This window comes from Macaca thibetana, chromosome 10 (genome assembly GCF_024542745.1).
Source record: "Macaca thibetana thibetana isolate TM-01 chromosome 10, ASM2454274v1, whole genome shotgun sequence".
NCBI classification, from domain to species: Eukaryota; Metazoa; Chordata; class Mammalia; order Primates; family Cercopithecidae; genus Macaca; species Macaca thibetana.
The window spans coordinates 50,900,995-51,045,173 of record NC_065587.1 but is presented as its reverse complement, the minus strand read 5'-3'; the positions used below and the strand labels follow the sequence as shown (position 1 = coordinate 51,045,173).

At 44.1% G+C, this 144,179-nt stretch overlaps 1 protein-coding gene across 2 annotated transcripts; it reads left to right on the top strand.

Annotated features, from left to right (window-relative positions):
- Positions 1-27,019: 27,019 nt before the first annotated feature.
- ARFGEF2 (ADP ribosylation factor guanine nucleotide exchange factor 2) lies at positions 27,020-140,746 on the top strand. 2 transcript variants are annotated; one of them, XM_050807427.1, is made up of 39 exons: positions 27,020-27,319; positions 44,131-44,161; positions 44,796-44,919; positions 54,233-54,379; positions 55,623-55,802; positions 56,466-56,700; positions 65,770-65,838; positions 68,086-68,234; positions 71,396-71,526; positions 73,052-73,286; positions 74,254-74,353; positions 75,074-75,213; positions 76,693-76,801; positions 77,939-78,122; positions 86,892-87,003; positions 87,543-87,748; positions 91,090-91,174; positions 91,279-91,450; positions 92,071-92,222; positions 92,342-92,470; positions 94,116-94,274; positions 97,551-97,698; positions 98,879-98,978; positions 101,001-101,041; positions 101,144-101,313; positions 106,643-106,794; positions 112,238-112,410; positions 113,917-114,077; positions 115,558-115,688; positions 115,825-115,954; positions 118,253-118,388; positions 119,237-119,375; positions 119,484-119,538; positions 120,872-120,986; positions 126,450-126,580; positions 128,371-128,539; positions 131,966-132,104; positions 136,123-136,240; positions 137,087-140,746. In XM_050807427.1, the coding sequence occupies exons 1-39, from the start codon at positions 27,199-27,201 to the stop codon at positions 137,261-137,263; spliced, it is 5,355 nt and encodes a 1,784-aa protein (XP_050663384.1). In that variant the 5' UTR covers positions 27,020-27,198; the 3' UTR covers positions 137,264-140,746. The 2 variants fall into 2 exon arrangements, with proteins under 2 accessions (XP_050663384.1, XP_050663383.1); XM_050807426.1 differs by having other exon boundaries at positions 68,083-68,234.
- The last annotated feature ends 3,433 nt before the right edge of the window (positions 140,747-144,179 follow it).

The following is a 144,179-nucleotide window of genomic DNA, read 5'->3' as shown; positions in this document are numbered from 1 at the left end:
CTATACCCTTCAAGTTTACCAACTTCAGTAGAAAGTCCTCTTTCTCAATGTTTCCAGCTGAAGTCCCAGGCAGGATTCTCACTGGTCCAGTTTGGAACACTTGCTTGTTTCTGAGCCAATTACTGTGGCAAGACAAGATACTGAGTTATGCATCCAATCCCTGCGACTGGAGGGTGGGGCCAGCATGCCCCAAACCACAAAGTCCAAGAATGGGAGTGAGGTGGTTCCTGAGAATCATGAAGGGGTGTTGTTATCAAACATCAAAGCATGTGCACTGATAGACACATGTTATTTTGTTTACTCAATGGTGATGCCGAGCTAACCAGCAGATCAGGAGGAGCAGAAGATTAGCAATCAGGAGACCCATGTTTGAGCTCAGGGTCTTTGGGCACCATTCTCTGAACTGCAATTTTTTAATGTATAAAATTCAACAAAAAACAATAACCACAAACATTAAGCGAATGGCAATTATATACCAGGCACTTACAGAGGCTCCAGAAATACAGACGTGAAGGAAACAAAAATAGAGTCAATATCCCCTGAAATGCACATGTAGCTATAAGAACTACTTGGGATTCTTTGTGGAAAATGCTTTGCTGAGCCCCTATCAGGGCCTCAGAAGGTGGTGGTTGAGTTGAAGTTTGAAGAAAAGAGAGAAAGGCCCTTATAAAGTGTAGACTACTATGGCAAAAGGCTGAGAGGAGTACATCGTGGTTTTTCTCCCTTTCGACCTTAGTTAGGCTTGTGGTTGCCTGGAATTAAGACTACACACGACTAAGTTGTAGTCAAGGGGATGTGTGTGAAAATGTAGTATGGAGGGGAGCTGGGAATGGAGGGGTCAGGGGTGTTCTTTTTCTGTGTGAGACAGGGTCTTGCTCTGTCGCCCAGGCTGGAGTGCCATGGTGCAATCATAGCTCACTGCAGCCTCCAATTCCTGGACTCAAGTGATTTTCCTGCCTCAGCCTCCTGAATAGTTGAGACTACAGGCACACACCACCGCAACTGGCTAATTTATTTATTTATTTGTTTATTTTGTACAGATAGGGTCTCACCATGTTGCCCAGGCTGGTTTCAAGCACCTGGCCTCAAGTAATCCTCCCATTTTGGCCTCCCAAAGCGCTGAGATTAAAGGTGCGAGCCACTGCATGTAGCCAAGGGGGTGTTCTTAAAGGAAGAAGCGAGGCACCTAGGTGCTCCTTCAGCTTCCCTGGTACCTGAAATATACATAAGAAGACAGGTGGCAGAGCAGGCAGCTTGGACCAGAAGGGGTTGACTACTGGATCTTGCCCCTCATTTCTCTCATCTTTTTTTTTCATTTTTCTTTTTTGAGACAGAGTCTTGCTCTGTTGCCCAGGCTGGAGTACAGTGGCACACTCTTGACTCACTGCAACCTCTGATTCCTAGGTTCAAGTGATTCTCCTGCCCCAGCCTCCCAAGTAGCTAGTAGCTGGGATTACTTGTATGCACCACCATGCCTGGCTAATTTTTGTATTTTTAATAGAGATGGGGTTTTGCCATGTTGCCCAGGCTGGTCTCGAACTCCTGGCCTCAAGTGATCCACCCACCTTGGCCTCCCAAAGTGCTGGGATTATAGACGTGAGCCACCGCACCCAGCCTTTCTCTCATCTTTATGTGAAAAAATGTCTCTTGACCTCATCTCCAGCTACAATTCCATCTCTTTCCTTCTCTTTGCAGCAAAACTCCTCTAAGAGTCTATGCCTCAAATTTCTCTCTTCTTACTCACCTCAGCCCTGCATGTGGCTCCATCCCAGGGTCACTTCAAAGTCCTCATCCATCCTGGACCCCTCAGCAGCATGTGACACAGTTGCTCACTCTCTTTTCAAAAAGTTTGTTAAAATATACATAACATAAAATTGACCATTTTAACCAGTGGTATTAAGGGTACAGTTCTGAAGCATTATGTACATTCGCCTTGTTTTACAACCATCAGCAACATCCACCTCCAGAACGTTTTTGTTTCCTTAAATTGAAAATTTGCATCCAAGCCAAGCGCGGTGGTTCACACCTGTAATCCCAGCTACTCGGGAGGGCAATGCAGGAGGATCACTTAGGCCCAGGAGTTCGAGATTAGCTTGGGCACCATAGCAAAACTCCATCTGTACAAAGAATTGAAAAATTAGCCAGGCATTGTAGTGTGCACCTGTAGTCCCAGTTACTCAGGAAGCTAGGGCAGGAGGATGGCTTGAGCCTAGGAGTTCGAGGCTGCAGTGAGCTATGATCACTCCACCACACTCCAGCTTGGGAGACAGAGTGAGGCACTGTCTCCAAAAGAAAAAAAAAAAAAAGGCCACATGCAGTGGCTCATGCCTGTAATCCCAGTGCTTTGGGAGGCCTAGGTGGGCTGATCACCTGAGGTCAGGAGTTCAAGACCAGTCTGGCCAACATGGTGAAACTCCATCTCTACTAAAAATACAAAAATTAGCCAGGCCTGATGGTGGGTTCTTGTAGTCCCAATTACTTGGGAGCTTGAGGCAGGAGAATTGCTTGAGCCTGAGAGGTAGAGGTTGCAGTGAGCCGAGATCATGCCACTGCATGCCAGCCTGGTGACAGAGCAAGACTCCGTCTCAAAAAAAAAAAAAAAAAAAAAAAAAGAAAAAAAAGAAAAAGAAAGAAATTCTGCATTCACTAAGTAAAACTCCCAATTCTTTTCACCCCACCCCCTCCAGACCCTGGTAGCTTCTAATCTATTTTCTGTCTCAGTGAATGTGCAAATTCTAGATATTTCAAAAAGTAGAATCATGTAATATTTGTCCTTTGAGTCTAGCTTCTTCCATGCACCATAATGTTTTTGAAACTCACCCAGGTTGTAGCATGTGTCATACTTCATTCCTTTATGTCTGAATCATATTCCATTTTAGGGATAGACCACATTCATTTATGCATTTATCCACTGATGGGCATTTGAGCTGTCTCTACTTTTTGGTCATTGTGAATAATGCTACTATGAACATTCACAGATGACCTTTGCGTGGATACAGATTTTCTCACCTAGGAGTGAAATTAGTGAATCCCATGGTAAATTTAACTTCTTTCCTCCTGAAACAATTTTCTTTCTTAGCTTCCAGGACACATTTGGCTTCCTCCTGCTGCGCCCGCTACTTCTCAGCTTCCTTTCCTGGCTCTCCCTCCTCCTCTCTACCTGCCAGATGTGACGTGCCCCAGGGGTTCCCAGCCAGGCCCTGTTCTCTATTGTACCCACATCTACTCCCTAGGGATCCCATTTGGGCTCTGACTTTGAAAATCTCTGCATATGCTGATGACTCCAAATTTATATCTCTGCCTCTTCACTGAACTTCAGGCTCCCCCTGTACATCCAACTGCCCACCTGACATCCCCCCAGAGTGGAGATTGGGATCACACCCACGAATCTGTTCCTCCCACAGGCTCCCCATCTCAGTAAACAACACCTTCATTCTTCCCCTTGTGTTGGCCAAAACCTTGGAATCATCCTGGATTCATCTTTTTTTCCCACACTCTACATCCAATCTGTCAGCAAATCCTGCTGACTCTGCCTTCAAAATGTACCCAAGATCCGAGGATCGCTTGAGCCCAGGAGTTTGAGGCTGCAGTGAATAACGACTGTGCCACTACACTCCAGCCTGAGCAACAGAGTGAGACTCTGGCTCTTAACAACAAACACACACACATACACACACACACACACACACACACACACACACACACACAACCAGGCATGGCGACTCATGCTTATAATCTCAGCACTTTGGAAGGCTGAGGCAGGAGAATCCCCTGAGGCCAGGAGTTGGAGACCAGCCTGGGCAACATAGTAGACCTCATCACTACAAAAATGGTTTTTAAATTAGCCAGGCTGGACGCAGTGGCTTACACCTGTAATCCCAGCATTTTGGGAGGCCAAGGCGGGCGGATCACTTGAAATTGGGAGTTCAAGACCAGCCTGGCCAACATGATGAAACCCCATCTCTACTAAAAATACAAAATTTAGCCAGATGTGGTGGCAGGCACCTGTAATCCCAGCTACTTGGGAGGCTGAAGCAGGAGAATTGCTTGAACCGGGGAGGTGGAGGTTGCAGCAAGCCAAGATTGTGCCATTGTACTCTAGCCTGGGTGACAAGAGTGAGACTCTGTCCCAGAAAAAAAAAAGAAAAAATTAGGCATGGTAGTGCATGCCTGTAGTCCCAGGTACTTGGGAGGCTGAGATGGGAGGATCACTTGAGCCCAGGAGTTCAAGGTTGCAATGAACTATGATCGCACTATTGTACACCAGCCTGGGCAACAGAGATCCTGTAGCTTAAAAAAAAAAAAAATGTACCCAAGATCCAATCACCCCTCACCTCCTCCACCTCTGCCCTGCCGCAGGGCCAGGTCATCACGTGTCTCACCTGGACTCTAGCAATCACCTTCTCCCTGGTCTCTGTGCCCAACCCCTGCCCCCACAGTCTATTCTCCCGCATTGCCTGAAGGATCCTGTTAGCTCCCAACGTCAGGTCAGGCTTTCTTTACTCAGAGGCTTCCATGGCTCCCAGCTCACCCAGAGAGCAGCCAAAGTCCCCATTATGGCCCCCAGGGTCCTATAGGACATGTCCCCTCCCCATTGCCTCTCTGTCTTCACCTCCTCCCACTCTCACCCTGGTTCCCTCTGTTCCAACCATACCGGCCTTCTGCCTATTTCTTCAAAACTCCCGACACACTCTCACTGCATGGCCCTTAGACTTTCTGTTCCTTCTGCTAAAATGCTCCTCCCACACCAACTTCCTTTACCTCCTTCCATTTTTTTCTCAGTGAGACTTTCCTTGCCAACCTACTTAACATTATCCCCCCAACACTTCCTACCCCTTTCTTTTTCTTTCTTTTTTCTTGAGATAAAGTCTCACTGTGTTGTCCAGGCTGGAGTGCAGTGGTGCAATCTGGGCTCACTGCAACCTCCACCTCCCGGGTTCAGGCAATTTTCGTGCCTCAGCCGCCTGAATAACTGGGACTACAGGCAAGCACCACCATGCTTAGCTAATTTTTGTATTTTCAATAGAGAGACTGGGTTTTGCCATGTTGGCCAGGCTAGTCTCGGACTCCTGGCCTCATGTGATCTTCCCGCCTCAGCCTCCCAAAGTGCTGGGATTACAGGTGTGAGCCACCGTGCCTGGCCCCTACCCCATTCTCTGCTTTATTCTTCTCTAGAGCACTCATCTCCATCTACCGTGCTGCACATGTTACTTATTGTCCTGTTCATTGTCTGTCTGCCTGCACTGGAATGCAAGGAAGAGATGAAGACTTGCTCCCTGCAGGAGCCCCAGCACCTAAAACAGTAACTGACACATATCTGTTAACTGAATTAACACAAACTAAGCCAAAAAAGAACTTGTTGGCTAATAGACCTGAAAAAATCTGGGACTGGGATAGCTTCAGGCATGACTAAATCCAGGAGCTCGATACCATCAGAATTCATTCTTTCCATGCCTTGGCTCTGTTTTCCTGTGGGCTAACCTCACTCACAGGCTAATTCCCCAAGCATGGCATTTGTAGCTCCTCCCCTTTTCCGATTATTCCTGCAGGATTTGAGTCTCACTGGAACAACTTGGGTCATGTGTCTATTCCCAATCACTGTGGCCAGAGGATGGGCAGCTCTAAAGGGCTGAAATCCCAGGAGGCAGCCAGGGGAGTGTGAACCTTCCAGAAGCTTTTCTGATGGCCCCACTCAGCAACTCTGCCTCCAGATCATTAGCCGAACTCAATGGTCATTCCCAGCTTCAAGCACCTTTGGGAAGGTGGAGGCTTTATCTTGCCAGCCTCTAAAAAGAGCAAAAGGCAAGGAGAAAGAGCTTTTGGGTGAAGAGTACAGTACTTTCACAGGCTCCTCCAACCTCGAAGAACAGGGAGAAAGGAATTGAGGACAAAAGTCAACACGCCTTAGGCAAACCATCTTAAGCAATTTTGCCCAAGGCTGCAGTTTCAGTTCAATGAAATCCTACAGCCACTCACTGGGCAATAATGCCATGCAAGGTTTTTCTGTCTTGGCACTGCTGACATTTTGGACAGAGTGTAAAGATTCTTTGTTGTGGGGGCTGTCCTGTGGATTGTACCATATTTAGCAGCATCCCTGACCTCTAACCCTAGACCCCATTCCCAGCCATGACAACCAAAATCATCTCCTAGACATTGCCCGATGTCCTCTGCTGGGCAAAACAGCTCCCAGCTGACATGCACTGCATTTCCAGAGTCTAAGTTCCATAAGACCAAGTTGCCTGTTTGCTTTACGGCTGTGTCTCTAGCACATAGCACAGTTTCCTGGCACATAGTAGGTATTCAATGAATAGTTCTTGAGTTGAATGAATGAACGAATGAATGAATGCCTGATTTGGTGCAGTACTGGGGTCCGCGCAGTGAAGAACACACAGACTTTACCCCCAAGAAGATCAAGGTCTAGTAGAAGCCCCGGAGTGTTTCCAAAATGAGGAACCTCCTGCCCCGCTCAGTGACACATCACAGGAACTCACAAGCTAGCAGGTCAGAGACCATACCACCAAACCACAGTGGGCTTCATGTGCTCTGCAGACATAACAGCCACGGTCAGGCTTACAGTCAACAAGGGAACCAGAACAGCGAGGCCAGCCGGGTGGTGGGCCCACTAGAAAAAATTCAATCCCTTAGCATCCGTGAGCAACAATGTGAAGTATTGTTTTCGTTTTCTTTTTTCTTTCTTTCTCTTTTTTTTTTTTTTGTGATAGGGCCTCACTCTTGTCACTCAGGCTGGAGTGCAGCGGCATAATCAAGCTCCTTGCAGCCTAGACTTCCTGAGCTCAAGCGATCCTTCCACCTCAGCCTCTCAAGTAGCTGGGGCAATAGGCATGCACCACCATGCCCGGTTATTATTTATTTATTGTAGAGACAGGATCTTACTGTTTCCCAGACTTATCTCAAACTCCTGGCCTCAAGATATTCTCCAGCCTTGGCACCCCCAAAGTCCTGGGATTACAGGCATGAGCCACCACCCCCAGCCTGTTTTATTTTTCTATTGAGATGTAATATACATATGTTAAAATTACCCTTTAAAAGTGTACAATTCAATGGTTTCTAGTATATTCACAGAGTTGTGTAACCACCACCACAATCCATTTTTGAACATTTTCATCACCCCAAAGGACACTTGTATCCGTGAGCAGCCGCTCCCAATTAACCCCTCCTCCCATTCTCTGGTGGCCGCCTCACCTGCTTTTTGTTTCTATAGATTTGCCTGCTCTGGGCATTTCATGCAATATGTGGCCTTTTGGGTCTGGCTTCTTTAACTTAACATCACAGCTTCAAGATCTGTCCATGTTGCGCTTGTATCAAGGCTTCACGCCTTTTTATGGCTGGGTAACATCCCATTGTATGGATAGACCACACTTCATTTATCCTTCCATCCATCCATGGACATTTGGGTTGTTTCCACTGTTTACCTATTGTGAATAACGCTGCTATAAACATTCATTTTTTACTAGGTTGTGTGTGTGTACCTTGTACCATTTTCTTGGGTGTATACCCAGGAGTGGAACTGCTGTGTGTTTTCGCAATTTGGTGTTTCTTATTGCCATCGTCCTGGCAGGCCCTAAAGCGCCTGCCAGGGGAGCAGGTTTAGAGGGGAAGCAGTGGCCCCCTCAGGAGGTCAGGAGCCCTAGAGTCATCTAGAAGAACAACAGAAAGAAATACCTAGGGCAGGCCAGGCGCGGTGGCTCATGCCTGTAACGCTACCACTTTGGGAGGCCAAGGTGGGCGGATCAGCTGAGGTCAGGAGTTCGACACCAGCCTGGCTGACATGTCCAAACCCCATCTCTACTAAAAATACCAAAAAAAAAATTAGCTGGGCATGGTGGTGGTTACCTGTAATCCCAGCTACTGGGGAGGCTGAGGCAGGAGAATTGCTTGAACCCGAGAGGTGTAGGCTGCAGTGAGTCGTGATTGCGCCTCTGCACTCCAGCCTGGGTGACGGAGCAAGACTCCATCTCAAAAAAAAAAAAAAAAAAAAAAAAAAAGAGGGCCAGGCGCAGTGGTTCACGCCTGTAATCCCAGCACACTGGGAGGCCGAGGCAGGAGGATCACGAGATCAAGAGATCGAGACCATCCTAGCCAACATGGTGAAACCCCATCTCCACTAAAAATACAAAAAATTAGCTGGGTGTGGTGGCACGTGCCTGCAGTCCCAGCTATTCGAGAGGCTGAGGCCGGAGAATCACTTGAACCCAGGAGGCGGAGGTTGCAGTGAGCCAAGATGGCGCCATTGCCACTGCACTCCAGCCTGGGTGACAGAGCAAGACTGAAAAAAAAAAAAAAAGAAAGAAAGAAAAGGAAGGAAGGAAGGCAGGAAAGAAAGGAAAGAAAGACCTAGAGCAGCAGACACCAGGCTTTGGTCTGTGAGGCTCTGACAACCCGCCTCCCCACAAGGGGCTGAATGTCCTCGGAGAATGCAAGGCGAGAGGACGGGAGGCAATGGGGCTGAAATCTCTTCTAGGAAGGAACTACCCTCTGTGCTTTCCCATCAGGCAACTGAAGGAGCAAGTTCCCTGGGCTGGAAGCACAGCAATGAGAGGGAAGCACAGAGGTCACAGGTGACAGTGGGGGAAACAAGGCAGCAGTGGAAATGTATCAGAAGCAAAATGTGCTGGGTTTTGCCTAAGGCTAGCAACACAAAATAAATCAGGAAAGTCCCCTGGACTTCGTGAGGTGGGCTCACAAAGGGCTCAGGCACACGTGGAAAATTGTGGTGAGGGAGGAGATTTTTTCCTGATTAGCACCAAGGGATCCAATAAGCCAAACCTTTTTCACACATGACATAGCTATCAGATTTCATCCCGGTGCCAGGGAAGCTCATGAGAATGATTCTGAGGCAAGATGATGACGCCAAAATCTTTCCCTCTGCTTTTTTTTTTTTTTTTTTTTTTTTTACTAAAGAGTAAAACAGGACCAGGTGGTGAGTCTAGCTGAACTGCTCGAGCATTGGTGCTCTCTGGTGGCCAACATAGAAATTGCATTGCGGGGGGTGCAAAAGTTTGCCTTTTTACGACAAAAGTCAGATATTCTAAGAGGTGTTGCAGAAGCTAGCATTGCTTAAGGGGGATGTTTATTGGAAGGTGTAATCTTGGAGTTAGAATCTTTAACATGCTTCTTCTGAAACCAGCTTTTCCTTGTTCTCTGTCTTGTTAAATGGCCTGACCACTCATCTAGTTCCCCAAGTAAGAAACGTGGGGGTCGCACTAGGCACCCTACTCTCCCTCATCCTCACACTCAGGCAGTCCCTGAGGCCTGTGACCTTAACTGTCTAAATTTTTGTTTTTCTTTTTCTTTTTCTTTTTTTCCTGAGACGGAATCTCATTCTGTCACCCGGGTTGGAGTAAAAAGGTGTGATCCTGGCTCACTGCAACCTCCACCTCCCGGTTCAAGCAATTCTCCTGCCTCAGCTTCTGGAGTAGCTAGGATTACAGGTTCCTGCCACCATGCCCAGCTAATTTTTGTATTTTTAGTAGAGACAGAGTTTCACCATGTTGGCCAGGCTGGTCTACAACTCCTGGCCTCAGGCGATCTGCCCGCCTCGGCCTCCCAAAGCGCTGGGATTATAGGCCTGAGCCACCGCACTTGGCCTTTTTTTTTTTTTTTCTTTTTTTCTTTTTTTAAGATTGGGTCTCTGAGACCTCAAACTCCTGGGCTTAAGCAACGGTCCCACCTCCGCCTCCAAAACCACTGGGATTACAGGTGCGAGCCTCTGGGCCCTACCTGCCTAGCATCGCTTCTGTCATATTCTGTTAGTAACACCTCAAAAGCCCAACCAGTTTCAAGGGGAGGGGATGCAGACCTCACTTTTCAATGGGAAGAGTGTCAACGAATTTGTGGACTTTATTTCAAAACAGCCACAACTAATTCCTGATAAAAACTGAAAACATGACACAATAAGGCTTTAACCAGCCCCACGTTTGTTTATGTGTTTATGATCTGTTTCCCACGCTACAAATTAAGCTTGATGAGGGAAAAGACTTGGGCATGTTGCCTACTGCAGTGTCCCCGAGGCTCAGGACAGGGCTGAAGAATTACACGGTGATTAGATCAGAAGAAATATCCCGCTCTCCTCTCCTCCTGTCTATTTTAGGCTGCATCCTTCAACACCCAGCTCACACCTCCTCTCCGTGGTCTTCTAAACTCCAGTTTTTCTTTGCCTGTTCACCTGAGGGTCACTTTGTGCTATACTAAGTTGTCACGTCTTAAATTACAGCATCCAGTATTACCAGTTCAGCTGCTGGAGCCTGACGCCCTGGACCCAAATCCCAGCTCTCAAGTGAACGAGCCATGTAATCTCCGACAAGAAACCTCAGTTTTCTCTTCCGTTAAATGGGGGAAATATTGGGGATTTTGTAAGGATTCAATGAGCTAATTTAAGCAAAGCACTTAGAACAGTCCCTGGCCTATAGGAAGCACCAGAGAAGTGTTAGCCACTAGCGGCTCTTGTATCTCTGCATTGTAGAGTTATTTATCCATCATCTATGTTTCTTTCTTTCTTTCCTTCTTTCTTTCTTTCTTTCTTTCTTTCTTTCTTTCTTTCTTTCTTTCTTTCTTTCTTTCTTTCTTTCTTTTCTTTCTCTTTCTTTCTCTCCTTCCTTCCTCTTTCTTTCTCTCTTTCTTTCCTTCTTCCATCTTTTTCTCCTTCCTTCCTCTTTCTTTCTCTTTCTTTCCTTCTTCCTTCTTTCTTTCTCTACTTCCTTCCTCTCTTTCTCTCTTTTTCTTTCCTCTTTCTTTCTTTCTTTCTTTTTCTTTCTTTCTTTCTTTCCTCCTTTTCTCTTCCCCCTCTCTCTCCCTCTCTTTCTTTTGTTTTTGAGACAATCTCACTCTGTCACCCAAGCTGGAGTGCAGTGGTGTGATCTTGGCTCACTGCAACCTCCACCTCCCAGGTTCAAGTGATTCTCCTGTCTCAGCCTCCTGAGTAGCTGGAATTACAGGCATGCGCCACCACATCCCACTAATTTTTGTATTTTTAGTAGAGACGGGGTTTTGCCATGTTGGCCAGGCTGGTCTCCAACTTCTGTCCTCAAGTGATCTGCCTACCTTGGCCTCCCAAAGTGCTGGGATTACAGACATGAACCACCACACCTGGCCTCTTTCTTTTTTGAGATGGAGCTTTGCTGTGTTGCCCAGGATGGTCTTGAACTTCTGTGCTCAACCAATTCTCCCACCTAAGCCCCCCGAGTAGCTAGGACTGCAGGCGTAAGCCACCATGCCTGGCTGTATCTTCTTTTCCTAAACAGCTTTATCAAGATACACTTCACATACCATAGAATTCACCCATTTAAAGTGTACAATTCAATGGCCTTCAGTATATTCAGAGTTGTGCAACCATCACCACAATCTAATTTGGGAACATTTTCATCATCCCACAAATGAAAGCCAGTAGCCACGAGCATTCACTCCTCATTTCTCCCTCCTCCTAACGCCTGACAACTATGAATCTACTCTCGGTGTCTGTGGATTTGCCTATATCCATGGTATTTGGTTTCTTGCATCCTTTCATCTTTGTCTTGTTTTCCGCCTTTCCATAATATAAACCATAAGACCCTGGAGACTCTGTCTTCTCTTTTGTGTCCCTTCCTGGACTTCAGTGAGTGTTTCACCTAATGGGCATCTGCTGATCGAGTAACACACTGGCCCTTTGAGTGAGAACAAGCACAGAGCATCTACAATGCATCGGGTAATATTCCAGGTGCTGTATATACATTGACTCATATGATCCTCACATAGAAATCCATGACACAGGCACTGTTATTATCCCCACCTGACTGATAGGGAAACTAAGACAGGAGAAGTCGAGTACCTTGCCCAGAGTGACACAGCCAGCAAGGAGGCAAAGCCAGAATTCAAACCTGGACATTTGTGCCTGGAGTCTGCACTCCACCACTGCACCACACTTTCTCCTGTGAGGCCAAGTGAATGGGACTTCATATGCGAGCAGTTTCAGGAAACTGCAGGGGGGCTGGAAAAGAGCAAGGTGGAAGCTGCTGTCGATGCTCCCCCAACCAACTACCACTAGCCAACCATGTCCCTTAGTATTTCACGGCCTTGTGTAGCTCCTCAGGTATGTATTCTGGGCTGCCCTAGCAACTTGATATAACCAACAGAATGAAGTAGAAGGGACGCTGTGCCACTCCAAGTCAAAGCCTAAAGAAGGCCCGGCCGGGCACAGTGGCTCACATCTTTAATCTCAGTACATTGGGAGACCAAGCCAGGCGGATCCCTTGAGCCCAGGATTTTGAAACCAGCCTGGGGAACACAGTGAGACCCCATCTCTATGAAGACTTTTTTAAAAAATTAGCCAGAGTGGTGGCACATTCCTGAAGTCCCAGCTACTCAGGAGATTGAAGTGGGAAGACTGCTTGAGCCCAGGAGATCAAGGGTGTAGTGAGCCATGATGGCACCACTGCACTCCAGCCTGGGTGGTAGAGTGAAACCCTGTCTCAAAAAAAAAAAAAAAAAAATCCTAGTGGCTTCTGTTTTGTCACTTTTTGGAACTGTGAGTCACAGTGTAAGAGATCTGACCACCCTGCTAAAGAAACCACATAGGAAGAGGCCCTCAGTCTACACATGGAGAGGTCCAGGTATCCCAGCTATCCCAGTATTTCGGCTGTCCCCCTCAAGGTCCCAGACATGTGAGTGAACCATTGCAGACATTCCAGCACAGTTGAGCCCCCACTGATGACCTCAGATTTAGTTAAGACCACATGAGGCAGAAGAGCCAGCCAGCTGATCCTAGTCAACCCAGAGCATGGTGAGCAATCATCAACTGTTGTTTGAAGCCACTAAGGAGTAGATGGTCATACAGCAGTAGATAATCAAAACAAGGAGTAAGACCACTTCTATGGATAGAAGGCCCATGAAGGGTCTGGCCTCATGATTCCACAGTCTCCTGCTGACTCAGAGAAGAGGGTAGAATGCTAATCGGAAGAGCTGAGTGCCTGCTCCAGCCAGCAGCTGGGGTGCAGGTTCGTGACCTTCACTCAACTGGTCAGATGTGTTGGCTCAGGACTTTGAATCTGGAGTAAGCAATACAAAAGACCAGGAGGTTTAGACTTGTTCTGAAAGGAGTGGTGGTGACATCTGACTAGCATCTTGTTTCCAGTGGCAGCCCCTGAGGCAAGGCCAAGAGTGAGGATTCAGCATTCAGCCAAGACTGCAACCGCATCCTTTCCAGAATCTTCTTTGGTGCAATTTCTGAACCCTTCACATCCCTCATTTTCCACCTGTTTTCTGAGCCTGATTCTCCAGTCTTCTGATTCGTTTTGAAAAAGACCCATCACCATTCCAGGAAAGCACTTTTGCAGCTGAAGTTAGCAAGAGTTCATGTATTGATTGGATTTGTTTGCATGCAACAGAAAACTCCCAAACAACTGTGGCTTAAACAAGATAGTTGATTTTATCTTTGTGAAAAACGTACAGAGGTCAGCAGTCCAGGTCCCACCAGGTCTTCAGAGACCTAGTATCCTTGTGTCTTGGTGCTCTGGCTCCACGCAGCACATTGCCTCAGAGTCTAAAATAGCTGCCCAAGCTCCAGCCATTGTGTTCACATTCTGGCCAAGAGAGAAGAGGAAAGGGTAAAGAAAAACATGCCCCTCCCTATTTAGGAGACCACTTGGAAGTCCCTTCTAATCCTTTGCTTATATATCATAGCTAGAACTTAATCACAAGACCACACTTAGGTACAAGGAAGGCAGGAATGGGTAGTCTTTAGCTGAGCAGTTAGGTCCTCGACTAAAAATAAGAGTTACATTGCTAAAGAGGAAAGAAAGAATGATGCTGAAGGAGGCTACTGGAAATCTCTGCCTGGGTCTGTCTCTGCTGTGTTCAACCAAGAGCTCTGTATGGGAGAGCCAACCCAGACTGATGCAAGGCAAGTGAGCTCCAAAATTGGGGCTTAACCTGGGAGGGTTCTTGGCTTTACCCAGGAGATAATTCAAGGGTAAGTCAGTGGTATTAGACAGCAACTTTTATTGAAGCAGCAGTGTACGGCAACAGCAAGGGTATTGCTCCTTGCAGAGGAGGGCTAACCCCTGGGCAATGTGCCCAGAGTGGTGGCATAGGGGTTGTTGGCAGCTGTATTTATATCCACTTTTAGTTATATGCTAATTAAGAGGCAGGTTATCCAGAACTTTCTGGAAAAGGGGTGAGGAGTTTCTGGAACCATATAAAGTAACTTCCTGGCTGTTACCATGGCATTTGTAAACTGTCAGGGTGCTGATGGGAGTATCTTTGTGCTAACGACCAGTGAGAGCAACTAGAGGTCACTTTCTTTGCCATGTGCTGGTTTCCGCTTTTTCACTGCATCCTATTTCAACCAGATCCTGCCCTGATGAGCTGGGTTGCTATGGTGGTTGTGACCAGTGCTCGGAAAACAGTTCCACTGATCTACCTCAAGACTGCCAGACAGTGGCCACAGGAGAGGAGGGACCCTGACAACGCCTGATTACATTGACCCAGTTGGCTCCTCTCTTAATTTTCTCCAGTTCTTTTTTTTTTTTTTGAGATGGAGTCTCACTCTGTCACACAGGCTAGAGTCCAGTGATGCAATGTCAGCTCACTGCAACCTCTGCTTCCTGGGTTCAAGCGATTCTCCTGCCTCAGCCTCCCGAGTAGCTGGGACTACAGGCATGAGCCACCACGTCTGGCTAATTTTTTGTATTTTTAGTAGAGATGGGGTATCACCATGTTGGCCAGGCTGGTCTCAAACTCCTGACCTCAGGTGATTGACCCGCCTCAGCCTCCCAAACTCCTGGGATTACAGATGTGAGCCACAGTGCCCGGCCTTCTCCAGTTTTTTTAAACCCCTCCACCCCATTTGTCTTAAACACCCACCAGCACTTCCCTGACCTTGGATCCTCTCATTTTCCTGCTCCATTTTTTATACAAGGAAAACCCACTTCCTGGCCAGTCTAGCTCCCATGCCTTTATACACACCGTTCCTTTCACCTGGAAGGGCCCTCCTTCTCCCTGTGGCTTATTTAAAGGTTACCTGTAGGGAGCATGTGCCATGCTTCTTGGCCACCCAGTATCTTTTGTTTGTTTTTTTGAGACTGAGCTGGAGTGCAGTGGTGCAATCACTGCTCACTGCAGCCTCAACCTGCTGGGCTCAAGCAATCCTCCCACCTCAGCCTTCTGTGTAGCTGGAACCACAGGCATGTGCCACCGCGCCTGACTAATGTTTTCATTTTTTACAGAGACAGGGTCCAGGCTGGTCTCAAATTCCTAGGCTCAAGTCATCCTCCTGCCTTAGCCTCCCAAAGTGCTGAGATTACAGGCTGAGCCACCGTGCCTGGCCCCCGCCTCAATCTTTAAAGCTGGTAACATCATTCTGAAGGCTCCCATGTTAAAAATAATAATAATAATAAATAAATAAAATAAAAAGCCAGTAATGGCATCACCCCAACCTCTGCTTCTGTCGTCATATCTCCTTCTCTGACCCTGACCTCCCTGCCTCCCTCTCATAAGGACCCCTGTGATTACATTTGGCCTACCCAGATAATCCAGAATAATCTTCCTGTCTCGAGTCTTCATTTAATCCCATCTGCAAAGTTTGCCATGTGAGGTCATGTATTCACAGATCCTAGGGAATCAAGACACTGGAATCTTTGGGGTCTAATATGAATCTGTCCACTATAGTTGGGTTCCCCAGACGCACATCCTCAGGCAAGGATTTGGGTGCAAATGGTTTATTTGGAGGTGCTTCCAGGAAGCAGCAGTGGAAGAGTGGGGAAGTGAAACTGGGAAAGGAAGGAAGCCTGAAGGGGTCATCTGGCCAGACACCCCTGCGGGCACCTGAGGCCCAGTTCCCAGTGCACCTCTAGGAAACTGAGCAGAGAACCCTACAGTGCTGTCTGTTCTTCCCTGTGGGGCTTTCCCCAGGCTGTTCACCATCTGGCACTTCTGGTCTGCCCCGTCTTGGCTGAACACACATCCACAGCCAGAGACAGCACTCAGGCCTAGAGTCTGGCATATTTATAAACCAATAAAGTACCGAAACCGTGTGTAGCAGACACTGTCGGTGCCCCCAGCTGTCTGCCCTGGGCACTCACTTCTACTCGCTGGAGGAAGCTGTTGTCTGCAGGCACCTGCTGTGTTCTGGCCCTGGGGTTCTAGGGGCTGGCAGACTGAGTCCAGGACCAAGTGTCAGAGTTAATGTCCCTAGAACAGCCCTTATGCAATGACAGATGGGAACCTGGCGAATGAACATCTGGCTTCCTAATCCCTCAGCTGGGGTAACTCAGGCAGGTCTACATTGGCTCCCCAGCTCCCCAGTGGGGTTGAAACCTGGTGCCCTTGGAGGTCACCAGCTGGTGTCACACCTGCATTGGCTGCCTTCCCTTCTCCTCCCTGCTCCATACCCACGTCCCTGCTGACGGGTCCTGGGATCACCTCTCAGATACATGGGAATCCCTGTCATAGGGTTGTCTTTTGGAGGAGCCCAAACCAAGACACAGGGACAAAAATAAACCCCACAACTGTTGTGTGTGTTACATATTTACATTGAAGAAATTCACATTCTTTTAGTGCAGCTGGACACAAAGAACACAAATAACCAGAATATAATTTACACTATAAATTATATGCAGGCGGATTTCCTGAGGTCAGGAGTTTGCAACCAGTCTGGCCAACATGGTGAAACTCTATCTCTACTAAAAATACAAAACAATTAGCCAGGCATGGTGGTGAGCGCCTGTAATCCCAGCTACTTGGGAGGCTGAGGCAGGGGAATTGCTTGAACCAGGGAGGTGGAGGTTGCAGTGAGCCGAGATAGCGCCACTGCCCTCCAGCTTGGGCGACAGAGTGAGACTCTGTCTCAAAATACATATACACGTAAACAAATAAATAAAATACATAAAACACACATGTACACATAATACATCTATATTACACACACATGCACACATGCTGTCTCCTTTGTAGAGAATTCCAAAAGTCTACATTTGAGGCTCCTCCTTCAAATGAGGCCCAGCCAAATGATGCTTCTGCCTCAAATACCCCTCCTAGCCCTGACCTCAGAATTGAGGGGGTTGCATTTGAGTTTTGTCTTAAAGTACACATGGAAAATACACATTTCAGGCCGGGTGTGGTGGCTCAATCCTGTAATCTCAGCACTTTGGGAGGCTGAAGCAGGCAGATCACTTGAGGTCAGGAGTTCCAGACCAGCCTGGACAACATGGTGAAACTCCATCTCTACTAAAACTACAAAGATTAGCTGGGCGTGGTGGCGTGTGCCTGTAATCCCAGCTTCTTGGGAGGCTGAGGCGGGAGAATCGCTTGAACCCAGGAGGCAGAGGTTGCAGTGAGCCAAGATTGCGCCACTGCACTGCAGCCTGGATGACAGAGCAAGAGTCCATCTCAAAAAAAAAAAGAGAGAGAGAAAAGAGAAGAGACATTTTGAGGGGAATGGTGGCGGGGGGGACGGGGCTGGGGACAGCCTGAGCAATGGCATATAGAGACAGGCACTCTGGGAGCAGCCCGGAGGTCACCAGTGTGGCCAGGAGTATAAAGAGTGCCTGTGTACAGTGGGAAGAAACCAGCTGGAAAGGCAGACAGCAGGCACAGCCACAGGCCCCGAGCGACATGCGTATTACCACTTCATGGAACGACCTATCACTCAGAGGAAAGCAGGGAGTCGGAGCAGACATTCTCAGTTGCCAACGTTATTAGTCAGGATTAGGTTCAGCTGTCAAGGATGGACAACCAAAAATAAAAGGTGTTTCTTTCTACTTCATGTAAAAATCAGTAAGTAAGCATCCCAGAACTGGCATGACTCCCCAGAATGTCAGGGACCCAGGAACCTTCTCTCTGTCACTTTGATGACAAATCTGTTTCAAAGATTGCAGCCGAGCATGGTGGTTCACGCCTGTAATCCCAGCACTTTGGGAGGTCGAGGCGGGCAGATCCTTTGAGACCAGGAGTTCGAGACCAGCCTGGGCAACATGGTGAAACTCTGTCCCTATCAAAAAATTTAAAAACTAGCCAGTGTGGTGGTGCGTACCTGCGGTCCCAGCCACTTAGGAGGCTGAGGTGGAAGGTTTGCCTAAACTTGGGAGTTCGAGGCTGCAGTGAGCTATGATCACGTCACTGTACTCCAGTCTGACAGACAGAGCAAGACTTTGTCTTAAATTTTTTTTTAAAAAAATTGTCTAGTAGTCTAGCACAGCCGCTGGACAGAGGGCACTGGGAGGAGGATCGCTACACAAAGCACAATACGCCCAGCTAGATTCGAATTTCAGGTAAATGGTGAATACTTTTTAGTCTAACCATGTCCCAATTATGGCATGGGACCCTCTTTTACTAAAAAAAGTATTTGCTGTTTATTTGAAATTCAAACGTAACTCAACATCCTGTATTTTTATTTTCTTTTTTTTTTTTTTTTTTTTTTTTTTTTTTTGAGACGGAGTCTCGCTCTGTCGCCCAGGCTGGAGTGCAGTGGCCGGATCTCAGCTCACTGCAAGCTCCGCCTCCTGGGTTCACGCCATTCTCCTGCCTCAGCCTCCCAAGTAGCTGGGACTACAGGCGCCCGCCACCTCACCCGGCTACTTTTTTGTATTTTTAGTAGAGACGGGGTTTCACCGTGTTAGCCAGCATGGTCTCGATCTCCTGACCTCGTGATCCGCCCGTCTCGGCCTCCCAAAGTGCTGGGATTACAGGCTTGAGCCACCGCGCCCGGCCTGTATTTTTATTTTCTAAATCTGGCCACCATAACTGAAAGAGAGAGAGGACAGTGAGAGGGAAAGTGAGACAAGACCACAGGGGCAGGGACATAAAAATGGGGACAGACAGAGAAATAGGGACAAATAGAGAAAGAATAAAGGAGAGATGGACAAATACAGATATGGCCACAAGATGCCTGCAGTAGCAAAAGAGAAGAAGCAGAAAGTGGGCAGACCCAGAGACCACCTCCTAGACTGGGAAAGACAGAAGGGGAACAGCCCAGCCAGGGCAGAGTGGACAGGGGCCTAGCCAGAGTTCCTCCCCCAGGCAAGGCTAGGGAGGGCACAGTTTTTTAAAAAATTGCTGACCGGGCACAGTGGCTCACACCTATAATTCCAGCACTTTGGGAGGCTGAAGCAGGCAGATCACAAGGTCAGGAGATGGACACCATCCTGGCTAACATAGTGAAACCCCATCTCTACTAAAAAACAAACAAACAGACAAACTAACAAAAAACCAAAAAATTAGCCAGGTGTGGGGCTGAGTAACCCCAGCTACTTAGGAGGCTGAGGCAGGAGAATCATTTGAACCCTGGAGGGGGAGGTTGCCGTGAACCGAGATTGCGCCACTGCACTCCATCCTGGGTGACAGAGCAAGACTCAGTCTCAAAATAAAAAAAAAATTGCTGCTAGAACTCCAGCCATTAAGTCTGCATTCCAGTCAACAGAACCAAGGAAGAGTAGAAGAAAGGCACTTCCTGTAAATTGCATCCAATCTGCCAGAATTTAGTCACATGGGCACAACCAGAGGGGCTGAAAACTGTGGTCCTTAATCCAGGTGGTCATGTACCCAGCTAAAGTTTGAAATTACTTTTCTTTTTTCTTTTTTTTTTTTTTTTTTTGAGACGGAGTCTCGCTCTGTAGCCCAGGCTGGAGTGCAGTGGCCAGATCTCAGCTCACTGCAAGCTCCGCCTCCCGGGTTTACGCCATTCTCCGGCCTCAGCCTCCCGAGTAGCTGGGACTACAGGCGCCCGCCACCTCGCCCGGCTATTTTTTTGTATTTCTTAGTAGAGACGGGGTTTCACCGTGTTAGCCAGGATGGTCTCGATCTCCTGACCTCGTGATCCGCCCATCTCGGCCTCCCAAAGTGCTGGGATTACAGGCTTGAGCCACCGCGCCCGGCCCTTTTTCTTTTTTCTTTTTTGTTTTTTTAAGAGACATGGTCTTGCTCTGTCGCCCAGGCTGGAGGCCAGTGGCATGATCATGGCTCTCTGTAGCCTCAACCTCCTGAGGCTCAAGGAATCCTCCTGCCTCAGCCTCCTGAGTAGCTGGAACCACAGGTGCATGTCACCCCACCCAGCTAATTCTCTTTTTTTTTTTTTTTTTTTTTTTGTGGGAGGGCGGTCTCATCATGTTCTCCAGCTGGTCTCAAACTCCTGGCTCAAGTGATCCTCCTGCCTTAGCCTCTCAAAGTGTTGGGATTACAGGTGTGAGCCACTGAGCCCAGCTGAAGTTTCTTTTCTTTTCTCTTCTTTTCTTTTCTTCCTTCCTTCCTTCTTTTTTATTTATTTATTTATTTATTTTTGAGAGTGTCTTGCTCTGTTGCCCAGGCTGGAATGCAGTGGCACAATCTTAGCTCGCTGCAACCTCCACCTCCCAGGTTCAAGCAATTATCTTGCCCTAGCCTCCTGAATAGCTGGGACTACAGGTGCGCACCACCACACCCAGCTAATTTTTGTATTTTTAGTAGCGACAGTGTTTGCCATGTTAGCCAGGCTGGTCTCGAACCCCTGACCTCAGGTGATCCACCCGCCTCGGCCTCCCAAAGTGCTGGGATTACAGGCATGAGTCACCGGTCCCAGCCAACATTTCTATTTTTAAGGAAGAAGAGGAAAATGGATCCTGACACTGCCCCTTCATCTTTCTTGCTGGAATAGGGATGTTTTGCCTGCAACTGTGGCATCTTTAAAGACCATTACTGTACCTACCATATAGAAACAAGTGGTGCTCCAAATAACTGCTGATTGAATATTAAATCCTATTAACCCTACTCAAGCCACTTCCATCCATTCAGTCATTCATTCATTTAGTCCATGAATAGTTATAAAGCACCTACTATGTGTTCTGGGCATAGAGCTATGAAAAAGACAATGTCTCTGCCTTAATGGAATTCACATTCTGCCTGTGGAAGACAAGATGATAAGTGAGCAAACACATTGTGGAAACCCAACTTTTTCTTTAAAGATGGAGCCTAAAAATTTTCCCCTTGAGTGTGGGCTGGACTTAGCCACTCACTTCTCACACAACTATGTGTAAAGGAAAATTGCATTTTGTCTGGAACGTTACCAAATACTGTTCACAATTTTAAGACCACATCACCTGTATTTATACCTACCACGGTATTTGAGTCACCAAAACAGCACTCTTGGTCAGACTACATGGTGGGCCACTTTGGAATTGGTCATAAAAATTGCTTCTGCTTGGCCGGGCGCGGTGGCTCATGCCTGTAATCCCAGCACTTTGGGAGGCCGAGGCGGGTGGATCACGAGGTCAGGATATCGAGACCATCCTGGCTAACACGGTGAAACCCTGTCTCTATTAAAAATACAAAAAATCAGCCGGGTATGGTGGCGGGCACCTGTAGTCCCAGCTACTTGGGAGGCTGAGGCAGGAGAATGGCATGAACCCGGGAGGCGGAGCTTGCAGTGAGCCGAGATCGCGCCACTGCACTCCAGCCTGGGCTACAGAGCGAGAGTCCGTCTTAAAAAAAAAAAAAAAAATTGCTTCTGCTGGCAGGGCGTGGTCGTTCATGCCTGTAATCCCAGCACTTTGGGAGGCTGAGGTGGGTAGATCACGAGGTCAAGAGATTGAGATCATCCTGGCCAACATGGTGAAACCCCATCTTTACTAAAAATGCAAAAATTAGCTGGGCGTGGTGGTGCGAGCCTATAGTCCCAGCTAGTTGGGAAGCTGAGGCAGGAGAATCACTTGAACCTGGGAGGCGGAGGTTGCAGTGAGCTGAGATTGCGCCACTGCACTCCAGCCTGGGCAACAGAGCAAGACTCTATCTTAAAAAAAAAAAAAAATTCTTCTTCTGCCTTCAGTCTCTTTCCCTTTTCCTCCCTCTCCCTCCCTTTCTCTCATTTTCTCTTGGGTCACTCACTCTGGGAAACGGGAGATACCACAGCATGACCACATGCAAGCAGCTCTACCGAGAGGAGTGCAACTGAAGCCTCTGTCCCATCAGAGGGAGCCTCTTTGGAAGTTGATCCCCCAGCCCCAGTTCAGCCTCATCTGACTGCAGCCCCAGATGACAGCTCACTAGCAATCTCATGACAGAGGCTGATCCAGAAACACCGGTGCTGCTCCCAAATTCCTGACCCACAGGAACTGAGATAAGAAACATTTGCTTTTAAGCTACTAAGTGTCAGGTCATTTGTCACGCAGCAACAGATAACTAATATACAGATAAATAAACATCATCATTTCAAATTCAGTTTAGTGCAACTAACAAAAGATGATATGGAAGCAGGTGGTGGAGGCAGGAGGGATAAAACTGGGAGGCTGGTGACCTTGTGGGTGACATCGAGCTGAGAACAGAGTGGTGGGAAGGGGGCAGCCATTGGTGCTTTCCAACCCTAGCAGATACTACACTCCCTCTTTTATAACTGCGAGGCCTTTTTTAGCTATTCTGAAATGAAATTCAAAGATAATAAAATCTTCCTACACACAGTTTTAATAAGACTACGAAGGTGAAACAAAAGGCATGCAATGTATAATTTGCAAATTTTATTTCAATAGATAAATACTCAGATACAATTACACTAGAAGGTGTAATGAAGCAGGCGAATGCTGGAACCTAAAAGTGGGATCCCCTGGAATTGCCACAGCTATATTTGCAGGCTGATCGGGGTGCCCTAGCAGCAAATCAGATACCATAGCTGGTGTAAATGACAGTAATGTGGCTTTAAAGTGGTAAATGATATTTGATACAGTTTCAGACAAAATACATTTTTCTGGCCAGGTGTGGTGGCTTACTCCTGTAATCCCAGCACTTTGGAAGGTGGAGGTAGGAGGATTGACTGAGACCAGGAGTTTGAGACCAACCCGGGCAATACAGGGAGACCCTACCTCCACAGAAATATTTAACAATGAGGTACAGTGGCACACACCTGTAGTCCCAGCTACTCTGGAGGCTGAATTTGGAGGATCATTTGAGCCCAAGAGGTGGAGGCTGCAGTGAGCCATGATCACGCCACTGCACTCCAGCCTGGGCAACAGAGTGAGATTGTCTCAAAAAAAAAAATTGTAAAATTAGCCAGGCATGGTGGCACACATCTGTAATCTCGGCACTTTGGGAGGCAAAGGTGGGAGGATCGCTTGAGCCAGCAGTTCCAGACCAGCAGGGACAACATAGGGAGACCCCCATCTCTACAAAAATATTTTTTCAAATTAGCTGGGCATGGTGTTGCATGCTCCTGTAATCCTAGCTACCCAGGAGACTGAGGTGAGAGGATCACATGAGCCCAGGAGGTCAAGGCTGCAGTGAGCTATGATCACACCACTGCACTCCAGCCTGGGTGATGGAGTGAAACCTTGTCTCAAAATACAAATATATATATACACACACACACACATATATACACACACATACACACACACACACACACACACACACACACACACACACACATATTTCCCTTGAATTGCAATTATTTACATTTCTGGAAAATGTGGTGATATTAAATCTATACAAGGGCCAGGCACGGTGGCTCACGCCTGTAATCCCAGCACTTTGGGAGGCTAAGGTGGGTGGATCACAAGGTCAGGAGTTCAAGACCAGCTTGGCCAACATAGTGAAACCTCGTCTGTACTAAAAATACAAAAAAAATTAGCCAGGCGTGGTGGCAGGTGCCTGTAATCCCAGCTACTCAGGAGGCTGAAGCAGGAGCATCGCTTGAGCCTGGGAGGCAGAGGTTGTAGTGAGTGGAGATCATGCCACTGCCCTTCAGCTTAGGCGACAGTGCGAGACTCCATCTCAAACAAAACAAAACAAAACAACAACAACAAAAAACAACAACAACAAAACCTACAGAAAAGAAACACGTTATATGTAAAGCAGATTTAGATTCTAGGCTCAGATCGTTATCAATAAGTTTTTCATCTCCAGGCATGTCCGGCCACGTGGCATACATTGAATTGTTTGTTAGATAGGATTGCTCAGCTCTCTGCAGGATGTGATCTAGTATTCCTGCTTCCTCTATTACGACAACAAAAATATCCCCCCAACAAAATTTCAAAATGCCCCTGGGGATGGTACTGCCTTCACTGAGAAGCACTGATTAAGAGGGACAGAAACATGTAAGTCAAGCCTTTGATGGGAACAAAAAGGAGCCCAGAGTGGCCAGAGTCCTGAAGAAAAGGAGGAAGGAGATGAGGTCAGAGAAAATGGCTGGGTCCCTATCACACCTTGTTGGCCACAGTGTGATACTGAACTTGGACTCAATTCCAAGGGCAATAGGGAGCCTCTGTTGGATTTTCAGCAGGGCAGTGACATAGTCTGGCCTTGCTGTGTGTGTGTGGTGCGGGGGGCGGGTGGGATGGGCTCAAAATGTGTGACTCAGCAGACTGCACTGTACTCTTTCGAGAATTTCATTCATTCATTCATTCAACACACAAGGATTGAGGTGTGTCTCAGTGATCTATTGCTATGTAACAAGCAAGACCCCAAAATGTATTGGCATAAAGTAACAATTTATTGTTTTCTGCTATTCTGTGGGTCGGCTGGGCAGTTTTTCTGCTGGTCTCACTAGTCACTCGTGATGCTGTATTCAGCTGGTGGGTCAGCTGGGAGAGTTGGAATGACTGGGTTCCCTATCCATGTGCTCTTTCTTCTGGGGCTGCCACCATTTTGTTGTTAATGTTGTTGTTTGAGACAGGGTCTTGCTCTGTCTCCCAGGCTGGAAAGCAGAGGTACAGTCACGGCTCACTACAGTCTCCACCTCCTGGGCTCAAGCAGTTTTCCCACGTCAGCCCTCCAAGTAGCTGGGAGTACAGGCAGGCATCACCACTCCTGGCTAATTTTTTAAATTTTTTGTAGCATCAGGGTCTTGATATGTTGTCCAGGCTGGTCTCAAACTTCTGGGCTCAAGTGATCCTCCCGCCTCAGCCTCCCAGTGTTGGAATTACAGGCATGAGCCACTGATCTGCCCGGGGCTGCTTCTGAGTGTCATGCAGCATTCCCAGGCAGTAAAGGAAGAAGTGAGCCAGGGCTGTTGATGCTCTGGAACTTGTGCAGCCTCTTTTGTGTCACATTCTATTGGTCAAGACCAGTCACAAGGCTAGTCCAGGTTTAGGCTGGTGGAGAAACAAACTCTACCTCTTGCTGGGAGTGACTGCGAAATCGCATTACAAGCAGTGGAACTTACAGAATTTAAGGCCATGAAACATTCAACGTGACTATGGACCAGGCCCTGGGGATACAGCCTGCCCTTCTGCAACCGTGCTTTAGTGAGACAAGCAATAGTCAACACGTACAAAAGCTCAGAAAGTGCTGTGGAAAACATCAGCTAGGGAGAGAGGGGGCTACTTGAGACAGGTCAGGGAAAGCTTCCCACAGACATCTGAGCTGAGACCTGAGCACTGGAGCATGCCTGCCTGGGATGTCTCTGCCTCTGAAGTTTCCAAGAAAGACAATTGTCTTTGCATAAGCCCATGGCTGCCCTTGGGGGAGGCAGGCGAAGGGGTCTAGGGGATACCACTAATGGTTGCTGTGATAGCATCATTGTTGTGGGATGGAGTGGAAGCTGCCTTGGGGCCAGAGTATCCGTCCTCCAACGCCCATTTGCAGGCTGTCTGACACTGGCCATCTGGGTTTCTTCCCCTGACTCCCAAAGCCCAGGTCCAGTTCACTGCACTGTGAGGGTTCACAGGTTTATAATACAATAAACTCCAGAGGGAAGTCAGTGCTTCCTGGTGGCACCATGCACAGCCGTGACATTCAATAAACAGAAGTTCACTGAACTGCAGGGTCACTGCTGCTGTGACAGGTGGGTCATATGGATGTGTGTATCTTGCTAGGGGCTGTGGTGAAACCCTGCTTGTGGAGAATAGACATAAACACACCTTCTCTCTCTCCCTCTCTGTCTTCCTTTCACCTCCCCTCTCCCTCCACCCCTTCCATTTCCTCTTCTCCCAGCATGTTCTTTCCATTCTTCCTCACCTCCTTCCCCTTCACCTCCTTCCTACACCATTCCTTTTTCCATCTCTTTCCTCTTTCCCTAACTTCTGTTCCTCTCATCTTTTTCCTTCTTTTCTGCTCTTCCTCTGACAGCTCCCCTTCCTACCTCCTCTTCCTTCACCCTTTCTACTACTTTCACCTCCTCTCATTTCCACCTCTTTCTTTTTCACTTCCCCTCTCCCTCCGGTCTTTCTCCTCACTTTTTCTTTTACCTTTGTGCCTCCCTCTCACCTCTTCCCACATCACCTCATCTCCTCCATAACTACCTCACCTCCTTTTTTTTACTTTTTTCTTTTTTTTTTTTTGAGACAGGGTCCCCTTCTGTGGCCCAGGCTGGAGTGCAGTGGTACCATCACAGATCACTGCGGCCTCAACCTCCGAGGCTCAAGTGATCCTCCCACCTCAGCCTCCCGAGTAGCTGGGACCACAAGCAGTGCCACCAGTCCCGGCTGTTTTACTTTTTATTTTGTAGGGAAAGGGTCTCCCTATGTTGCCCAGGCTGGTCTCGAACACCTGGGCTCAAGCGATGCTCCCGCCTTGGCCTCCGGAAGCGCTGGGATTAGAGGCCTGAGCCGCCGCGCCGGGCCTCCCCCACTCCCCCGCCGCCGCCTTCTCATCTCCTTTCTCCTTCCTCCTTCCTCCTGACGCCTCTTACTCCCGATCACCTCTCATTCATTCACCAGCTTCCAGTCCTCGCTCCCTCACCTCTTTTCTTTCCTACTCGCCTTCTCCTCTTACCCCTTCTCCTTGTCACCGTTCTCTTTTTTGCCAGTCCTCTCGTTCCCCTTCCTTTCCTCCTCCTCATCTCCTCTCTTACCGCGTCATCTCCATTCTCGTGCTCCCCTTCACCTCCTGTTACCCTGCGCTTCTCTCCTCTCATCTCCATCACCACCTCTCCTCCCTTTCACCTTTCTTTAGCCCCCACGTCCCCTATACCCTTCGCCCGTGCCCTCTCCCCTTCCCACCTTCTCTTCTTCCCTCCACCCTCCCTTTCTGTCTCTCGGCCACCTGACTCCGCTCCGCCCCCAGCCGTAGGCTCCGCCCCGCTGGGGGTCACGGGGCCGACGGACGCTAGGCGGCCGTAGCGGCCTCGCCAGTCACGTGGTCACGTGACGCGCTCCAACATGGCGGCGCCGTGGGGCCGAGGTGTCGCTTCCTGACGGGGCGGCGGGGACTGACGCGGCCGGTGGCGGCCGGGACGCCGGGCCCGCAGCCTAGCTCGCCATCTCGCTCACGCCGCCCGCCCGCGGGGCTGTCAGCCCCCGCCGGGCCGGGGCCATGCAGGAGAGCCAGACCAAGAGCATGTTCGTGTCCCGGGCCCTGGAGAAGATCCTAGCCGACAAGGAGGTGAAGCGGCCCCAGCACTCCCAGCTGCGCAGGGCCTGCCAGGTGGCGCTCGGTGGGTGAGCCCCTCCCGCCCGGCCCCGCGCTGGCCTCAGCACGCCGGCCGTTGCCCTAGCCTACTCGGCCTTGGCCCGGCCTCCTGGCCTCCGCTTTCCCCCCGATCCCGAATTCCACCCTCCTGGCCTCCTCCTCATTATACCCCTAGGGGAAGTGTTGCCCGGGCAGCTCGGGACTGGCCCAAGGTCACCTAGCAAGTTGGTGACAACCAGAGCTTGTTCCTCAGGGTTCCAACTCAGGACTTTTGCCACGATTCCTTGTCGCCCTGTTTCCTGGTTCCTCCCCTCACCACCTCCAAGTCCTAGAAGCAGTAGCCCTTGCCCCAAGTTTTTTCGTTACCTGAGCTCTGCTAATTGAGGTTTCCCTAGGTGAACAGAGCATGTAGGAAGAGCCGTCCAATTGGTTTAGGGAAACCCCTGATTCTTGTTTTAGAAGTGCCCGTTGGAGAATGTTTTCCTTTCGTTTGGGGATCTCCCATAGCTCTTTCCCTCAAGAAAGGATTGTAGAGGGTGTTCTGGATCTCCCAGTCATTGTAGTGAGCAAGACATCTGCCTATTCCTAGCAGTCCACTAAAATACAAGGCCTTTAGAGCAAAGATACTTGTCTGACTTATTCATTGCTGTATCCCCGGCGCACAGTAGGTGCTCAATAAATATTTGCTAATTGAATGGACCCTCGGATTATGGAAAGAGAATTCTAACTCATAAAGGCTTGGTAATTGATACCAAAATCACTATCCTATTTTTCAGTTTTAATCGTTTAGCAAATATTTATCGAGTGCCCACTGCATACCAGGTACTGAGAATTCAGTGGGGAACAAGACGGACATGGTCCTTACCCCTATGGAGCTTATACTCGAAAAGAGGAGACAAAATAATTAAATAAAACAATAGATGAGGTATTTTGGAATACTAATAAATACTATTGTGAAAATAAAAGAGCAAGATGTGATAAAGAGGGCTTGAGGACTGCTTTCCATAGGGTGGTCAGGAAAGTAATCTTTTCCGAGAGGGTGACATTTGAGCTGAGTACTGAAAGGCAAGAACTATCCACCATGTGGAGTTTCAGAAGAGAGTTCTTGGTGGGAGAATCCATACATTTGACCAGAACTGTCTTCAACTAATTCACTGCCCCAAAGGCTTTGGTTTGGAATCTGTAAAGACCTGTTTTTCCTAACAAATTGAGCAAATAGAAAGTTTGATTTTTAGTCACAGAGTTTGAGATTGTTATCACCTTTCTCCCTTCAATTGCTACAAAGTATAGAGTAGTGTTCTTTTGGCATTTAGAAATAGGCTGGTGAACTTTGCACTTCCCTGGGAAGAAGGTCCCTTGCTTTCATCAGATTCTCAGAGGGGCCTGAAATTCCCTCAGGGGCCAACTATTGATGCAGAGGTGGCAGTCTAGATAATCTGAAAACAGTTGCTAGTCCATGAAATTCAGGATCAGTGGAAGGAATTTACTGAGATTTACATTTTTAAAGCTTTTCTATTACAATAACCAAGGCTAACTGTTGGGTATTGTTTTATCAGCAATGTGGGATAAGCACTGCAAAGCAGTTTGTTAGTTAGGCAAGAGCCTGGTATTTATAACTCCACGTTGAAATCTGCCTGGACTCTATCCTCTCAATATTGTTGTGGAGGTTTCAAAATAGTTATTTGGCAGAATAGTTTTTATTTTCTCTTCAGAAAACTTCTTAACATAAAATTTTTACCAAAGTGTGCATCACATTATTGGAACCTACTTATAAAAATGTCACCTGGATCATAAAGGGCCGTTAACGCTGAGAATTTAGTAGATATTTTCAGGTCGTATCTTTGTTCAGAAGTTCAAATTTTGCTGATGCAAGTTGTGGAATGCATGTTTTCAGTTTTTAGGAGTGAATTGTAAGAAATGGCCTAGATAGGGAGTAATTTGACTACAGGTTATATGAATCACAAATTGGGGTTGTGCCGACGGCATAATAGGAACTATCATAAGGGAACCGATGCATAATGTTAAGTGACCATCTTTTTAAAGAGAATAATTGTGTGTCATTGCTGTTAAATAGAAATGACTGCTTTTACTTAGAGTAGAACACATAGCATAGTGCCTGGTGCTATTTCACTCTGCCTCTCAAGGCCCAGTCTTGTGTCCAGTAGTCCCATTGAAGAAGAGAAATTTGGGGCCGGGTGCGGTGGCTCATGCCTGTAATCCCAGCACTTTGGGAGGCCGAGGCGGACAGATCACAAGGTCAGGAGGTCGAAACCATCCTGGCTAACACGGTGAAACCCCGTCTCTACTAAAAATACAAAAAAATTAGTTGGGCGTGGTGGCGGGCACCTGTAGTCGCAGCTCCTTGGGAGGCTGAGGCAGGAGAATGGCGTGAACCCAGGAGGCGGAGCTTGCAGTGAGCCAAGATTGCGCCACTGCACTCCAGCCTGGGCGACAAAGCGAGACTCTGTCTCAAAAAAAAAAAAGAAAGAGAAATTTGGAAAAATAGCTGAAACGCGCCAGTGTATAAGGAGCAGCTATGTGGTATTTTAGAGATTACCATATGTAGATTGTTAATTGTGATAAGAGGAACTGTAAATGACGGCTCAAAGTTGAAATGCTTGGATGATAAAGAGCATTTACAGGAAACAGCTTCTGTGATATGATTCCGCCAACTGTAGCATACTGGGGGAGGGGATCAGGGCTGCAGGGGCTGTATAGTGTAGATGTTAGCTAGGAGTGTATTCTTTGGGACTCTAGACTTCTGTGTTTAAACCTCCTGCCTTCCACTTGCTACCTTTGTGATCTTGGACAAGTTATTTAATCTTATACCTTCCTCATAGGATTATTGTAAAGATTAAGTTAATTGACATGTACAGAAAACTTGGCATGTAGTAGGTGCTCAGTAAATGCTTGCTGCTATTACTATTTGTTTTTTATTACTATTTTAAGCTGTGACAAACCACAGAAGCTGTAAGTACTCTGGTTTGATGTTCTTTACCTTGGTTCCTCGTTCAGGAATGACTTATTGCTCTATTTGGTTTGTAGATGCAATAAATAAGAATGTAATTACATGATTGAAAGGCTGTGTTGGGGTATTAACTTACTAAACTCAATGAAGACAGGGGTTGTTCCTTGTAAAAATTGTGATAATCGTGATGGAACAGATTTGGAGTAATCTCAATGATTCATCTGCACTATATACCAAAAGCATAGATAGGGACTGTCCAATTAGGGGATAGTGTCCTTCCAACCTTTATCTGGAGAAATCAAGAGAGCCTGTGAGAGTGTTCATCGCCCCAGGGACCCTGTTGCTCTTTACCTTGTTAATGAAACTTTGATATATATTAATAATCTTCAACCTTTCAGCCCTCTGTTGGAGAATATAATTACATTCTTAAACCTCCCTTTTATAATTGTCTTATTTAAGACTCATCTTCTCCCATGATGTCTCTTTAAGTTATATTTCTGCTCTTAAACTATATGAAGGTTGGAGGCTTAATACGATAATCTATTTTAAAATTCGATATGGAAAAATGTATCTATGACTGGGCACTGTGGCTCATGCCTGTAATTCCAGCACTTTAGGAGGCCAAGGTGGGCAGATTGCTTGAGCCCAGGAGTTTGAGACCAGCCTGTGCTACATGGCAAAACCCCATCTTAAAAAAATACAAAAGTTACCTGGGTGTGGTAGTGCATGCCTGTAGTCCCAGCTACTTGGGAGGCTGAGGTGGGAGGATGACTTGAGCCTAGGAGGTGGAGGTTGCAGTAAGCTGAGATCATGCCATTGCACTCCAGCCAAGGCAACAGAGTAAGACCCTCACACAAAAGTGCTAAGTAATGGCTAAGTGCTCTATAATTACTAGTTGTCATTATTTTCCGCCATTATCAAGAACATGTAAAAAGAATAGTAAACATACATATTTTCATATGAAATTGAGTGACTTTTAAAGATCACATGTCGTATTATATCTGTGTGATATCTACTATGTACTAAGCATTTCTGAGTTCCAGAGACAGTAACATGGGCTTTTCATGCAATTTAGTTCTCATATTATCATCATTCCCACTGAGCCCCAGAGAAGTTAAGTTGGCCAGGGTAACTCAGTAAGTGATGGAACCAGGGTATAAACACAGGCAATCTGGCTCCATAGTCCAAGATCTTAACTGTTAACTACCATGTTTTCTTGCTTCTCCTTATGAAAGTTCTTATGTATAAAATACTCATGGAGTCTTTAAAACAATCAGTATACCGCAGTGGAGTTTCAGGAAAGAGACCGTATGTTCTATAGCTGAATTTTGAGATATATTTGAAAGCTTTGAGTCAAAAAGATAACAGCTCTTTTCTTCAGGTTTTAACTCCATATATGCTCGGTTTACTTTAATTAGGGGCTAATGGAAAGAAGGAAATGAGAGTAAAGAGCTGATTTCACATAAGCTTCATTTGAGTTATTCAGTTTTTCTTTTCTTTCTTTCTTTTTTTTTTTTTGAGACAGGATCTTGCTCTCTGGCCCAGGCTGGGGTGCAGTGGTGGGGTGCGATCTCAACTCACTGCAACCTCTCCATCCCTGGCTCAGGTGATCCTCCCATTTCAGCCTCCCAAGTAGCTAGGACTACAGGGACACACCACCCACCCGGCTAATTTTTCTATTTTTAGTAGAGATGGGGTTTCTCTGTTGCCCAGGCTGGAGTTAATCAGTTTTTCTAATTGATGATCTCTCTTCATCAGCAGTAAACTCCCTCTTATTAATTCTGGAGTTGTGACCTGTTATTAATTCTGGATTGTGATTCATTTCTTTGGGTACAGCAGGCAATGGGAGACCAAGGCTAAGGAAGAGAGCAGCTTGCCCGTATCCACACAGCTGGGGAAATGTAGCTGCAGCACATGATGTAGCTTCACATAGATCATAACATCCATTCTTAGATTTGCTCCTCCGTTTAATATATGGGATTTAGGATGCAGATGGGTCATTGGTGACCTTAACTTGAGCTGTTTTGGTGCTGTGATGGAGGTGAAAACCAGACTGGCATGGGTCGAGGCCTGGGAGGTGAGGAAACAGATGGTGAGCATAGACAGCTCTCCCAGAGTTTGGTTGTGTTGTAAAGAGGAGGAAGGAGTGGCTCCTGGGAGTTGTTTGTTTATTTAAAGGTAGAAAAGACTTTAACTTTAAATATTGTTAAGGGATCCAGTTAAGGAAGTATATTCCTAAATCTTAGTTGTATATGGATGTGTATAAAACATACAAATGGGCATTTATCATATGGACATCTGTGTATTCAGAAAAACCATTCTCATCATGAGGATTACTGTGAAATTTGAAAAATAAAAAAAACCTCTAAATTGACATAACATGGCCAGGCACGGTGGCTCACACCTGTAATCCCAGCACTTTGGGAGGTCGAGGCGGGCGGATCACTTGAGGCCAGGAGTTCAAGACCAGCCTGACCAAAATGGCAAAACCCCATCTCTACTAAAAATACAAAAATTAGCTGGGCGTGGTAGCGCGCACCTGTAATCCCAGCTACTCGGGAGGTTGAGGCAGGAAAATCACTTGAACCTGGGAGGTGGAGGTTGCAGTGAGCCGAGATGGCACCACTGCACTCCAGCCTGGGCAACAGAGCAAGACTCCGTCTCAAAAAAAAAAAAAATAAATAAATAAATTGACATAATAAGACTTTAAATTGAAATGAAGAAAAAAGCCTTTAATTTTAGCAAATTCTAGTGTTTTGATTACACATTGTGTTTACAAGTGCTGTGTATCATAAAATTTTGCGAAATAACAGTACTCAGGACCCTGGAAGATTACTTTTTGTTGGAAACCACTGTGGATTCTTCAGGAGGAGGTTATCTGTCTAGAAGCGGCATCAAAAAACTGGATTGTTGTTGATTATTTAAAAGCATTTGTATGTAGGATTGGCAGAGAGTTGATTGAGAGTTTGAAACTTTGATTTGCTTATTGATAGTCCAGTGATCCCTCTTTGGGCAGCAGTTTTCCAGGGTGGTAAAGATAATAATACTTTCGTCACAGAATTATTGCAAAGGTTCAATGAACTGTTCAGTAAGTAACTGGCACAGTACCTGGCACCTAATAGATGACCTGCTGAAATTCAGAGGCATTGGTGTTGCAGTCTTTTCAAATTTAATTTAATTTAATTTTTTTGAGACAGAGTTTTGCTCTGTCACCCAGGCTGGAGTGCAGTGGCGAGATCTTGGCTCACTGCAAGCTCCGCCTCCCGAGTTCACACCATTCTCCTGCCTCAGCCTCCTGAGTAACTGGGACCACAGGTGCCTGCCACAACACCCGGCTAATTTTTTGTATTTTTAGTAGAGACGGGGTTTCACTGTGTTAGCCAGGATGGTTTCCATCTCCTGACCTTGTGATCCGCCCGCCTCAGCCTCCCAAAGTGCTGGGATTACAGGCGTGAGCCACTGCGCCCAGCCAGTGTTGCAATCTTTAAAGGAAAAGGAATTGAATGCTTGCCTTTCTCTGCTTCCCCTATTAGTTGGTTTATAGACCTTTTTGCAAGTCTCCAGCATGAGAGAAGCAGTGGTTGGATAGAATGAATTTAGAGCTCTATCCTGTACTTGTAAATCTCAGGGGAGAGTCTGCAAGCAGTGCTAGGGAAAACAGTAAGACCATTCTTCATGAAAAAGAGTGAACTTGTGAAAATGTGTACTTAATCAGCAAGAACATGGAGTGTCCTATATAAATAGCTCAGAGCTGTGTTTAGCTCTCGCCAGTTTCACCAGGCTTAGGGGGCCTGCCAGGAAAATACTTGACTTTCTTTCGAGCAAGGTTATCCTAGAAAAAATAGTTTTGCATTTGCTGATTCATTTCTGAAACCTTCCAGTGGGAAGCTCATTTCTGTTTAGTGTCTTGGGTGTAAATAAGCCTTCTGGCTTGATATTTTATAGTTTTATACCTTTGTGAGAACAGCCTTGTTGTGCTAGGACACAAAATTCTTAAGTTTTCCTTCCGTCCTAGGGAGTGGTCAGTGTATATTTGTTGTTCTGAATATAGTCCTTTTGCCTGTTGACTAAACCAGGCCCAACATTTATTCTGAAGATATTTATTTGGATATCACCCCTGATGTCATAATGTAGAGGGATCAAAACAAACAAGGACCCTGTTCTGAAGGAGCTCGCAGTTGAATGGGGGAGATGGGCGTTGTTCAGAGGATACGCCCTCTAGGTCATAATAACAACCCAAGAAGTACTGAAGGAGATACCTGGTTCTGCAAGGGCAGTTAACAGAGGGGTGAGGGAAGACTTTCCTGAGGAAGTCTCACTCAGTCATTGAGAATTAAGTAGTTGGGGGTGGGAGGCATTTCAGCAGAGGGAACAGCCTGAGTGAAGGCTCTATGGCAGAGAGGAACACAGCTGTTGGGGACACTGAAAGAGGCCAGTGTGCGGTTGGAACACTACTTGAGCAGAGAGTGGAGATGGAGTGAGAGATGTAGGCCAAGACCCCAACATGCGAGGCCTGGAGGTCATGGCTAGGAGTTTGATTTTTTAGGTCAGAAGCAGTGAGATGACATGGAGGAGTTTTATTTTTATAATTAATTAAATAATTAATTAATTTTTTGAGATGGAGTCTCGCTTTGTCGCCCAAGCTGGAGTGCAGTGGTGCGATCTTGGCTCACTGCAAGCTCTTCCTTCCGGGTTCACACCATTCTCGTGCCTCAGCCTCCTAAGTAGCTGGGACTACAGGCGCCCGCCACCACGCCCAGCTAATTTTTTATATTTTTAGTAGAGATAGGGTGTCACCATGTTAACCAGGATGGTCTCTATCTCCTGACCTCGTGATTCACCCGCCTCGGCCTCCCAAAGTGCTGGGATTACAGGCATGAGCCACCGTGCCCGGCTGACACTGAAGAATTTTAAACCAGAAAGCAAGTGTTAGGATGACCAGGTGTGTTATTTTGGAACGATCATTTGGACCACTGTGTTTAGAACATCTTAGGGGAAGACCAGAGGGATTGCCAAGGAACCAATGAAGAGACCATCTTAGTCAATTTTGTGCTGCTGTAATAGAATGCTACTCACTGGGCGATTTATAAAGAACAGAAGTTTATTTGGCCCACAGTCCAAGAGCATGGCACTAGCATCTAGCTAGGGTCATCCTATGGCGGAAGGCAAGAGAGGAAATGAGGCTTGAACTCATCCTTTTATCAGAAGCCCACTTGTGCAGTAACATATTAGTCCACTCATGAGGGCAGAGCCCTTGTAACCTAATCACTTCTTAAAGGCTCCACTCATACCATCACAGTGGCAATTAATTTGCAGCAGAGTTTTAGTGGGGACATTCAAACCATTGCAGGCAGTTACCATTTTTTAGCTGAGAGATATTTTGGCCTGGATTAGTGGTGACAATAGAAGTAGAGCAAAGAAAATGAATTTCCAACCTGGTTAGAAGATGAAGCCAACAAAACCTTGTGATGGAGCGAGTAAGAGCATGGGAAAGAGGATTGATAAGCTTGATTCCCCGATTGCTGACTCACCCAGCTGAGTGGATGCTGCCTCTTTTTAAGATGGGAATGAACTGATACATAGTATGTCAAGGGTTATAAATACTATGAAAAAAGACTAGAAAGATCCATCAGAGTAAAGTGAGAGAAAAAGCAGGTAAGGAGATACAGGGCGACAAGGGGGTGGCAGTATTAGGTGGTGAGGAAGTCTCGTGAAGAGGACATCGGAGCAGGGATCTGAAGGAAGTGAGGTGGTGAGCCATGGAGATGTCTAGGGGGAGGGAGGGCATTCCAGGAGCAGGAATAGCTCCTGCAAAGGCCCTGGGACAGAAATGTGCTTGGTGTGTTCAAGCAAGTAGGCCAGGGCCAGGGTGGTAGAAGGCGAGAGCAGAGGTATAGCAGGGGCCAGATCACGTAGACGTTTGGAGGCCAAGATTTAGAGTTTTAATTTTACGTGGAGTAGGATGGAAAGCTACTGGAGCATTTTGAGCAAAGGAGTGATGTGATCTGAATTACATTTTGAGGGCATCCCTCTGGCTGCTGTTAAGAAAAGCTGTAGGGTGGAAGGGAGGATAATTGCTGAAGCATTGAGACCAGTTACAAGACCATTTTGATGGCCCAGGTGGGAGATAACGGTTGCTTGGTCTAGGGTGATGGTGGTGGCCTAGTGTGGTAAGAAGGGATCATCACTGTTCAATCAGGTTCTAGATATTATGGATAGTGTGAAGTTCCTGAGAAGGCAGATAGGGATGGGATATGACAGAGGTGGAGGGGTTGGACACCCACTCCCTTATAGCAGGAGAGAGCAGAGAGCAGGCCAGAAGTAGGTCAGATTGTAGGTTTGCTAACAGCAAGCTGAGGGAGTCTCCTTGTGCCCACTTCTAATTTCTGAGTGAAGTAGGAGGCCACTCCATTGGATGTGAGTAAAGAGGATGGCAGCGGAACAGTGATGATCGGGAGGGGAGAGATGGGCTGTTGAGGGTGGAGAAATGTGCAGTAGCCATCGTGGAGAGTGAGAGGTGACCAAATTACTGGTTGGCATTTCAGGTTTCATTCGTGATGGGTAACTGGGGCTCTGTAGGCCTGCCAACCTGCCCTGTTGTCAGAGGTCTGCTTAGGCGGAGACAGGTGAAAAGGGAACACTAGTACAATCTAAGTTTGGGATTTTGCCACAAGTTAAGACTAAAGGTCAGAGAGCGTCCAGGCTGTTGATTGCGTGTCATCTGATAATAGCCCTGCTAATGGGATCTACCCTGGAAAATGAGGAAAAAGGAAAGCCAAGAGGTTGGCCATCTCAAGATTTGACAGGCCAGAGAGAGGTTCTACTGGGAGCAGTTGAGAGGGTCAGCTGGAAGGAGAGAAGAGGAAGGAGCTGGAAGTGCCCCAGTAATATATGGGGACAAGAGTCAGTGTGACCAGCCTCACCAGGCTGGCTTGGAGTGGAGGAGGACGTGGCAGGTGACTGGGAGCTGAAGGAATTGAGGGGCAGCATTGGTTTCTGTAGGGGGAAGCCTGCGACAGACAGATGTCTGAGGAGGGTTGAAGGGTTACTGTGGGATCTGGGGGCACTGGCCACTGATGGGATTGTTGGGCAGTGCTGGATTTGAGGTTGGTGATGGTCATTGTTGGACTTGCCTTGGGAGTGGAAGAGAGAATGCAAGCCGGTGTCAGAGGTGCTGATGAATGGAGGTGTGTGACCCAAGCGGTAACATCCAGAAAGGATTTCCTGCAAAGACAGCGTGGCTTTTCAGCTGCAGCTGCCCCACCCTGCTCCAGTCTCCCTCATTTCCAGCCTGGAAATTGTTGCTAATTGCCCCATTGGCAGTTGGGAAAGCAACACCTGTTAAGATGTGGAGCAATAAAGTGGAGCAGGTATGCTGTGCCCTATACGCCTCTTCCTGCACCATCCTCCTCCTTCTGTCATCGTTGAGTGGCTCAGGAGTGCTGGCCCTCCAACAGACTGCCTGGGCATGGATCCTGACTTCAGAGTAGCACTTCTGGCTGTGATGTGGGCAGGTGGCTTAACCTCCCTGTGCTCAGATTCCTCACCTGTAAAACGGTTGTGGATGATTAGAGTGTTCCTGCCTCCCTGGGTTGTGGTGAGGACTGAATGAGCACCTGCCACTAGGAGGCAGTCAGTGAGTCAGCTATCATCATCATCATCATTAGGGTTCCACTCATTTTCCTTTTCCCTTGGCTTTACTTGATCCCATGGATGGCACTAGAGATTTTGCTTTAATATTGACTTCTTTTAAAATAAGAGCAAGAGAGCTGACATTTATTGACCACCTACCGTGTGCCAGCCGCCGCCTTAGTCACCGCCAAGACTTCTCTCATGGCGGTGTCAAGAGAATTATCTGCACTCTCGGTGCCTAGTTATGGTTTCTGGGGCATGTGGGGCTGGGTTTTTTTTAATCACTCCCATTTTTTAGAGTAGGAAATCAAGATTCAGGGAAGTTGGCTGGGCGCGGCGGCTCATGCTTATAATCTCAGCACTTTGGAAAGCCAAGGTGGGTGGGTCACCTGGGGTCAGGAGTTCAAGACCTGCCTGGCCAACATGGCAAAAACTTGTCTCTACTAAAAATATAAAAACTAACCGGGCATGGTGGCGCGTGCCTGTAGTCCCAACTGTTTGGGAGGCTGAGGCACGAGAATTGCTTGAACCCAGGAGGTGGAGGTTGCAGTGAGCCAAGATGGTGCCACTGCACTCCAGCCTGGGCGACAGAGTGAGACTTCATTAAAAAAAAAAAAGATTCATGGAAGTTTAATAACCCACCTGGCATCATTCAGCTAATAGATGTCCATGCCAGGACTTGAACCCAGCTCTGTCTCGCACCTGTATCTTTTCTTTCTGCCACATCAGGCTGTGCCATGCTATCTGTGAGGCACCTGCCACACACACTTTTTCCCTGTTCCTTTTTCTCCCTCCTTTTTTTTTAAAAAAAATTATTTATTACACTTTTAAGTTCTAGGATACATGTACAGAACATGGAGGTTTGTTACATAGGTATACATGTGCCATGGTGGTTTGCTGCACCCATCAACCCATCATCTAGGTTTTCAGCCCAGCATGCATTTGGTATTTGTCCTAATGCTCTCCCTCCCCTTGCCTCCCACCCCTCAACAGGCCCCAGTGTGTGATGTTCCCCTCCCTGTTTCCATGTGATCTCATTGTTCAACTCTCACTTATGAGTGAGAACATGCGGTGTTTGGTTTTCTGTTCCTATGTTAGTTTGCTGAGAATGATGGCTTCCAGCTTCATCCATGTTTCTGCAAAGGACATGAACTCATTTTTTAATGGTTGCATAGTATTCCATGGTGTATATGTGCCACATTTTCTTTATCCAGACTATCATTAATGGGCATTTGGGTTGGTTCCAAGTCTTTGCTATTGTGAATAGTGCTGCAGTAAACATACATGTGCATGTGTCTTTATAGTAGAATGATTTATAATCCTTTGGGTATATACCCAGTAATGGGATGGCTGGGTCAAATGGTATTCCTGGTTCTAGATCCTTGAGGAATCACCACACTGTCTTCCACAATGGTTGAACTAATTTACACGCCCACTAACAGTATAAAAGTGTTTCTATTTCTCCACATCCTCTCCAGCATCTGTTGTTTCCTGACTTGTTAATGATCTCCATTCTAACTGGCCTGAGATGGTATCTCATTGTGGTTTTGATTTGCATTTCTCTCTCTCTTTTTTTTTTTTTTTTTGAGACGAAGTTTCCCTCTTGTTGCTCAGGCTGGAGTGCATTGGCACAATCTCAGTTCACTGCACCCTCCGCCTCCAGGGTTCAAGTGATTCTCCTGCCTCAGCCTCCCGAGTAGCTGGGACTACAGGCATGCACCACCATGCCCGGCTAATTTTTTTGTATTTTTACTAGAGACTGGGGTTTCTCCATGTTGGCCAGGCTGGTCTCGAACTCCCGACCTCAGGTGATCTGCCTGCCTCGGCCTCCCAAAGTGCTGGGATTGGAGGCATGAGTCACCACATCGGACCTTGATTTGCATTTCTCTAATGACCAGAGATGATGAGCTTTTTTCCATATGTTTTTTGGCCACATAAATGTCTTCTTTTGAGAAGTGTCTGTTCATATCCTTTGCCCACTTTTTGATGGGATTGTTCCTCTTTTAATGGAAAAAAAAAGATTGCATTATCCAAATATATCAAGAACCCAACTTTTAGGTTGGGCTATATGAGACTACTGCTATTTGAGCATTTCCAGCCTGGGTGAGAGGATAAGACTCTGTCTCCAAAACAAAAACAAAAACAAAAGGTGCCGGTGTGCTTCAGACTGTGCCTTCTCTCCACCTGCACAGGCTCTGTCCTGCTCCAAGCCTCCATTGCTGCTAGCCTGGATTATTAGCAGTAACCTCCTGACTGGTTTCCCTGCTTCTGTCCTGGCTACCTTCCTCTTTATCCTCACAGCAGTCAGAGTGATCTGTCCGAGGAAAAGTTGAGTCAGGCCACCCTCTCCCAGCCCCTCCATGGGCTTCCTCCCATCCCTTACAAAGATGCTGTTATCATCTGGGCCCCTACTGGGCCTAGGGGAGAAGACTTTTCAAGAGTGTCTTTCTTTCTTTCTCGCTCTCTTTTTTTTTTTTAAGATGGAATCTAAGTCTTTTTACCATGTTGCTCAGGTTGGTCTGAGCTCCTGAGCTTAAACTGATCTGTCCGCCTCAGTCTCCTAAAGTGCTGGGATTACAGGCATGAGCCACGGGGACTGGCCTCAAGATTTTTTTTTCTTCAACAAAGAGTAGTTTAGAAAGCGCAACAATTCCTAATTCTTGTGGGAGTACTTAAGGGTAAATTTAGAAAACTAAAGAAAATCTGTGAACATAGGATTTGCAACTGAAGTTTCTTAGGTTTCTGCAGTTACTCTTCCAGGTAGCAACTCTTTCCTGGTCACAGGAGAGGGCTGCTCTCTTCGGTCCCTGTGCCCTGCACTGCTGCTGCTGCCAGTCCTGTCAACCCTTGCTCATTCCCATTCCAAAACCGGGTTTTACCTTTGCTGTGCTCATGCCAGGCTGGAAAAGGGGTTTGGGAGATTTCAGAAGGCTTGTAAACTAGCTTTCCCATCTCGACGGGTTCACAGAGTAGTAAAACACCAGTGTTTTGAACCATGGTTGTAGCATTCATGGTTGGTATCAGTGCTAGGAAAACCACACATTTAAACTCTTCTGCGTTTATAGTTTACAGAGTAATTCGATATGCTTATTTGAGAGTCAAGGTATCCAGGAGAACACAGACTCTGGAGCCTGATTTTCTGGGTTTAAGTCCAATCTCCAGTACTTAATAACTTGTAACCTCTGTGGATCTTGATTTTCATCTATAAAATTTATAATGGAGTTTGGCCTTGAACTTCAGTCCTCTGGCTCTTTAGTTCTTTGTTCTTTGGCTGGACAACATTTTGCTTATAGAAAACTTGATGCTTTGTCCTCATAGCACTGGTCACAGTCCTTAAAAGCCACTTTTATCCCCTGCAGGTACTTTTCTGCAGCCACTGAAGCACTCTCTCCTCGGCTCTTCTCCATCCCTTAAAGCAGAATTGGCAAACTGGTAACTTCAGAGCTAGGCAGCTTACAAACCAGTCTTATTTAAGCCATAATATTTTTTAAATGTATTTTTTATTGATACATATAGCTGTACATATTTTTTAAGTGCATTGATAATTAGATGCTTTCTTATAGTCAAATCAGGGTAACTGGGATATTCATCACTTTAAATATTCATTTTTTCTTTACATTAGGAACATTTGAATTATTCTTTCCTAGCTATTTTGAAATGTACAGTTGGTTAATGTTAACTGTAGTCATCATACTGATCTATCGAACACCAGATCTTATTTTTTCTATTTAATATAATTTTAAAACAATTGAAGGTGTTTGAATTGCAATCAGAGCTTTCACTTAAAATCTGGATTTCGACCTCTGGAAAAATCAGAACAATTAGCACCTGTGGGCTCAGGGACTCTAAAGATTCCAGTCAGCTGGAACTGAGGAGCTGCCGCACCCCTTCCTGTACTGGGTGGAGAGGGGGTCCTGTCTTTCTTTGATCTTACACCCACCGTGTTTTTTCTTGACATTTCCCGCCTGGCCTCCATGGGCCTTTGTAGTTGGTGTAACTTTTGTGTTTGGTTTGTTTTATGTTTTTTTTTTTTTGAGACACAGTCTCGCTGTGTCGCCCAGGCTGGAGTGCAGTGGCACCATCTCGGCTCACTGCAATTACTGCTTCCCAGGTTCAAGGGATTCTCCTGCCTCAGCCTTCTGAGTAGCTGGGATTACAGGTGTGTGGCACCATGCCCGGCTAATTTTTGTATTTTTAGTAGAGATGGGGTTTCACCATGTTGGTCAGGATGGTCTCAAACTTCTGACCTCGTGATCTGCCCGCCTCGGCCTCCCAAAATGCTGGAATTACAGATGTGAGCCACTGCGCCTGGCCTATAGTGGCATTTCAAAACAGATTGTTTTAGAGCTCACAGGCCAGCACCAACTCTAGCAAAGACCTCATTGTTTCAGATAGGTTTAGGACTTAAACTTGACTCTAACAAGGTAACAGTGATTGGAAGGAAAACTTACATTTGAGTCTGGGCAGGAGCACCCAGCTGGCCTATCACAGAGTGACATATCTTGTCACCCAAGCAGAGCCTTAGCATTATAGATACGGGTTTCTAAAAGCTGATTGCGTGGCTGCCAGCCTCACGGGCTGGATCTCCCACAACTTCATGGGTCTCTGCTAGTGGAAGCTGGATCATTTCCTTTGTGAATTCTTTTCCCTGAGGGGCAAGATCCATGCTACACAGCTCTCTGACCCTGTGTGTCACAACCCTTATGGTCCATGAGCAAAATGTTTGCTATTAGTTATTTAGGCATTTCTCTTCTGTTTTCTTATGTGTGTAATAAGATATACAAAGTCAGGCTTGAAGGTTAGAAATTGCTACTTCCAGTGAGTCAGTTTACTTGGTTTTCACGTCTTCAAGTTGAGCCTAGAATGGAGTTATCTAAGAAAAGGAAATTTGCAACCTTCAGTACTATGTCCTGGGGTTGCTAGGATAACTAGTGCCATATCCACACTACTGGCTCTCTAGAGATTGTGTAAAGGAGGGTGGCCTTTTGGAGATGATCTGAATACATGGTATTGAGAACAAACATTCCCATGTCTGATTTGATAGTATGTGGGTTTGTGGGTCTAACATGTAGAAATACATTCAACTGAGTGGATGTGGGGGGAGTTCTGTGTATTTAGACAGGGTGTTTTGTTGTTTTAATGACACAAAACCTTGTTTTCCTGGAAATAAGACTATCTCTGAGATTGTGATTTCTGAAAAATGACGCTATTCCTGTAACCCTGCCAGTGTAGTTGTAACCTCTATGGTTAAGATTTTAAAATTAATTTTAATTCAAAAAAATTACATGTGCCTTACTTAGCACAATGTGAATGTACTTAATGCCATTCAACTGTAAACTTAAAAGATGGTTAAGATGGTAAATTGTAGGTTATGTATATTTTATTATAATTGTTTTTAGAAGTGCTGATTAAGAAGAAGTATATATGCTTATCATAGAAAATGTCATAGTAGTAGGTCCCACTACTTAGACAACTTTGAGTATTTTATGCGTTTCAATACTTTGTTGTATCGGTTTCCGGTCTTCTATGCATATTTGCACACAGTTGAGAGGTTGTGATATTACCATGGTATTGTGTCAGCTAACTGTCATGAACATGCATTCTGCAGAACAGGAAACAGGTAAGAACATGGGCTGTAGAGCCAGAAAGCCTCGGTTCAAATTCTGGCTCCCTAGTTCTTGATGTGCAACAGTAGCCAGGTTACCTAACCCTGCTGTGCCTTGGTTTCCTCATCAGGATCATTGCTTCTCATCAAGAGCAGTTTTGCTCATGAGACACTTGGCAATGTCTAGAGACGTTTTTGGTTTTCAAGATGGCAGAGAGATCAGGGGTGCTTCTGGTATCCAGTGAGTGGAGGGCCTGGATGCTCCTAAACATCCTAGAGTGCACAGGGCAGCCTCATAACAAAGAATTCTTCGTCCCCAAATGTCAGTGGTGCCAAGGCTGAGAAACCCTGCTCTAAATGAGATGGATATTATAATAGTATGGACCCCATGGGATCGTTGTAAGGGCTAAGTGAGCTAAAACACATACAGTAATGCCTAGCCAGTCACTCCATGTAAGTGTTAGCTATTATTATTGCTGTTACAATTATGTCTTTCACTTCATATCAGCATTTTTGTATTTAAACATCTCATTAACATTCTTTTCAGTGGTCTCCAGATATATTTTAGTAAAGTTTTCCTTTACATAAATGTTACATGTTCCTAATGTGTTTTTTCTTCCTTCCTTACCAGATGAAATTAAAGCAGAAATAGAAAAGCAGAGGTAAGCTATAGCACTACCTCCTTGCTGAGATATGGCGTGAAGGGAGTAGGTAGCAACTCGGGGAGCCCCTTTCTCTGCTTGTTTTCTCATATTTCTAATCCTCAGGGGTGGCACACACACTGCAAGCATGGTGCTAGGCACACAGCACAACTCTGTATATATTTGAACTGATGCTCGGTTCACAGGCTACTGCCTCAGTATTTGTATACTTGGAGGGAAGGATCAAGATTGAGGTTATGCTGTTGTATCTTTTCTTGACAGAAGAGGCAAAGCCCTTGTCTCTTGTATGGCATGCTTCCTTAGGCATGAGGACAGCTTGCTCCATGAGTGGCTCCTCCTGATCTTCATAGTAAGGAAGCCGGTTAGTCACATTTCAGAAGTATAACTCTGGCGTGGCTGCCACCAGGATTCAGTCCAGGATGTTGTTAATTCAGCATGCCAATCAGAGAACTTGCTCTCTGCATGTGGCACTTTAGTGGTATTTTTCCTAATATATGTGTTCAACTTTTAATGTCTAGCCCCAGGATATTGTTTGCAGGCACTTTTAATTAAATGGTTGCAGGTGGAATGGGAAGTTAGAGTAAGGTGTAGAAAATTCATTTCTCCTCCCGACCCTCTCTTGCTTTTCTCCTAGGCTTGGCACTGCTGCACCACCAAAGGCAAACTTCATTGAAGCTGACAAGTATTTTCTTCCATTCGAGCTAGCTTGCCAGTCCAAGTCCCCACGGGTAGTCAGCACATCCCTCGACTGCTTGCAGGTACCGTGTTTCAACTTCGTGTTGTCAAGGGGGTTCTCTCCAAGCCACAGTTGGTCCTTACACAGAACTATGCTGGGGACCACCCTGGCACTCAGTGCTCTCAGAGGTGATACAGAAAGGAGCAGTTTGATGTATTCTTTTTGGAGATCTCATGAGGGAGGGAAAAGAGAAAGGTGTGAGCTCTTCAGCTAAAACCAGAATTGTTTCCCCTAGAAATATCTTATTTGTTCATGCCTTGTGTATGTTTTTCTAAATGAAACTTTTAGCATTAATTGAAATATTTGACACACATGGGCACAAAAGGCATTTTTATACAGCCTCTGTCTTATTTTTTCCTTTTTGTAGAGATGCAGTCTTGCTATGTTGCCCAGGCTGGTCTTAAACTTCTGGCCTCAAGCAATCCTACTGCCTTGGCTTCCCAAAGTGCTGGGATTACAGGCATGAGCCACCGCACCTGGCTCAACCTCTTTTCTTTTCTTCTCTTTTCTTTTCCTCCCTTTCCCTTTCCCTTTCCCTTTCCTTCCTTTTCCTTTCTTTTTGAGTTTTGCTCTTGTTGCCCAGGCTGGAGTGCAGTGGCGTGATCTCAGCTCACTGCAATGTCCACCTCCCGGGTTCAAGGGATTCTCCTGCCTCAGCCTCCCGAGTAGCTGGGATTACATGCACCCGCCACCATGCCTGGCTAATGTTTTGTATTTTTAGTACAGATGGGGTTTCACCATTTTGGTCAAGTTGGTCTCAAAAGACTCTTTCTTAATGGCATTAAAATTCATATCAAATAGAAAAATAGAGACAGTCGAATCTATTGTTTTTGGTAGTTATGTGCTATAAAGTCACTTCCCATACTGAATTAGCAAACATTGAATCTTTGTTTCTAGAGGAACTACAGGGTTAGGTTCCTGCAAGCCTTTAGTCTTCATGTGGTTCTTTTTAAAGAGACTATCTAATATCTATTGTCGATGCATTAACATTGAACTCAGGGGCCACAGTGCTATAATGCATGCCTGAACAAAGCTTATCTAACACACATAATTTCTCCATGAGGCACATCACTACCTTCTTGCTGTTAGGAACACTGGAAAGCATATCAGCACACACTTGGGGTCCATTGTAAATAGCAGAATCACCAACAAGAAGCACCAAAATGCAAAAAACACAGCACTAAATACACCACTTAAAAGGTACTTGTTTGCAGTAGGAGAATGAAACAAGGAGGCATAGTGTTGCCTTGTTTGACCTCAGCCGGGAACATAAACATCAAGTGATTTCAAATTTTTTACTGCTCTGCGCATGTCTACAAATGACCAAAAAAGCCCCAGAAGTATTGATTTGGGCTTAGAAACAGATTTTAGTGAGTAGGTGCATTTGCAAGTATTGCTGCAAATAATGAGAACTGACTGTATTTAGAGCCACAGGTAACTTTGTTGCAAATTACCTTTTACTGAAGAAGAAGCAAGGGTAGAGAAGTTAAGGTGACTTGTCCAGTAATATATAGGTAATACGAGAAACAGGACTATAACTTGGGTTTCTTAATTCCTGGCCCATCATTCTTGTACTTTTGCTCAAGACCTACTCCTTAGGTTTCTGATTACCCCAAGGAACATTTATTCTCTTCTTTGTTTATTTCGAGTCAGGGTCTCACTCTGTTGCCCAGGCTGTAGTGCAGTGCCTTGATCATAGCTCACTAGAGCCTCTAACTCCCGGGCTCAAACAATCCTCCTGCCTCAGCCTCCCAAGTAGTTGGGATTATAGACATGAACCACCACACCTGGCTCACAGAACATTTATTCTTGACCTCAGTGGGCAGTCCACATCAATGAATAAAGTTTAGTAAATTTTAAAAATATGTTGAAGTGATCCACAGTTTGCCAGCACTTTCTAGAACAGGAATGGTGACCAGATTCTGTATTCTGATTGCTGTGTAGAAGAGGTGTCTGAAGGCTCATCCAGCTTTCTTGAGAAAGAGTGCTGTGATTGACTGATTTTATCTACCAAGGCACAGGACTGCAAAGTGGCAGTGGGCATGCCACGTTTTTGGCATCTCTGGTCTAATATTTACTCTATTAATCTCTCTTCTTTGTTATGTGTACTTGAGAATTGATGAGAATTTCTTCACAGAAGCAACTCTTCCAAATGCAAAACCATTTTGTTATTCGATGTAATTCTGTACAGATTGTCCTATGTGAGACATACAGTGAGCCAAGAATTGTTAAATGGCAGGCTTCAGTCCTACTTCTATCCTAAAATATTTTTTGCTGTGAATGTGTTCTGAGGAAATTTGGCAGAAGTTGAATTTTAGTTCTCTCCCCATGTTAAGGTTTTCTTTTGAAGGGAGTGCTGATAATTAATGTAATTGACATTCTAAGAACAGTGGCTGACATGCATTGAGCTCTTAGCCTGTGGGCCCTGCATGCTTCATCCACTGTACTGTGTATAGACCCCTTGACATCCCTCTGAGGTACTTAACTCTTGTCCTCATTTTAGAATCAAAGAAACCAAGGCTTAGGGAATGAAGTGACCAGCCTAGTCCAAGGTAGGCTGGAGTGCAGTGGCGCAACCGCAGCTCACTGCAACGTCAAGCGATTCTCCCACTTCAGCCTCTCAAGTAGCTGGGACCATAGGCATGCACAACCACACCCAGATAATTTTCTTTTTATGTTTTTTGTAGAGACAGGGTTTCACCAAGTTGCCTAGGTTGGTCTCGGAACTCCTGAGCTCAAGTGATCCTCCCGCCTAGGCCTCCCAAAGTTTGGGGATTACAGACGTGAGCCACTGTGCCCAGCGGGTTTCTAGGACTTCTTGACTCTGTGTCTGTGTTCTTAACCAGGGGTCATCAGCTTTGGGCCATGAGCCAAATTTGGCCTACTGTCTGCTTCTGCAAATAAAGTTTTATTGGAACACAACTGTCTTAGTCTGCTTGGGTTGGTGTAACAGAATATCATAGACTGGATTTCTTCAACAACAGACATTTATTTGTTACAGTTTTAAAAGCTGGGCAGTATAAGATCAAGGTACTGGCTGATTTGGTTCCAGGTGAGGGTACCCTCTTTCTGGCTGCAGACAGCTGTGTTCTCTTGTGTCATGGAGACAGAGCTAGGTCTCTGGTTTCTTCTTACAGGGCACTAATCCTGTCATGAGGGCCCTACCCTCATGACTGCATCTAAGCCTGATTATTTCCCAAAGGCCCAGTCTCCTAATACCATCACATTGCAGGGTTAAGGCTTCAACATACGAATTTTAGGGGGACACAAACTCTCAGTCCTAACAACAGCTATGCCTATCGTTTATTATCTGTGGCTGCCTTCCTGCTACTGTGACCTAGCGGAGTGGCTATAATGGAGACCAAATGACCCGCAGAGCCTAAACATTTAGTATGTGGCCCTTTATGGAAAAAGGTTGCCGCTCTTCACTGGCCCCTGCTCTTAACTGTAACCGTGTGGTTCTGGTCTGTTTAATAATAGAAATTGTTTGTTTCTGGAACTCCTTGTATCTGTGTATGATTTCAAATGGAAACACTGACACCCTGCCTTATTTCAGCCCACTGCAAATCTTTAGTCTTATGGGGTATGGTTATCTCTCTTTTTAGTATGGAAGTTCTGGTTGGGTGCAGTGGCTCACGCCTGTAATCCTAGCACCTTGAGGCAAGAGGATCACTTGAGGCCAGGTATTTGAGAACAGCCTGTGCAACATAGTGAGACCCCATCTCTACAAAGTAAAGTAAAAATAAAAAGTTAACTGGGCTGCACGGTGCACACCTTTAGTCTCTTACTCAGAAGGCAGAGGCAGGAGAATTGCTAGGGCCCAGGAAGTTGAGGCTGCAGTGAGCCATGATGGTAACACCTAACTCCAGCCTGAGTGACAAAGCAGGACCCTGTCTCTTAAAAAAAAGAAAAAGAAAAAAAAACACACAGAAAGGAATGGAAGTTCTCTGAGATGTAATAGGTATACTAGAATTTCTTTGTTTAGTATACAAAATGAATCATCCTTTTTATGACATGAGAAAGTGACTCGGTGCTCCCTGGGCTACTGAATGGAAAAAATGTGCTTCCCCTTGGTGGCTGCCCTTGCCAAGCCTGTTTGACTGGCTTTTACCAGTGTGGGTAAGGTAACCTCTGTCTTGGAAGTCGAGGGGCAATATCTGGGGGTAAAGTTTGGTTTGGGCAGAATTGAAACCAGCTGCAGATACATCCGTGCTGTGCCCTGCCATTCTTTGAGCTTGGCGCAGCAGTAGGAGTGGCAGAGGTGCTTTTGGGATTGATTTGCCATAAGCACAGTTAGCCCAGGCTCCCTCTCCACTGGGAGAAGCCTGGAGACTTCCCCTGTGTCTTGCTTCTACCAAGTGATAAAGATTCTGCCTTCCCTTCCTCCAACATTTGGTCTGCTACACACTTCCCCACAGTCAGGGCTAAGTGTACAGAGCGTTAAGGTCAGTCATGTCTAAGCTAGTAAGTGGTCTCCAAGTTTTTCTGGTAATATATCAATTTTATATGTGTGTGTATATATATATATATTTTTTTTTTTTTTTTTTTGAGAGAGAGGGTCTCAGGTTTCATTCTGTCAGGCTGGAGTGCAGTGGCATGATCAGGCTCACTGTAAGCCCTACTTCCCCAGGCTCAGGTGATCCTCCCACCTCAACTTCCCGGGTAGGTGGGACCACGTGCTAATTTTTCTATTTTTTGTAAAGGCAAGGTTTTGCCATGTTGTCCAGACTGGTCCTGAACTCCTGAGCTTAAGCCTACCTCGGCTTCCCAAGGTGTTAGGATTACAGGTGTGAGCCACTGTGCCCAGTCAGTTTTCCTTTTTTTTTTTTTTTTTTTTTTTAAGAGACAGGGTCTCACTCTGTTGCCCAGACTAGAGTGCAGTGGCTTGATCATAGGTCACTGCAGCCTCAAACTCCTGGACTCATGCTATCCTCCCACCTCAGCCTCCCGAGTAGCTGGGACTACAGGTATGTGCCACCACAGCCAGCTAGTTATTTTTTTTACTTTTTGTAGAGACCTGGGTCTCACTTTGTTGCCCAGGCTGGTCGTGAACTCCCGGCCTCAAGTGAATAATAAAACCATTTTTGAGGATATCCTCCCAATATATTCATATTTCTTTAATTTAAAATTATAGGTTAGGGCCGGGTGCGGTAGCTCACTCCTGTAATCCCAGCAGTTTGGAAGGCCAAGACGGGTGGATTGCCTGAGCTCAGAAGTTCAGGTCCAGCCTGGGCAACATGGTGAGACCCTGTCTCTGCTAAAAATACTAAAAATTAGCTGGGTGTGGTAGCACGCACCTATAATCCCAGCTACTCGGGAGGCTGAGGCAGGAGAATCACTTGAACCCAGAAGGTGGAGGTTGCAGTGAGCCAGGATTGTGCCACTGCACTCTGCCTCCAAAAAATAAAGTTAAGTTATGGGTTGGGCGTGATGGTTCACACCTATAATCCCAGTGCTTTGGGAGGCCAAAGTGGAAGGATTGCTTGAGCCCAGGAGTTTGAGACCAGCTTGAACAACATAGTGAGACCTCATTTCTACAAAAAAACTCTTTATTTACACATGTTACTGTTATTAAAGTATATATCTGGCCAGGCGCAGTGGTTCATGCCTCTAATCCCAGCACTTTGGGAGGCCGAGGCAGGCGAATTGCCTGAGCTCAGGAGTTAAAGACCAGCCTGGGCAACATGGGGAAACCCCGCCTCTACTAAAAATACAAAAAATTAGCCAGGCATAGTGGCATGCGCCTGTGGTTCCAACTACTCAGGAGGCTGAGGTGGGAGGATCACTTGAGCCTGGGAGGCAGAGGTTACAGTGAGCAGAGATCATGCCACTACACTCCAGCCTGGGTGACAGAATGAGACCCCATCTCAAAATAAGTAAGTAAATAAAGTACATATATTGTAAAGCATGCAAAAATATATCTTTGCAAAGGACAATTAGAAAAATATAAATAAAATTCTAACATTTTCTTTTTACATCCCAGTGAAGGCTACAGGAAACCATTAATCTAAGCTGCCCTGTTTATGCCACAAACATTATCTTTTAGCTCTCATTTTCAGAAAACTTTAGATTTTTTAAATGCACATCGAAAAATCAATTTTTTAATTATATAAGTTGTATATGACTACATTTTCTGTTAAAAAGTTTTTAGAACTTTACAGATAAAATGAAGTTCCTTGGGCCACCAGCCCCAAACCCAATTGCCTGTTTAGGTGTATAATTTTCTCTTCTCTTCTCTCTCTTTTTTTTTTTTTTTCAATAAATGATATCACTTTTACAAGTTTCTCTGCAGCTTTTTACATTCAACACTGTTATTAGGCTCTAGCTATATTGCTCCATGTGGATCTAGTGCATTTCTTTTGACTGGCATATGGTGTGTCGTGCCACCATTTCATCTATCGCTCCCCTGTACGGAGGCATTCACACACAGGGTTACAGTGAACATCTCTGTGCAAGCCTCCTTGGAGACATGCCTCAGTTTCTGTGGTCAGAGGTGACTCTTTGGATTCCTATCACTGAGGCAAAATAAATAGAACCAACTTCAGAAGAGACCAGTGAGGTAGAAGATTTAATTTGTACCAAATATATTCATTCATGTGAGTGGGATAACTTGTAATATAGCTTACTTACTGCAACCTCTGTTTATTACTAAGTATGTCCTATTCTGTACCAACAAACCAACCATATAGCATTTTCCTTCATGCAGTGAGTCCTATAAAGGCCTGTTATAGTGGATTATATTGTCATCATCTTCCACTCCATGGCAGAATGTCCCTGTGCAAGCCCTGATTCATGTGTCAGTGGGCCGGCTGCCCAGAGGCCTCCCTCCGTGTCCCTCTTCCCACCGCTCATGGCGTTAGCAAAGAACAAGGTGGGGACATCTACCTGGAGGACAGTGGGAGATAGGGGGCAGTATCTACAAGTCACACATGGCCCTACAGGTCCCAGTTAGAACTTTGAGCTTTGGTGTGCTTCCCTGGAGAATGTAGACTCTATGAGAAAAATAATTACATTTGTCTTACTGCTGTATCCCCAGTGCCCAGAACAGGGTCTGTCACAGAGAAGGATGAGAAAGCAGAACCAGAGATCCACAGGATACAGGAACTCTTCTTTCTCCTGGCCTTATCTCACTGCGCAGATGAGGGGGGAAGTCATACTTAAAACTCTTTCTGATTTGAAGGGTAATGTGCCCCTTAAGAAGTCTATAGAGGGGAGGATACTTTCTGTCCTTTTCATACTTTAGTTAAAGTACAAAAGTAGTAATCCATGTCCAGCTTGCTTTGTGGCATCAGTATTGGAGCCCACTTTTCGGCATTCACATTTGAGGAGTTCCTAGACCACCCCACTTGCAATCCAGTGCACAAAACAGACTTGAGTCTGTTAGATGTAAGAACAAGCAATGTCAAAACCAGAGCTCATTTTCCAGGTAGACAGCCCTGCCCTCCTAGGAAGCCTGCACCAGCAGCAGCAATGTGAGGGGTGAGGTAAAGGGCATCTGGACTTGACCTTCACAGGCGACACCCTCCACCTGGAGATTTGGGGGTTGGACTTGAGCAGCAGAGTGTGCGCAGGCCTCTCTCCTGCTCCTTCAGTTGCTCCATCCAGTAGTATTGCATTTCTACCTCAGCCACTCTCTCAATCCATTTTTCTTTCTGCTTATTGAATGGTGACACTTCACTAGCTAAGGAAGGGGAAAAGCCATTGAGAAACAGTGTCGGACCTCTGCAGAGTGGCCAGTCTTCCTCCCACAGTGGTGGCTGCTCTATAGATAACCTCAGGACCCTGAGTCCCCCTGGTATGAGCAGAAGCATGTGACCAGCTAGAAGCCAAAAGGAGAAAGAACAGAACAGCAATTGTAGGAGTCTTCACCAAGTCACTGGAGGCAGAGAATGCCTTAGAGTTCACATGTATACGTGCCAGATGAGTGATTCTTTTATCTAACCAACCATCAATATAACCTGGATAGCTTGGAGAAAAACACTGATCTCTGGGCTCCACCTGGAAGTTCTGCTTCAGTAGGTCTGGGTTGGAGTCCAGGAACCTGTGTTTTTATTGAGCTCCCTCAGGTGATTTTGTTTCTCAGCCAGGCTTAGAAATCATCTTCCTGCTGACCTTTGAGGTTCCTTCCAGCTCTGTCCTCCATGCTGACATCCCAGTTGTGGGTGAGGTGGCACAGACCGATCTGTAACCTCTCAGAGAGGGCAGGTTCCAAGCAGCTGCTCATGGGTGAAACACACTACTATTGATGTAAGTGTGAAATGCAGTTATTTTTTTGCAGATGAAGTTTTTACTTTAATTTTTGGAAAATACACTGACACGATTCAACATTGAAAAAAATGAAAAGATGTACTACAGAGTGTCTTAGTCCCACCCCGGCTCACAGCTACTTAGTTCTCCTCCCTCAAGCAATTATGTTATTAGTTTCTTAGGTATCTTGCCATTGAAAGAAGATACATATTCACACACACACACACATATATATATATATATATAAAAACAGCTTTTTGAGATAAAATTAACGTGCATACAATTCATCCATTTAAAGTGTAATTCAAGCCAGGCGCAGTGGCTCACATCTGTAATCCCAACACTTTGAGATTACAGGCAGGAGGATCGCTTGAGCCCAAGAGTTCAGGACCAATCTGAGCAACATAGGAAGACCCCGTCTCTACAAAGAATAAAGAAAAATTAGACTAGCTTGGTGGCATGTGCCTGTGGTCCCAGCTACTCAAGAGCTGAGGTGGGAGGATTGCTTGAGCCTGGGAGGTGGAGGCTTCAGTGAGCCATGGCCGTACCACTTCACTCCAGCCTAGGTAACAGAGTGAGACCCTGTCTCAAAAAAAAAAAAAAATATATATATATATATACACACACACACACACACACACACACATTTCGTGATTTTTAGTTTATTGACAGAGTTGTGCAACCATTACCACAACCTAACTTTAGACCATTTTTATATTATCATTGACAATCATTCCCTGTGTCTCCCTACGCCACCCCCCTAACTCTAGACAACCACTAATCTTCTCTCTGTCTTGAGTATGTATAGCTTTTAATTCCTCAGGTTTGTAGAGATGGTTGCATACTGGGGAGTGCTCTATACCTTGCATTTTTCATCGGACACTGTGTCTCCATTGCAGGCATCTTTTGCTGTCAGGTGACAGGACAAGGGTTGTGGTCACAGAGTGGTTATGCCTGCCTGGCTCCTGGGGAGCAGAGGACTCTGTAGGAACTGGAAGTGCCTCTCTTTTGCTGTTGTGGGCCGCCACAGAAGGCCTCAGTCCTGGCCAAGCAGAAATTTATAATCTCTGTTCTTTCTCTCTATTTAGAAACTCATCGCATATGGGCACATCACTGGCAACGCCCCCGACAGTGGAGCCCCTGGGAAGCGGCTGATCGACAGAATTGTTGAAACCATTTGCAATTGTTTTCAGGGCCCGCAGACCGATGAAGGGGTTCAGTTACAAATAATTAAGGTATACCTATTTGTTTGCCTGTCTGGTTTTTAAATTAGAAAGCAAGTCCCTGTGGGAATCTGGATTTCTAATTTACCATGTGTTGTCTCAGGTGGTGCTGAGGTGGAACAGAAAAATTTAAGCATCACTTAGATCTTTTGTTAGGTGTCAGAATTTATTAGCATGAACTGAGACAAGAAAAATGGAACCAGGTGTGTTTTCAAAGTAAACCTTTCAGCTAATAACAATGTAAATTGCTTGTGAACTAAATTGTCTTGAAATCCTCTAGTTAACCCTGGATTCCCAGTCTGTATTTCTCAGTGGGTCTTTGTTGATATTCTTATCTCTGACTTGCCTCTGTCCTACTTCCCTGTTCGATTTCTGCTGCCAAGAATGGTTTGGCACAGATAGTACCATCTGCTTGTCTGAGAAAAGGATCAGGACGGGTGTAGCCAAGGATCCAAATCTTAAGTCCTGAAAGTATTAGCATTATGAGGGGAGGGCTCCATGCTGGATAAACCTTTCTTAAAGCTCTCTTGAAAACCCACCAGGGAATTGGGAAACTGACCACCATCGAAACATGTATTTTCTGATTAATCTGGGTGAGATCACTTTGGAGTGTTACATGTCCTGAGATAATTGTCGTATTATTCATTGTAGGTTTTTCAATCAGTATTAAATAAAATTCAGAAGTTAGGCTTTTTTTTTTTTTTTTTTTTTTTTTTTTTGAGGCAATCTTGCTCTGTCGCCCAGGCCGGGGTGCAGTGGTGCAATCTCGGCTCACTGCAGACTCCACCTCACAGGTTCAAGCAGTTCTTGTTCCTCATCCTCCCAAGTAGCTGGGACTACAGGCATGTGCCACCACTCCTGGATTATTTTTATATTTTTAGTAGAGATGGGGTTTCACCATGTTGGCCAGGCTGGTCTTGAACTCCTGACCTCAAGTGAACCACCCTGCCTGGCTAGAAGTTTGACTTTTTAAAAAGTGAGCCAGTAGAAAGTCTGCTTCAACACAATTTATTCGTTTCCAGTGATTTGGATTTCATAGAACTGTTCATTGTTTTTCAACTAACAGCCATAGGAGTTGGCTCTTGATAATAATCATCTAGTTTAATTTGCAGAGCCATCTTACAATTTATTAAAAAAAACACATACATACACACAAAAGAAAAACAAAACCAGACCCTGTAGAAAAGTGTGGCCATAGGAGGGCAGGAAGGTGATGTGCGTTCCTGATGGTGAAGGTCGCGGATTTCTGTTTTAGGCTCTTCTGACCGCAGTGACTTCCCCACACATTGAAATTCATGAGGGTACTATCCTGCAGACGGTGAGGACATGTTACAATATCTATTTGGCCAGCAAAAATCTCATCAATCAAACCACTGCCAAGGCTACCCTTACTCAGATGCTCAACGTCATTTTCACCCGCATGGAAAACCAAGTGGTGAGTGACAGCACTTACGTGCTAGGGGCAAGACATCATTGCTCTCTGAACTCTCATGTGTGACCTCGGTGCCTGTGAAGATTTGCTAGCATTTTAAAGGTACTCCTTCTGCCTGTGGATTCTCTGTACTGTGCTTTTGTTCTTGCTTTAAACATCAGAGAAACTAACGGGTTTTGAAATTTGTGTTCAGAATTTGTTTGGAGATTGTCAAAAGAATTTCCTTTTAAATATGTTATCCTTGTGGCTGGACTTCTTTCTTTTTTTTTTGGAGAGAGGGTCTTGTTCTGTCGCCCAAGCTGGAGTGCACTGGCATGATCACGGCTCACTGCAGGCTTGACCTTCCCAGCTCAAGCAATCTTCCCACCTCAAGCAATCTTCCCACCTCAACCTCCCAAGTAGGTGGGACTACAGGCATGTCCCACCACACCCAGCTAATTTTTAAATTTTCTGTAGGGACAGAGTTTCACCATGTTGCCCAGGCTGGTCTCGAACTCCTGGGCTCAAGAATTCCTGCTGCCTCAGCCTTCCAAAGTGCTGAAATTATAGGTGTTAACCACCGCGCCCAGCCCAGGAAATTTTTTAAGTAATAGACTGGCATAATTTTTCTTCCTTACCAAAATGCTGAGACTATTTAGATTGTATCCCTCTTTTGTTGCCTTTTAGTTGCAGGAGGCCAGAGAACTGGAAAAACCAATCCAGTCAAAACCCCAGTCCCCTGTGATCCAAGCTGCAGCAGTATCCCCAAAGTTCGTTCGTTTGAAGCACAGTCAGGCACAAAGCAAACCAACAACTCCCGAAAAAACAGATTTAACCAACGGTGAACATGCCAGGAGTGATTCTGGAAAAGTAAGCACAGAAAATGGAGATGCGCCCAGAGAAAGAGGCTCGTCACTGTCAGGTACGGGCTGGTACGGATGGCTCTTTTTCCACGTGTGAGAGGGAATCAGCCTGTGTGAGGGGCGGAGGAAGCATATGTCATAACATCTGCAGGAAACCTCTGATAACAGCTTGTCTCTTTCTGGGTCTTTCCCTTTGCTTTTCTCTTAGGGAACACAACCAGCGAGGCATGATGTTGAGTGTCCCATTGTCAGCTGTGCTGTTTTCTCTAACTAGTACTGGGATGTATCTAGCTGCTACTTCTTCATTTCAGCCTCAGTGCAGCAGGTTCAGGTTGGGACACTTACCTTTCAGTAGTTAATTGATTGGGTGATTAGTTACTCAGTGTCCACAGGAGGACAAGGGCTTTGATTCTGATGTCTACACTGGATCTCCGTGCCTTGCCAAGTGCCACTCATAGATATCCGTGGAAGGAGCCAGAAGGTAGCAGGTGGATGGATGGATAGACATGCTCAGATAGCTTTGTTTTCTTCTTCTGGTGACCATGTACATCACTTGTTTTTGTTGGGTTTTTAAGTGAGAGGCTAACCGACACCTGATTATATTCTCAAAGTAAATGAAATACTAGATTGAGTTGTTATGATACGTCTAACTGTTCATATCTCTCTCTGGGCAGTTTGTAGGAACCAGATCCAAAATTGGTATTTTTTCAGGAATTTCCTTTCCCAAGTGATTCTGTCAAATGCTTCTTCACTCAAGCAGGTTGTTCTATACAAAATATCTGACCTGTCTTCATAACTGATCTAATTTCTTCTTCATCCACATTGCTGATAATGATTTCTGTTGGTAGTATGTTCCCTACTGGAGTGCACATATTTGAGCAGGTTTTATTCCTTTATAATTTAACAGACTGCTTGATGTACATGAGAACAGACCAAGTGTTGTTGCTGGAATGTTGTTCGGTATTTGTTTACTCAAGGAAAGCACAAAAGAAAAAATTGCCACCAAGAATGGTGTTTGTCTCAGGGTGAGCGCGGAGTTGCCATCTACTTACTCCTGCTGTCGAGAGTCCTAAGGAAGGTGCTCAGCATCCCCTGGCCCACCCTCTGTGTCTGTCGTCATCTTTGCCTTTGTAACTCTCTAGGAAAAGGACCAGGTTTTTACTGTAACCCTTATTAAGGTGTAATCAGTCAATAAATGTTAATATTTAAATGCACTGTAATAAGCATAGCTGTGCAGATATAAAACCAAGTCTCTATGAGCTGCACAAAAGTGCTTCCACTTTAGCCCATTTTCTGTACAGCAGCCAAAGTGATCTCTTAAAAGCATGAATTAGAGCATGACCCCTGCTCAAACCCCTTTGATAATTCCCCATCCTGTGCCATTCTGACTGAAATCTATGCCCTGTCCTCGTAGCTTATACCTCTCTTTCTCTTTTTTGCTACACAATTCACAGGTGCCCTTTCTGGTTATTGAAAGGCTGTGCTTGTTTCTGCCTGAGTGCCATTGCACTTACTGTCCCTTCCCTGCCTCTGAACCGCCTGTATCTTCAGGTCTCTCAGTTCAGACTGAGAGAGACTTCCCTGATCAACTTCTGTAGCTCCTCGTCTTATCTGTCCCATTATCTTTTATTTTTTCCATAGTACTTACAATACCTGAAATTACTGAAGGGTTCTGTTCACTTGTTCCTGGACTGAAACCTAGGCTGCCCTGCTCACCACTATATTCCCAACACCTAGAATGGTGCCTGGCACACGCAGCAGACATTGAGCAAATACATTTTTTGAATGAATGGGGAGAAAATGTTATTGCTAGAATACAGTTTTGCAGAAACACAGTAACTTGAAATTCTGTTCTAACAAAGAGAAAATAATTTACAGTTAGCATGTTGCTGTGGATTTTGTGGCCAATACTTGGTGCATCCTATGAGATTTTTACAGGAACATGGGAATCAGATTGCCTGGGAGAAGCAAACCCCAGACCTGCAAATAGTGGGTCAGAATGGAGGTGTGCTGTAACCTTTAAAAAGAGCAAGTGGACTGGGCGCCATGTCACACACCTGTATTCCCAGTTACTTGGGAGGTTGAGGCAAGAGGATCACTTGAGGTCAGGAGTTTGAGGCTGCAGCGTGTCTGTGAATAGCCTTCTGTGCTCCAGCCTGGGCAAAAAAGCAAGACCCTGTCTCTCAATAAATAAACACCCTATCTCTAAATCAGTCAGTCAATCTTAAAGGAGCAAATGACTTCCAGTTCTCAGGACTGGGCTCTAAAGAAAGAACAGGTCCTTTAGAAGAGGGAGTTGAACAAGGCAGACAAGAGAGACAAGTACCCAGGGCTGGACTCCAGGCCTCAAGTACCAGTGAAAGGCCTGAGCTCTAGTGCCTCTGTGGCTATTATTTTTACATATTACTAAAGTGTGCGGATGTTGGACACAACCATGGGGCTCTCCCACAGACTGTCCTGTAGTAATCACCGTCACATAGCTAACTGTAATGGACACTCACTGTACTGCTGACTCGGCATTCAACATAATGTTTTCCAGTTTAATTAACTGGGAACCCCTCCACAGCCTTCCTGGGGTGATTTGCCTCCCATGTTATTTGTATAGATGAAGATAATTCACCAGTAGACCTGAACATCTGTGGTGGCTCATGCCTCCAATCCCAGCACTTTGTAAGGCCAAGGCAGGCAGATTACTTGAGGCCAGGAGTTAAAGTTTGTTTTTAGGATTCAGACTTTTAACTCCCAACATCAGACATCAGTGTGTGTACATTTTTACAGATACCATGTAGAATTACCTATGTGTTTGTGGATTTCTTAACTCACCTTTTGCATTTTTTTTTTTTTTTTTTGAGACTGAGTCTCGCTCTCTTGCCCAGGCTGTAGTGCAGTGGTGAGATCTCGGCTCACTGCAACCTCTGCCTCCCAGGTTCAAGCGATTCCCCTGCCTCAGCCTCCTGAGTAGTTGGGACCACAGGCTCACACCATCACGTCTGGCTAACTTTGTATTTTTTAGTAGAAACAGAGTTTCACCATGTTGGCCAGGCTGGTCTCGAACTCCTGACCTCAGGTGATCCACCCATCTCGGCCTCCCAAAGTGATGGGTTTACAGGCATGAGCCACCGCACCCAACCAGGATCTTTGTTTTAGACGGCGATATGTTCCAAATGCCTGGAACTGTGCGGGACACATAAACACTCAGTTTGTTGACTGAATGAATCTTACCGCCTCACCATCCCTCATGCTCCCTATTTAACTGGACAGAGAACTCAGACTCCTCCCATTTTTTCCTCATTATTCTTAGCATGTGACTTCTATCCTTAGGGTCATCTATGGCTCAGGATCCTGTCGTTTTGTTCCAGGTAGGAAGAAAGAGGAAGAGGTAGGACTAAAGAACTCTGCCAGCTGAGTCACTCCTCTAAAGAGGAGTCTTCTGGAACTTGTTGCCACCCCTGATAACTTACGCTTACCCCTCATTGGCTATAACTTCATCACATGATCACCCTTTCTGCAAGAAAGGCTGAGAAATGTAGGCACATTCCCTCCCAAAACAAAATTCAGGATCTGTTAGGAAGGATATGAGTTAGGGAACTGGCAGTGCCTACCAGAGAGTGTTCTCCAGCTGGCTAGAGAGGGAATGGCAGCAAGGTTTCTCCTATGTGAACCTAGTCAAGGTGGCCCTCTTATTTGGCTTCAGGACGGAGTCTGAAACAGGTAGGGTCTGGTGCCTAATCAGTAATGGTGGTGACATCCCAGGGAACCAGCAGAACCTGTGTTTTTTGAGTAGATTCTTTGTACCTTTCAAAGATTTGATTTGATTTGCTTATCGAACACTTTCACAGCATGCTTGAAACTTAGATACAACGGACTTAGTAGTGGTTATCACCACATCCAGCAAAGACTCTTCTGAGACCTGTCCAGGGCTGTCAGGTCAGCAAGGGAAGCAGTCCACGGTTCCTGGGTGGAGTCTTCTGCTTTGGAGCTTCTATTGGGATTTTTCCTTAGCAGCTCCCTCTTCAGGAACCTTCTGCCAGTGTTCGGGCTCTCTGACTCTCCTTAGCCCTTCCTGGCCTGAGAATGTTTCGATTTTGCGTAAGTACTATTATAGATCCTGCCTATTAAGGAATATGAGTTATATACTCTATCCCTCCAAAAAATGTTGCTCTTGATGCTGTTTAAATGGAAAAACTGCCATGAGGGAAAGAGGAGATCCGTGCTGACATGGAATTTTGTTTTTCTCCTTAGGAATGAAAGATAGTGAAGGTTTTAACTAACTGAAACTACTTGCAGTGTGATTCGTTGGAAATTTTCATTATGGATTTAGTCTGCAGGGCCAGGCAGGTGACAGAAATGAGCAGGCTTCTATCATGAGGACAAGCACCTACATATAAACACACAGGCCTAATAAAAAGTAGCATTTGAGAGCTCACTTTTTTCAGGCACTGTTTTAAATGCTTTGTGTGTATCATTCTCACAGGGCTTTGTTTACTGGTAAGGAAACTGAGGCTTTGGGAGGTTAAGTAACTTAAGTCCCCACAGTGGGAAGTGGCAGAGCAGGGACCTGGATCAGACATGCAGGCTCCATGCTGAATTCACTTCTACAAGGGAACATTTTTTCTCTGATGTTCTTAAAACACCCTGCCCAGTCAGCCTCCTATTTGCTCTTGACAGACATGTTACTTTCCTGCTTACCGTGCAGTAACAACACTGGTCCAAGTGTGATGGTGCCTCGCATTTGGCCCCAGGGGAAGGGAGTTGATTGGGAGTGGTGAGGACTGAGGCAACAAGGTATCAGCTGAGTTCGTGCCCTGGCTGAAGAGGGCAGCCTCACCTGGTTCCAGCCAGTTGTGGCCCAGTGTTGCCACAGAGTTGGGTTTTTTAAATAGAAGCCCTTTCTGGTTTTTGTGAGTAGTCTCATGGTTTTTAAACATTGGCAGCTAATTCAAGTTTTGAAAAGCAGCAGATAGGCTAAGCAATACATATGTACAGGCAGAGGTACTTACCAGTCACCACTTTATAGCCTCTGGTCTAACTCACTGAGCCTGTAGCTTCTCTGATAAAATGAATTGATATTTCTTGGGTGTTGAATATAAATGAGGTGCTGTGTACTTTGGAATGTATGATACAGATTGGAAACTGTCACCATACTTTTATTAATATCATAGCATCAGAGAAGGTTGGGACTGGAAAAGGAACTTAGAAATATCTAGTCATGTTTACCAAATTACAAGAGGTGAGATGTTGTGTAAGTGAACCCTTCCCTCCCTTACTCCTTCTTCCCTCCCTCCCTCCCTCCCTCCCTTCCTCCCTCCCTCCCTCCCTTCCTCCCTTCCTTCCTTCCGACAGGGTCTCACTCTGTCACGCAGGCTGGAGTGCAGTGGTGCAATCTCAAATCACTGCAACCTCTGCCTCTCAGGCTCAGGTGATCCTCCTGTCTCAGCCTCCCGAGGAGCCGGGACTGCAGGTGTGTGCCACCATGCCCTGCTAATTTTTATACTTTTTGTAGAAATGGGGTTTTGCTGTGTTGTCCAAGCTAGTCTCAAACTCCTGAGCTCAAGTGATCCTCCCCACCTCAGCCTCCCAAAGTGCTGGAATTACAGGCATGAGCTGCCATGCCCCACCAGAACGTTTTATATTTTAAAGGTCATTTATTTTAATATGCATTCAGAAAATGTAACTAACATATGAAAACTGTTATTTTGTGAATTTTATTGCTTAAGGTGAGTTAACTTAAAGAGCACTAGTAAATACTTGCCGTCATGCATTGCTTAACAACAGGGTTATGTTCTGAGAAATGGGTCATAGGCAGTTTCACCTCTAGGCTATAAACCTGTACGCCATGTTACCGTGTTGAATACTATATGCATTGGTAACACAGTGGTAAGGATTTGATAAGGTGCAGTCAAAATGCGGTATAAAAGATAAAAACTGATATACCTGTATAGGGCACTTACCATGGATGGAGCATGAAGGACTGGAAGTTACTCTGAGTGAGTCAGTGAGTGAGCAGTGAGTGAATGTGAAGGCCTGGGACATGACCATATCCCACTGCAGGCTTCATAAACACTTAGGCTACCCTAAATTTATAAAAATAATTTTCTTTCTTTTTTTTTTTTTTTTTTGGAGACGGAGTTTTGCTCTTGTCCTCCAGGCTGGAGTGCAGTGGCACGATCTCTGCTCACTGCAATCTCCACCTCCCAGGTTCAAGTGATTCTCCTGCCTCAGCCTCCCGAGTAGCTGGGATTACAGGTGCCTGCTACCACGCCTGGCTAATTTTTGTATTTTTGGTAGAGACTGAGTTTCTGTTGTTGACCAGGCTGGTCTCGAACTCCTGACCTCAGGTGATCCACCCGCCTTGGCCTCTTGAAGTGCTGGGATTATAGGCATGAGCCACTGTGCCCAGCCTATAAAATTAATTTTCTGGCCAGGCACGGTAGCTCACGCCTGTAATCCCAGCGTTTTGGGAGGCCGAGGCAGTTGGATCACGAGGTCGAGATTGAGACCATCCTGGCCAACATGGTAAAACCCCGTCTCTACTAAAAATACAAAAATTAGCTGGGTGTGGTGGCGCACACCTGTAGTCTCAGCTACTCAGGAGGCTGAGGCAGGAGAATTGCTCGAACCTGGGATGCGGAGGTTGCAGAGAGCCGAGATTGTGCCACTGCATCAAGCCTGGTGACAGAGCGAGACTCCATCTCAAAAAAAAATAATAATAATTTTCTTTACTCAATAATAAATTAATTTTAGCTTACTGTAACATTTTTACTTCATAAACTTTTTTTTTTTTTAACTTTTGGCTCTTGTAATAGCATCTAGTTTAAAACAAACACATGGCACAGATACACAAAAATATTTTTTCTTTATATTCTTATTCTATAAACTTTTTTTTCTATTTCTTAAATTTTTAGGTTTTTAAAACTTTTAAAATATTTTTGTTAAAAACTAAGCCACAAAACACACAGATTAGCCTAGGCCTACACATGGTCAGGATTATTCATATCACTGTCTTCCACCTCCACATCTTGTCCCCGGAAGGTCTTCAGCGGCTGTAACATACATGGAGTTGGTATCTCCTATAATAACAATACTTGCTCCTGGAATGCTTCCTGAACCTGCCTGAGACTTTTTTACAGTTAACTTTTTCTTTTTTAAATAAGTAGAAGGCAATGACAATGAAGAGTATAGTATAGGCTGAGCACGGTGGCTCACGCCTGTAATCCCAACACTTTGGGAGGCTGAGGCAGGCAGATCAGTTGAGGTCAGGAGCTCGAGGCCAGCCTGGCCAACATGGCAAAACTCCGTCTCTACTAAAAGTACAAAAATTAGCCGGGCGTTGTGGCACAGGCCTGTAATCCCAGTTACTCGGGAGGCTGAGGCAAGAGAATCGCTTGAACCTGGGAGGCGGAGGTTGCAGTGAGCCAAGATCGTGTCACTGCACTCCAGCCTGGGCAACAGATTGCGACTCTCTCTCAAAAAAAAAAAAAAAAAAAAAAAAAAGAAGTATATTATAGTAAATACATAAACTAATAACACACTGGTTTATTACCAATTATTATGTATTATACAGAATTGCATGTACTCTTCTTTTATATGACTGGTAGCACAGGTTTGTTCACACCAGCATCACCACAGATATAAGTAATAAGTTGTGCTGCGACATAACAACGGCTATGATGTCACTAGGCGATAGGAATTTTTCAGCTCCACTGGTAGTCTTCCGGGACCACTATTGTATACGTGATTCCTCATTGACCAGATGTTGTTATGTGGCGCATAACAGTATATTTAAAATACATAATAATATATAATATTATGGTGGTGCATGAATGTGGCAAAAGTTATGAAGGTGGTTTGAGAATGACCAAAGTTTGAGTAACAGTGATCTAGTCTAAATCATCCTTTTTAGATAAGAAGTGAGTTTAGCGGATTGTGACTGTTTCCGGGGTTTTCTGACTTCAAGTTCCCTTTGCCTTCTAGGAAAAGCTTATAACATCAATATTTCCCACACGAATTTACTTTGCCACGTAGATAGTTCCAGGGTGTTAAGTGCCCAATGGAAATGAAAATACTTAGCACTGCCCTCCAGGACCTTGTAGATCAAGCATAGAACTCATAAAAATGGTGGCTGGATTAAAAATTCTCATTAATACACAGTCAAAGGATTATTTTGGTTTTGCTTTTTTAAGGTGATGGTTTTTTTGGTCAACATGATGTTTTATAAATGAGTAACGTTCGGCCAGGTGCAATGTCTCATGCTTGTAATCCCAGCACTTTGGGAGGCCAAGGTGGGTGGATCAGTTGAACTCAAGAGTTCAAGACCAGCCTAGGCAACATAGAGAAACCTTGTCTCTACTAAAACTACAAAATTAGCCGGGCATGGTGAGGTGGGAGGATTGCTTGAGCCAAGGAGGCGGAGGTTGCAGTAAGCTGGGATGGTGCCATTGCACTCCAGCCTGGACAAGAGAGCAAAACTCTGTCTCAAAAAAAAAAAAAAAAAAAGTAATGTTTACTTCTAAACATCTAGTCAAGAGCTGTTTATATAAACTCTTTCCTAGAACTAGTTTTCTGAAGAAAAAAAAAAATAAGAGATACCGAACCTCTTCTACTTAAACGGTTAACATATTACAGAATCATTTCATAAAAGTTGAATAAATCCTTAACTATCACATTGGAAATCTCATGCCAGATTCTGGGTTTACAGTGTGGGAAGGCAGAGCAGCAGAAGGCATGTCGTTTACCAAGGCTCGTTGGTCCCTGAGGCTAAGGCACAAGAGAAAGCTCCATTTGTTCTGCCAGGAACCCTAGCTGGATAAAATCGAGCTCTTGCGTCCAAGTTGGGGGTGTTGGGGAGGGCCCTGGGCTGAGCCACTGGGACTCAGGAAGGAAGAGAGTAATACAAGCCAGTGGGGTTTTAGTGTTCCACAAAGGGAACCTCAAAAGCAGAACAGATGCTGCCTAAGTTTCCCGATTTCAAGGAAGTTATCCTTCATTGGCACAATCAGATTTGGCCTTGGGGAGAACTTATTTGCACCCTTTGCCTTCTGAAATGTAACTCCCCGTAATCTCCCCTTCTTCCTTTGTTTTTCCTGGAAATACCCATGTGTGTTTTGTATATTTGGATGTGTGTGTAGGGACTGATGACGGAGCCCAGGAGGTGGTGAAGGACATCTTGGAAGATGTAGTCACATCTGCCATTAAAGGTAAGAACCAAGGACGACCCAGCCTTTCCTCTTCCCTCATTCATCCAAAAAGTCCTCAGCAAAATGTTTTAGTGGTGGAGTTTCCTCTTCCCTGCCCTAAGAACTCATGGAGCTCATGGAAACTGAATCTTCCCACATCTGCCCATCTTTTATATGGGATTCAAAAATGACTTGTTTTTACTGACTGATTTTAGTCTCATTTGGATTGGGTTTAAGAAACATAGTCTGGGCCGGGCGCGGTGGCTCACGCCTGTAATCCCAGCACTTTGGGAGGCCAAGGCGGGCGGATCACAAGGTCAGGAATTCGAGACCAGCCTGGCCAATATGGTGAAACCCCATCTCTACTAAAAATACAAAAAGTAGCCGGGCATGGTGACGCACGCCTGTAGTCCCAGCTTTTTGGGAGGCTGAGGCGGCAGAATTGCTTGAACCTGGAAGGTAGAGGTTGCAGTGAGCCGAGATCACGCCACTGCACTTCAGCCTGGGTGGCAGAGCAAGACTCCATCTCAAAAAAAAGAAACATTGTCTGACTGTGTTAGGCTTAGATGCTCCACATAGAGATGCAGAGGGCCATTCCATATGCCTTGTAGATTAGGGGATGTCCAGGTCTTTCTAGAAGTGGGCTGGAGCCCTGAGATCCATGTCCATTGGAGCTGAGTTTTCATGGCCAGCCATTGTTGTGTCAAGGGGACACTCCACTTGTCAGCAGGTATCAGGTGTACAGGGAAGCTTTATTTTGTTAGGCTTCATTCATAACTGCTTCATGGTATGGTTTCTGCCCAGAATCTCAGGTCAGTGGGTGTATGCTGAACATTTTGTTCCAATGCCAATAAACCGTTACTATTTCTTTTTTTTTTTTTTTTTTTGAGACGGAGTCTCGCTCTGTCGCCCAGGCTGGAGTCCATGGCTGGATCTCAGCTCACTGCAAGCTCCGCCCCCCGGGTTTACGCCATTCTCCTGCCTCAGCCTCCCGAGTAGCTGGGACTACAGGCGCCCGCCACCTTGCCTGGCTAGTTTTTTGTATTTTTTAGTAGAGGCGGGGTTTCACTGTGTTAGCCAGGATGGTCTCGATCTCCTGACCTTGTGATCCGCCCGTCTCGGCCTCCCAAAGTGCTGGGATTACAGGCTTGAGCCACCGCGCCCGGCCAACCATTACTATTTCTAGAAATCAAAATCTTAGTAGGTTTTAATCAGCTTTTTTTTTTAAATGAAAGAGTAAAATGAAACAGAGTACAAATGATCTGACTGTATCACATATAATGTTAAGTATTGTTTCATGAAATGTGTTTCAGTTATTTATGTGCACGTGTCTATACTGGGATACAGTTTTTTAAATTAATTTCTTACAGAGGTCAAGATTTGAAAGCCACTTTTCTAAGCCCTATCTTTTTGTTAAGGTACCACAAAGCTATATACATATTCTATTATTTATTTAACTTCTTATAGAAATGCCTGTAAAATAGAAAAATTTTATTTCATACCTTTAGATTTGTTTCTGGGGTCTATACAAGAAGTCTTCAGGTAATGGATGTTTGTCTTGTTTACTTCGTGTCCTCTAGCCACTACTGCAGAGCCTGGCACATAATAGGCACTTGATAAATACTTACTGAATGAAATATGCTTTGTAAAGCTATTATTGAAAATTGTTCTCATTGTTTCATATCCCTTATGTATATATAAAGAACCACATTATAAAGTTTTCTTAGAGTTTCATTGCTCTGCTGATCATCAGATATGCTTTCCTTCATTAAATGATGAAATATATTTAATTCTTTATTTTAATTATTTTCCTTTTTTCACATGGCTGCCAAGAAGCTTAGGTTTACATTTTTTCTCTGTGACTAAGGTTTTCTGTCATAACTGACTCTTCTCTAATTCCTTTATTAATGGTACGTTTAAAAAATCTGTACCTTTCATGTTTAGCTGCTTCTAATCTTTTTCAAAAGTGAATGGGGGTGGGCAGGGCTGCTGCATTACACAATTCTGGAGGCACCATTGATCTGGAGAGAATTGTATATTGCTGTGGCCCTGGCAGTGGGGCTGTGGATAACAAACACTCATAAAGCTTAAGCATCACTTTGGCCAAGGCTTTTCCAGGATTGTGTCAGTCATGGGCTGGTGGCACAGGAAAAGGGGAAAAAGCAACAGCTGGGAGGCTCACGAATAACTTCTTTTTGGTGTCAAGCAGCCTTTTAGGGTAAGTACAGTACTAATTTGGCTATGACTTTGTATTTGTGTTTTAAGAAGCAGCGGAAAAGCATGGTCTGACAGAACCTGAGAGAGTTCTAGGTGAACTGGAGTGTCAGGAATGTGCTATTCCCCCAGGAGTTGATGAAAACTCACAGACCAATGGAATAGCCGATGACCGGCAGTCCTTGTCATCAGCAGATAATCTGGTATGTTAGTGATCATCCTCTGGATTCATTGCCATTTTTAGTTTTTCAAAAAATGCAGAATAAAATCTTCCCTCAAAAGAAGCAACTAAAATAAGCAAGCCCTATTCATTTATTAGTCACAGAGTTCTGGGCCAATATTCTTTGTATTAGCAGGTTCAGTTCTTAGAATGTGCTAATGTTGCTTGGTATATAACATCATTATTAAACCCTGTTTACTCGGACTTTTAACACTTAAATTTCTTGCTATTTTTCTTCTCTCTCAAAATAGTATACATTCATTATAGGAAAATGAAATATATAGTTACCTGTCTTTCCTTCTCTGTATTGGAAAGTCAGTATGTATAGGAAAGCCATCCATAACCCATAGATTGCCCTTGTTAACATCTTACCTATATCCTTCTAGATTTTTCTCCATCTCACATATTTTACCACTTAAATAGAATAATACAGTGTGTATCCTGTGTTGCAACCTGCTTTTTAAACAATTTATATTATGAACATTCTCTCAGGCCCATAGATATGTCCGCCACATTATTCTTTTTAGTAGCCTTATTGTTCTCTTAAAAATTGCTTTAAAATTAAATATAAGCATTCAAAATAGGAAGTAATACGATGTGACTGTCGCTCAAGACCCCACTTTCTTTGTCTTTTTACCAGTGTTTCTCAACCTTTTTCATTATTGCTCCTTCCTCCAAGAAAACTTTGTAGACATTTTTTCCTAATCATCATCCCCCATTAAGTTGTAATGCCACCAGTAAACTGGATATCCATATGCAACATGTATATCTATGCTTCATACATAAAAAGAATAAGGATTTGTTGTTGTTTATTTGAGACAGAATCTCATTCTCACCTAGGCTGGAGTGCAGTGGTGTGGTCTCGACTCACTGCAGCCTTCACTTCCTGGGCTCAAATGATCCTGCCGCCTCAGCCCCCTGAGTATCTGGGGCTACAGGCATGCACCACCACACCTGGCTAATTTTTTATTATTATTTGTAGAGACAGGGTCTCACTATGTTGCCCAGGGTGATCTTGAACTGGGCTCAAGCAATCTGCTCACCTCAGCTTCCCAAAGTGCTGGGTTTACAGGCATGAACCACTGCATCCGACCAGAATAAGGTGGTTTTTTGGTTTGTTTTTGTTTTCTTTTTTTTAACCCCCTTGAGGACGCACTTAAATCTATACAAGGGACTCATGTTATATAATAAGCGGCAGTTTGCTTTGTTTACTCAACACTATATGGTGGGCATCTTCCCCTATCAGTGTATGTAGAGCTAACAAAAATTTTTAATGGCCATGTGAAATTCTGTATGGATCACTGTAATCTATTAACCAATTCCCTATTGGGTTTTTAGATTATTCCAGTTTTATCATAGGAAATGCTTCTATAATGAATATCCTTATAGATAACTCTTAATTCCTTCTTAGGAATAAATTCCTGCGAGTAGTATTGATGGTTCAAGAGTTGGAAGTTTTAGCTGAGTGTAATAGCATGCTTCTGTATTCCCAGCTACTCAGGAGGCTGAGGCTGGAGGATCGCTTGAGCCCAGAAATCCAGCCAGGGGAACATAGTGAGACCCCATCTCATAAATAAATAAATAAATGTAGTGAGATCATGTCTCGTAAGTAAATGAATGAAAGAGAGTGGGAGTTGGAAGTTTTAAGGCTTTTGATCCTTAACACCAAGTCAGTCTTCTGGGAAGGTACTGCTTGAATCCCTGTCCACCTTTAATCTCTCAATACCCATTTTCCCATTCTCTCATTAAAACTAGGCAGCAGCCTTTATTCACATCTTTGCTAGTCTGATAGGAGAAAGCTCCTACCCTAATGATGAGTAATAAGGCCATTTATGTTTCTTTATCATTTGCATTTATTGGTACATTGCTTATCCATTTTTTTCATGTGGGAGGAAGGTTTTCATATTTCCTTAATGAATTATAAGAATTATAAGAACTTTTATATGTGGGGGATATTAATCTTTATTATACGTTAAAAAATTTTTATTTATTTATTTTTTTGAGATGCAGTCTCGCTCTGTTGCCCAGGCTAGAGTACAGTGGCGCAATCTCGGCTCACTGCAAGCTCTGCCTCCCAGGTTCACGCCATTCTCCTGCCTCGGCCTCCTGAGTAGCTTGGACTATAGGCGCCCACCACCACTCTCAGCTAATTTTTTGTATTTTTAGTAGAGACGAGGTTTCACCATCTTAGCCAGGATGGTCTCGATCTCCCAACCTTGTGATCTGCCCACCTCAGCCTTCCAAAGTGCTGGGATATCAGGCGTGAGCCACCGTGTCTGGCCAAAAAATTTTATTTTTATGTTTTGTTTTTAAATGTAATTTACCTTTTTTTAGGTGAAAAAAGTTTATTTTGTAATACCTATCCTTTGTTACCCATTTATCCTGCAATAGCTGCAACAGTATTCTTTTTTTTATTTTTTTTATTATTATTATTTTTTGGTCACCCAGGCTGGAGTGCAGTGCCGCGATCTCGGCTCACTGCAACCTTTACCTCCCAGGTTCAAGCGATTCTCCTGTCTTAGCCTCCCAAGAAGCTGGGATTAGTAGAGACGAGGTTTCACCATGTTGGCCAAGTTGGTCTGGAACTCCTGACTTCAAGTGATCTGCCTGCCTTGGCCTCCCAAAGTATTGGGATTACAGGCGTGAGCCATTGCACCTGGCTTACAATAGTGTTCTTAGAACTACCTTTCTTACCCAAGCTAATGTAATTACCTGTATTAGTTTTGGTTTTTTTACAGCTTAACTTTTGATCATGTTTCATTTTAAACCACCCATACCAACTCTGAAGAACAAGGAACAAGGTTGTAGAATTGCTGTGATGGCTCCTCCATAGCTCCTATTTTGTCATATCCTCCCCTCCCCCACATCCTTCGTCTCCCTATTAAATAGAAGAATTTTAATTTCCACGAGATAATTACATTTCTTAGTTTTGATAAGAGTTATACTTTTGTTTTGTCCTCTCCCTTTTTATTTTTTGAGATACGGTCTTACTATGTTCCCCAGAGTGGAGTGCAGCAGTGCCATCATGGCTTACTGCAGCCTTGACCTCTTGGGCTCAATGGATCCTCCTCCCTCAGCCTCCGGAGGAACTAGGACTACAGGTGCGCGTCACCACACCCTGCTAATGTTTGTTTCTAATCCTAGGAATCGGATGCACAAGGACATCAAGTGGCTGCCAGGTTCTCCCATGTTCTGCAGAAGGATGCCTTCCTTGTGTTCCGCTCCCTGTGCAAGCTGTCCATGAAACCCCTTGGTGAAGGCCCTCCAGACCCAAAGTAAGCAGACAGCAGTTCTTGGCCATCTTCAATCCAATGATCCAGCAGCACATGGTACTGTGTTTCACACTCCCCTTGTTCCAAGAAGTTTCAGTGTTGTGTCTCTTTGTCAGTGTAAGTGCAGGAATGGTTTTACAACTTTCAGACTCATGCAGTCTCTATAGTCCTTTCATATTGAATTGTCTCTGTATCCCCACCAACCAAGATTTTGCCCAGTTTTGCTTTTCTTGGCATATGAATGCTAAAAACAGTCTGTTTGTTGAACACATAAAAAGCACATTTTTACTAGCTAGTGGATTGAATCTCCTGATGTGGGGTGGGGAGGGACAGGATACCTGCAAACCTCAGTTCCCTGTTGTGTTTGGAAACCTCTGCTTCATCGATACAGATCTAAGCCCCAGATTGGGACACAGGGAAGCCAAACATTTCTTTGTAGTAAACAAACTACTACAAGGATGTCAGTGCTGTGGAGTGAAGAAAGCAGAGGCTTCAGAGCCAGAAAGAGCTGCATTTAGATCTTGGCTCCTCCACCTGAGAGCAGTTCCTTGGTTATATGTCTTACCAAGCCTCATCTGAAAAATGGGAATATGGAAAATCATCTTACAGGATTGATTAAATGAAATATCGGTGTTGTCCTGAGCATGGGGCCTTGTACTTTATAAATTGTCACTGTCGTTCCTGTCATTAGTCATTAATAATAATCTTCAATTCATCTATTGTGAATGCTGCTAATATTATGATAGGTATTAGGAAAATAGGCCAGGTGTGGTGGCTCACGCCTATAATCCCAACACTCTGGGAGGCCGAGGTGGGTGGATCACTTGAGGCCAGGAGTTTGAAACCAGCCTGGCCAACAAGACAAAACCCCATCTCTACTAAAAATACAAAAATTAGCTGGGTGTGCTGGTACGCACCTGTAATCCCAGCCACTCAGGAGGCTGAGGCAAGAGAATCGCTTGAACCCAAGAGGCAGAGGTTGCAGTGAGCCGAGATCGTGTCACTGAACTCTAGCCTGGGCAACAGAGCAACAGTAAATTTTAAAAAATAAAAATAAGTGTTAAGAAAATAGTTCATGAAAATGTACCATTTCTTACCATACCTGAACTCAGGGATGGGCAGCGGTGAGGGAGGGCTGTGAGGTAGGTGGATAAAGAGCACCGTCTTCATGGTGTGTTAAGATGGGGTGAGCCAGGTGTCTCAGCCTCCCACAAGTGATGTAAAGTCATTGATTCTCTCAGTGCAGTTGTAGAACCTGCTCTCCAGAATCAGTTGACACTTTGCTCCTGCTGTATTCTCTACTTTGTGATGGAGAGAGACAAAAAGGAATTGGCAGCTCTTGTTCTCAAAGGGCCTGCAATTCCAGAAGGACCCACCTCATGCCATCTGCCCTGATTCTCCTGACATTTAGGTGCTATTAATTCTTTAAACTTCTGCTCATTGGTAGAGGAGCAAGGCCTTCTCAAGAAACATACTGTTTGACATTTTTTCTTTTAGCACTGTTATGGTTTTTCATTTTCTTTGCCAGATCCCATGAGCTGCGTTCCAAGGTGGTTTCCCTGCAGCTGCTCCTCTCTGTGTTACAAAATGCTGGCCCCGTATTTAGGACTCACGAGATGTTCATCAATGCAATCAAGCAATATCTCTGTGTGGCCTTGTCCAAAAACGGCGTCTCTTCAGTGCCTGATGTCTTTGAGCTGTCTCTTGCCATTTTTCTTACTCTTCTTTCAAACTTTAAAATGCACTTGAAAATGCAGATAGAGGTATGGACTCCAAAGTTTTTTCATTTGATTGTTTACTATTATTAATAATAATACTCAATGTTGAGAATGCTGCTAATATTATACACTAAGCATTAGGAAAATGGTTCGTGAAAATGTTTCATATCTTACCATCCGGAATTCAGGAGTGGGCAAGGGCAGGGAGGGTAAATGGCATACTCATCAGCTGGCACCCCAGTAAATCAGAACTTTTTAAATGAGTAAGAGAGTATCTTTTTATAAAAAGTTACTGCCCTCAGGCTGGGCACAGTGGCTCATGCCTGTAATCCCAGCACTTTGGGAGGCTGAGGCGGGCGGATCACGAGGTCAGATTGAGATCATCCTGGCTAACATGGTGAAACACTGTTTTTACTAAAAATACAAAAAAATTAGCCGGGCGAGGTGGTGGGCGCCTGTAGTCCCAGCTACTCGGGAGGCTGAGGCAGGAGAATGGCATGAACCCAGGAGGCAGAGCTTACAGTGAGCTGAGATTGCGCCACTGCACTCTAGCCTGGGCAACAGAGCGAGACTCTGTCTCAAAAAAAAAAAAAAAAAGTTACTGCCCCCAGATCTTATGTGCCTTTCATTTTAACCAAAGGATATGGGCTATATGCTGGGCTCGCCCCTTAAACATGTCTGTTTGGTCTGTAAATTGTTTGAAATCATTTAGATTAGTTGCCAAATTGAGAAATCCTATTTTACATGAAACTCCAGATTTCTGGTTTCTCTCCAAAAAGTCACAACATGGGTCCTGCATTTCCACTTGGCAGCTCCCCTGATGGCCCCTACCCTGCCAGCCGTCCCCACCAAGGCCAGGGTCCTGACGCTGCCCAGCCGGGCGGGCGCTCCACTCTCCTGCCCAGGGTGCTTTACTTACTGCAGGATCGGGTTGGCTTCTGAAGACTTTGGAGGTTTTGAGCCCTGGTTGAAACTGTTAATTAGTGTCCTCCTTTGTCTTTATGTCATATAGGTCTTTTTCAAAGAAATTTTCTTGAACATTTTAGAAACATCAACAAGTTCTTTTGAGCACAGGTGGATGGTCATTCAGACTCTGACGAGGATCTGTGCAGGTATTTTCACCTGGGGACACTCATCCACTGGACTTTTGATGCTTTAATTTGCCAAAGCTCAGATTAAGACTTTTAACTCCTCCTTTTAGAGTTTTAAAGAAGGATTGGAAATAAAAGGCTAATTCTAACCTAGTCCTGTCCCACCTCTCCTTTTTTAGAGGATGACCAACTCAGGCTGGTTTGCCAAGGACTTCCTGGTTTTAGCACTAAGTCTCATGTCCCAGAAACCCCCTAATCTCATCAAACTGGAACACTTGGTTACATTACCTACAAGCCGAGTACTGTTAGTCACAGGACCTAAGATATTGGTGCTGCCAATTTTTGATTGGGTGCTATGGTAAATGTGGATTTACCTTACACTATACAATTGTGTGGCCTCAAAGTAAGCATCCTGCTTGTCTGGCATCTAATGTATTTTTATAAGAGTGACACAACTTTAAGAGGTGGATCAGGCAATTGTTAGCCCCTTCCTTGATGAGAAAAGTGAGCTTTGGACGGGTGGAATGAACCGCCTGAGATTTCAGTTTGCTCAGAAGCGGGCCTGAAAACAACCTCCTCTCTGCCAGCTTCCTAGTACTTCCAACATGTGTTTCCTGAGTGAGATGCGGCCACTGGAGCCTGTAGTTCACTGGGGAAATTTGTTGGCAAACATCTTGTTTGATAAGAAAACATAACTGCTCTTTGATCAGAATTTCTGATACTTGTATGTTATTTTCCAAGATGCCCAGTGTGTTGTGGATATTTATGTCAACTACGACTGTGATTTAAATGCTGCTAACATTTTCGAGCGCCTTGTAAATGATTTATCCAAAATTGCTCAGGGAAGAAGTGGACATGAGCTGGGAATGACACCTCTGCAGGTAAAAACACTGTGGACACTCAATTGTATTAAAGTTTATTCATTCCAATAAACATTTATTGAGTGCCACCACATGCCAGGCACTGTCCTTGATATAGCAGTGAACAAAACAGGCATACGTATTCTCACATTTCCCGCCATCATAAAACGACATTAAAGAAGTCAGTTCAGATGATCATAAGGTCTGCAGAGAAGAATAAAGCAGGGACGGCAGAGAGGAAGTGCTGGAGGTGGGGTGCTGTAATTCTTAATGGAGTCATTAGGGTAGTATCCCTTAGAAGGTGACCTTTGAGCTGAGACCCATAGGAAGCAAATTCATTCTCAGTCACCCTTCCAAAGGAAAACAGGATCCCAGTCTGCAATAGAGGCAAAGGAGATTGGCTAGGAGCAGAATACCTTATTAGAGCACCTACAAAGAAAATAGGATGCTTAACTCTAGGTTTCTGAATGAACTGGTCAGAGGGTCTCCGACCTCCCTGGAATTATGTGTGGAATTTTGGTGTATGGGCATTTTTCCTAAAAGATGGTCATAGTTGTCATTAGAATCACAGAAATCTGTGCTGTCCGAGATGCTGTTTTGAATCTAAAATATTTGCAGTTTTTTAGATGATCTGCAACTCATATTCAACTTGTTATTTAAGAATGCTATTTATTTTTGAAAATCAGTATTTTTATTTACTTAAAGGGTGAGCCTTAAAATGGAATGCATTTGTGGGTGTTTAGGGGATATGTTGTATCCAGAGTCACTTGCAGCATAATTCAAGGTTCTTTTCTCCTTTTTTTCAGAGTCACTGGTTAAGACCTTGTTATTTGTGTGTGATTTTTTTTTTTATTTTTATTTTTGGAGACAGAATCTCGCTCTGTCACCCAGGCTGGAGTGCAGTGGCACGATCTCAGCTCACTGCAACGTCCACCTCCCAGGTTCAAGTGATTCTCCTGCCTCAGCCTCCCGAGTGGCAGGGATTACAGGTGGCTGCCACCACACCCGGCTTATTTTTGTCTTTTTAGTAGAGACGGGGTTTCACCATCTTGTCCAGGCTGGTCTTGAACTCCTTACCTCAGGTGATCCCCCCGCCTCAGCCTCCCAAAGTGCTAGGATTACAGGCGTGAACCACAGCACCTGGCCAAGACCTTGTTATTAAAAAAAAATAATAAAATTTAAAGTTTTTTTTTTAATCACACAAGCAATGAATGAAAACTTCTTTTGAAAATCCAAATAACGTTGTTCATTTTAGGAAAACACATGTCCCATATTTTTGCTGCTGGAGTGTTTATAATGAGCATCTTTAGAGATGTCCAGGGTTTTCGCAATGTATCCTTGATACTTGTCACTTCTTAGCTCTGGGTTTGTTTCATCCTTAATAGCACTGACTGTCAGTGATTTATCTCATAGCCTCACTGGGGTCCGAGAAAGCCTCATAGATGTCTGTTCTCTTTGTTTTTCTCTTAAGTCTCTTTCCTGTGTCACTTCGTCCCTTAGGAGCTCAGCCTGAGGAAGAAAGGCCTGGAGTGTCTCGTGTCCATTCTCAAGTGCATGGTGGAGTGGAGCAAAGACCTGTATGTGAATCCCAACCACCAGACCAGCCTCGGTGAGACAGCGTTGCTGCCATACCCACCTCCGTTCCTAATAGGCTCCTGTGACTACTGGGAACAGTTGTCTTAGTATAGTTGTTTTAGAATTGAAAAAGCCTTTTTGGTTTGCTAAATACCTATATTATTTTGAAAGTTCTGCTTTTTAATGCATCTGGAGTTGTGTGAAGTTATGCTGTAACTTCATTGTTTCAAATGCAGAGCCAGTTGCTCCAGTGCCTTTTTAATAGTTGCTCATTCCCTCACTGATTCAAAGCATCACCTTTATGATACACCAAATGTTCCTATGTATGTAAGTCTGTTTCTGGAATTTTAATTTTTTTAAAGAGACAGGGTCTCTTTCCATTACCCAGGCTGGAGTACAGTGGTGCAGTTGTAGCTCACTGCAGCCTTAAACTCCTGGGCTCAAGCAGTCCTCCCACCTTAGCCTCCCAAAGCACTGGGATTACAGATGTGAGCCATTGTGCCTGGCCTTCTTTCTAGATTTTCTATTCTGTTCTGTTTGTCTGTTTTAACACCAACACCGCACTTGTTTTTGGTGTCTTGTAGGGCAAGTCCTCCTATTCATTGTTCTTTTAGTTGTCTTGCTCGTTATTTTGCCTTTTTTACACTTTCATGTGAATTTTAGAATTAGCTCATCAAGGCCTGGTGTGGTGGCTCATGCCTATAACCCCAGCACTTTGGGAGGCCGAGGGTGGTGGATCACGAGATGAGGCATTGAAGACCAGCCTGAACAACATAGTGAAACCCTGTCTCTATTAAAAATACAAAAAATTAGCCGGGTATGGTGGTGGGCGCCTGTAATCCCAGCTACTCTGGAGGCTGACGCGGGAGAATCACTTGAACCTGCAAGGCGGAGGTTGCAGTGAGCCGAGATTGCGCCACTGCACTCCAGCCAGGACGACAGTGTGAGACTCCATCTCAAAAAAAAAAAAAAGAATTAGCTCATCAAGTTCCATGAGGAAACAAGTTTTTAAGTAAAGTATCAGATACTAAGGTTTCATGCTTATAATCTTTATGGTATAGAGTTGTTGCTATTACAGGTCTGGGAAATGGAGCCATGCAGCCAGACCTAGCTTGGCTATGTCTGTCCCCCACCTGCTTATTTGGCTTCCTTTACTTTTACTTCTCTGCAGGTCAGGAGAGGCTCATGGATCAGGAAATGGGGGATGGGAAAGGCCTTGACATGGCGAGACGGTGTAGTGTGACATCCATGGAGTCCACAGTGTCCTCAGGGACCCAGACAACTGTTCAGGATGACCCCGAGCAATTTGAGGTCATCAAGCAACAAAAAGAAATCATCGAACACGGCATCGAGCTGTGAGTGTGGCTGCTGTTAACTAGCAGGGATTCTAGCAAAGCCATATTTTCTCTGGGAACCTGGGACTGATTCCTGAAAAGGAAATGCCTGTTTACAAAAAGGCTGATGCTGGCACTTGTGGCTGAGCCCGATTGAGCCATGCAATCAGTGAATGAGCGTATGTGTGTGTGTCTGTGCACAGAGACAGAGAAAATTTTAATACCTTTGTGTGGTTGATGCAGCCTTTTTTTCCCCCTTTCTAATGAAAATAATAAAACCTATTTAGAAAATACAGAAAAGTATAAAGTAATAATGTAAAAATCACTCATAAAATTACTGCCCGAGATGGCCCGGCACAGTGGCTCATGCCTGTAATCCCAGCACTTTGGGAGGCCAAGGTGGGCGGATCACGGGGTCAAAAGATCGAGACCATCCTGGCTAACACGGTGAAACCCCGTCTCTACTAAAAATACAAAAAATTAGCTGGGCGTGATGGTGGGTGCCTATAGTCCCAGCTACTCAGGAGGCTGAGGCAGGAGAATGGCATGAACCCAGGAGGTGAAGCTTGCAGTGAGCTGAAATCGCGCCACTGCACTCCAGCCTGGGCAACAGAGACTCTGTGTCAAAAAAATTACTGCCTGAGGAAATCACCATTGGTGCATTTTTTTTCAACTGTATATTATGAAAAATTTCAACTTAGCAAAAAATTACCGTTTGTCTTATTTTTTTTTTAGATGTGTTATTTTATTTTCTTATATTTTAAGTTCTAGGGTATATACGCACAACTTGCAGGTTTGTTACGTAGGTATACATGTGCCATGTTGGTTGGCTGCACCCATTAACTCATCATTTACATTAGGTATTTCTAATGCTGTCCCTCCCCCTGCGCCCCACCCCGCGACAGGCCCCCTATGTGTGATATTCCCCGCCCTGTGTCCAAGTGTTCTCATTGTTCAGTACCCACCTATCAGTGAAAACATGCAGTGTTTGGTTTTCTGTCCTTGTGATAGTTTGCTCAGAATGATGGTTTCCAGCTTCATCCATGTCCCTGCAAAGGACATGAACTCATCCTTGCTTATAGATGCATAGTATTCCATGGTGTATATGTGCCACATTTTCTTAATCCAGTATGTCATTGATGGACATTTGGGTTGGTTCCAAGTTTTTGCTACTGTGAATAGTGCCACAATAAACATATGTGTGCGTGTGTCTTTATAGTAGCATGATTTATAATCCTTTGGGTATATACCCAATAATGGGATTGCTGGGTCAAATGGTATTTCTATTTCTAGATCCTTGAGGAGTCGCCACACTGTCTTCCACAGTGGTTGGACTAGTTTACACTCCCACCAACAGTGTAAAAGTGTTCCTATTTCTCTACATCCTCTCCAGCATCTGTTGTTTCCTGACTTGTTAATGATCGCCATTCTAACTGGTTTGAGATGGTATCTCATTGTCATTTGGATTTGCATTTCTCTGATGACCAGTGATGATGAGCATTTTTTCATGTGTCTGTTGGCTGCATAAATGTCTTCTTTTGAGAAGTGTCTGTTCATATCCTTTGCCCACTTTTTGATGGGGTTGCTTGTTTTTTTTCTTGTAAATTTGTTTAAGTTCTTTGTAGATTCTGGATATTAGCCCTTTGTCAGATGGGTAGATTGCAAGAATTTCCCCCATTCTGTAGGTTGCCTGTTCACTCTGATGGTAGTTTCTTTTGCTGTGCAGAAGCTCTTTAGTTTAATTAGATCCGATTTGTCTGTTTTGGCTTTTGTTGCCGTTGCTTTTGGTGTTTTAGTCATGAAGTCCTTGCCCATGCCTATGTCCTGAATGGTATTGCCTAGGTTTTCTTCTAGGGTTTTTATGGTTTTAGGTGTAACATTTAAGTCTTGAATCCATCTTGAATTAATTTTTGTATAAGGTGTAAGGAAGGGATCCAGTTTCAGCTTTCTACATATGGCTAGCCAGTTTTCCCAGCACCATTTATTAAACAGGGAATCCTTTCCCCATTTCTTGTTTTTCTCAGGGTTGTCAAAGATCAGATGGCTGTAGATGTGGTGTTACTTCTGAGGCCTCTGTTCTGTTCCATTGGTCTATCTCTTTGCTTTGGTACCAATACCACACTGTTTTGGTTACTGTAGCCCTGTAGTATAGTTTGAAGTCAGATAGTGTGATGCCTCCAGCTTTGTTCTTTTTGCTTAGGATTATCTTGGCAATGCGGGCTCTTTTTCGGTTCCATGTGAACTTTAAAGTAGTTTTTTCCAATTCTGTGAAGAAAGTCATTGGTAGCTTGATGGGGATGGCATTTAATCTATTACCTTGGGCGGTATGGCCATTTTCATGATATTGATTCTTCCTATCCATGAGCATGGAATGTTCTTCCATTTGTTTGTGTCCTCTTTTATTTCGTTGAGCAGTGGTTTGTAGTTCTCCTTGAAGAGGTCCTTCACATCCCTTGTAAGTTGGATTCCTAGGTATTTTATTCTCTTTCTAGCAATTGTGAATGGGAGTTCACTCACGATTTGGCTCTCCGTTTATCTCTTATTGGTGTAAAGGAATGCTTTTGATTTTTGCACATTGATTTTATATCCTAAGACTTTGCTGAAGTTGCTTATCAGCTTAAGGAGATTTTGGGCTGAGACAATGGGGTTTTCTAAACATACAATCATGTTATCTGCAAACTGGGACAATTTGACTTCCTCTTTTCCTAATTGAATACCCTTTATTTCTTTCTCTTACCTGATTGCCCTTGCCAGAACTTCCAACACTATGTTGCATAGGAGTGGTGAGAGAGTGCATCCCTGTCTTGTGCTAGTTTTCAAAGGGAATACTTCCAGTTTTTGCCCATTCAGTATGATAACTGCCTGTGGGTTTGTCATAAATAGCTCTTATTATTTTGAGATACATCCCATTGGTACCTAGTTTATTGAGAGTTTTTAGCACGAAGGGCTGTTGAATTTTGTCAAAGGCAAAATTTTCTGCATCTATCGAGATAATCGTGGTTTTTGTCGTTGGTTCTGTTTATGTGATGGATTACATTTATTGATTTGCATATGTTGAGCTAGCCTTGCATCCCAGGGATGAAGCCGACTTGATCATGGTGGATAAGCTTTTTGATGTGCTGCTGGATTCGATTTGTCAGTATTTTATTGAGGATTTTCGCACTGATGTTCATCAGGGATATTCGTCTAAAATTCTCTTTTTTTGTTTTGTCTGCCAGGCTGTGGTATCAGGATGATGTTGGCCTCATAAAATGAGTTAGGGAGGATTCTGTCTTTTTCTGTTGATTGGAATAGTTTCAGAAGGAATGGTACCAGCTTCTCTTTGTACCTCTGGTAGAATTCGGCTGTGAATCCATCTGGTCTTGAACTTTTTTTGGTTGGTAGGCTATTAATTATTGCCTCAATTTCAGAGCCTGTTATTGGTCTCTTCAGAGATTCAGCTTCTTCCTGGTTTAGTCTTGGAAGGGTGTATGTGTCCAGGAATTTATCCATTTCTTCTAGATTTTCTAGTTTATTTGCATAGAGGTGTTTATAGTATTCTGTCATGGTAGTTTGTATTTCTGTGGAATCAGTGGTGATATCCCCTTTATCATTTTTTATTGCATCTATTTGATTCTTCTCTCTTTTCTTCTTTATTAGTCTTGCTAGCAGTCTATCAATTTTGTTGATCTTTTTTGAAAAAACAGCTCCTGGATTCACTGATTTTTTTGAAGGGTTTTTGTGTCTCTATCTCCTTTAGTTCTGCTCTAATCTTAGTTATTTCTTGCCTTCTGCTAGCTTTTGAATTTGTTTGCTTTTGCTTCTCTAGTTCTTTTAACTGTGAGTTAGGGTGTCAGTTTTAGATCTTTTCTACTTTCTCTTGTGGGCATTTAGTGCTATAAATTTCCCTCTACACACTACTTTAAATGTGTCCAGAGACTCTGGTACGTTGTGTCTTTGTTGTCATTGGTTTCAAATAACATCTTTATTTCTGCCTTCATTTCGTTATTTACCCAGTAGTCATTCAGGAGCAGGTTGTCCAGTTGCCATGTAGTTGTGTGGTTTTGAGTGAGTTTCTTAATCCTGAGTTCTAATTTGATTGCACTGTGGTCTGAGAGACAGTTTGTTGTGATTTCTATTATTTTACATTTGCCGAGGAGTGCTTTACTTACAACTATGTGGTCAGTTTTGGAATAAGTGCGATGTGGTGCTGAGAAAAAGGTATATTCTGTTGATTTGGGGTGGAGAGTTCTGTAGGTGTCTGTTAGGTCCGCTTGGTGCAGAGCTGAGTTCAATTCCTGGATATCCTTGTTAACTTTCTGTCTTGTTGGTATGTATAATATTGACAGAGGGGTGTTAAAGTCTCTCATTATTATTGTGTGGGAGTCTAAGTCTCTTTGTAGTCTCTAAGGACTTGCTTTATGAATCTAGGTACTCCTGTATTGGGTGCATATGTATTTGGGATAGTTAGCTCTTCTTGTTAAATTGATCCCTTTACCATTATGTAATGGCCTTCTTTGTCTCTTTTGATCTTTGTTGGTTTAAGGTCTGTTTTATCAGAGACTAGGATTGCAACCCCTGCTTTTTTTGCTTTCCATTTGCTTGATGGATCTTCCTCCATCCCTATATTTTGAGCCTCTGTGTGTCTCTGCATGTGAGATGGGTCTCCTGAAGATAGTACACTGATGGGTCTTGACTCTATCCAATTTGCCAGTCTGTGTCTTTTAATTGGGGCATTTAGCCCACTTACATTTAAGGTTAATATTGTTGTGCGTGAATTTGATCCTGTCATTATGATGTTAGCTGGTTATTTTGCCTGTTAGTTGATGCAGTTTCTTCCTAGTATCGATGGTCTTTATACTTTGGCATGCTTTTGCAGTGACTGGTACCAGTTGTTCCTTTCCATGTTTAGTGCTTCCTTCAGGAGCTCTTGTAAGGCAGGCCTGGTGGTGACAAAATCTTTCAGCATTTACTTGTCCGAAGGATTTTATTTCTCCTTCACTTATGAAGCTTAGTTTGGCTGGATATGAAATTCTGGGTTGAAAGTTCTTTTCTTTAAGAATGTTGAATATTGACCCCCACTCTCTTCTGGCTTGTAGAGTTTCTGCCAAGAGATCCGCTATTAGTCCGATGGGCTCCTCTTTGTGGGTAACCCAACCTTTCTCTCTGGCTGCCCTTACCATTTTTTCCTTCATTTCAACCTTGATGAATCTGACAATTGTGTGTCTTGGAGTTGCTCTTCTCTAGGAGTATCGTTGTGGTGTTCTCTGTATTTCCTGAATTTGAAAGTTGACCTGCCTTGCTAGGTTGGGGAAGTTCTCCTGGGTAATATCCTGAAGAGTGTTTTCCAACTTGATTCCATTCTCCCTGTCACTTTCAGGTACACCAATCAAACGTAGATTTGGTCTTTTCACATAGTCCCATATTTCTTGGAGGCTTTGTTTGTTTCTTTTTATTCTTTTTTCTCTAAACTTCTCTTCTCTCCTTATTTCATTAATTTGATCTTCAGTCACTGATACTCTTTCTTCCACTTGATCAAATCAGCTATTGAAGCTTGTGCATGCATCACGTAGTTCTCATGCCATGCTTTTCAGCTCCATCAGGTCATTTAAGATCTTCTCTATACTGTTTATTCTAGTTAGCCATTTGTCTAATCTTTTTTCAGGGTTCTTAGCTTCCTTGCGATGGGTTTGAACATCCTCCTTTAGCTCAGAGAAGTTTGTTATTACCGACTTTCTGAAGCCTACTTCTGGCAGCTCGTCAAAGTCATTTTCCATCCAGTTTTGTTCTGAAACATTGCTGGGGAGTAATTGCAGTCCTTTGGAGGAAAAGAGGTGTTCTGGTTTTCAGAATTTTCAGCTTTTCTGCTCTGATTTCTCCCCATCTTTGTGATTTTATCTACTTTTGGTCTTTGATACTGGTGACCTACAGATGGGGTTTTGGTGTGAATGTCCTTTTTGTTGATATTGATGCTATTCCTTTCTGTTAAGTTTTCCTTCTAACAGTCAGGTCCCTTAGCTGCAGGTCTGTTGGAGTTTGCTGGAGGTCCACTCCAGACCCTGTTTGCCTGAGTATCACCAGCAGAGGCTGCAGAACAGCAAATATTGCTGCCTGATCCTTCCTCTGGAAGCTGTGTCCCAGAGGGGCACCCACCTGTATGAGGTGTCAGTCAGCCTCTACTGGGAGGTGTCTCCCAGTTAGGCTACATGGGGGTCAGGGACACACTTGAGGAGGCAGTCTGTCTGTTCTCAGAGCTCAAACACCATACTTGGAGAACCACTGCTCTCTTCAGAGCTGTCAGACAGGGATGTTTAAGTCTGTAGAAGTTTCCGCTGCCTTTTGTTCGCTATGCCCTGCCCACAGAGGTAGAGTCTACAGAGGCAGCAGCCCTGCAGAGCTGTGGTGGGCTCTGCCCAGTTCGAGCTTTGCTGGCTGCTTTGTTTACGTACTCAGGCCTCAGCAATGATGGACGACCGTCACCCTGCCAGGCTGCTGCCTCACAGGTTGATCTCAGACTGCTGAGCTAGTAGTGAGCAAGGCTCCGTGGGCGTGGGACCTGCCGAGCCAGGCAGGGGATATAATCTCCTGGTGTGCCGTTTGCCAAGACCATTGGAAAAGCGCAGTATTTGGGCAGGAATGTCCCGATTTTCCAGGTATGGTCTGTCACGGCTTCCTTTGGCTAGGAGCGGGAAATCCCCCGACCCCTGGCGCTTCCTGAGTGAGGCGATGCCCCACCCTGCTTCAGCTCGCCCTCTGTGGGCTGCACCCACTGTCCAACCAGTCCCAGTGAGATGAACCAGGCACCTGAGTTGGAAATGCAGAAATCACCATCTTCTGCATTGATCATGCTGGGAGCTGCAGACCGGAGCTATTCCTATTTGGCCATCTTGGAACGGAATCTTACTTGTTTTATTTATGTGTATATTTTTCTGAACCATTTCAAAGTGATTGGTAGCCATCATGAGACCTTAACCAAATCTCTCTGAAAAATAAAGGACATTCTCCCATATAACCACAGCGTCATCATCACAATCATTGGTAAATCTTTATGTGTTTCTTTCCAGTCTTTTACACACATCAACACATACACAATCATATATTCCAACTTGTGAATGATTAGTTAACTTAGTAAATTCAACTTAAGAGTTGAAGTTACAGTACTCACTTATTAACTGACATGTTTCATCTTCTCATTTCTGCTGTCACCACCCCACCTCCCTCCAGTGTATTCTGCCCACAGCAGCTAATCTTTTTAAAACATAAATCAAGTCGGCCGGGCGCGGTGGCTCAAGCCTGTAATCCCAGCACTTTGGGAGGCCGAGATGGGCGGATCACGAGGTCAGGAGATCGAGACCATCCTGGCTAACACGGTGAAACCCTGTCTCTACTAAAAAATACAAAAAAACTAGCCGGGTGAGGTGGCGGGCGCCTGTAGTCCCAGCTACTCAGGAGGCTGAGGCAGGAGAATGGCGTGAACCCGGGAGGCGGAGCTTGCAGTGAGCTGAGATCCGGCCACAGCACTCCAGCCTGGGTGACAGAGCGAGACTCCGTCTCAAAAAAAAAAAAAAAACCCATAAATCAAGTCTTATCACTCTCCTGCCTAAGTCATTCCAGGTTTCCTGTTCTGTATCGTGGCCTGACCCAGCCTCTGGCCTCCGTTGCTGATCTCATCTGCCAATTCCCTTGAGTCACACAATGTATTTTCAGTCCATTGAACACCTCCAGCTCTTTTCACCATGGTGCCTTCTGCTTAAAATTCTCTTGCCTCTTTTCATCCCTCAGACTTGGTAAAACATCTCTTCCTCAGAGGCCTGTAGCAACTGCGCTATCTAAACAGGTCCCAAGTTAATTTCCTTCCTTGCCCCATTCATGTCTTTCATGATGCTTGCCAGTTTGTGCTTACCCATGAATATCACCCTGCAGCTCAGGCCTGGTAAATAATAAGTTGAGTTTATACATTGGTTAGCTTTGCCTTCCTTTAACAGGAAATAAAAAATAGAATGGGCATGATGGCTCACGCCCGTTATCCCAACACTTTGGGAGGCCAAGGTGGGAGGATCACTTGGAGTTCCAGACCAGCCTGGTCAATACAGTGAGACCCTGTCTCTTAAATTAAAAAAACAAAAACAAAAGCAAAAAAAGTAGAGAAAGAAAAAAAATAAATACAAAATAACATGCTTAACTTTGTATTTCTCTCTCAAGGAAATCCAAAAGCAGACAGTCTAAGGCTGCTACGGTGGCTCTTAAGGACATCATAGATCCAGGCTCCTTTTATCTGTCTGCTTCACCATACTTAGCCAGAGAGGGTGGTCTCATGGTATAAGATGACTGCTGGAGTACCAGCCATCCCACAAACATTCTGGAGAAGAGGAGGGAAAGAACAAAAAGAGGAAAGAGCAGACTTCCCACCTGAGTTGACTTTGTTTAAGGGTCCTTCCTAGAAGTACCCACACCACTTCTGCTCCTACCTCGCTGGCTGAAAGTTTATCACATGGCCATCCTTTATTTAAGGGAGGCAGGGAAATGTTTTTATTCTACGTGGCAGTGTGCCCAACTAAACATGTAGGGTTCTGTTAGTGTTGAGAAGGAGATAGTGGATATGAGGTGACAACCAGCAGACTCTGACCAGGTGTAGCTGGGTCAGAAATTGAAGACGGAATTTGGAAAAGCTGCCAGTACAGACATGACCTTGCTAGCTTATATGTAATGGCATGTTCATAGTATTCTGTTATAATTTATCTCAAATACCAGCTTTTGCTATCCTCCAGATTTTGAAATAAGCAACTTGTGTCCCATCTCTGCTTGAAACAGGTTCAACAAGAAACCCAAGAGGGGGATCCAGTTTCTCCAGGAGCAGGGCATGCTGGGAACGTCAGTTGAAGATATAGCCCAATTCCTGCACCAGGAGGAGCGCCTGGATTCCGTAAGGCTGGGGGTGTAGCACTTGCATGTGAGTTCTGTCAGGTGATTGTGAGCCCTCACCAGTTTTAACCTCGAGATTGGCTGGCCCTGAGTACATTGTCTATTGTCCACTCCCTGGTTACAGCAGTCCTGCGTATCCCTGTGGCTAGTGTTGCAGAAAGCTCTTTGATGGGAATAAACTAGCCTCCCAGCAGGTGGCTGCATATTTGCTGGAAAAGTATCAGAGCTGGAAGTGTTCCTTGACTGCCAGAAACAGTTCTTCTGGCTGCCTGTCTGCAACTAACCTCCTGAGTGTGCCCCATCATTCTCTCCATTTTAAGTCTGTTGTGCCTCCTCCTCTTCCTTCATCCATGCAGGACAGGCTGCTTCTGGAATGGGTGGGTGGGTGGGCAGGTCAGGGAGTTCCCTATCTTTTTTAGCAGTCCAGCCTATTCTGGACAGTTAGGGCCAGGCTATTCTGACTCCACCCTTTGGCTGCTGGGTTTTGCTGTGGGTTTGTATTTGACAATTTCTAGATATAAGTGAGTGTGTATGTTTTAGACCCAAGTAGGCGATTTTCTGGGAGATAGCACAAGGTTCAACAAGGAGGTGATGTATGCCTACGTGGACCAACTTGACTTCTGTGAAAAAGAATTTGTCTCAGCCCTGCGGACATTCCTAGAAGGTTTCCGCCTACCTGGGGAAGCCCAAAAGATTGACCGATTAATGGAGAAGTTTGCTGCAAGATACATAGAATGCAACCAAGGGTGAGCACTGATTTTGAGTCCCTCCCAGATCATCTGTTTGCCTGCCTCAGAACACTAATTTTAATTTGGTTGGGGTTTAATCTTTGTATATCTGTGCCAAGCAACTGAAGCTTTTGTTTACTGTGGGCCAGGCACTGTGCTAAGGGATTATTTCACGTAAGACCTCACAGCAATCTGTTTATGTCCCTATTCTATGGACAGAGAGATTGAGGACCAGAGAGGTTAACTTGCCTAAGATCACGCAGTTAAAGCCCATGCTGTTAGCAACTGTAAAAGAGTAGTTTCGGCCGGGCGCGGTGGCTCAAGCCTGTAATCCCAGCACTTTGGGAGGCCGAGACGGGCGGATCACGAGGTCAGGAGATCGAGACCATCCTGGCTAACACGGTGAAACCCTGTCTCTACTAAAAAATACAAAAAACTAGCCGGGTGAGGTGGCGGGCGCCTGTAGTCCCAGCTACTCAGGAGGCTGAGGCAGGAGAATGGCGTGAACCCGGGAGGCGGAGCTTGCAGTGAGCTGAGATCCGGCCACAGCACTCCAGCCTGGGTGACAGAGCGAGACTCCGTCTCAAAAAAAAAAAAAAAAAAGAGTAGTTTCATAAGTTGAGAGGAGACAATTGGGCACCTCTTCCCTAATCAAAAACAGTTCCCCTGATTTAATATATGGGGTAGATCTCAAGGATATTGGGTTTTTTTTAATTACATACTGATGACAAGGTTACAGAAATAGCTACATAAGTAATAAAAAGCATCAAAGTGCATGATTTTATCTGGGGACCTTTTTTGATGGGCGGTTCGTGATTTTGTAAGAAGTGGAAATAGGAAGAGGAACAAACCATTATTAAATACCCCCTGTGTATGGGCCATGCCATGGGTTTTACATGCATTTAATTTAATGAATGGCAAGCCCAGGAATAGTATCCCTGTTTTACAGATGAGGAAATTGAGAATCTGAGAGATTAAGCAGCCTGTCCAAAATTAATCAGCTAGTAAGGAGCAGAGCCAGGATTGAATATGGATTTCTGTAACTCAGAAGCTCATGTTTGGGCTGGACACAGTGGCTCTCGCCTACAATCCCAGCACTTTGGGAGGCTAGAACGGGCAGATCACTTGAGGTCAGAAGTTTGAGACCAGCCTGGCCAATATGGTGAAACCCCATCTCTTCCAAAAATACAAAAAAAAAATTAGCTGGGTAATCCCAGCTACTCGGAGGCTGAGGCAGGACAATTGCTTGAACCTGGGAGGCAGAGGCTACAGTGAGCCAAGATTGCACCACTGCACACCAGCCTGGATGACAGAGGTAGATTCTGTCTCAAAGAAAAAAACTCATGTTCTCTCCACCGAACATTAAATTAGAAATATGTCGGCTGGGCGCGGTGGCTCACACCTGTAATCCCAGCACTTTGGGAGGCCAAGGCGGGTGGATCACAAGATCAGGAGATCGAGACCATCTTGGCTAACACAGTGAAACCCCGTCTCTACTAAAAATACAAAAAAATTAGCTGGGTGTGGTAGTGGGTGCCTGTAGTCCCAGCTACTCGGGAGGCTGAGGCAGGAGAATGGCGTGAACCTGGGAGGTGGAGCTTGCAGTGATCTGAGATCATGCCACTGCACTCCAGGCTGGGCAACAAAGCGAGACTCTGTCTCAAAAGAAAAAAAAAAAAAAGAAAGAAAGAAAGAAAGAAATAGGTCTGAATATACTGTGACCATGATGTGGAAATTGTTCAGTAGAAACTATTTTTTTTGAGACAGAGGGTCTTGCTCTCTTGCCCTGGTTGGAGTACAGTGGCGTGATCACAGATCACTGCAGCCTGGATCTCCTGGGCTCGATCAGTCCTCCCACCTCAGCCTCCTGAACTGCTGGGACTACAGGTGCATGCCACTGTGCCTGGCTAATTTTTTGTATCATATTTCTGCAGAGAGAGAGTTTCACCATGTTGCCCAGTCTGGTCTTGAACTCCTAGCCTCAAGGGATCCCCCTGCCTCGAACTCCCAAAGTGGGAGATTTACAAATGTGAGCTACCACACCTGGTTGAAACATTTTAATAACCGTTTTGCCTCTCCAGTCAACTTTGTTTTCATATTAATTGCTCCCAGTCTTCCAAGTATATGGCAGGCTGTCCCCAGGAGGTGGCAGGATTGGCAAAGGCAGCATATGATCATTTTAACCAAAGGGACATTAGAACTCTCTGTGAAGGCATAATTAGATGCCGTTTACTTTAAACGTATCTCTTATGTGGACCTGGAAGCCTTGGTCTGTTTTGCTTAGTCGGTCAATATGTGACCCAGTTTCATCTCATACTAAAATACCTTTGTTGTGTTCTTCAAAATTTCTACTGTTTCTGTTATGGACAGTTTGGACAGAACAGTTTCTAGCTTCAGCCTCATATTGTATGAGGCTGTGCATCCACATGTTGCTATCCTTCTCTTCTTGACTAAGGCAAAAAAGTCAGACTTCACCAGCATATTTTTTAGAACAACATAAATATTTTCCATGGTATTTCTACTGTTCAATGTTATAATGGATAATATAGACTATAACTAACAGCTAAACAGCAGTTTTAGTCATCTTTATATCTCATGTCTAGCACAGTGCATGGCACAAAATAGATGTTCTCAGGAACAGGACAGGGTGCGGGGAGGCACTCAAGGCACTTAGTGTGTGAAATGTGGTGAGTTGCCCTCTCAGGGTCGGCACCAAGTGTAAGATCTCCTGACCTGCTCACTTGCCTCGCCCTAGTCTTGGCCCCAGATGCTTCTTAGAGTCTTTTTAAAAAAATTATTTGAAATTGCTTTATTCAAAGAAGGCTAAATTTTAATTATTTTATTTATTTATTTATTTATTTATTTTGAGACCGTCTCTGTCACCCAGGTTGGAGTGCAGTAGCGCAGTCTCGGCTCACTGTAACCTTCACCTCCCAGGTTCAGGCGATTCTCCTGCCTCAGCCTCCTGAATAGCTGGGATTATGGGCAGCTGCCACCACTCCCAGCTAAGTTTTGTATTTTTAGTAGAGACGGGGTTTCACCATGTTGGCCAGGCTGGGCTCGAACTCCTGACCTCAGGTGATCCACCCACCTTTGCCTCCCAAAGTGCTGGGATGACAGGCCTGAGCCACCACGCCCTGCCAAAGAAGCCTAAAATTTGATACAGATTGTTAATGAGCTTTTTCTACACTCTGGGTTGCTAAGTCTTATTCAGTGATGATGAAAGCGTAAAAACTCTTGCCTCATTTGGAATCAAGGGGAGTAATCGGCTGCTTTTCTCATGAAGTGTGTCTCTGTTAGCATTGCATCTTCTAAACCTCATCACTATGAATATTGATATCTCGAATTTTTTTCTCCAGGCAAACTCTGTTTGCTAGTGCTGACACTGCTTATGTCCTAGCATATTCAATTATTATGCTAACTACAGACTTGCACAGTCCTCAGGTAAAGTAGTTCAATGATTTACATGTTGTAGTAGCTAAATAAGTGGCTTTACTTGGGCAATTGAATGTTTTTAAAATGGTTTTTAATTTCTTTTTTAATTACAGGTAAAAAATAAAATGACAAAAGAGCAGTATATTAAAATGAATCGGGGTATCAATGATAGTAAAGATCTGCCAGAAGAGTATCTCTCAAGCATCTATGAAGAGATAGAAGGCAAGAAAATTGCAATGAAAGAAACAAAAGAGCTCACGATTGCTACCAAATCTACTAAGCAGAGTAAGGTCTAATGGCAAATTATTTCTTTTAGTTCTAATTTGTTAGTGTATCAGAGTGCATGATTAGATACTCTGGTGATAAATTTAATGTGCATATCTAGATATCTGAATAGGAAATGTGATTGAACTAATTATTGTGATTATGTTAGGTCTTTTATAATGTCACTGTCTTGCTAGATTTCTGATGAGGAGCAAGAAGGAATTTGAAATTAGTAATCTGAGAACTAAATTACTCCCAAAAAGTGTTCCTTAAAACTTCACTTTAATTCAGTGGTGATTGTGCCCACCTTGATTAGAATTCTATTAGTTATGGCCCCTGGGGACCTGTCAGTTTCACCGTTTGAGAAGCAGCAAAGGGTAGTGGTTTAGAGTGCAGGCTCTAGAGCCACACTGCCTTAGATCAAGTCCCAGCTCCTCTACTTAGTAATTGTATGACCCTGGGCAAGTGACTTACCTGCTCATTTTTCCCATCTGTTAAATGGTAATAATATTTGTAACGGACTCACGAGATGGTTGGGAGGATTTAGGAGTTAATCATTGTGTATCTTTTGAAACAGTGCATGGCATGTAGCCAGCCCTCAGGTGATGGCTGGCCACACCTATCGTGCTCTTACTTTATAGATGTAGCTAGTGAAAAGCAGCGGCGGCTCCTGTACAACTTAGAGATGGAGCAAATGGCTAAAACAGCCAAAGCTCTGATGGAGGCTGTGAGCCATGCAAAAGCCCCGTTTACGAGTGCCACTCACCTGGACCACGTCCGCCCAATGTTCAAAGTGAGTATCCTGAGAACTCAGCAAGCATGTGGCTAAGCCTGATTCTGAAGCTGGCCAGCTAGAAGTACTCTTTCCACGCTGAAACTCTGGATGTTACTGAAACCTTCCTTCCTTGATAGCTGGTGTGGACGCCACTATTGGCAGCCTACAGCATCGGACTCCAGAACTGTGACGACACTGAAGTGGCCTCCTTGTGTTTGGAAGGTATCCGATGTGCAATCCGAATTGCCTGCATCTTTGGAATGCAGGTAGGTGTTAAGTCAGCAGCGCTCCAGAGATACTGGTGGGTTGTGTTCTTTTAGATTTGGCAAAACTTAGAAATGATCAGAAATTTTCAGTTAATCAAGAGTCTTAGCAAACTACTTACTCATGCCTACTGACAAGAAATCCATAGCTTTGTGATGACAGCTCATTAGGGGCAAAAATGGAGATACGGATTAAAACTGTCTTTAAGAATGGGTAGGCTGGGCACGGTGGCTCACGCCTATAATCCCAGCACTTTGGGAGACCGAGGCAGGCAGATCACCTCAGGTCGGGAGTTCGAGACCAGCCTGACCAACATGGAGAAACCCCGTCTCTACTAAAAATACAAAATTAGCCGGGCGTGGTGGTACGTGCCTGTAATCCCAGCTACTCGGGAGGCTGAGGCAGGAGACTGGCTTGAACCCAGAGGTAGAGGTTGCGGTGAGCCGAGATTGCACCATTGCACTCCAGCCTAGGCAACAAGAACGAAACTCCATCTCCAAAAAAAATAAGGATAGGTAGTGTCCAAGCTACTTGACTGGCTTAGACAAAACAGACTTCCTGTTCATCTGCCTAACTTGCCTGCTTTGGTGCTTAAAAATACTATTTTCTTGTTGTTGTTGTTGTTGTTGTTTTTTTTTTTTTTGAGATGGAGTCTCGCTCTGTCGCCCAGGCTGGAGTGCAGTGGAGAGATCTTGGCTCACTGCAAGCTCTGCCTCCCGGGTTCATGCCATTCTCCTGCCTCAGCCTCCCGAGTAGCTGGGACCACAGGCTCACACCACCACGTCTGGCTAACTTCGTATTTTTTAGTAGAAACAGAGTTTCACCATGTTGGCCAGGCTGGTCTCGAACTCCTGACCTCGTGATCCGCCTGCCTCGGCCTCCCAAAGTGCTGGAATTACAGGCATGAGCCACCGTACCTGGCCAATAGTATTTTCTTTTTAACATCAGTTTTTATTATAATTTCCCATATTTCCAACTCCTCCCTGAAGAATATGAATATGTCTGTAAACCTTTTGAAACTTGGAAAGTTCAAGCAAATAAATGTAATTCTGAAACTGTTATGAAATTAGGAGGTTGGCAATCCCATGCATCACTTTGTAAGTCAGAAGTTGCACCCCATTTATTCTTACAAACTCAATCTTCTGTTCCCATTCATTTGACATTTTCTTTTATACCAAGACCACAAGCTTTGAAGTTAGACCATCTAGTTTTCAAACCCCTGCTCTGCCCCTTCTCCAACCATGTGACACTGGCTCAGCTAATGTCTCTCCAAGACACCAATTCACTTCCTCATTTGTAAACTTGAGAAAACAGACCTGCCTGGCAGAATTGTTGCAGATGTCAATGTATATGACAGTCTTAGCATTCAACAGACATAGTGGAACATGGGCCAGGTAAGCTTGGCTGAAGTCAATTAGAAAGGAGAGAGCTGCTTCTCAAACATGTGGCAGTGCATAGATAGCCTCTGCAAGATGTTCCAAAAGCAAGAGGGCATTAGCATGGAATAACTGTTGAGCTAATGTGCAGAAAGCCAGTCAATGTGCATACAAAAGGTATCAGAGAAGCCCAGTGTGCCAGCCCTGCAGATGTGAGAATGGCCACACTACGGTTGGAGTCACAGTGTTCTCTCTTTGGCTTCTGTTACAGCTGGAACGAGATGCCTATGTTCAGGCTCTTGCTCGCTTCTCCCTGCTCACAGCCAGCTCCAGCATCACAGAAATGAAGCAGAAAAACATCGACACCATTAAGACACTTATCACAGTGGCTCACACCGATGGCAACTACCTTGGGAATTCCTGGCATGAGGTATGTGTCTCTTTGAATTGCCTTTTCTCAGTTAGGATGACTCCTGGCTTCTTTTATTCATTGTTGCTCTAATTTGGTCAGTTCCGTTTTTCTTGAAGTCAAGCCTCATTGTGCCTCATGTATCTGAAAGTCACCCTCTTTGGGGCTGTGAAAGGTGGGGGTGAGTTCAGGTGCACCAGCTCACAGTGAGCACCCTTGCACCCAGCAGCCAGTGTCCCCCATGAAGTGTACTTCTGTTGTTGCAACTTTCTTTCCATATTAGCGCCACTTTGTTTTGTTTTGTTTTGTTTTTTAGTCCTTATGGACCTCTTGGGAGCTTGGGAGCTCCTATCATCAATGTGTAATTTTAAGACAAAGCTAGGAGCCTGATTAGAAATGGTTGACAGTCACGATGAGGTGTTAGGGAGAGTGCCAGTGAGTTCATTCATTTTTAAAACAGTATTCTAAGATTCTCACGCAAGGACATAGTTACTTATGCGTACAACAATGTATTTAAAAGGATATTTGTTGCAGTTTTAGTTTTTCTGGGGAAAAGGGCTAAAAAGAGCTAGATGTCCCAACAATATAAGACATTGCTACTTCTTTAAAAAGGTATGGTACAGCATTTTTTAGAATGTTATGTGGCCATCTAAAATAATGTTGTGGAAAAGAAAGACAGGCAGATAGTGTGTGCTCTCTGATGGAAGTACACAATACTACCTAAGAAATGTTCTAGCCCCAACTCAAATGTGAATCGATTCAAGCCTATATTGCCAGTTTATAGGAAATATAGTGGACAGAGAAACATGTTAGATACGAGGGTGCAGCTTGGAAATTCTAGGTGTGACAGACCTGCAGAGCAGATGACCAGGTTTTTCAGCAAATAGATTGCAAGAAAAATAAGTGGAAGGGAGGAGGGTTACCTAGGAATTAAAAGAGATTTCAGAAAAGAAGATAAAAGATGGTATTAAAGACTATTGTGGGAAAATGGTCACAATAAAATTACAAGTTGTTATAAGACATTGTGAGGCATTGTCTCTCGTGGCAAAATACACAGAGAATGGAGTTTGAAAGGACAGACCAAAGCGTTAACATTCTGTCTGAGAGAGAGAATTATGGAAACTGTTTTGTTCTTTTTTTTTCTTAATTTCTAATTTTTTCTACCATCTGCATGTATTACTTTTTTGTTTAGAGAGAAAACTGTGAAAGAATAGAGATGAGGCTATGAAGAATGTAAAGGACAGTTTGACATAGGAAGAAAATTGCTGTCATCCTTCTTCCCCATGTGGACCACATGGCTCAAGAGTAAAGGCCCTAGAGCCCGGCAACTGGGGTCCGATTTGGGGCTCCACGTCTTCCTGCCTGGATGGCGTAGGCAGGTTACTTAGTCACCGAGTCCCACCTTCTTCATCTCTACAATCTTCATAGGGTGGTTGTGAGAATGAACAGGGCTTGGGACTATTTGGCAAGTAGTTAAGAATTCAATAGTGTTACCTGCTGTCATCTCTGTGGCACATGGCTTTGCCCCTCTTCACGAGCGTTTCCCCTGTCTGTCACAATTCTGAGTAGTCCATGTTAGAAATAACTGAGTTATAGCTGGGCACAGTGGCTCACACCTGTAATCCCAGCACTTTTGGAGGTTGAGGCAGAAGGATTGCTTGAGGCCAGGAGTTCCAGACCAGCCTGGGCAACATAGCAAGACCCCATATCTTAAAAAAAATTTTTTTAAAATTACCTAGGCATGCTGGTGCATGCCTGTAGTCCCAGCTACTCAGGAGGCTGAGGCAGCAGGATTGCTTGAGCCCAGGAGTTCAAAGCTGTAGTGAGCCATGATTGCACTACTGCACTCCAGCCTGGGCAACAGAGCAAGACCTTGTCTCTAAAAGAAAAAAATATATATTTTGAGTTGTGTGCTTTTAAAAATCATTTCCTGCCTTCTAAGGAGCCATAATACCTAGAGAATCAATGAATAGTTGCTTTTTCTTCTAAAACATTTTTTTAGCCTGGGAGATATTATCAATATGAGGTTCCTGCTGCCTGCCAAGTATATGGCAGAATCTAGGAATGTTAAAAACTAATTAGCTACCTGTGTGGTTGTCAGAAGCCCTGAGAAATCAGCTTGGAACTAATAAGCCCTTGACCTTTCAGTATTGGTGACACACTTGAGATTCCAGCTGTCCACAGCTTCTGCAAAAGGGACGGCATTACTAGCTTACTAATAATAATTTAATAGTATCATGCTGTGTGAAGAAATCAGGGGATGATTCTCTTTGGTGGAATTAAGTCTATTTCCTAGTCAAGAGGAAAGCAATTTATAAGTAAAGATACTCGACACTGCTCAGTGGTATAGTGGAGTATACTGGACTCCTGGACCCTGGGACTGAATTGTAAGGTAAGCGTAAAAAGCAACACTGAGTTTCAATGAGAAGTTCCCATGAAAATTCCTTAGGGTTTCCCTGGAGGTCTACGTGCCATTCCTCAGTAAGTTTCATGTAGCCAGTGTTTCCTCTGACAGAAGTTGGGACTAGTTTCTCTTTCTACGGCTGAGCTTCAGGTGGGAGAGGGCCCGTGTGCAGATGTGCGTCCTCAAGCACCAGAGGTGCCCCTCAGGACCAGGAGATCCAGCCTCATCTCCCACTGCATGCCTGCTGTACAGCATATTCTCATTCCTTTAGTTAAACCAATTAACGATTGCCAATGATTTTAAGTGCTAGGGACTTAAGTGTTCAGCAGTGAACAAGACAGAGTTAATGTCCTCTTGGCATCTAAGGCAGGAAACAAATAAATAAATATATGGTCTAATGCCAAAAAGTGGTACTAAGAAAAAAGAAGTATGAGCAGTGCATGGTAATGGGAAGGTACGATCTCACAAGAAAGATCTCTCTGAGAGGGACACACGTGTCTGAGCTGGGAATTGAAGGAGTGAGCCATGGGGAGACAACATCCCAGGCATAAGAAGCAGTGAGTGCAAAGGCCCTGGGGTAGGACAAGAGATGACAAGTTAAAGGAGCAACACTGAGGCCAATGAGGCTGGTATCTTGTCGTCTCATGAGGAGAGTGGAAAAAGGAGGTGGGGGTGACTAAATGATGTGCCTATTAAGTGGCATGGTGGGAGGAATTCCCCCGCCCCAGTCAAATGCTTTTTCTCTCTTTATTGAGAGTTGCTAAATTTGCATAAACATCTATATGGCATAACTCCATTGAACCAACTTTTTTTTAACAACTAACTTAAGATTACAGTGCCCTTTTTCTAGCTGTAAGGTGGGAACTCATTTCTTCATACCTTCTTTCTCTTAGATCTTGAAATGCATCAGCCAGCTGGAGCTCGCTCAGCTGATAGGAACCGGTGTGAAGACGCGCTACCTGTCTGGATCCGGGCGTGAAAGAGAAGGGAGCCTGAAGGGCCACACATTGGCAGGAGAAGAGTTCATGGGCCTTGGCCTCGGTAAGACACCAGGCCCCCCAGCTGACAGTCACAGATTTGCAAGCTAATGGGGATAAAACCCTTCTTGTCTCGTCAGGACTGTCATGTAAACCATCTCTTCCTTTTGTGCCATCTGACAGTGTATTCATGAATGCAAGTGGACATGCTGCTTCAGCTCCCTTAATTGTGATTAAACTGTTGAGTAGAATGTCTATTTTACCAAAGTCAGTAGGGTGCATTACTTTTCTTTATATACCTGTATTGGGGAGAAAAAGTATTTGCTTTAAAATGACCAAATCTCTAGTGACTGGCATTAGAGGGGTGTGTATTTGTGTCTCTAGATTTTAAAGGGTAGATTCAACATTTCTTCCATCTTTATTGGGGGGGCTTGTATTAAACAGTATTCTTATGCAAGTAGAATTATTTCTCTGGCTATACATTGGATTGAGAGACTCTTCTGATAGATGTAACATAGTAATAATAGTAAATAGGGCAAACAAATGTGCCACATCATATTCTGAGCACTCAGTTTATATATTTTGACTCATTTCATGCTCATAACAATCCAATGAGAACAGGGACTGTTAGCTTCCCCATTTTGTAATTGAGAAAACTGAGGCATGGGGTGAAAAAATATGAGCAACATCATACTGCAAAGGAGTGTCAGTGGTAGGATTCAAGCCCCAAGCCATCCAACTACAGAGTGTACGCTTCTAGGTCCCATTTAATGAATGGAATAGTACACTGTCATGGTTAAAAGTATGGACTGGAAAATGGGGAATTGTAATAGCACACACTTCTTAGGGTACTCGTGAGGATGAGTGAAATGAAATTCTGTGAAGCGCACCAAGCATTCAGCAGGTGTGAGCCATTGCATGTTCTAGGAGCTCTGGATTAGTATCAGTTGATTCCAATTTGTTTTCCTAAATATAGGCCTTTAATACTACAAAAAGGTAAAAGATTATAGAGAAAGATAGATGACTGGTACAAACAAGAAAGCTTATACTAAGGATATGTTTTAAATGCCAAATGCCAAAACATAACTTTACTTTTATCATCAGTGGGTTTTTGTTTGTTTTTTGAACTTGCAGAATCATTCCCATTTATGTCCTGTGTCCCTGCACGTTGACATAACAGGATGCTTTGTTCTAAATACTTGACTGTTTTTGAAGTACTGCTGATGTTGTGCATTGTGTTTCAGGTAATTTGGTGAGTGGTGGAGTGGATAAAAGACAGATGGCCAGCTTCCAAGAATCGGTTGGTGAGACCAGCTCACAGAGTGTAGTTGTAGCTGTGGACAGGTAATGATTTTATTCTTCAGTGACCCTGAACTACCCAGTGGTTTGGTGGCCTCTCTGTAGTTACTGGACATGAATGATTCCTAATTTGTTTAACTGATACAAGTGTTGTTACCTACAAATTGCTTAAGCGTCACATTTATTTGCATTTTGACCTTTTAGAAAAGTTATAACTTTAACATTGTGACAAATTATGTCAAAAATAAGAGTTTATATTGATGTTTAAATTACCTTGTTTCCTTAGTAGAGATTATTTTTTTAAAAATCACAAGAAGAGTTTAGGATTAAAAACCTACCCATGCTCACGCCTGTAATGCCAGCACTTTGGGAGGCTGAGGTGAGCGGATCACGAGGTCAGGAAATCGAGACCATCCTGGCCAACATGGTGAAACCCTGTCTCTACTAAAATACAAAAAAAAAAAAAATTAGCCGGGCGTGGTGGCACATGCCTGTAATCCCAGCTACCGGGAAGGCTGAGGCAGGGGAATATCTTGAACCCAGGAGGCAGAGGTTGTAGTGGGCCGAGATCGTGCCATTGCACTCCAGCCTGGGCGACAGCATGAGACTCTATCTCAAAAAAAAAAGAAAAAAAAAGCCTACCCACGAATGAGAGTTGGCTGAGTTGACAGGTTCCTTTTTTTTTTTTTTCTTTCCCCTCAAAACTTGTCTATTATTTCTCTTTACTCAAAACTTGACCTAAAAGTCCAGGAGAGCTATTTCCCATAAAGAAGCTTCGTACTTATTAACAATCACTCTCCGTTTCCTTTTCTTTCCTTCCCCCATTCCTTAGTCACTGTAACCTGATCTACAGATTTGCCTATTCTGGATATTGTCTCATTGTCCATCTTTTCCTTTTTATTTTATTATTTTAATATTCATCATATTCTATTAACCACGTGGTTTCCTTATACCAACATCTTTCCCTTTAATTCTATCCTTTTTCGACTCATGTATGTTGCCTCTGTTGTTAAGTGCGTATAATGTCATGTCTTTTTTGTTCCCGTCTTCTCCATTATTATGGCCTTCTTTGTGTTAAATAGATATTTTCTAGTATATCATTTTACTTCTGGTCATTTCTTTTACTGTATCTTATGTATTGATTGATTGATTGATTGATTGAGACGGTCTCGCTCTGTCACCCAGTCTGGAGTGCAGTGGTGCGATCTTGGCTCACTGCAACCTCTGCCTCCCAGGTTTAAGCAATTCTTCTGCCTCAACCTCCCAAGTAGCTGGAATTACAGGCATGCACCACCATGCCCAGCCAATTTTTGTATTTTTAGTAGAGACAGTGTTTCGCCATGTTGGCCAGGCTGGGCTCGAACTCCTGACCTCAAGTGATCTACCCGACTTGGCCTCCCAAAGTGCTGGGATTATAGGCATGAGCCACTGCACCTAGGCTTCCCCGTCTTTTGATGTGTCACTTTCTCTTCTGCTCACTCTAGGCTTTTCTGCTTTCAACTCAGTTCACTTTCCTTGAACTGTTCTGTACTTCTAATACCACGTCGTTTATTTCGGTGGAGGTGTCAGACCTGATGTTTCCTCTCTGCCTTGTCTGAGAGTTTGAGAAACTTCATCTTACAAATCTAATTAAAAAGAAAACTGTGTGACCAGAGGTCATCTGGCTTTTATGCCCAGTGCTAAGACAGAAGCAGAATTGCCCTCAGGCTACCAAATCTAATGTTTATTTTTTATTTGTTTATTTTTTCTTTTTTGAGACAGAGTCTGGCTCTGTTGCCCAGGCCGGAGTGCAGTGGTGCAATCTCGGCTCACTGCAACCTCTGCCTCCGAGTTCAAGCGATTCTTCTGCTTCAGCCTCCCAAGTAGCTGGGATTACAGGTGCCCGCCACCACGCCCGGCTAATTTTTTGTATTTTTAGTAGAGGCTGGTTTCACCATGTTGGCCAGGCTGGTTTTGAACTCCTGACCTCAAGCGATCCACTCTCCTCGGCCTCCCAAAGTGCTAAGATTACAGGTGTGAGCCACCACACCGGCCTAATGTTTATTTTGTCTGGAATTATCTTCCTAGAATTTTTACTGGATCTACCAGACTGGATGGAAATGCAATAGGTATGTATTTGACTTACCTGTGACAACTGCAGAAGCCTCATGCTGTGACCGTCTGACTGTTCCTAACGAGGCTTTGCATGTGTTGTCGGGTCTGGCCTGTAGTTGACTTTGTCCGCTGGCTGTGTGCTGTGTCCATGGATGAACTGGCTTCCCCCCACCATCCTCGCATGTTCAGCTTGCAGAAGATTGTGGAGATATCATACTACAACATGAATCGGATCCGACTGCAGTGGTCTCGAATATGGCATGTGATTGGAGATCACTTCAATAAGGTAACTCTTCAAATTTAAAAACCATTCCTGTTAAAAAAAAAAAGTGATAAATAATTTGCCCAGTCTTTTAGATGCCTCTAATTCATTTTCCCTGTGGAGTCAAGGACAGCTTGATAGGAATAGTATCACACTTATATATTGGTAGAATTCATGTAGAATGAATTAAAAATTCAGTGGTATTGAAAATACTTTAATATCCCACATGAAGGATGTTGGCTAAGACTACAAAGATTATTACAGTCACTGGACAAATACACTGATGTTTGGAAGCATTGTTAAATGAAATCCAGAAAGGCCTTTTAAATAACCTAATGTTAAGTGACATTCCAGGTAGTTTCACTCTTCAGTGTCACTGCTTCTTGTATTCTGGCACCCATTGCCACCATTCTTCTGAAACTTTTGTTGAAAAAATTAATATTTGGGCTAGGCACGGTGCCTCATGCCTGTAATCCCAGCACTTTGAGAGGCCAAGATGGGTGGATCACGAGGTCAGGAGTTCGAGACCAGCCTGGCCAACATAGTGAAACCCCGTCTCTACTAAAAATACAAAAAAATTAGCCAGGCATGGTGGTGTCTGCCTATAATCCCAGCTAATAGGCTGAGGCAGGAGAATTGCTTGAACCTGGGAGACAGAAGTTGCAGTGAGTCGAGATTGCACCACTGCACTCCAGCCTGGGCAACAGAGCAAGACTCCGTCTCAAAAAAATAATAATAATAATAATTGTTTTTAAATCAGTAACAAGCCAAAGACACGTCTGGGTTCTAAAACTGACAACTGTTGGGTATAAACCAGACTGAACTTCTTCCTTGTTATCAGAGGTTTTATTATATACATACAGATATATGCACACATGTTGAATAAATAAAATGTCAGATATGTGTTTTATCACAGCAAAAAAAACTGGGAACAAAGTGATCAAAAGAAATTTACGTGGCTGGGGGCGGTGGCTCACGCCTGTAATCCCAGCACTTTGGGAGGCCAAGGCGGGTAGATCACGAGGTCAGGAGATTGAGACTGTCCTGGCTAACACGGTGGAACACCGTCTCTACTGAAAGTACAAAAATTTAACCAGGCGTGGTGGCAGGCGCCTGTAGTCCCAGCTACTCCGGAAGCTGAGGTAGAAGAATGACGTGAACCTGGGAGGCGGAGCTTGCAGTGAGCTGAGATTGCACCACTGTACTCTAGCCTGGGCGACAGAGCTAGACTCCGTCTCAAAAAAAAAAAAAAAAAAAAAGAAATGTATGTATGTATGTATTTGTGATGTCATTTGCCTCTTAAGGGAAACGTAATAACTTAATAACAGCTTCCTACCAAAACACATTTCATGATCTCAAGAAAATTTTCTCAAGCCTGGAGGTGAAGAGTTATAATACTAATGCTTAAAAATAGTGTTAGTAAAAAAAAAATCCAGAAATTCTGTACATTGAATAGAGGAAAAAAGTAGTCTCCCAATGAGGTATAGAATAATCAATGGGGTGCTGGTAAATGATTCGTAGCATCTACCAGTTTCTGCATGTAAATACCCTGCCACAGCCAATTTAAAGTTAGCAATATGATGTAACTAGGGAAGTGATGGGCACCCCGTCACCTCTTGTAGACAGGTGCTAGTCTACCACACCACTCCACTAAAATGAAGCATTGTCAGATGTAGGCTTGCTTCTAACTTGGTGCATCAGCTAATGAAAGTTCCTTGTTTTTCCATCAGCTCAAATTAAGGCACCTTACAGCACAACATCTGTTTTACAAAATAATCTGAGTGCTTCATGCTGGGCAGTGAACAGATGAGACCCCTGCCTGCATGGAGCTCACCCTCATTTGATGATAAAATAACTGATGGGAAAGGATCAAGTGTGTCATACATCAGGGTTATTGAGAAAACATGGTCAGGGAAGGTCCCTCTTTGGAGGTGGCCTTGAGAGGCACAGGAGCCTATGGATGACCCAGAGGAACTATTTGTTGAGTGGATGGTATCACTTTAAAGAATCAACTAACTCAACACCATCTTTCCCACTATTCTGAGTAAACAAATTCCTAATTGGATCAGTTGAAATAATTGATATGAATTTGCTTGAGAAAGAAAATGTGAATCATTGTCATTACTGTACCTTGTATTCTTGTTCAAGCATGTGACAGCTAAGCCAGAACAAACGCTGCTCATTTATTCCACAAGATCATTTGGCTAGCAACTGTGGAATCCTTTGTTCTCTCAGAAATTACTAGCCAAAAGTGTTTTGGTAAACGTTTTCCCAACTCTTTAAAGTCTGCATTTTGTGTTCATTGGGACTTCTGTTTTGGGAGGGGAACGTCAGTTTACTCAAGTTACTTTTCCCACCTGTGATTCTGTTGTGATGACTCTTCGTGTGCCAATTCTCAGTATGTATGGACCACTTACGGGCAAGGTTGGGACATAGGGTGGCAGGTGGGAACCAGACATTTCATTGTCATCAGCTTCATTACAGATGTTTATTTAATCAGTGCTGTTAAGCACCAGGTCATGGAAAACTCAGGAACTCTTTTTTTGAGACAGTTTCACATTGTCGTCAGGCTGGATGGCTGTAGCTCGATGTCCTCTCATTGCAACCTCTGCCTTCCAGGTTCAAGCAGTTCTCCTGGGACTACACACATGCATCACCACACCCAGCTAATTTTTGTATTTTTAGTAAAGACAGGGTTTCACCATGTTGGCCAGGCTGGTCTGGAACTCCTGACCTCAGGTGATCTGCTCCCCTCAGCCTCCCAAAGTGTTGAGATTACAGGCGTGAACCACCACATCCGGCCCTCACTCTGGAACTCTTAACTTTTTCTACCTCCTTGGAAAGATGTTCTGGGGCACTTAAGAATCTTGCGGATTTGAAGAAGTGTAGATGGCTCAGTACAGCTGTAACTTAGCCCTCAGGTGCTGGCAGGGTTGTTCGCACAGTCACATGATTCTCTTGAACTAGGGGTACAAGCCGTGTGTCCTGGGTGAACAAAGCTGCACACTAAGCATGGTGTGTATGCCTGGAGCACCTCTTTTCCCTGGATTTTTAAGAAGGGAATATTCTTTTTGTTAGCCTCTAATTACATTAATATACTCCCCTTTAAACAAAAATTACAGCTAAAACACCTTTGGCCACCCTCCTCCACACATCTGGCCCTCCCCAAAGCTAATTATTCTTACCAGTTTGATGTGTATCTTTCCAGACATTTTTGTTTTTATGTACATACGTATGTACTCATAGAAATATTACCGATAATATTGTCTTGGTTTGTTTCGCTTCTTTAAAAAAAATATTATACATGGCATTTTGTAACTTGTTTCTTCCACTTAGCAAGGAATCGTAAAGATTTAACCATGTTAGCATATGTATATTCTCTTTTAAAAAACTGTAATAAAATACATGTAATAGGCCGGGCACAGTAGCTCACTCCTGTAATCACAGCACTTTGGGAGGCTGAGGCAGGCGGATCACCTGAGGTCAGGAGTTCGAGACTAACCTAGCCAACATGGTGAAACCCCGTCTCTACTACAAATGCAAAAATTAGCTGGGCGTGGTAGCGGATGCCTGTAATCCCAGCTACATGGGAGGCTGAGGCAGGAGAATATCTCGAACCCGGGAGGTGGAGGTTGCGGTGAGCCGAGATCATGCCATTGCATACCAGCCTGGGCAACAAGAGCAAAGCTCTGTCTCAAAAATAAATAAAATAAAATAAGATAAAAATAAAATAAACATCTTAACAATTTTAAGTGCGCAGTTCAGTAGTGTTAGGTACACTCAACATTGCTGTGCAGCAGGTCTCTAGGACCCTTTTCATCTTACGAAACTAAAACTGCATACCCATTAAACAGTAACTTCCACTTTCACCCTCCTGACCACAGGCAACCACCATTCTACTCTGTGTCCCTAGGAACTTGACTACTCTGGGTACCTCATATAAGTAGAATCACGCTGTTTGTCCTTTTGTGACTGCCTTATTTCATTCAGCATAGTAATGTCTTCAAGTTTCATCTGTGTTGTAGCATATATCAGAATGTACATCCTTTTCAAGGCTGGCTTTATTCTCTCTCTCTCTCTCTCTCTCTCTCTCTATTTATTTATTTATTTATTTGAGATAGCATTTCGCTCTTATTGCCCAGACTGGAGTGAAGTGGCAAAATCTTGGCTCACTGCAACCTCTGCCTGCCAGATTCAAGCAATTCTCTTGCCTCAGCCTCCCAACTACAAGCAATTCTCCTGCCTCAGCCTCGCAAGTAGCTGGGATTACAGGCACCCACCACCATGCCTGGCTAATTTTTTGTATTTTTAGTAGAGACAGTTTCACCACGTTGGCCAGGCTGGTCTTGAACACCAGACCTCAGGTGATCCACCCACCTCAGCCTCCCAAACTGCTGGGATTACAGACGTGAGCCACCGCGCTTGGCCCAATTTTTATTTTTTTTATTTTTATTTTTATTTTTTTTGAGACTGATCTTGCCCTGTCACCCAGGCTGGAGTGAAGTGGTGCCATCTTGGCTCACTACAACCTCCACCTCCCAGGTTCAGGCAATTCTCCTGCCTCAGACTCCCCAGTAGCTGAGACTACAGGCATGCGCAACCTTACAAAGCTGATTTTTGTATTTTTAGTAGAGACAGGGTGTTGCCGTGTTGGTCTTGAACTCCTGGCCTCAGGTGATCCTCCCGACTCGGCCTCCCAAAATGCTAGGATTAAAAGTGTGAGCCACCACACCCGGCCACAATTTTTCATTATTATAAATGATATTGCTGCATTATATTTGTTAAAAATAAAACATTGGCTGGGCACGGTGGCTCATGCCTGTAATCTCAGAACTTTGGGAGGCTGAGGCAGACAGATCACCTGAAGTCAGGAGTTAGAGACCAGCCTGACCAACATGGTGAAACCCCGTCTCTACTAAAAATACAAAAATTAGCTGGGCGTGGTGGCGGGCACCTGTAATCCCAGCTACTCATGAGATCGAGGCAGGAGAATTGCTTGAACCGGGGAGGCGGAAGTTGCAGTGAACTGAGATCATACCACTGCACTCCAGCCTGGGTGACAGAGCCAGACTCCATCTTAGAAAATAATAATAATAAAATGAAATTTTAAAAAAAAGAAGAAAATAGCGTATTTTAAATGCGTATTTAATTAACTATGCAATACTGATTTTGTCATTACACTTAAATAAAATTGGAGAGATCATAGCCAAGAAATAGCATTTTCTTTTCTCCTTAGGTGTGTTTTCCCTGAATGTTTGTTTTGAAGGCAGGCTGTCTGTCTTTGCTGTTGAGAGACCCACATCAGTTGTTATTACACTATACCTGTTTCATATCAGTTCCTGTTCTTGCTCAGGTTGGCTGCAACCCTAACGAAGATGTGGCTATCTTTGCTGTTGACTCATTAAGGCAGCTCTCCATGAAGTTTCTTGAGAAGGGTGAATTAGCCAACTTCCGTTTCCAGAAAGATTTTCTGAGGCCCTTTGAGCATATTATGAAGAAAAACAGGTATGTGTTTTACTCTGGAAGACCCGTGGTCAAATTCCCCGCGGGGGCTCCCTGAAGCCCTCCTAACACTAACCACATGGTTAATTTTTTTCCTCCCTTGTCAGTGGAAACAAATAGAATAAATAGACTGTGATTCACGTAGATTTTCCGTAAATAAATCACTAAAATCTATGTGTAACCTTTCCTAGGAGGACAGATGTCACCCTGTAACTTGTAGAAAATATGTCATGAACCCCTGTTAGGGCTGGTGCTGAGGGAGGTTAAAGAAAGAGCCACTGCAGAAACATCCTCAAACCAGGATAAGAATTGTGTGACCCAGCACTTCTCCCCCAGGGAGGTCATAAAAGATGTCAGGACACCGGACCCTGTGAAGCAGCCTACTGTTCATTTATTCACTTGTCCTGTACTTATTGAGGCCTGCCATCTGCTAGGTACTATAAAGAAGACATTTTAGGCCGGGCGCGGTGGCTCAAGCCTGTAATCCCAGCACTTTGGGAGGCCAAGACGGGCGGATCACGAGGTCAGGAGATCGAGATCATCCTGGCTAACACGGTGAAACCCCGTCTCTACTAAAAAATACAAAAAACTAGCCGGGCGAAGTGGTGGGCACCTGTAGTCCCAGCTACTCGGGAGGCTGAGGCAGGAGAATGGTGTAAACCCGGGAGGCGGAGCTTGCAGTGAGCTGAGATCCAGCCACTACACTCCAGCCTGGGCTACACAGCGAGACTCTGTCTCAAAAAAAAAAAAAGATATTTTAAAATCCCTGTTTTCGGCGGGGCGCGGTGGCTCACGCCTGTAATCCCAGCGCTTTGGGAGGCCAAGGCAGGTGGATCACCTGAGCAGGAGTTCGAGACCAGCCTCGCCAACATGGTGAAAACCCGTCTCTACTAAAAATACAAAAATTAGCCGGGTGTGGTGGTGGGCACCTGTAATCCCAGCTACTTGGGAGACTAAGGCAGGAGAATCGCTTGAACCCGGGAGGTGGAGGTTGCAGTGAGCCAAGATCACGCCTTTGCACTCCAGCCTGGGCAACGAGCGAAACGTTGTCTCAAAAAACTAAATAAATAAAAATGAAACAAAATTTCTATTTTCATTCAGCCTCAAATAGTTGCACCTGGGTGTGATGGGCATACAGGAGTTCATTACATATTACTCTACTTTTCTCTGTGTTTTAAACTTTCCATAATAAAATTTTAAAACAAATCTCTGTTTAATTCCAATAGAAAAACAAATAAATATCAGTGGTGGTAATGTGCTCTGAAGGGCATTATGTATATCAAGGTAAGGGGATAGGGACGGAAGCTCTCTTTCATCCAGGGCAGCCAGCTAACATGTGTTTGGTAAGGGGACCCTCAGGAAAAGGCCTGATGGAAGTCAGGAATAAGCCAAGAGTGGCCATATGCTGCCTTGGCATCAGAATTATGTACGAGGAAGAGCAAAAGCAAAAGGCCCGTAGCAGGTAGTGCTTGGCATAGGTAAGGAGGGCAGTGTGGTTTGAATGGAGGGAACAAGGCAGGTAGTAGAAGGTGAAGTCCCTCCCAGTGGTAGCAGTGTACCTAGCTCACATAGGAGCTGTCAGCCATTGTCAGCACTTTGGCTTGCTCTCTGTGAAAGATGGAAGCCATTGGAGGTTTTTTTGTTGTTGTTGTTGTTTTGTTTGTTTGTTTGTTTTTGTTGGAGATGGAGTCTCGCTCTGTCACCCAGGCTGGAGTGTAGTGGCGCGATCTCGGCTCACTGCAAGCTCCGCCTCCCAGGTTCACACCATTCTCCTGCCACAGCCTCCTGAGTAGCTGGGACTATAGGCACCTGCCACCACGCCCGGCTAATTTTTTGTGTTTTTAGTAGAGACAGGGTTTCACTGTGTTAGCCAGGATGGTCTCCATCTCCTGACCTCGTGATCCACCCGCCTCAGCCTCCCAAAGTGCTGGGCATGAGCCACTGCACCCAGCCTGCCATTGGAGGATTTTAAGCAGAGAACTGAAATGATCTGACGTATTTTAAAGGACCACCCTGAATTTATCCCTGGAAAATGAGGAGCAATAGGATGAGGTAGGAATCCATTGTAGTTGTCCAGGTTTGGACCAAGGTGGGAGCAGTGGCAGTGATGGATTAGATTCTGTGCACATTTGGAAAGGGAATCTTACCATGTGCTGATGAATTGGCCATGGAGCATAAAGGAAGAGATGTCAAGGATGACTCTTGGACCTAATTCCTCTTGTCTGCCACTCCCCTAAAAGTTGTACTTCAGATCAGCCTGGATCTTTTTTTTTTTTTTTTTTTTTTGAGATGGAGTTTTGCTCTTGTTGCCCAGGCTGCAGTGCAATGGTGCAATCTCAGCTTACTGCAACCTTTGCCTCTCAGTTTCAAACAATTCTCCTGCCTCAGCCTCCCAGGTAGCTGGGATTACAGGCGTACACCACCATGCCCAGCTAGTTTTGTATTTTCAGTAGAAATGGAAACCATGCTGGTCAGGCTGGTCTCAACCTGACCTCAAGTGATCCACCTGCCTCGGCCTCCCAAAGTGCTGGGATTATAGGCGTGAGCCACCGCACCTGGTCTTTTTTTTTTTTTTTTTTTTTTTTTAAAGAAAATGGAAGCGCCCAAGCTGGATGCCAGAGCAGGCTGTTAGGGTAGTGAATAAAAGGGCACCAGAAAAGTTTCCTTGATGTGTCTCTCTTCTGGTGTCTGTATGTCTGCTTTATTGCTCATTTTAAGAGAACCAAAATTAAACCCAGAGTCTGGCATCACCCTTTAGCAAATACACAAAAATATTTTCCTGCCTTTGGGAGCACCATTGAGAGTGCCTGAGGAGACCGAGTCCTCACATGGCCAAGCCATGTGTGCAAGCCTGATTGCATGGAAGCCCTCATCTCCTAACTCCAGGCCTTCCCTGCCTGTCCTATTCCCATTTGAAAAGGGGCAGGGTGAGTTTAGAATCACATGTTGTCAGGCACTCTCAGATACTATCAGTGGAACTGTAACTTACTGTAACATTTCCAAAAGCATTTTGGTGATATGTGTCAAGAATCCTGATATTTTTGTGCCCCTTTGACTCAGTAATTCCACACAGAAAATAGTTTTCTAGAAAAAAGCAGAAACTAAATGAACAAGTGTTAAAGTAAATGTTGGTACAGACACAACATGGGATATCGTTTCACTCTTAAAAATGTTCACAATGTTTGGCCGGGTGGGGTGGCTCACGCCTGTAATCCCAATACTTTGGGAGGCCGAGGCAGGTGGATCACCTGAAGTCAGGAATTCGAGATCAGCCTGGCCAACATGGTGAAACCCCGTCTCTACTAAAAATACAAAAATTAGCCGGGCGTGGTGGTGCATGCCTGTAATCCCAGCTACTCAGGAGGCTGAGGCAGGAGAATCACTTGAACGTGGGAGGTGGAGGTTACAGTAAGCCAAGATCACGCCACTGCACTCCAGCCTGGATGATGAGAGAAACTCCATCTCAAAAAAAAAAAAAAAAAAAAGTTCATAATGTTTATAATGTGGGAAATGACTAATAACAGTTTAGAGAAAAGGACAGGTTGTAGAATTGGACAGACAATATAATAGGGATAGTTAAATGTATCTCTCCATATGAAATACCATATATCATGTAAAGGATTTTTTTTTTTTTTTTTGGAGATGTCTTGCCCTGTTGCCCAGGCTGGAGTGCAGTGGTGTAATCTCGGCTCACTACAATATCTGCCTCTCAGGTTGAAGCTGTTTTCCTCCCTCAGCCTCCCAAGTAGCTGGGATTACAGGCGTGCACCGCTATGTCCGGCTAATTTTTGTATTTTTATTAGAGACGAGGTTTCACCATGGTTGGCCAGGCTGGTATTGAACTTCTGACCTCAAGTGATCCACCTGCTTCAGCCTCCCAAAGTGCTGGGATTACAGGTGTGAACCACCACACCCAGGCAAATTTTTTTTATCATCCTTTTTCTGCGTTTTCCAAAACTTTTACTATCATCCTATCTTACTTTTAACAATCAGGCAAAAAACATAATAAATATAGTTTTGTCAAAAAGTTGCTTTATTCTCCATGGAGGGACAACCATGAATTCATTTTTATTATATATGGAAGTTACTTATGTTGTGTAGTCAGTCCTTTGTTATCTGCAGGTGACATGTTTACTTTGTGAACTTTCAGCTAATTTTTAACTGTTTTGACTTTCTCCTTGCCTTCTCTAAATGGCCTTTCCTATTATTGGTTAGTGTGAGCCTGGAAGACAAACATGAATGTCATTCTAAGCCAGATAAAATTTGAAAGTCATGAGCCTGGGAGACAGAGGTTGTAGAGTCGAGGTCGCTCTACTGCATTCCAGCCTGGGCAACAGAGTAAGACCTTGTTTCAAAAAAAAAAAAAAAAAAATCGAAAGTCAAACCTGCAATCCCAAGGCTACTGTACTGATTTTTATTTATTTATTTATTTTTTTTTTTTTTTTTGAGACGGAGTCTCACGCTGTTGCCCAGGCTGGAGTGCAGTGGCGGGATCTCGGCTCACTGCAAGCTCCGCCTCCTGGGTTCCCGCCATTCTCCTGCCTCAGCCTCCTGAGTAGCTGGGACTACAGGCGCCGCCACCGCGCCCGGCTAATTTTTTGTATTTTTAGTAGAGACGGGGTTTCACTGTGGTCTCGATCTCCTGACCTTGTGATCCGCCCGCCTCGGCCTCCCAAAGTGCTGGGATTACAGGCTTGAGCCACCGTGCCCGGCCTACTGTACTGATTTTTAAAACTAGTACTATCGAAGTTATAGGCTTATATAGCTTTCCTTCTTGCTGTTTGTGAGATAATAAGGTTCCTCCATAATCGTATGTCTTAACAGGTTGTGAGACAATTGCGGCTGTTCCAGAAAATCAGCCATTTTCTCTATCTTCAAGTTTTGCTTTATAGTAATTTAGGCAAACATTGCACCTTAAATTATATATGTATGCTCCAGTCCACATACATGCGTTTATCGATAGGTATATCCCTGCCCCCAAATCTAAGAAGATACACACAAGAATTTAGTAATGATTATCTCTAGGTGGCAGAATTATATTATTTGAAATGTTTTTGGCCAGAAAAACTGACCAACAGTGACTTAAACCGCAAGGCTATTTATTGTTTTCGTAACAGGAAAGAAGTCAGAGGCAAGCATTCAACTTTGGTTCCATGGCCTGGATAGGGACTATTTGCGACCCAGGCTTTTTCCTTTTGTTCTTCCATTCAGAGGGTCAGCTTTTCAACCTTGAGTTTATTGTTTCGTGATTGCAGGATGGTGGTTGTAGCTCTATGCAGCATGCTAGGTTTGGAATGAAAGTCAGAGGAAATGGGGCAGAGCCCAAATGTGAATTGCTATGTGCTATAAGAAATGTTTAAGTGCTGCTTCTAAGGGATGAGCTATGTTCATTTCTCTTCCCATTCTCCAAAGTACAGATGATATGGCCATCCCATTCCTTCCTCAGGTCTCCCACCATCCGGGACATGGTGATCCGCTGCATCGCCCAGATGGTGAACTCCCAGGCAGCCAACATCCGTTCAGGCTGGAAGAACATCTTTGCTGTGTTCCACCAGGCAGCCTCTGATCATGACGGGAACATTGTGGAGCTGGCCTTCCAGACCACTTGCCACATTGTCAGTAAGTGGCTCTGTTCCCTCCCTACTGATGTCCCACCTGCACGTCTAGAAGGGTGTCACTTACTTGCTGTCTATTTTACTGCCTACAGGGGCTTCCCTACCTTGGCTCTACTGTGATATACTAATGTGCCAGGCAGTGTTATAAGCACTTGATGAGTATTAATCCTCATTTTAACTCGTTTTGACTTTCTCCTTGCCTTCTCTAAATGGCCTTTACTGTTATCAGTCAGTTTGGGTCCAGCAGATAAACGTGAATGTTATTTCAAGCCAGATGAAATTTGAAAGTCAAATCAATCCCAAGGCCACTCTAATGACTATAAAAGAAGTACAGTCAGTCCTCATTATTGGTGGATTCCGTGTATGTACTCACTAAAATGTATATACATTAATAACGCCACAACCAGTACTCATGGTGCTTTTGTGGTCATTTGCCAACATGTGCATGCACAGAACAGCAAAAACTTGAGTCGCCCAAGGCGCACATTCCCCGTCGTGGTGGAATAAGGTGGTGCCCTGCCTTCTTGTTTGAGCTGCCATGACATAAACAAGTGTGCTTTCTGTGGCCTATCGAGTGCCATGTTTTTTTACATTTTTGTGCTTTTTGTTGGTGATTTATTTCACTGTTTAAAATGTCCCCCAAGCATAGTGCTGAATGCTGGGTAGTGTTCTACGTGCAGAAAGACTGTGATGTGTCTTATGGAAAAAATATGTGTGTTAGATGAGCTTCCTTCAAGAATGAGTTACAGTGCTATTGGCTGTGAGTTCAGTGTTAATGAATCAACAATATCTATTAAATAAGGAGTCTTTTCATCAGGAACACACATACAACAAGGTTATGTCTTGATCAGCTGATGAAAATGTTCTGACCAGAGATTTTCAGGCATCTAGCTGCCTATCTCCATATTTTCCCTAAGAGCCATGGTTCAGTATTCTTGAATTCAGTGTTTATGGCAACTTTATAGAATGTAACTCTCATGAATAGTGAGAACAGACTATCCCATTATTTCCCCCATGTTACTAAAGAGGAAATTGAGGCACAGAAAAATAAATATAAGAACTTGCCTGAGGACACACAGTTTGGATGTAGTAGAACCAGGACTTGCACTCGGGCAGTCCAGCCCAGCGTTAGTGCAGTGTCCCCCGCCTCTGGACTGACCAGGAGTCCTGGGTTCTGCCTGCAAGCATGTAACGTGATGTTTACTTCATTTCTATGGAAATTTGTAGGCATCGACTCATCTTTGCACATAGTTGGCATTCAATAAATGTTGAATGAATGGATATTTGGGCCTTTACATCATTGCTTGAGCTCGGAAAGATTGTCTAGCCCAAGCTGTACCCAGTGAGTAATTTAATATGAAAAACTGTCTTCCAAAGATACTGACATGCTTTCCTTAGATTTTCACAGTTATCTCTGATATATGTGTGTATGTGTTTGTGCGCACGTGCATGTTTTCATCCCCATTTCTAAATCCTGATCTTATGATAAATGTGCCTTGTGTTCCCCCAGCAACTATTTTCCAGCACCATTTTCCTGCAGCCATCGATTCCTTTCAGGATGCTGTGAAGTGCTTATCAGAGTTCGCCTGCAACGCCGCTTTCCCTGACACAAGCATGGAAGCGATTCGGCTCATCCGCTTCTGTGGCAAATACGTCTCTGAGAGGCCTCGGGTTCGTTTTTCCCCACCTTACTCAGATGGGCAGTGAAGGGAAAAGGTCATGAAGCAGAAATTCTTGCTCCTAACAAAGAGCTTTCCAGCTGCTTTTTTAGAAATGTATGTTTGCCCTAAATTAGGCGTTTATTTCAAAATGCTGCCATGGCAGGGAGTTAGGCCTTTTCATTATCTGGTATATGTGAAATTCTGTATTTTATTCATACTGAACCTATGGTATTCTACAAATTGTTTTTGCAAAAGTTACTTGTATTTTAGCTTTTGTATTTTGGCAAAGCTCAAGAAGCTAGACCTTTCTATTTGAAAGAAAACAAACCTCCCTTTTAGGAAATGGCATTATGTCTTTGTAATGTGCCTGAGAAATCATATTTAAAAATCACCTTTTGTTTTCTCCTGAAAATCATGGGGTTTTTTTTTTTATGTGTCTCATCTTTCTAAAGAGGCCTATTTGGTTTAAATGACAGTGTCCCAAAACACTGAAATAGGCTGAAAACAAGTCCGTCTAAACTATGATGTCCTGTGTAGATCTCTACTTCAGTATCCTTTACAGAAAGAGCTATAAACCTCTAAGGTGAGATGTCTCATCCCCTTACAACAGCTCACTAAGATGTGATGATAATGGGAGCCAATGTTGGTTGAGCACTTAGTACTTGTTGGGCACCATTCTAGATATTTTCTGTATGTTGATTCCCCACGTCAGACCTATGAGACGTAATTATATCCCATTGTACAGGAGAGTTAACCAAAGCACAGAGAGAAATTGCCTAACATTAGATAACAAGAGTTGCTAAAGAACTTTCAGTACCACTTCAAGAGTGGTTACAGAGCAGAGGAGTCAAAATCCCAGAAATAGGGCAGAGAGTAGGGCTATACATGCAGACTGTAGAGACTGCCAGGTCCTAGCTGCATGACCTTGAGCAGCTTACTGAAGCTCTTGATGCCTCACTTAATTCATCTATAACCCAGGACCATTGTTTCTACCTGCCACTTGGAATCCTTGTGAGAATTGTTAATCCATGAAAAGAACTTTTAACAGTGCTTGGCCCAAGCACTCAGCCCAAGCACAGTGCTTAGCAAGCACTCAGTCAATAGTAGCTGCGGATGTTATTTTAAGTAATATGTATTACAGTAACATTCCAGAAAGACCTAAGATAATGAATTATCCTGGATATTTTGTCAATACCGTTTGACCTTTAGAGCTCTTCTTAGTATAATACCTCCCACCCCCAGGACTCTTGTGATCTGCCCCATTCAACTTGTTCTAAAACCCGCAGAGGTCCATAGGTTTGTACTGGGAAGCTGCTCATATGCCCTTTGGGACAGATAATGTCTTTGTGCAGTCTGCTCCCACTGTACCCTTGCTGAATGGAGATTTTGGGGAGAGAAAAATGTGTGGGGCCTTAATCGGTATATAGTTCCCTTTCAGTTCCTTCCTTTTGCATGATTAGTTTACACCTGAGATGTGATTTTCATCATAGGTGCTACAAGAATACACAAGTGATGACATGAATGTAGCTCCTGGTGACAGAGTCTGGGTCCGAGGCTGGTTCCCCATCTTATTCGAACTCTCCTGCATCATTAATAGATGCAAGTTAGATGTACGAACAAGGTAACCATGTTCCCGTGTGGTGGCCCCTTACATCACTGAAGTGAACCTCAGTCACTTGCTTACCTGACCCCACTCTTTTCTCTGTTGTTCTCTTCTCCACCATTCTTTCTTCTGTGCCTGACTTTGTTTCCTCCAGGGGACTCACAGTCATGTTTGAGATCATGAAGAGCTATGGCCACACCTTTGAAAAACACTGGTGGCAAGACCTGTTCAGAATTGTGTTTCGGATTTTTGACAATATGAAACTCCCTGAGCAACAGTCAGAGGTGGGTGAAAACTACAGCACTGCCCTGGGTATAATGGAGAGGAAAGCTTTTCTGGCCTATATTTGCCTCTAGGGGCTGCGTCATCGTCTACCCAGAGTTCTTAAATACTGAGCAACTTAAGGTTTTAAAAATGGAAACACCTTTCTGATACTCTCCTACCAATATCAGCTAGTCCTGAGTGACTCTTCTCCACGTTCAGAAGAATGAGAGGAAACGCATCTCTGTGGCCTGCCGCTTGGCCCTCAGGCATTGCACCTTCCAGTTCAGCAGGGCTGCTGACTGGTCACTGTAGTTGTTTTGTTCATATCAACCTCTGAGCAGTCAGAAAGTGGAATGTCTCTGCTCCCTTAAGGGTTTTTAATGAAGTTGCATTTGGAGATGATGTTGAATATTAGGCCTTTTTTTTTAAAAGGATGTTTGATGCCTGTAGGTGTTTTTATTTGTCCCTTAGAGGTTCAGGGATAACGAAAGGGTATTCTAGGCTCAAGATTTTTAGATGGAAAAGTATCTTTTTTATTTCTTTTGGGAACAGCATTCCTTCCCTCACCCCAACATAAAAGTGACATATGCTTAATATGGAATATTAGGCAAATACAAAAAAATTATTCCTTTTACCATCCAAAATTAGAGTTAATGTTTTTGCAAATTTTTCTCAGTCTTCTGCATGGTTTAAATATGGTTCAGAGGCCAGGCACAATGACTCATGCCTATAATCCCAGCATTTTGGGAAGGTGAGGTGGGAGGATTACTTGAGGCCAGGAGTTTGAGACCAACTTAGGCAACATAGTGAGACCCAATCTCTTAAATAAATAAATATGGTTGAGGTCATAGTATAGATGGAGTTTTCTAATCTTTTTAAATTTAAATATGTTTTTCCTCATTATAAAACAAATAGAACTACAGAACACAGACAAAAAGAAAGAAAAATGTAAACACCCACAGTTGCAGTTTTTCATAGGCAGCCACTGTTAAGACTTTCATCTGTGTGTCCACCCACACATGTATTTGTGATCCACCTTTTTTCTTCTATGAAAATAGAATTCCAACACACATATGTAAACTACTTCTTAAACTTAATACATGAGTATTTTTCCATAGCCATAACTTTTCTTCTAGAATGGTTTGTTTGTTTGTTTGTTCCTTTGTTTTGTTTCATTTTTTTGAGGCAGAGTCTTGCTCTGTTGCCCAGGCTGGAGTGCAGTGGTGCAATCTCAGCTCACTGCAACCTCCGTCTCCTAAGTTAAGCAATTCTCCTGCCTCAGCCTTCCAAGTAGCTGGGACTACAGGCTCATGCCACCATACCCAGCTAATTTTTGTAATTTAAGTAGAGACAAGATTTCACCATGTTGGCCATGTTGGTCTCAAACTCCTGACCTCAAGTGATCCACCCGCCTCAGCCTCCAAAGTGCAGGGATTACAGGTGTGAGCCACCACACACAGCCGTTCTTCTACAATGTTGTTTTAATAATGGCTACAAAATAGTCTTAGCTGTGGATGTTCCACAGCTCATGAACATTTCGGCTGCTTCCGGTTTTTCTGGACAGCACTGAAATGAACATTTTTTGCAGCTACACTTGTACTTGTGGTGGTGTTTTCCTCTTTAAAGACAAGTGGCCAGGTTTGGGGCCTGCATATTACTAAGCCTTTTGATATGTACCACCAAGCTGACCTGCAAATATCTCTGTAGCCATTTACACTTCTGTCAGCAATGCATGAGAGTTCCTGTTTCTCCATATTCATTCCAGGTCTTCTCATTTTAATTTGTTTTAGTCATTGCTAATTTGATAAGCCAAATGTATCACATTGAAAGAGTGTTTCAAACTGCTAGTGAGGTGGCATATTTTCTCTCATAGGATTGATCATTCTTAAGAGTTGCCTTTTATGAATTCTTCTTTTGTGAATTACTCTTCGCTCATCTACTAGGTTATTCATCTTTCTCCTATTGATTTATGCATTTTTAAATATATAAATAATGTAGCATATGCTTACATGAGTTGCAGATGATTTGCCCACTTTATTATTTTTATTTTCTTTTCATTTTGGAAAAGTTAGCTTTTAAGTAACCAAATCTATCCATTTTTTTTTCCACTTCTGGCTTCCACTTTTGGCATCATTACCATAATTTTATAAATATCCCTGTGTATATCCTCTGTACATATGATTGTGTTAACATTTTTAAGATGTCTTATTGATACATATCACCAAATTGCTTTCTACAACAGTTTTCCCAGGAGTACAAGAGTGCCCATCTCACTGCAGGGAGAATAGCTTTTAAGTGTTATCTTTTTGTTTTCCCAGAAATCTGAGTGGATGACAACAACCTGCAATCACGCACTTTATGCTATTTGTGATGTTTTTACCCAGTTTTATGAAGCTTTGAATGAAGTTCTTCTTTCTGATGTATTTGCACAATTGCAGTGGTGCGTAAAACAAGGTACTCTTTAAGCCTCTAGGCATCATTTTTCTTACATAGTCCTTAATGAGAGGTTAGTTTTTTCAATATTTAAAAGCATGGATGTAGTGCCAAGGAGTACAATGTGTAATTTAGTTGGTGAAATGTGTGTGTTTTAATTACAATATAAAAACAGTCCCCCCCAAGTCAGTTCATAAAGCATTTCCTAAAGATGGGATATAGTTATTTTTACATTCTACAAGATGTACCTTCATGTATTATACTGTTCTTTTTACTTTTGTGTGTTTGAAATTTTCTCTAGTAAAATGTTTTTAAAATGTACTGTTTCAGTCAAGATCAACAGCTTCATCAAGAGACATTTTTCATTTGAGTAGTTGTGTGTTTATTTTAGAGTTTGTCAGGAAAAATACCCAGCTGGCACATTAGACCTGGATTCCGTAGATAATTTTGGCTTAGGGCAAGGCCAAATTAGTTACACTTTTGAAAAAGTGACTTAATTTTAAAATAAATGACAAAATATTTGATATTGTTCAAATGGCAAAAATTGGAAATGTAGTGTATGAGTGACTAAATTTTTGAAAACCTGGTCTAGTATTTTCTCTCTTCTATTACCATTTTTCATACATGAGCCACTTAAAGTAGCAAAATGTTGACCTTCTTTCTTTAGCAATAAAACTATGATAAACAATTTTATCTCTTCAAAAAAATTTTAATGAAAATTTTAATACTGTCTGTAGCATGGCTTCATTAATTAAAAGCCTAGAAACTCACCAGTTGCTGTCTCCAACTCACAATATACAGTATTTGAGACCTGGTTGGCATCAAAATAGCAGTAGAAGTTTAATGATAGATACTGCTTTATTTTACAGATAACGAACAGTTGGCGCGATCAGGTACAAATTGCTTAGAAAACTTAGTAATATCCAATGGAGAGAAATTCAGTCCTGAAGTCTGGGATGAAACCTGCAACTGTATGTTGGATATTTTCAAAACAACCATCCCACATGTGTAAGTGTTCATGCAGTTGTTCCCGTTTATCTCTGTGTGCATTGGATGTCTTAAAGCTCCTGATTGCCTTTCACATTGATTATTTTTTTTCTGTTTCTTTTTCTTAAGTTTGCTGACATGGAGACCTGTAGGAATGGAGGAAGATTCATCAGAAAAGCATTTGGTAGGATTTGGGGTTCTTCTTTGGTTGTCTTTTCTTTGTTCTCTCTTAGTAAAAGATCAGTAAGCCTGTATAGTTTGTACTTTTTTTTAATGGGAAGTGAGTAAAAAAGTTATAAGATCTAAAAATAATATATGTTCATAATATATTTTTTAGAAAGTCCAGAAAAGCATTAAGCAAGTAAGTAACCTCGCCAAGTAAAAAGCAGTTTACATTTCTAGCTGCCACTTTGTGTGACTGTGCCTGCCTAGGAAAGCCAGCCACATTTGAAATGAGGGATCATTTAGCATATAACAACATGTAAGTGTTTTTCCATATTTTAAACTATTCTTTAAGAGCAGCCTTTTCAGTGGCTGCATAGTATTATAATTTCTTTACTTCTCCCTTACCAGACTCTCAGGTTAGTTCTAGGATTTCAACATTGTAAACAGTGCTTTGGTGTAACTGTGCTTGTTTGTTGCCCTCCTAAATTAATAGTGCTTTCCTCTTCACCAAAGAAGTGGTAGTTCTTACTTTTTGTGTGAGTCCACATAAAGAAGTTCTAATTCAAATCTCACTTTTAAATACTTTGGTTTACAGAGAGGAGTTGAATTATTAACTTTTATTCCTAAATGACTCTAAGACCATTAGATTTTAAAAAGCATTTGGGATACAGCAACTGTCTTCTGCTGTTAAGTTTTTTATTTTTTTATTTTATTTTATTTTTGTCGAGACAGTCTCTCTGTCCCCAGGCTGGAGTGCAGCCGCCCAGTCTCAGCTCACTGCAACCTCTGCCTCCTGGGTTCAAGCGATTCTCATGCCTCAGCCTCCTGCCAAGTAGCTGGGATTCCAGGTGCCCGCCACCACGCCCAGCTAATTTTTGTATTTTTAGCAGAGATGGGGTTTCACCATGTTGACCAGGCTGGTCTTGAACTCCTGACCTCAGGTGATCCGCCTGCCTTGACCTCCCAAAGTTCCGGGATTACAGGCATTAGCCACCATGCCTGGCCTGCTGTCAACTTTTTAAAAAACTAGTTACTGCACTAGTAATTTATCTTTGAACTTGATCGCATAAAAAATTTGTCACTCTTATTGTTAAATCCTAATATGTAGAGAAATGTCCTCTTGGTTGAAATAGGAAAATATGAAATTTTACTGGGAGGAGAAGTAATTTAAATTCTTAATCTCTCCGTTGCAGCCTGTGAGGCATGTTACATTAAGCATGTGGTATAATTTTATTTTGAGCTAAGCAAGGCACTTGAATACAGGCTGACCAGCCATATTAAAACAGGCACGTCTCTGCCCAAATTATGATGAAGAAAAGTGAGCATTGTGTTTCCCTCTGGTTTATGTTTAGGATGTGGATCTGGACCGCCAGTCTTTAAGCAGCATAGATAAAAATCCCTCTGAGAGAGGCCAGAGCCAGCTCTCTAACCCAACAGATGACAGCTGGAAGGGCAGACCATATGCAAGTAAGGCCACTTTTTAATTTGTTTTAAATAAATAACATGTTTATGTGATTCATATATTCAGAAGACACAAAAGGGTAAAAACATGAAAAGCCACCTTCTGCCCTATGCGTCAGTCTGCCAGTTCTCTGCAGCAGCCAAGGTTACCTGTTTCTCTGTACCTTTCCAGAGTCATTTTATCCATATGCAGGCAAGTACATACACATATACATTCACATACATACATAGTACATATGAATTTTCTCCTTTTACAAATTATGGCATAGTATGCCTTATTCTTTTTTCAGTTAATATATTTTAGAGATCATTCAAAATCGATACATAAGGAGCTTTCACATTCTTTTATACTGTTGTCTGTTATTCCAGTTTGTAGACATGCTTTTATTGCTTGAGTTGCTCTTAACCTACATTTACATTATTTCTTTTTTTTTTTTTTTTTTTTTTTTTTTTTGAGACGGAGTCTCGCTCTGTCACCCAGGCTGGAGTGCGGTGGCCGGATCTCTGCTCACTGCAAGCTCCGCCTCCCGGGTTCACGCCATTCTCCTGCCTCAGCCTCCCGAGTAGCTGGGACTACAGGCGCCTGCCACCTCGCCCGGCTAGTTTTTTTGTATTTTTTAGTAGAGACGGGGTTTCACTGTGTCAGCCAGGATGGTCTCGATCTCCTGACCTCGTGATCCACCCGTCTCGGCCTCCCAAAGTGCTGGGATTACAGGCTTGAGCCACCGCGCCCGGCCCATTTACATTATTTCTAATCTTTTGCTGTTAGGAGCGATACTGCATTGAATAACCCAATATGTGTGTCATTTGTGAATTTATGTAATAAATTCCTAAAAATGTACTGGAGTCAGTGGATAAGTGAATTTGCCATTTTTAAATATTTCCACATTGCTATCTATTAAATTTGTAGCTGTTTACATGATCTTTTTAGATGAAATACAACTTTGGACTAATTTTAACTTGGAATTTTCAAATTATGAGTCAAATTGAATAGTTTTTCATACGTTAAAGCACCACTTCTGTTTTCTTCTCTATGAACTCCATAATCATTGCTCATTTTCTGTTGATTGTTGGCCCCTTTTTTTTTTTTTTTTTGAGACGGAGTCTCACGCTGTTGCCCAGGCTGGAGTGCAGTGGCGCGATCTCGGCTCACTGCAAGCTCCGCCTCCCGGGTTCCCGCCATTCTCCTGCCTCAGCCTCCTGAGTAGCTGGGACTACAGGCGCCCCCCCCCGCCGCGCCCGGCTAATTTTTTGTATTTTTAGTAGAGACGGGGTTTCACTGTGGTCTCGATCTCCTGACCTTGTGATCCGCCCGCCTCGGCCTCCCAAAGTGCTGGGATTACAGGCTTGAGCCACCGCGCCCGGCCTGTTGGCCCCTTTTTTATTGGTTTGGAGGAGCTCTTGTGTACTAGAAACCCTTTTTCTGATATAAGTTTCTAATTATTTTTGCCAAATTGTCTCTTAATGTTGCTTATGGTGTGTTTTACTATCATTTAAAAAAATTAGTTTAACAGCTGTAGGTACCAGGCACTACTGTGTGTTTCATGTGTATTGTTTTATGTAATCCTCATACTAGCCTTTGAAGAGGTACTGTCTTACATTTGAGGCAACTGGGGCTTAGACAGATGATAGAACTTGACAACATGTAGTCGAGTGGGGATTCAGACACATTTTGGCAGCCTGAGGAATGGGAACTTGTGAAGGTTGTTCTGGTCCTTTGAAAGTTGTGTGCCCCATTGTTTGCCTTTATAGCAGTCCCACCCTGTCCTCAACATGCTAGGCTGTAGCTGTTAACATTGAAGCTAACTTCTGAAGCAGCACATTTGACCAAAACAGTGTGCGGTCACCATTTTCTTTAGAAGGAATAAAAGTAGTCACCCTTGAAATTCATTAAAGAGGTACCACGTTGGCACTGGCATGCTGTCTCTCGCTAACTGCTGCAGCCAGCTTCTCTCCAATGCCCAGTGATAGAATGATATCTTTTCCTTTTTCTTTTTCTCTTTTTTTTTTTTGGAGACAGGGTCATACTCTGTCTCCCAAGCTGGAGTACACTGGTGCAGTCATAGCTCATTGCAGCCTTGAACTCCTGGGCTCAAGCAATCCTCCTGCCTCGGTCTCCTGAGTAGCTGGGACTATAGGCGTGTGCCACCACACCCGGCTAATTATTTTATTTTTTTAGAGATGGAGTCTCACTTTGTTGCCCAGGCTGGTCTTGAATTCTTGGACTCAAGCCATCCTCCTGCCTTGGCCTCCCAAAATGTGGGGATTACATGCATGAGCCACCATGCCCAGCCTCTTTTTCTTCAGGAGCTCCAGATAAAGTAGTTTCTGTGTGGAGGCCAAGTGTACATTTCTTTCAATAAAAGAAGCACTCAGTGCAGCGAGTGTCTACACTCTGAGAAGTACCTAGGACTCAAGCCACCTCCCATTTCCCCAGGGAACAGTGCCTTTACTGCTCCCAGTCTCCCAGTTCAGCCGTAAGCTCAGGCAGACAAAATATTTGCACTATTATCATTTCCTTTTTATTTTTGGTCCAAAATGCTTTAATTGACTTGGCATGAGTTGAATGTACATCTGCTGGAACTCCACTGTATTTAAAAAATAAATAAATAAAACATTCAACATGGAGAATTGTTACATGTTGGGCTGGGCGCGGTGGCTCACACCTGTAATCCCAGCACTCTGGGATGCCAAGGCGTGTGGATCACCTGAGGTCGGGAGTTGGAGACCAGCCTGACCAACATGGAGAAACCCCGTCTCTACTAAAAATACAAAATTAGCCGAGCGTGGTGGCGCATGCCTGTAATCCCAGCTACTCGGGAGGCTGAGGCAGGAGAGTTGCTTCAAACCAGGAGACGGAGGTTGCGGTGAGCCGAGGTCGTGCCATTGCACTCCAGCCTGGGCAACTAGAGCGGAACTCTGTCTCAAAAAAAAGAATTGTTACATGTTTTTATAATTTCACAACTGGCCAGATACAGTGGCTCACACCTATAATCCCAGCACTTTGGGAGACCAAGACCAATGGATTGCTTGAGCCCAGGATTTCAAGACCAGCCTGGCCAACATAGTGAGATGCCATCTCTATGACAACATGGTGAGATGCCATCTCTATGACAAAAAAAAAAAATTTTTTTAATGAAATGAAAAAATAATTTCATAGCCACTTTTAAAAACTTGGAGATGACTCAACCTCCTTGTTTGCTATCATTGAAATATTTAATGTTTTCAACATTCTGATTTTATAACAATAAGTTGGGAAAGGAAATCTCTGCTGTTCCTGTAGTCAAACCAGTGAACACTTACGATGTATTTGACATGGGCCACCCTTGGGCCCTCAGGGATTGAGAACACAAAGAGAATGTAGTTAGTCTACTCAGTAAGCAGAAATCACACTGCTAATTTGAACAGGGATAATTCAATATAAAGAATTGTTGGGACTGGGCGTGGTGGCTCACACCTGCAATCCTAACACTTTGGGAGGCTGAGGCAGGCAGATCATGAGGTCAGGAGTTCAAGACCAGCCTGGCCAACATAGTGAAACCCCATCTCTACTAAAAGTACAAAAAAAGTTAGCTGGATGTGGGCCGGGCGCAGTGGCTCACGCCTGTAATCCTAGCACTTTGGGAGGCTGAGGTGGGTGGATCATGAGGTCATGAGATCCAGACCATCCTGGCTAAGACGGTGAAACCTCGTCTCTACTAAAAATACAAAAAAATTAGCCGGGTGTGGTGGTGGGCGCCTGTAGTCCCAACTACTCGGGAGGCTGAGGCAGGACAATGGTGTGAACCCGGCAGGCGGAGCTTGCAATGAGCTCAGATTGCGCCACTGCACTCCAGCCTGGGCGACAGAGTGAGACTCCCTCTCAAAAGAAAAAAAAAAATATTAGCCAGGTGTGGTGGCAGGCGCCTGTAGTCCCAGCTACTTGGGAGGCTGAGGCAGGAGAATCACTTGAAACTGGAGGAGCCAAGATTGTGCCACTGCGCTCCAGCCTGGGCAACACAGCGAGACTCTGTCTCAAAAAAAAAAAAAAAAGAATTGTAGGCCGGGCACAGTGGCTCACGCCTATAATCCCAGCACTTTGGGAGGCCGAGGCAGGCAGATTACCTGAGGTCAGGAGTTTGAGACCAGCCTGGCTAAGATGGCGAAACCCCTTCTCTACTAAAATTACAAAAAACTAGCTGACACAGTGGCACGCATCTGTAATCCCAGCTACTAGCTACTCAGGAGGCTGAGGCAGGAGAATCGCTTGAACACAGGAGGCAGAGGTTGCAGTGAGCCGAGATCATGCTACTGCATTCCAGCCTGGGTGACAGAGCGAGACTCCGTCCCAAAAAAAAAAAAAAAAAAAGAATTGATAACTACTCAAAAGTTGTTAACCACTAAAAGGAACAAAAGACCACTCTTACTCTTAAGGGATACAGAAGTAGAAAATGCAGAAAGCAGCAAACCTAGCACTTTGGGAGGCCGAGGCAGGCAGACCGCTTGATGTTGTGGCGCAGGAGTTCAAGACCAGCCTGGGCAACATGAGGAAATCCCATCTGTATTTAAAAGGCTTCTGGCCTCTTCAGAGAGGCTGGCTATTGCAGGAACCTGAAACTTCCTATGGTTAGGGCATAGTCCAATGGTGGTCTTTAGGAGTAGCCCACTGAGTAGCAGAGAAACTTGCTGGAGGACACAGAACCTGCATAGCTCACTTTCTTCAGGTCTTTGCTCATCATATTTTCTTTTCTTTCTTTTTTTTTTTTTTTTTGAGACAGAGTCTTGCTCTATCGCCCAGGCTGGAGTGCAGTAGCGAGATCTCGGCTCGCTGCAAGCTCTGCCTCCCGGGTTCACACCATTCTCCTGCCTCACCCTCTCGAGTGGTTGGGACTACAGGCACCTGCCACCACGCGTGGCTAATTTTTTTGTATTTTTAGTAAAGACGGGGTTTCACCATGTTATCCAGGATGGTCTTGATCTCCTGACCTTGTGATCTGCCTGCCTCATCCTCCCAAAGTGCTGAGATTACAGGCGTGAGCAACCACGCCCAGCCTCGGATATCACATTTTCATAGAGATTTTCCTGACTAGTTTGCTTAAACTTGCAATCCTACCCTGACACTTTATATCCCTGTCTCTACCTGTCATCAATATTTGACATACAATATCTTATCCTTAAAATATTTCATTTATTGTCTGTCAACACCATGGGAGCGGAGATTTTTTTTGTCCAGTTTATTCATTGCTGTGCCACAACATTAAGAATTGTGCCTTGACTGGGTGCACTGGCTCATGCTGTAATCCCAGCACTTCGGGAGGCTGAAGTGGGAGGATCACTTGAAGCCAGGAGTTCAAGACCAGCCTGGACAACATAGTGAGACCCCATGTCTTAAAAAAATAAATCCCTCCTTGTACGTAGTAGGAGCTCAGTGGATATTTCTTCAATATTGGCTGAATCATTATTAGGGTTAATCTTTATCATCTAACATAGATCAGAAACTGTTTGCCAGCCTCCTCATCAAGTGTGTGGTGCAGTTGGAATTGATACAGACCATTGACAACATTGTGTTCTACCCTGCAACGAGCAAAAAGGAGGATGCGGAGCACATGGTTGCGGCCCAGGTAAGAACAGGAGGCCTCGGGAAGAGCATCCCTGTCCATAGGGAGGTTGCTTTGATGTAGTGTTGTGCAGGAGCCAGCTCATACTGGCTTTCCAGAGCCCGTTATGCTCATCTCTTTCCAACCTCACATTCAGTGATGGCATGTTGATGCTTAAAATTGGCCTTAATGGGAATTATTTACATCAGAAAAAAACAGCAAAGACTAAACATCAGGGCTTCATTTTTTTTAAGTATATACCCCATACCCCAGAGAGTGGGTGTATCAACATACCACTGCTCAGATGCCACCTCACTAGTGTTAGTTATCACAGGAACTATTCCCCATAATTGATACAGAGTTTAATCACAAATAAGTGAGAAAGAAAAATATATATAAAGATCCTAGTTTTTCCTTCAAAAATTTCATTTTTTGTTTTGTATATGCAACTTTCTACATATGAGATTCTTCTTTTGTTGTTGTTCTTGTTGTTTTGTTTTTTTGGTGAGACAAAGTCTCACTCTGTCACCCAGGCTGGAGTGCAGTGGTGCAATCACAGGTCACTGGGGCTTCAACCTCCCAGGCTCAGGTGATTCTGCCATCTCAGCCTCTTAAGTAGCTGGGACTACAGGCACATGCTGCCATGCCTAGTTAATTTTTTACATTTTTTTGTAGAGATGGGGTTTTGCCATGTTGCCCAGCCTGGTCTCAAACTCTTGGACTCAAGTGATCTGCCCACCTCAGCCTCCCAAAGTGTTGGGATTGCAGGCATGCACCACCATGCCCAGCCTACATATCAGATTCTTGAAAACATAGAGAATTGAGTGTCCAAAAGTTGGACAGTAATCCTACACCATGGGTTACAAATGTCAGTGCTTCAGGGGCTAGCAGATCCCGTGAGAGTGAGTGAGTAAGTAAAGCGAGTGAGGCAGGCTGGGTAGGGACTGCGGTAAACCAGAAATCTCTAACTCAGTCAAAGCCCCTGCCACCTCTCAGCTGTAGCGCCCAGTTACCATCCAAGTGGGTTAAGCTGTGACAGTTTCTAGTGTTTCAAGAGTAGCCAAAATCAAGATTTTTTTTCATAGAGGAAGTCATGTTTTAAATAGTAGCAAAAAATAATGTAAATTTTATTACTGCTGGAAATAAACAGCAGTGAGTGTCCTTTTTGATTTTTAAATTTTAGTCAACTTGTTCAATAAAGTTTCCTAGCATTTCATACATGTTTCAAAAATGCATTCCTGGGCACGGTGGCTCACACTTGTAATCCCACCACTTTGGGAGGCCGATGCAGGCAGATCACAAGGTTGAGTTTGAGATCAGTCTGACCAACATGGTGAAACCCCATCTCTACTAAAAATACAAAAATTAGCCGGGCGTGGTGGCAGGCACCTGTAATCCCAGCTACTCAGGAGGCTGAAGCAGGAGAATCACTTGAACCCAGGAGGCAGAGGTTGCAGTGAGCCAAGATTGAGCCACTGCACTCCAGCCTGGGTGGCAGAGAGAGACTGTCTCAAAAAAAGCATTCCTGTAATGAAATAATTGGAGACACACACACTCCTGTTTATGCAATGGAGGCAGCACTGATGAAACTGAAACTTTGGCCAGCCAAACCTGGCATCATGGAACAGCTCAGTGTGTTCCTTCACCAGCCCGTGAGCAGAGTCTAAATGGAAATGTTTCGGGGTGTTGGGGAATAAAGTGTGTCTTATAGAGAGGATGACTTTGGGAGAGGATGACTGCCATTGTCTGCAATCACAATGCCAGAGCATTCCATCTTCTTCACTAGCTCTTCTATCCTCTGTCCTGTCCTCTAGCAAGACACGCTGGATGCAGATATCCACATAGAGACGGAGGATCAGGGCATGTATAAGTACATGTCTTCCCAGCACCTCTTCAAGCTGTTGGACTGTTTGCAGGAATCCCATTCATTCTCAAAGGCCTTCAACTCCAATTATGAGCAGCGGACTGTCCTGTGGCGAGCAGGTAAGGCCACACAGCAGATAAAATAGATGGCCACACTGGTCACCATACCAAAACATCATAGTGTTTGGAAAATGCGCAAAATTTTAAACATAGCTATAATAACTTAACAGATATTTTCATGCTTGAGGGAGAGAGAAGGGAAATATTGGATAGGTTTCATCCCAGTACATGGTAGATTCTCAGTACGTAATTGATGAAAAGACAAATTGAGGCCGGGTGCGGTGGTTCACGCCTGTAATACCAGCACTTTGGGAGGCTGAGGCAGGCAGATCACTTGAGTCCAGGAGTTCGAGACCAGCCTGGCCAACATGGCGAAACCCCATCTCTACTAAAAATATAAAAATTAGCCAGGCATGGTGGTGCATACCCGTAATCCCAGCTACTTGGGAGGCTGAGGCAGGAGAATCGCTTGTACCCGGGAGGCAGAGGTTGCAGTGAGCCAATATTACGCCACTGCACTCCAGCCTGGGCAACAGAGCAAGAGTCCATCTCAAAAAAAAAAAAAAAAGACAAATTGAAAGTTGGAGAATTGAATTGATTTAACAAGTCAAGAAATTTTATGACTGGGTGTGGTGGCTCACGCCTATAATCCCAGCACACTGGGAGGCTGAGGCAGGCGGATCACTTAAGCCCAGGAGTTCAAGACCAGCCTGGGCAACATAGCAAAACCTGATCTCTACCCAAAAAAAGTATATGAAAATTAGCTGGGCATTGTGGCGCACACCATACTCAGGAGGCTGAGGTGGGAGGACCACTTGAGCCCAGGAGATGGAGGTTGCAGTGAGCCAAGATTGCACACTGCACTGCAGCCTGGGCAGCAGGGGGAGACCCTGTCTCAAGGAAAAAAAAAAATTTACATTAAATTAAAAGTTAAATATGACATAAAAAATGTGGTAGTCTAAGAAAAACAGAAACCATTCATCAATTTTCCAAGCCTTTTAGGGGTTTATTCACTTTTCTACCTCCAAAAGTAAATACATAAACCCTGGAGGTAAATAATATTTTTTTCCGGGGTGTTGGTGGGATTCTCATTATTTTGAACTTTGCATACAAGTGATACTTTATATAATTTTTGTATTGTTACCATTACTTTTTGTTGTTGTTGTTGTTGAGACAGAGTCTTACTCTGTTGCTCAGGCTGGAGTGCAGTGGTGCAATCTCGGCTCACTGCAGTCTGTACCTCCCAGTTTCAAGCAATTCTCATGCCCCAGCCTTCCAAGTAGTTGGGTTTACAGGCACATGCCACCATGCCCAGCTAATTTTTATATTTTTAGTAGAAACAGGGTTTCAGCATGTTGGCCTGGCTGGTCTTGAACTCCTGACCTCAAGTAATCCACCCATCTCAGCCTCCCAGAATTCTAGGATTACAGGCGTGAGCTACTGCACCTGGCCTGGTTACCATTACTTTTTGTCCCCAAATATTTATTTTAACCCACAATTAAAGAATGTCATTTTTCTCTACAGCCTTAAAATATCCAGCTGTTTTATGTCTTTGCCTATAATAAGGTTTTGCTGGTGAGGGTGGTTTGCATATCTCTAAAGCTGATTGGTACTACTTTGTTTTTAAGAATGTGTTTTTATTTTTTTGTTTATTTATATTTTTTGGGGGGGGAGATGGAGTCTCACTCTGTCACCAAGCTGGAGTGCAGTGGCGCGATCTTGGCTCACTGCAACCTCTGCCTCCTGGGTTCAAGCAGTTCTCCTGCCCCAACCTCCCGAGTAGCTGGAACTACAGGCACGTGCTACCATGCCCAACTAATTTTTGTATTTTTGGTAGAGATGGGGTTTCACCATGTTGGCCAACATGGTCTCGCTCTCTTGACCTCGTGATCCACCCGCCTCGGCCTCCCAAAGTGCTGGGATTACAGGCTTGAGCCGCCATGCCCAGCCTAGAATTCTTAAGAGCTGTTACATTTGAGAAGCCAAAACCAATGGCTTCACCAGCCAATAAGCAAAGTCTAAATGGAGAGCAGGCCAGGCAAGGTGGTTCATACCTGTAATCCCAGCACTTTGGAAGGCTGAGGTGGGTGGATCACTTGAGGTCAGGGGTTCGAGACAACATGGCGAAACCTCGTCTCTACCAAAAAACACAAAAATTAGTGAGGCATGGTGGCGTGCATTTGTAGTCCCAGCTAGGCAGGAGGCTGAGGCAGGAGGGTAACTTGAGCCTGGGAGGTCGAGGTTGCAGTGAGCCTAGATTGTGTGCTGCACTCCAGCCTGGGTGAGAGTGAGACTCTGTCTCAAAATAAAATAAAATACCAATAAATAAATGGAGAACAGTACAGGGCATTGAAAAATGAAGTTCTAGGCCGGGCACGGTGGCTCAAGCCTGTAATCCCAGCACTTTGGGAGGCCGAGACGGGTGGATCACGAGGTCAGGAGATTGAGACCATCCTGGCTAACACGGTGAAACCCCGTCTCTACTAAAAAATACAAAAAACTAGCCGGGCGAGGTGGTGGGCGCCTGTAGTCCCAGCTACTTGGGAGGCTGAGGCAGGAGAATGGCGTAAACCCGGGAGGCAGAGCTTGCAGTGAGCTGAGATCCGGCCACTGCACTCCAGCCTGGGTGACAGAGCGAGACTCTGTCTCAAAAAAAAAAAAAAAAAAGAGAAATGAAGTTCTTATACAGAGGATGACTTTTGGGGAGTCGTAACTGCCTTCATTTGGTATCACAATCGATCTGTGTTAAGAATATATATAAAATGTTTCAGGCCAGGCTCAGTGGCTCATTTCTGTAATCCCATCCCTTTGGAAAGCTAAGACAGGAAGATTGCTTGAGTCCAGGAATTTGAAACCAGCCAGGGCTACATAGTAAAACCCTGTCTGTACAAACTCTAAAAAATTGGCTGGGCGTGGTGGCTCACGTAATCCCAGCACTTTGGGAGGCCAAGGCAGGCAGATCACCTGAGGTCAGGAATTTGAGACCAGCCTGACCAACATGGAGAAACCCTGTCTCTACTAAAAATACAAAAATTAGCCCGGTGTGGTGGTGGGCGCCTGTAATCCCAGCTAATCAGGAGGCTGAGGCAGGAGAATCGCTTGAACCTGGGAGGCGGAGGTTGTGGTGAGCTGAGAGTGCACCATTGCACTGCAGCCTGGGCAACAAGAGTGAAACTCCATCAAATAAATAAATAAATAAATAAATAAATAAATAAATAAGCCAGGCATGGTGGCACACATCTATGGTCCTGGCTACTCAGGAGGCTGAGGCAGGAGGATCATTGAGCCCAAGAATTGGAGGCTGCAGTGAGCTATGATCATGCCACTGCACTCCAGCCAAGGTGACAGAGCGAGATGGTGTCAAGAAAAGAAAAAAAAAAAACAGATGTTTCAATATTTCATGAAGTAACTAGATTTCTAGTTCATACACAGTTATCAGCATTATCTTAGAAATGTGCACTAATTATATAAATGTCTGATCTCTAGGTTTTAAGGGCAAGTCTAAACCCAATCTTCTAAAACAAGAAACCAGCAGCCTGGCCTGTTGTTTGAGGATCCTGTTTCGAATGTATGTTGACGAGAACCGCAGGGATTCCTGGGAAGAAATACAGCAGAGACTTTTAACGTAAGAAAAATAGTTTCTGATTAGATTTCTATCTGCCATATACAAAATGTGTCACAGCAATACTGTGGATTGAAAAGAGTGGGAGAAAATACATGCTGACACTCTGACAAATTATTTTCCTTTTTATTTTTTCTATTTGGTGACTCTCCCATTTCACTTTTAATGCCCTGAAGAGGGCAGAGCCTTATCTGTTTCACTGATAAGTCCTTGCTTGAGCCCAGGAGTTGAAGGGTGCTGGGAGCTACGCATAGAAACATGGACGGTGAAAACTGCTCCTAGCAGTGAGCAGGCTAGATGGAAGTCCTGACTCTGGCTGGAGCCTTGTGGTCTTAGGCAGGTTACTATCCCTCTTGGGACCAGGTCCTCTTTAGAACTGTTGTCAGCAATAACATCCCATCATTCCGTCTTTCCAAGAAGAATGTAATTTAAATCATATAACTAGGATGTGCCTACAAAATTATCCAGAAATGCACCAATGGGGAGAGAGTGGAATACTGATGAGGAAGCCCCAGCCAGAAAAGTAGGTCTTTGCCAACCAGCTTCCTGGGCATCAGCAGGATTCTGATGCCTGAGCTTTCTTTTTCTCCTGTAACGTTTAAAAACAGTAACACACAGTGCTGGCAAATGTGTGGTGAGAATGCACTCTCCTGCATAGCTCGTTGGAGTGTACAATGGCATGATCTTTCTGGAAAGTAGGTGGGATACCAGGAGCCCTGAAGTGTTCATTCTCTGTGACTCAGTCATTCCACTGTTACAGAATCTGCTTCAGAAAATATTTTAGAAATAGGAACCAGGAATAACACACAGAATATTCACTGAAGATTTATCAGGAGAAAAAATTTTAAGCAGCTCAACTAAGTTATGATATGTCCTAAATTACAATATTCTGAAATATCCCCATTAAAAGTGAATTTTTTTTTTTTTGAGATGGAGTCTTGCTCTGTTGCCCAGGCTGGAGTGCAGTGGCACAGTCTTGGCTTACTGCAACCTCCGCCTCCTGGTTTCAAGCAATTCTCCTGCCCCAGCCTCCTGAGTAGCTGGAACTACAGGCACGCGCCACCACACCCAGCTAATTTTTGTATTTTTAGTAGAGACGGGGTTTCACAATGTTGGCCAGGATGGTCTCACTCTCTTGATCTCGTGATCCACCCACCTCGGCCTCCCAAAGTGCTGGGATTACAGGCATGAACCACCGTGCCCGGCCTAAAAGTGAATTTTTTTTTTTTTTTTTTTTTTTTTTTTTTTGAGATGGAGTCTCGCTCTGTCACCCAGGCTGGAGTGCAATGGTGTGATCTTGGCTCACTGCAAGCTCCGTCTCTCAGGTACAAGCGATTCTTCTGCTTCAGCCTCCCGAGTAGCTGGGACTACAGGTGTGCACCATCACACCTGGCTAATTTTTGTATTTTTAGTAGAGACGAGGTTTCACCATATTGGCCAGGCTGGTCTTGAACTCCTGACCTCGTGATCCCCCCACCTTTGCCTCCCAAAGTGCAGGGATTACAGGTGTGAGCCACTGCGCCTGGCCTAAAAGTGAAATTTTTTTTTTTTTTTTTTTTTTTTTTTTTTTGAGACGGAGTCTCGCTCTGTCGCCCGGGCTGGAGTACAGTGGCCGGAGTCTCAGCTCACTGCAAGTTCCGCCTCCTGGGTTTACGCCATTCTCCTGCCTCAGCCTCCCGAGTAGCTGGGACTACAGGCGCCCGCCACCTCGCCCGGCTAGGTTTTTTTTTTTGTATTTTTTAGTAGAGACGGGGTTTCACCGTGTTAGCCAGGATGGTCTCGATCTCCTGACCTCGTGATCCGCCTGTCTCGGCCTCCCAAAGTGCTGGGATTACAGGCTTGAGCCACCGCACCCGGCCAAAGTGAAATTTTTAAGAAATAATTTTACTTAATGTGCGAACTTGTTCATAATACAATAAATTTTACTCCCAAAAAGAAGCTGCAAAAGTGTTTTTACTCGCAGTTTTCAGCAATTGGGGCATTTTACTTGTTTTTTAGAGTCAGGGTCTCGCTATGTTGCCCAGGCTGGTCTTGAACTCCTGGGCTTATGAGCTCTTCCTGCCTCAGCCTCCTGAGTAGCTGGGACTACAGGTGAGCAATTTTTCTTTTGAAATCTTAGCAGAAAAAAAAAAAAACTGGAAGGAAATCTGCCAGAATATTGTCATATATCCCTTAGAATGATGTAACTTTTTTCTTCTTTATAATTTTTTCTTTTATAATTTTTTACACTTATCAGTTACCTTACAATGAGAATAAATAAGTCATATAGTGAAAAGATAATTAATTAACTAAAGGAGGCACTAATGCCTTATTTCTTTTTTTTTTTTTTTTTTTTTTTTTTTGAGACGGAGTCTCGCTCTGTCACCCAGGCTGGAGTGCAGTGGCCGGATCTCAGCTCACTGCAAGCTCCGCCTCCCGGGTTCACGCCATTCTCCTGCCTCAGCCTCCCGAGTAGCTGGGACTACAGGCGCCTGCCACCTCGCCCGGCTAAGTTTTTGTATTTTTAGTAGAGACGGGGTTTCACTGTGTTAACCAGGATGGTCTCGATCTCCTGACCTCGTGATCCGCCCGTCTCGGCCTCCCAAAGTGCTGGGATTACAGGCTTGAGCTACCTCGCCCGGCCACTAATGGCTTATTTCAACTTAAGCCCAAAAGAGAAATACCTACAGTCTTATAAAGTTTCTGTAAAGGAGATATGTAAGGCCAGGCGCGGTGGCTCACTCCTGTAATCTCAGCACTTTGGGAGGCCAAGCCAGGCGGATCACAAGGTCAGGAGTTTCAGACCAGCCTGGCCAACATGGCCCTGTCTCTACTAAAATTACAAAAATTAGCCAGGCGTAGTGGCGGGTGCCTGTAATCCCAGCTACTCGGGAGGCTGAGACAAGAGAATCACTTGAACCTAGCAGGCGGAGGTTGCAAAGAGCCAAGATTGTGCCATTGCACTCCAGCCTGGGCAACAAGAGCAAGACTCTGTCTCAAAATAAAAAAAAGAGATATGTAAATGTCAAGTTTTTGGCATAACATGATTTTTTTTTAAAAAAAGCAATTAAATGTGATTGTGAGGAGAGAAAGGCAGTTATATAATTGTGAGTAATAAGCTCCTATGCTACAGACATTGATTGAGCTCAGCCCTAGGCATGTGCCAGGACTGAGCCAAGTTATCACTTAACATATTTATTTCATGTAATCCTCACAACATCCCCTTGAGTTTGAACTTTTTTTTTTTTTTTTTGAGACAGTCTCACTCTGTCGCCCAGGGTGGAGTACAGTGGTATGATCTCAGTTTACTGCAACCTCCAACTCCCGACTTCAAGCGATTCTCGTGCCTCAGCCACCTGAGTAGCTGGGATTACAGATATGCACCACCACTCCCAACTAATTTTTCTATTTTTAGTAGAGATGGGGTTTTGCTACATTGGCCAGACTGGTCTCGAACTCCTGGCTTCAAGTGATCTGCCTGCGTTGGCCTCCCAGAGTACTGGGATTATAGGCATGAGCCACTGCACCCGGCCAATTTTTTATCTCCATTTTATAGCTGAAGAAACTAAGGCTCAGTGATTTCCCCCAGATAGCACAGCCAGAGTGGGTGCTCAATGGTTACTGCAGTGGCTGAGCTCAGAGGCTCAAGCTTACATCTATAATCCCAGCACTTTGGGACATCAAGGCAGGCAGATTGCTCAGCCCAGGAGTTCAAGACCAGCCTGAGCAACATGGTGAAACCCCATCTCTCCTAAAAATCAAAAAAGCCAGGAGTGGTGGCGCAAGCATGTAGTCTTAGCTGCTCGGGAGGCCGAGGTAGGAGGATCAGCTTGAGCCCGAGGAGGTCAAGGCTACAGTGAATCATGGTCACACCACTGCACTCCAGCTTGGGTGGCAGAGCAAGACCCTGTCTCAAAAAAAAAAAGTAATTAAAAAAAATGTTAAAAGAATTTAAAAAATTGCACAAGAATGAATAGTTCTCCCCTGAATGTGAGATGTTAATCAATTGTTTGATATGCCCTCACCTCTCTAATTCTTCTAGTGTTTGTAGTGAAGCTCTTGCCTATTTCATCACCGTGAATTCTGAAAGCCATCGGGAGGCCTGGACAAGTCTCTTGTTGTTACTTCTAACCAAAACTCTCAAAATAAATGATGAAAAGGTATGAACAAGTAAACTCTGACATTTCCACTAGGACATAAAGTTTGGGTTGGCTTTTCATTCAAGAGTTTGCAGTAACTGTTTTCTCAGTTCTCCCAAGGATGGTTACATGACTAGCACCATTCTAGATGCATTGGAGAGAAATTAATTCATTACAGAAAATGGGTGCCACAGGATATTAGGGCTTTTTCCCTGGAAGAACCCTAGTTGAAAAGGCTGAAATTTAGACCTCATGTGTTGCTGTTAGGAATGGTATGGTGATTTTCAGTGCAGGAAGAGGGTTAAGATTGTGAAGTACTGGTTTTGACCTAGGAACCTGCTTTACAAAATAAAAGAGCTGTTGACGTTTGGCAACAAGACTATCCAAATTTAATTAAAGTTAAATATAACTGAAAGAAGCTTTAATTTGCAAGGTTTTCTTTCAACTTTTTTTTTTTTTTTGAGACAGTCTTGCTTTGTCATACAGGCCGGAATGCAGTGGCGTGATCTAGCTCACTGCAACCTCTGCCTCCCAGGCTCAAGCCATCCTCCCACCTCAGCCTCCTGAGTAGCTGGGACCACAGACACACGCCACCACGCCCGGCTAAGTTTTTGTATTTTTGGTAGAGACGGGTTTTCACCATGTTGCCCAGGCTGGTCTCAAATTCCTGAGCTCAAGCGATCCACCTGCCTCGGCCTCCCCAGGTGCTGGGATTACAGACGTGAGTCACTGCGCCCGGCCCCAACTTTCTAATAGCAAGCAAAGCACCAATATTGTAATAAGTTTCAGGGTGAGATTAACACTTCTGAAAAACTGGTGGCCCCCAGAAAAACTGTCTAATTTTATCTGTTTCTCTCCCACCTCAAGTTCAAAGCACATGCTTCAATGTACTACCCCTACTTGTGTGAAATTATGCAGTTTGACTTGATCCCCGAGCTCCGAGCAGTTCTGCGGAAGTTCTTCCTACGGATAGGTGTTGTGTATAAGATATGGATTCCAGAAGAGCCATCACAGGTACCAGCAGCACTGTCACCAGTGTGGTAGCCCTGGCCGCCCCGGCCACTGCTGCAGCTCTGCAGAATGTTCAGCATGCCATCTCTGACTGGCACATCTCGTGAAGGGTCATAGAAACAAGGAGTTGGCATCTTGGATCTCAGAATGACCTGGATACGGATGGCCTCTACGCTGCTCCATCACAGTCCCCAACTAAGGCTTATGGTATTTCATTAAACCGTTGCATACCCAGTTAGCACAGTAGGTGGGGAGTCTGCTTCATCTCTATCATTCCATTTTTCTGATTAAACTGTCAAATCTGTCATTGCATATGCCATCATTTTCTAGCAAAATCCCATGATTGGCCATAAACGTTTTGTAAGAAGAAGTCACTCTCCTTGAAAATACTGAACATAGCTGTATAGGTTTGTGATTATTAGAGAGTATGTTAATAAAACTTCTTGTAACGGCTAACTGCCACCTAAAATATGCTGGGTTTTCTGTTGTTGTTTTGAGTGTGTTAGAGAAATTTGAGTGTTTTTGTCAGTTATGAGTCAGCCATAATTAGATTAGTTTAGGGACAGGTTGGGATTAGAGAAGAGTTTTTTTTGTGTGTGTTTTGTTAATGTCTGAGTGATTTTAAAAGTATTTTACAAAAAGATATTGAAAATTTGGTTGAAGTTTAGTAATTAAGTTAGAATTAAGAGTTTTGCGAGGTTAAAAAAATGTGCCTCGTGGATCTCCCTGTTTTAGTAACATGGGGACAAAAAGTCAACAGGAAAAAGTGAACAATTTAATGAAGATGATTATTAGCCTTCCTTGAAGTATTTGTGGATGGGTGTTAAATTAAAATTTCCAGAATACACTGTCCATCTCACACACTCTGAAATCTAATATATGAAGTAGTAATGAAAATGAAGTAGTAATTTAACCAGAGTTCATTTATCCTTGAATAAACCTTTTTATTTTTACCTCAGAAAAGTGAGTATACTGGCGGTTAGTGTCACTGCTTTGCACAGTCCCCATTAGACCCTCCAGAGAGGGACAGTAACTGTGCATAAGAAGCCGCTCCCATGAGCCTCCTTGGCCTCATGTCATGGGTGGAACTGGAGCTGTGTCGGGGCCAGCACAGCTGAACTGTGACAATGGCAGGAGGTAGCATGTGCCCAGCACTTCCATTAATCTGAGCCTAGGAGTTGAATTCTTCGGCAAAGTTAGATTCTGAGGTCCTTATTATGTTAATGATGGTGCAATACTCTCACCTGCAGTAGAACTGAGTTCTGATGCAGCTTGTGTAAAAGCGGGCAGTACACAAGTACGACCCGAACCTGCGAACAGTATACATGGATGCTCACCCATGAGAAGGAGCACACACGCCTCATTCTCTGCCCTCACCCACTGCTCACCTAGAGCATCGCTAAGCGTTAGACAAAGTGTTACACGGAGTGATTAAAACATTCAGACGTCTACCTACGCTCTTTAGTCCTGTAAATTGGGTTGTATTGATGTCAACTCTGGTGCCTTAGAAGTTAGTAGTTTGGGAACCTATCTGTAAAATCGGATGTTTTTTCTTTGTAGAGAAGGATTTCTGGTGCTTTTGCTTACTAAGAGACCGATATTCTTAAGTTGTTTTCTTGTTTTAATAGCCTTGAGAAATGTTTGGTTTTTGGCCAGCAGAATTCTTATCTACTTTTTTCTTTCCCAAAAAGTGTTTTTTAATTTCTCTACCAAAGAAAAAATGAACAAGTTTAGGTTTTTACATGACGTACATACATTAGATAAAAGGAGCTACATAATTTAGCAGGAAAGGACTACGGGAGAATACTTTATTGTGAGTGGAAAATGTTGGCACATTTGACTGGCTTGCCCTGGAATCCACTGCACTGTGAAACCTACGCTCCCTGATATCATAGCACGTTGCCACCTCAACAAGTCAGTTGCCTCCATTGATATTTGTACTAAAGGTATACATGGGGAACACGTGTTCATTCATTAAGTTTATCTTGCATGCAGCTATATCCCTGATTGGTTATTTTCCTTTCCTTCTGAGGTTCTCATGTCATTTTCTTCATCGAATGTGACTAAAATCTTTCCGGTGTCTTCCTGCCCTCTCTTTAATTTTGCCTCTTGCAGGGTAGCAGATGTGTCAGTGCATTTTATTACTTGCTGAAGACATTCCGGCTTAAATTTCTTATTAGTTTAGTATTTTAAAAGAATTAATTTTCTGAATGAGGCATTTGAATTGTACCAGCAATGGACTTTTAAAAAACTGGATGTAAAACCATTCAGGGTAATTTTTCTTATCAGTGGACAGTGACGAACAGAGGAAATCCCTTACCTCCAATAATAAGCCATTCAGCCTAAATTCATTTTTATGAGTAAATCTATTCTTTCTCATGGTAAATGTGGCCTGTGCCACTCAAACACTAGTGAAATGGTATGTACAACTGCAACATCAGGCCAGAACACCATTTATTTATCTGAGTAATGTAGGAGAGTGAAACATTTTCCAAGGCCTTATTTCTTTTTCAGAATGCTTTAAGTGTTGATTATATGTGCTAGGTCTCTCGAGAAGTTTTTATTTGTTACAATACTGCTGCTTTGAGCAATTTTGTTTCTCTTCATTGTCTGTTAGGGAAATCACCAGCTTTGGCATCTTAACAACAAACAGTGGATGGGTAATTTTTATTTCTGATACGCATCTTTAGAGTCAAATATATCTTTTCCTTGTACTCCTTGTGTACAACCAAAGAACATACATTATGAAAATTGTATTATAATATCTGGAAACACAACATTTTCCTCTGACAGATGACTTTTGTACAAAATGAGAAAAAAAAAAACCCTGTACTTTTTTTTGTTGTTCTTTTGTGATTAAGGGTATATACATTTAGTAGTCTTTGTTATTAAAGGAACCTGCTGATAAGTACAAGTATGACCATCTCATTCAGATGTTTGTTGTTATGATGCAAATGGATATTGGTTTCAATAGAAGCTGGATCCTTAATACTGCATTTTCCAAATTTTGTTTTAATATTTTTGTTAAAGTAGACATAGCTGAACTCACATGAAATCTTGGAATTTTGTTATCAGCAGCTTTGCAGTTCGGGAAACAAACCAAAGCTGAGTATTTTAAGGAATGAACATACCTGGAAATCCTTGCTCTCAAAACAAAACAATGTAATCTATCAAAGGTGTTGTTTTACTCAGTGTTCTAATTTTTAAAAAATTTTATCTGCATATTTGCATCAAATATTTATGTGCAAAATGTATGTTTTACCTCCTTAAAATGCCTAAAAGTTAGTTAATAGTTACTTTGGTTTAATCTATACACAATGATTAAGTGCATTTAATATTGGTAATTTAATGAAAACCATTCCTTGCCCAATGGATGTATAAATTTTTGAAAGAATAAGCAGAATTATATAATATGAAATGCTATGTAAAGTTTTCTATGTAAAAATATTATGTATAATACTATTAAAATATCCCATGCTTTGATCAGGTGGTAAATCAATAAAAATTTAAAAAGTATAGCTGTTTCTAATGTAGTAATTTTAAAAACATGTATCAAGCCATAGTTTTGGATCAGTTTATGTCCCTCACCAATCAAAGGGGGAAAATTCCAGTCATGAGAAGATTCTTTATATACTTCTTGAATCTATTAACTTTGTTGTTGCTAGTTACAAAATTTAATTGTAAGGATCAAGCAGTAGCTATTGGTTGAACAAGTACACACTGACAGCTTTGAAACGTTCAGATGCTAATTTATTTATTTATTTATTTTGGGGACAGGGTCTTGCCCTGTAGCCCAGGCTGAGAGCAGTGGTACAATCACAGCTCACTGCAGCCTTGACCTTCTGGGCTCAAGTAATCCTCCCACCTCAGCTTCCTGATTAGCCGGAACTACAGGGCCAGTAGTGAGACACCTTGCCCGGCTAATTTTTGTATTTTTTTGTAGAGATGGGGTTTCACCATGTTGCCCAGGCTGGTCTTGAATTCCTGACCTCAGCGATCCTCCCATCTTGGCCTCCCAAAGTGCTGAAATTACAGGCGTGAGTACCACGCCAGCTGAGATGCCAATTTTTAAGTCAGTGTGACAAATACTAATCAGATTCTCATACCAGTGTTTAGGATCTACATAAATTTGATTCGGGACATAGTTCCATACACAAGAGTAAGAGACTAACAGTATAATTCCCCAATAATTAAACTAAAGGTATAATTTTCCAAATCACTTTTAGTAACACAATAAATTCTAACTTTTTTAAAAAATAGAGATGGGGTCTCTCACTATGTTGGCCAACTTGGTCTTCAGCTCCTGGGCTCAAGTGATCCTCCCACCTCAACCTACCAATGTATTGGGATTACAGGCGTAAGCCACTACATCCAGCCAATTCTAATTTTTTAAGTCTAGGGTCTGGCATGGTGGGAGGATTGCTAGAAGCCAGGAGTTTGAGACCAGTCTGGGGAATGTAGTGAGACCCTACCTTTACAAATAATAATAATAATAATAGCCAAGCATGGTGGCACATGCCTGTAGTCCCAGCTACCCACGAGACTGAGGTGGGAGGATTGCTTGAGCCCAGGACGTCGAGGCTGCAGTGAGCTGTGTTTGTGCTACTGCACTCCAGCGTGGGTGACAGACAGCCTGTCTCAAAAACACAGAAACCAAAAAAACTTCTGGCCACAAAGCAAAAAGTTGCATAGCCACGGTAAAGATTTAGTTGGTTATAAAGTTGTGGTATTGCCAATTTAAGCTAATACTTCGTTTTGGAGGTTTTATACACAGTATTTTTGTTAGGGATCACAATTCTGCAACCTCTGCTCCAAAAAGAATAGAATGAGTGTTCTTAAAGGGAGCTTAACTTCTGAACTCTTAATGATTCATATCTGTGCATAGAATCTGTGATCCCACATCCCAGGTGGAAAGCAAGCAATCTTTCCACCTCAGCCTCCCAAAATGCTAGGATTACAGGCAAATGCCACCATGCCCAGCTAGGTTTTTGCTGAGGTAACAACCTCTTATCTCTTGTCCCTCCCTCCACCACAAAAACCACAAACAAAAAACACTTCTTTTTTTTTTTTTTTTTTTTTTTTTTTGAGACGGAGTCTCGCTCTGTCGCCCAGGCTGGAGTGCAATGGCCGGATCTCAGCTCACTACAAGCTCCGCCTCCCGGGTTTACGCCATTCTCCTGCCTCAGCCTCCCGAGTAGCTGGGACTACAGGCGCTCGCCACCTCGCCCGGCTAGTTTTTTGTATTTTTTAGTAGAGAGGGGGTTTCACCGTGTTAGCCAGGATGGTCTCGATCTCCTGACCTCGTGATCCGCCCATCTCGGCCTCCCAAAATGCTGGGATTACAGGCTTGAGCCACCGCGCCCGGCCCAAAAAACACTTCTAACAGCTTCCTTCTTCATGGCTGTCTTTGGCAATGTTTCCATTTTTTTTTTTTAAGAGACGTGATCTTGCTTTGTCACCCAGGCTGGGGTGAGTGGCCTCATTGCAGCTGACTGCAGCCTCAATTTCTCGTGCCCAAGCCATCCGAAGTTCTTTGTTCTATTACGTGGACAGACACAAAGGGCACGGCATTTATTAAGTTCTGTTAAAGTCTTCTCTGCCTCTCTCGTGTCTGTATTTATGTGGCCCATATCTTCTATGTGGTTGAGTTGTTCCCCTTGTTTATCCAGTATTGTGATGATCTTGATTCCTGCATATTGAGACTCAATGGCTAAACTGAGGATTCTCCTTGTACTTTCTAGAGACTCAGCAGCAACTTGGTGAAGCCTCAGATGAATTCTCTTTTGATTCAGGATCTTGCTGTGGCTCCCCCAGGCTGGAGTGCAGTGGCAGTGGCACCATCATAGCTTACTGCAGCCTCAAATTCTTGGGCTCAAGCAATCTTCCTGCCTCAGCCTCCCCAGTAGCTGGGACTACAGGCACACCTCACTATGCCCAGCTAATTTTAAAAAATTTATTGTACAGACAGGGTCTTGCTACATTGTCCCAGCTGGTCTCGAACTCCTAGGCCCAAGTGATCTTCCCACTTCAGCCTCCTAAAGTTCTGGAATTTACAGGTGTGAGCCACTGGGCTCAGCTCTGAATTTCTTCTAATGACAGATTATCCATGATGAATCAAAACTATCAGGCATGGGCCAGGTGCGGTAGCTTACACCTGTAATCCTAGCACTTTGGGAGGCTGAGGCAGGCAGATCACTAGAGGTCAAGAGTTCATAACCAGCCTGACCAACGTGGCAAAACCCTGTCTCTACTAAAAAATACAAAAATTAGCTGGACACGGTGACACACACCTGTAGTCCCAGCTACTTGGAAGGCTAAGGAACAAGAATCACTTGAACCTGGGAGGCCGAGGTTGCAGTGAGCTGAGATCACACCACTGCACTCCAGCCTGGGCAACAGAGCAAGACTCCTCAAAAAAAAAAAAATTACTTGGCTAATTTTTGTATTTTTAGTAGAGACTGGGTTTCACCATGTCGGCCAGGCTGGTCTCAAACTCCTGACCTCAGGTGATCTGCCCGCCTCTGCCTCCCAAAGTGCTGGGATTACAGGCATGAGACACTGTGCCCAGCCTCTGAAGACCCACTTCTGCCTACCTGTCATAGGCAGAAAGCAGCCCTAGGTTCCTGCTGCCCTCTGAGAGAGTCCTGGAAGGTACTCTGTCCTTGACCTTTGGGCCACATTCCATGGACTCCTGGTAAAGTCTCACTTCTCCCTTCCCTTCCACCAAAAGAGGAAAGAAGGAGAACTTAATGGCTGGGCACAGTAGCTCATGCCTATAATCCCAACACTTTGGGAGGCTAAGGCAGGAGGATCACTTGAGGCCAGAAGTTTGAGACCAGCCTGGGAAACAGTGAGACCCTATCTGTCCCCCTCCCCATCTCCCCACTAATGAACTTTCTCCTGCTAGCTTTCCATATTGATCATTTTTTGACTCTTGCTATTTCAACCA

What these genes read in the sequence shown, in the direction of transcription:
- ARFGEF2 (XM_050807426.1), top strand. Translation starts at nt 27,199, where the DNA reads ATGCAGGAGAGCCAGACCAAGAGCATGTTCGTGTCCCGGGCCCTGGAG. An exon ending in AAGAGGCTCGTCACTGTCAG is followed by an intron (nt 56,701 to 65,769) that starts GTACGGGCTGGT and finishes ATGTGTGTGTAG; the next exon opens with GGACTGATGACGGAGCCCAG. An exon ending in GACCACTTGCCACATTGTCA is followed by an intron (nt 112,411 to 113,916) that starts GTAAGTGGCTCT and finishes GTGTTCCCCCAG; the next exon opens with CAACTATTTTCCAGCACCAT.